This window comes from Ornithodoros turicata, chromosome 3 (genome assembly GCF_037126465.1).
Source record: "Ornithodoros turicata isolate Travis chromosome 3, ASM3712646v1, whole genome shotgun sequence".
Lineage (NCBI taxonomy): Eukaryota > Metazoa > Arthropoda > Arachnida > Ixodida > Argasidae > Ornithodoros > Ornithodoros turicata.
Genome location: NC_088203.1, coordinates 107,329,119 through 107,463,731, shown reverse-complemented (window position 1 = coordinate 107,463,731; position 134,613 = coordinate 107,329,119). Strand labels below are relative to the sequence as shown.

The 134,613-nt window shown below is 45.0% G+C and overlaps 1 protein-coding gene across 4 annotated transcripts; it reads left to right on the top strand.

Annotated features, from left to right (window-relative positions):
* Window positions 1-32,830: 32,830 nt before the first annotated feature.
* On the top strand, window positions 32,831-107,939 carry LOC135387632 (transcription factor Sp9-like). Of its 4 annotated transcripts, XM_064616742.1 has the most exons (4): window positions 32,966-32,976; window positions 83,919-83,963; window positions 98,608-98,674; window positions 106,615-107,939. In XM_064616742.1, exons 3-4 carry the CDS (start codon window positions 98,627-98,629, stop codon window positions 107,839-107,841), a joined length of 1,275 nt encoding a protein of 424 aa, XP_064472812.1. In that variant the 5' UTR covers window positions 32,966-32,976; window positions 83,919-83,963; window positions 98,608-98,626; the 3' UTR covers window positions 107,842-107,939. The 4 variants fall into 4 exon arrangements, with proteins under 4 accessions (XP_064472811.1, XP_064472812.1, XP_064472813.1 ...); XM_064616741.1 differs by lacking the exon at window positions 83,919-83,963 and having other exon boundaries at window positions 32,831-32,976; XM_064616743.1 differs by lacking the exons at window positions 32,966-32,976; window positions 83,919-83,963 and adding an exon at window positions 81,587-81,756.
* Window positions 107,940-134,613: the final 26,674 nt, after the last annotated feature.

The window sequence follows — 134,613 nt, the reverse complement described above, 5'->3', positions numbered from 1 at the left end:
CATGAGCTGTTGAGCATGCGCCCCTTATATTAGCTCAATTTCAACACATATTTCTTGGCTGCAGATTGAAAATTGTAAATGTGACTCATCGGTGCTTCTGAAAGGCAAACTTTCAGTGTCTGTCTCCCTGCCGATGCGCAAAATAAACAACATGAGCTGTTGAGCATGTGCCCTTGATATTAGCTCAATTTCAACGCAAATTTCTTGGCTGCAGATTGAAAATTGTAAATGTGACTCATCGGTGCCTCTGAAAGCCTGATTTTCAGTGTCTGTCTCCCTGCCCATGCGCAAAATAAACAACATGAGCTGTTGATCATGTGCCCTTGATATTACCTCAATTTCAACACATATTTCTTGGCTGCAGATTGAAAATTGTAAATGTGACTCATCGGTGCCTCTGAAAGCCTGATTTTCAGTGTCCGTCTCCCTGCCATACGCAAAATAAACAACATATGCTGTTGAGCATGCGCCCTTGATACTAGCTCAATTTCAACACAAATTTCTTGGCTGCAGATTGAAAATTGTAAATGTGACTCAACGGTGCGCCTAAAAGCCAATGTTTCAGTGTCCGTCTCCTCACTCATGCGCAAAATAAACGACATGAGCTGTAGAGCATGTGCCCGTGATATTTGCTCAATTTCAACACAAATTTCTTGGCTGCAGATTGAAAATTGTAAATGTGACCCATCGGTGCATTTCAAAGACAAATTCTCAGTGTCCGTCTCCCTGCCCAGCGCAAAATAAACAACATGAGCTGTTGAGCATGCACTCTTGATATTAGCTCAATTTCAACACATACTTCTGGGCTGCAGATTGAAAATTGTAAATATGACTCATCGGTGCCTCTGAAAGCCAAATATTCAGTGTCCGTCTCCCTGCCCATGCGCAAAATGAACAACTTGAGCTGTTGAGCATGCGCCCTTGATATTAGCTCAACTTCAACACATATTTCTTGGGTGCAGATTGATAATTGTAAATGTGACACATCGGTGCCTCTGAAGGGCACAGTTTCAGTGTCTGTCTTTCTGCCGATGCGCAAAATAAACAACATGAGCTGTTGAGCATGTGCCCTTGATATTAGCTCAATTTCAACACATATTTCTTGGCTGCAGATTGAAAAATTGTAAATGTGACTCATCGGTGCATCTTAAAGCCAAATCTTCAGTGTTCGTCTCCTCACCCATGCGCAAAATAAACGACATGAGCTGTTGAGCATGTGCCCTTGATATTAGCTCAATTTCAACACATATTTCTTGGCTGCAGATTGAAAATTGTAAATGTGACTCATCGGTGCCTCTGAAAGCCAAATCTTCAGTGTCCGTCTCCTCACCCATGCGCAAAATAAACAACATGAGCTGTTGAGCATGTGCCCTTGATATTAGCTCAATTTCAACACAAACTTCTTGGCTGCAGATTGAAAAATTGTAAATGTGACTCATCGGTACATCTGAAAGCCAAATTTTCAGTGTCCGTCCCTGTGCCCATGCTCAAAATAAACAACATGAGCTGTTGAGCATGTGCCCTTGATATTAGCTCAATTTCAACACATAATTCTTGGTTGCAGATTGAAAATTGTAAGTGTGACTCATCTGTGCCTCTGAAAGACAAAGTTTCAGTGTCCGTCCCCCTGCCCATGCGCAAAATAAATGACATGAGCTGTTGAGCATGCGCCCTTGATATTAGCTGAATTTCAACACATATTTCTTGGCTGCAGATTGAAAATTGTAAAGGTGACTCATAGGTGCCTCTGAAAGACAAAGTTTCAGTGTCCGTCTCTCTGGTGATGCGCAAAATAAACGACATGAGCTGTTGCGCATGCACCCTTGATATTAGCTCAATTTCAACACAAATTTCTTGGCTGCAGATTGAAAATTGTAAATGTGACTCATCGGTGCCTCTGAAAGCCAAATTTTCAGTGTCCGTCTCCGTGCTCATGCTCAAAATAAACAACATGAGCTGTTGAGCATGTGCCCTTGATATTAGCTCAATTTCAACATATATTTCTTGGCTGCAGATTGAAAATTGTCAATGTGACTCATCGGTGCCTCTGAAAGCCAAATTTTCAGTGTCCGTCCCTGTGCCCACGCTCAAAATAAACATCAGCTGTTGAGCATGTGCCCTTGACATTAGCTCATTTTCAACACAAATTTCTTGGCTGCAGATTGAAAATTGTAAATGTGACTCATCGGTACATCTGAAAGCCAAATATTCAGTGTCCGTCCCTGTGCCCGTGCTCAAAATAAACAACAAGAGCTCTTGAGCATGTGCCCTTGATATTAGCTCACGGTGCGCCTAAAAGCCAATGTTTCAGTTTCCGTCTTCCTGCCGATGCGCAAAATAAACGAGATGAGCTGTTGAGCATGCGCCCTTGATATTACCTCAATTTCAACACAAATTTCATGGCTGCAGATTGAAAAATTGTAAATGTGACCCATCGGCGCATTTCAAAGACAAATTTTCAGTGTCCGTCTCCCTGCCCATGCGCAAAATAAACAACATGAGCTGTTGAGCGTATGCCCGTAATATTAGATCAATTTCAACTCATATTTCTTGGCTGCAGATTGAAAATTGTAAATGTGACTCATCGGTGCCTCTGAAAGCCAAATTTTCAGTGTCCGTCTCCCTGCTCATGCGCAAAATAAACAACATGAGCTGTTAAGCATGCGCCCTTGCTATTAGCTCAATTTCAACACATATTTCTTGGCTGCAGATCGAAAATTGTAAATATGACTCATCGGTGTCTCTGAAAGCCAAATTTTCAGTGTCCGTCTCCCTGCCCATGCGCAAAATGAACAACATGAGCTGTTGAGCATTCGCCCTTGATATTAGCTCAATTTCAACACATATTTCTTGGCTGCAGATTGAAAATTGTAAATGTGACTCATCGGTGCCTCTGAAAGACAAAGTTTCAGTGTCTGTCTCTCTGCCCATGCGCAAAATCAACAACATGAGCTGTTGAGCATGCGCCCTTGCTATTAGCTCAATTTCAACACATATTTCTTGGCTGCAGATTGAAAAGTGTAAATATGACTCATCGGTGCTTCTGAAAGCCAGATTTTCAGTGTCCGTCCCCCTGCCCATGCGCAAAATAAACAACATCAGCTGTTGAGCATGTGCCCTTGATATTAGCTCAATTTCAACACATATTTCTTGGCTGCAGATTGAAAATTGTAAATATGACCCATCGCTGCCTCTGAAAGCCAAATCTTCAGTGTCCGTCTCCTCACCCATGCGCAAACTAAACGACATGAGCTGTTGAGCATGTGCCCGTGATATTTGCTCAATTTCAACACAAATTTCTTGGCTGCAGATTGAAAATTGTAAATGTAACCCATCGGTGCATTTCAAAGACAAATTTTCAGTGTCCGTCTCCCTGCCCATGCGCAAAATAAACAACATGAGCTATTGAGCATGTGCCCATGATATTAGCTCAATTTCAACACATATTTCTTGGCTGCAGATTGAAAATTGTAAATGTGACCAATCGGTGCCTCTGAAAGCCAAATATTCAGTGTCCTTCTCCCTGCCCATGCGCAAAATGAACAACATGAGCTGTTGAGCATGCGCCCTTGATATTAGCTCAGCTTCAACACATATTTCTTGGCTGCAGATTGAAAATTGTAAGTGTGACTCATCAGTGCCTCTGAAAGACAACCTTTCAGTGTCCGTTTCCCTGCCCATGCGCAAAATAAACGACATGAGCTGTTGAGCATGTGCCTTTGATATTAGCTCAATTTCAACACAAATTTCTTGGCTGCAGATTGAAAATTTTAAATGTGACTCATTGGTGCCTCTGAAAGCCAAATTTTCAGTGTCCGTCTCCGTGCCCTTGCTCAAAATAAACATCAGCTGTTGAGCATGTGCCCTTGATATTAGCTCAATTTCAACACATATTTCTTGGCAGCAGATTGGAAATTCTAAATGTGACCCATCGGTGCATCTGAAAGCCAAATTTTCAGTGTCCATCCCCGTGCCCACGCTCAAAATAAACATCAGCTGTTGAGCACGTGCCCTTGATGTTAGCTCAATTTCAACACAAGTTTCTTGGCTGCAGATTGAAAAATTGTAAATGTGACTCGTCGGTGCATCAGAAAGCGAAATTTTCAGTGTCCGTCCCTGTGCCCATGCTCAAAATAAACATGAGCTGTTGAGCATGTGCCCTTGATATTAGCTCAATTTCAATGCATATTTGTTGGCTGCAGATTGAAAATTGTAAATGTGACTCATGGGTGCCTCTGAAAGCCAAATTTTCAGTGTCCGTCTCCCTGCCCATGCGCGAAATAAAGAACATGAGGTGTTGAGCATGCGCCTCTTATATTAGCTCAATTTCAACACATATTTCTTGGCTGCAGATTGAAAAATTGTAAATGTGACTCATCGGTGCATCTGAAAGCGAAATTTTCAGTGTCTGTCTCCCTACTTATGCGCAAAATAAACAACATGAGCTGTTGAGCATGTGCCCTTGATATTAGCTCAATTTCAACACATATTTCTTGGCTCCAGATTGAAAATTGTAAATGTGACTCATCGGTGCCTCTGAAAGACAACCTTTCAGTGTCCGTTTCCCTGCCCATGCGCAAAATAAACGACATGAGCTGTTGAGCATGTGCCATTGATATTAGCTCAATTTCAACACAAATTTCTTGGCTGCAGATTGAAAATTTTAAATGTGACTCATCGGTGCCTCTGAAAGCTAAATTTTCAGTGTCCGTCTCCGTGCCCTTGCTCAAAATAAACAACATGAGCTGTTGAGCATGTGCCCTTGATATTAGCTGAATTTCAACACATATTTCTTGGCTGCAGATTGAAAATTGTAAATGTGACTCATTGGTGCCTCTGAAAGCCAAATTTTCATTGTCCGTCCCTGTGCCCATGCGCAAAATAAACAACATGAGCTGTTGAGCATGTGCCCTTGATATTAGCTCAATTTCAACACATATTTCTTGGCTCCAGATTGAAAATTGTAAATGTGACTCGTCGGTGCCTCTGAAAGACAACCTTTCAGTGTCCGTCTCCCTGCCCATGCGCGAAATAAAGAACATGAGGTGTTGAGCATGCGCCTCTTATATTAGCTCAATTTCAACACATATTTCTTGGCTGCAGATTGAAAATTGTAAATGTGACGCATCGGTGCATTTCAAAGACAAATTTTCAATGTCCGTCTCCCTGCCCCTGCGCAAAATAAACAACATGTGCTGTTCAGCATACGCCCTTGATATTAGCTCAATTTCTCACACATATTTCTTGGCTGCAGATTGAAAATTATAAATGTGACCCATCGGTGCCTCTGAAAGCCAAATTTTCAGTGTCCGTCTCTCCCATGCGCAAAATAAACAACATGAGCTGTTGAGCATGCGCCCTTGATATTAGCTCAATTTCAACACATATTTCTTGGCTGCAGATTGAAAATTCTAAATGTGAGTCATAGGTGCATTTCAAAGACAAATTCTCAGTGTCCGTCTCCCTGCCCATGCGCAAAATAAACAACGTGAGCTGTTGAGCATGCGCTCTTGATATTAGCTCAATTTCAACACATACTTCTTGGCTGCAGATTGAAAATTGTAAATGTGGCCCATCGGGGCATTTCAAACACAAATTTTCAGTGTCCGTCTCCCTGCCCATGCGCAAAATGAACAACATGAGCTGTTGAGCATGCGCCCTTAATATTAGCTCAACTTCAACACATATTTCTTGGGTGCAGATTGAAAATTGTAAATGTGACTCATCGGTGTCTCTGAAGGGCACAGTTTCAGTGTCTGTCTTTCTGCCGATGCGTAAAATAAACAACATGAGCTGTTGAGCATGTGCCCTTGATATTGGCTCAATTTCAACACAAATTTCTTGGCTGCAGATTGAAAAATTGTAAATGTGACTCATCGGTGCATCTGAAAGCCAAATTTTCAGTGTCCGTCCCTGTGCCCATGCTCAAAATAAACAACATGAGCTGTTGAGCATGTGCCCTTGATATTAGCTCAATTTCAACAGATATTTGTTGGATGCAGATTGAAAATTGTAAGTGTGACTCATAGGTGCTTCTGAAAGCCAAATTTTCAGTGTCCGTCTCCCTGCCCATGCGCGAAAGAAACAACATGAGCTGTTGAGCATGCGCCCCTTATATTAGCTCAATTTCAACACATATTTCTTGGCTGCAGATTGAAAATTGTAAATGTGACTCATCGGTGCTTCTGAAAGGCAAACTTTCAGTGTCTGTCTCCCTGCCGATGCGCAAAATAAACAACATGAGCTGTTGAGCATGTGCCCTTGATATTAGCTCAATTTCAACGCAAATTTCTTGGCTGCAGATTGAAAATTGTAAATGTGACTCATCGGTGCCTCTGAAAGCCTGATTTTCAGTGTCTGTCTCCCTGCCCATGCGCAAAATAAACAACATGAGCTGTTTATCATGTGCCCTTGATATTACCTCAATTTCAACACATATTTCTTGGCTGCAGATTGAAAATTGTAAATGTGACTCATCGGTGCCTCTGAAAGCCTGATTTTCAGTGTCCGTCTCCCTGCCATACGCAAAATAAACAACATATGCTGTTGAGCATGCGCCCTTGATACTAGCTCAATTTCAACACAAATTTCTTGGCTGCAGATTGAAAATTGTAAATGTGACTCAACGGTGCGCCTAAAAGCCAATGTTTCAGTGTCCGTCTCCTCACCCATGCGCAAAATAAACGACATGAGCTGTAGAGCATGTGCCCGTGATATTTGCTCAATTTCAACACAAATTTCTTGGCTGCAGATTGAAAATTGTAAATGTGACCCATCGGTGCATTTCAAAGACAAATTCTCAGTGTCCGTCTCCCTGCCCAGCGCAAAATAAACAACATGAGCTGTTGAGCATGCACTCTTGATATTAGCTCAATTTCAACACATACTTCTGGGCTGCAGATTGAAAATTGTAAATATGACTCATCGGTGCCTCTGAAAGCCAAATATTCAGTGTCCGTCTCCCTGCCCATGCGCAAAATGAACAACTTGAGCTGTTGAGCATGCGCCCTTGATATTAGCTCAACTTCAACACATATTTCTTGGGTGCAGATTGATAATTGTAAATGTGACACATCGGTGCCTCTGAAGGGCACAGTTTCAGTGTCTGTCTTTCTGCCGATGCGCAAAATAAACAACATGAGCTGTTGAGCATGTGCCCTTGATATTAGCTCAATTTCAACACATATTTCTTGGCTGCAGATTGAAAAATTGTAAATGTGACTCATCGGTGCATCTGAAAGCCAAATCTTCAGTGTTCGTCTCCTCACCCATGCGCAAAATAAACGACATGAGCTGTTGAGCATGTGCCCTTGATATTAGCTCAATTTCAACACATATTTCTTGGCTGCAGATTGAAAATTGTAAATGTGACTCATCGGTGCCTCTGAAAGCCAAATCTTCAGTGTCCGTCTCCTCACCCATGCGCAAAATAAACAACATGAGCTGTTGAGCATGTGCCCTTGATATTAGCTCAATTTCAACACAAACTTCTTGGCTGCAGATTGAAAAATTGTAAATGTGACTCATCGGTACATCTGAAAGCCAAATTTTCAGTGTCCGTCCCTGTGCCCATGCTCAAAATAAACAACATGAGCTGTTGAGCATGTGCCCTTGATATTAGCTCAATATCAACACATAATTCTTGGCTGCAGATTGAAAATTGTAAGTGTGACTCATCGGTGCCTCTGAAAGACAAAGTTTCAGTGTCCGTCCCCCTGCCCATGCGCAAAATAAACGACATGAGCTGTTGAGCATGCGCCCTTGATATTAGCTCAATTTCAACACATATTTCTTGGCTGCAAATTGAAAATTGTAGATGTGACTCAACGGTGCGCCTAAAAGCCAAATATTCTGTGTCCGTTTCCCTGCCCATGCGCAAAATAAACAACATGAGCTGTTGAGCATGCGCCCTTGATATTAGCTCAATTTCAACACATATTTCTTGGCTGCAGATTGAAAATTGTAAGTGTGACCCATCGGTGCCTCTGAAAGCCAATTATCCTGTGTCCGTCTCCCTGCCCAGGGGCAAAATAAACAACATGAGCGGTTGAGCATGCGTCCTTGATACTAGCTCAATTTCAGCGCAAATTTCTTGGCTGCAGATTGAAAATTGTAAATGTGACTCATCGGTGCCTCTGCAAGCCAGATTTTCAGTGTCTGTCTCCCTGCTTATGCGCAAAATGAACAAGATGAGCTGTTGAGCATGTGCCCTTGATATTAGCTCAATTTCAACACATATTTCTTGGCTGCAGATTGAAAATTGTAAATGTGACTCATCGGTGCCTCTGAAAGACAAATATCCTGTGTCCGTCTCCCTGCCCATGGGCAAAATAAACAACATGAGCGGTTGAGCATGCGTCCTTGATACTAGCTCAATTTCAACGCAAATTTCTTGGCTGCAGATTGAAAATTGTAAATGTGACTCATCGGTGCCTCTGCAAGCCAGATTTTCAGTGTCTGTATCCCTGCTTATGCGCAAAATAAACAACATATGCTGTTGAGCATGTGCCCTAGATATTAGCTCAATTTCAACACATATTTCTTGGGTGCAAATTGAAAATTGTAAATGTGACTCAACGGTGCGCCTAAAAGCCAATGTTTCAGTTTCAGTCTCCCTGCCCATGCGCAAAATAAACGACATGAGCTGTTGAGCATGTGCCCTTGATATTAGCTGAATTTCAACACATATTTCTTGGCAGCAGATTGAAAATTGTAAATGTGACCCATCGGTGCATCTGAAAGCCAAATTTTCAGTGTCCGTCTTCCTGCCCATGCGCAGAATAAACGACACGAGCTGTTGAGCATGTGCCCTTGATATTAGCTCAATTTCAACACATATTTCTTGGCTGCAGATTGAAAATTGTATATGTGACTCATCGGTGCCTCTGAAAGACAAAGTTTCAGTGTCCGTCTCCCTGCCCACGCGCAAAATAAACAACATATGCTGTTGAGCATGTGCCCTAGATATTAGCACAATTTCAATACATATTTGTTGGCTGCAAATTGAAAATTGTAAATGTGACTCAACGGTGCATTTCAAAGACAAATTTTCAGTGTCCGTCTTCCTGCCCTTGCGCAAAATAAACAACATGAGCTATTGAGCATGCGCCCTTGATATTAGCTGAATTTCAAAACATATTTCTTGGCTGCAGATTGAAAATTGTAAATGTGACCCATCGGTGCCTCTGAAAGCCAAATTTTCAGTGTCCGTCTTTCTGCCCATGCGCAAAATAAACAACATGAGCTGTTGAGCATGCGCTCTTGATATTAGCTCAATTTCAACACATATTTCTTGAGATAAACTGATGTTCTGAGGCTGGAACAACATAGAGGGGACAGATACAAACAAAGCCTCAATTGCCTAAGAAATCAACGATGAAAGATGAAAGTCACTGAAAAGGTTAGCCAGCTGTAGGGATCGAACCCACATCTTCTGGATTGCCGGTCCAGGGCTCTACCAATTGAGCTAAGCTAACACGCCTCTCCAGCGACTTTCGGGGTGCGTCATGTGAAGGGACGACAAACCAGCCACTCACTCTCACTCACCCTCCTTTCACTCTTACATTTTTGCTCACTCATACACACATTCATACGACGGAAATCGACGCAAGCGGCACCTGATGAACAAGAGATAAACTGATGTTCTGAGGCTGGAACAACATAGAGGGGACAGATACAAACAAAGCCTCAATTGCCTAAGAAATCAACGATGAAAGATGAAAGTCACTGAAAAGGTTAGCCAGCTGTAGGGATCGAACCCACATCTTCTGGATTGCCGGTCCAGGGCTCTACCAATTGAGCTAAGCTAACACGCCTCTCCAGCGACTTTCGGGGTGCGTCATGTGAAGGGACGACAAACCAGCCACTCACTCTCACTCACCCTCCTTTCACTCTTACATTTTTGCTCACTCATACACACATTCATACGACGGAAATCGACGCAAGCGGCACCTGATGAACAAGAGATAAATCCAGAGGCAATCCAGAGGCAATCCAGAAGATGTGGGTTCGATCCCTACAGCTGGCTAACCTTTTCAGTGACTTTCATCTTTCAACATATTTCTTGGCTGCACATTGAAAATTATAAATGTGACTGATCGCTGCCTCTGAAAGCCAAATTTTCAGTGTCCGTCTCCCTGCCCATGCGCAAAATATACAACATGAGCTGCTGAGCATGTGCCCTTGATATTAGCTCAGTTTCAACACATATTTCTTGGCTGCAGATTCAAAATTGTGAATATGACCCATCGGTGCCTCTGAAAGCCAAATTTTGAGTGTCCGTCTCCCTGCCCATGCGCAAAATAAAAATCATGAGCTGTTGAGCATGCGCCCCTGATATTAGCTAAATTTCAACACATATTTCTTGGCTGCAGATTGAAAATTGTAAATGTGACTCATCGATGCCTCTGAAAGCCAAATTTTCAGTGTCTGTCTCCCTGCCCATGCGCGAAATAAACAACATGAGCTGTTGAGCATGCGCCCCTTATATTAGCTCAATTTCAACACATATTTCTTGGATGCAAATTGAAAATTGTAAATGTGGCTCATCGGTGCCTCTGAAAGACAAAGTTTCAGTGTCCGTCTCCCTGCCCATGCGCAAAATAAACAACATGAGCTGTTGAGCATGTGCCCTTGATATTAGCTCAATTTCAACACATATTTCTTGGCAGCAGATTGAAAATTGTAAATGTGACCCGTCGGTGCCTCTGAAAGCCAAATTTTCAGTGTCAGTCTCCCTGCCCATGCGCAAAATAAACAACATGGGCTGTTGAGCATGCGCCCCTGATATTAGCTAAATTTCAACACATATTTCTTGGATGCAGATTGAAAATTCTAAATGTGACTCATCGGTGCCTCTGAAAGACAAAGTTTCAGTGTCCGTGTGACCTGTGTTACCTCTGAAAGCCAAATTTGCGATGTACAGGGTGGGTGCTATAAAAGGTCAGTCACAATTTCGCGTGTGACGCTATACGTAATTGACAGACAGACTTCTGCTGCCACACAGTGAATAATTTATCGCAGGGGATCCTACGAAAAAATTGTGGTTACCAAGCACTGCGTAACAAAATAAATACGGCCACGCAAACTTTCGTCTTCATGTGTTTCCTATGCTCTATACCAATGGATGGAGTCGAAAGTTTGTGTGGCCGTTTTTTTTGTTTGTTTGTTACACAGTGCTTGGTAACCGCAGTTTTTTCGTAGGTTTCCCTGGTATCAATTCGTTGCTCTGAGGCAGAGGAAGTCTGTGCGTCTAGGAGGTGTCGTGTCAAGGAGGTATACGTCTTGCACGAAAATGTGACTGACCTTTTAGAGCACACACCCCACGCGCAAAATAGATTGATCTGCTGAGCATGTGCGCCTAATATTAGCTCAGTTTGAACACCTGTTTATTTGTTTGTAACACCTATTTTCCGTTTGCATATTGAGAAATGTAAGTGTGAGCTGTTGGTGCCTTCGAAAGCCAAATTTTCCGTGTCCGTCTCTCGGCTCACGCGCTAGAAGCGGCCATGTATTATATTGTAGACGGGTTTAATGGCCAGCGTACCAGTAAGGAAGTATGAAATGAAGTGCCTCAGGCCGAGAGTATTACCTTAATGATACACATTTACAAAACTTTTGTCTTTGTATAATACGCCAAAGTATGTGTAGCGGGCCGTGGACGACGACGAAGATGGCCACGCGCCTGGAGCACCGGCCTCAGCTCCACCGGCGCGGCCATGGAGATAGGCCACCGTCATCGCCTCTCCGTGGCATACCATCATCGCCGGTCGGGGCTCATGTAGAGGAACTCCACCTCCTCTACATATGTATTCCCCGTATTTCATTTCGGCCTTGCCAGTGGGCACTGGCCATTGCCCCTGTACGTCTCAGCCATAGCACGTGCTTATAACAAGGGCTCATCTTCAGAGGAAATGGGCTCACTTCATTGCACGGTTCCATTTCCCCCTCTGTATTTGTCGGCACACTTGGTGATAGAGAGTATCTCGTCAGGAGTCATGCATACATGATTTGTACTTGCCATGTTTGGCCTGCTGAGGGAGGTGAAATTCCTCATTTTTGCTCTCACTTCCACCATGGAAAGAGAGTCGCACCATTCTGAATAGTAATTTTTTTCCTCGTTGTTCACGATGTACCGGGGCCCCACGTGCAAGGCCGGACGTCATTTTTTTTAAATTACGTGTTAGCGCCGCGAAGCAACTGTAGCTGTGAACGGCGTACAGACGTGGACAGATGGAGAGAGGACATGAGGAAGGAGTGGGGTGTTAGTATGCGTCCTAGGCCGACTTCAGGGGGAAATGAGCCGACATTCTTGTGGAAAGTCTTGGGAAAACCCAGGGAAAACCTGAGGCAGCACGGCCAGTGTCCGGATTGGAACCACTTCCCAGCCTCCGCGTGGAAGGCTATGATCCTAACTGTAAATGCGAGCTGGTAATGCGAAATATCCACAAGACGTTCCTTGCTTCGACCAAACAGGCCAGCACTGGAGGATTCACTTTTACAAAATGTAATCATTAAAGACACCCAGCCAGTAATGCATACATTGTTTCATGCAACCGGCACTGTGATTTAAAAAAAAAATGTTGTGCACACCCTGGGCTTTTCCAAAAAGTTGTGTATTCCTTGTATATATGTATTATAATGTATAACCATAATGTATTATAATACACTGATTCAGAACTATTATTGTATTAGTATTATAATACGCGTTTTTGTGCAGTATTATGCGTTTGTGTTATAATACAAAAAATAGTATTACTGCCCACCCCTGGCACGCGCAAAATAAACAACATGATCTGTTGAGCATGTGTGCTTCATATTAGCTCAATTTGGATACTTATTTTTTGGCAGCACATTGAAAAATGTAATTGCGACCGCTCGGTGCCTTTGAAAGCCATATTTTCAGTGTCGTCCTTTCAGGCCACGCGCAAAATAAACGGAGTTTTCTGGTTTGTATATGTGCTTATTAAACCCAATATGCAGACTTTTATTTCTGCACATATAAAAATCTAAATAAACGTTCTGGATGCCTCTTAGAGCCTAAGTTTCAGTGTTCTTGGCGCAAAATAAACAGGGTGACTGACATTGTCTTTCGGCCTCGCGTAGGAAAATCCAAGTCTAAGCTCTCGGTGCCTCTTTTGTAAACGTAATTCCCTGATGTGTAGGTATATGCGGTCTGTATAGCTCAATACACCGACCTTTATTTCAGTATGTTTAAAAATGTAAATCTAACCACTGGACGCCATTTAGAGCCAAACTCTCAGTGTCCTTCGCGCTAATAACCAGAATGATGGGTTGTGTACGTGTCCTTAATATTATTTCAATCTGAACACCCAATGGTTTTTTTTAAAAAAGAAATCCAGTGTTGCTGATACGGAACTACATCCGAAGCTCTTTTCTCTGACAAACCCTAATCAATGATGCACAACATACGTTTCGTCCTCAGAAGTGAAATATATCTTTTGCAGAGGACCGCGTTGGTGAGCATCACCGGCTTCTCTGTCAGCAGCATCCACTGACCTCTATGTGTCGAGATCAGTGGCAGCATCATTCCCAGCAATACGGATGTGACTGGGGATCTACTGGAACTCGATTGTGTGCCCTTTTGCAACAGCGGCATTACATGATAAGATGCCGCACACTACGACCACCTTCCCACTGGAGGTCACAGGTGCGCGTTGTACTTGCAGGCCGTTCTTGGAACCAGAAAGGATTGACCAGTCACCAGGTGTTGCTTGGTTGGCAATGTACTGGATGGCATTGAGAACAGCGTTCAGCTCTGCAGCCGGACGTCTGGTGCGCACATTAGACATGGAGCCCTGGATGACGAACGCACAAAAGGATCATCCGTGAAAATCATCGTCCTTTCTGCATGCCTTGTAATATATGTTCCAGCGTAAGAACTAGCGCTGGAGCAGTTCTCTTATTCGCTACACCAGTTATATCCACAGTAACATCAGCCTGATCCACGAGGGGCAGATTGGGATGCGCAACGCTTTGTGGTGCGGAATTTCATGAAGCAACGGCCTATATAGCCTATGGATATGAAGCCTATATATGCCAGAGGATATATGCGACGGAGGATGGCTCTGGTAAGCGGGTGACGTCGATGACGGGCTACAAGACGAGTGGAATGACGCAGGGCTTCAACATTTCCAAGTGTAGGTATATGGGTGGTTCCCTCGACTCGGGGAAGGCTGTAAAGCTGGACATTGCGGTCGGAACTCCGAGGCACAGCTTCACACTTTTAGTCAGGACCCGCTGCAGAATAGTTTCAGCAGAGGGGGACAAGCAAGTCAAGATAGGAACGTGATACGCCGGCATCTGTAAAATTATAGCGTCCTCGATAAACTTGCTCCAGAATTGCCCCAAAACCACCGTGATGCGTGGCGCTCTACACTGGCGGTGCTCTGGGCGGAGGCATTATCGAACATGAAACTGCACCCTGCTGGTGCGCCACCTAGAGATCTGTGCTCGCTGTGGCTCGTAGGCTGCGCTACCCATAACGAGAGACACCGATCGAATGCCAAGTTGACGATCACTGTCTGCTGCTACACAGTAAATCATTTTACACCTTTATTCGCTCAAAACAGGCGTATTCTCATAAAAACACCCTTTTCTACGAAGGGAACTTACCCTTTTCTACCCCGCAGACTGAAGCAAAGGGTGCAAGAATAGCATTACTAAAAGTGTAATATCGACATACACCACATTTTATCCAATGTCGATCATTAAGGCTGTAAAGCGATGTATTGAAAGAGGTGTTTTACGTCCCATACACCTTTTTACACCGCATTTGAACTGGGAATGTGGTGTTAAAAGTGGTGTTTTAACTCGTGACAGAAACATTATGCTGGTTTCACAGCTCCGCGCGCTTAGCAACTAATCACGCTATAGACGATAACCTGAGTTAAAAACACAGTGTTTGACAGGGAAGGATGTTAGGAATTTAGCTGGTATCTTGAACTCGTTGCAGGCGTACGTGTCAATTGTAAAAATGCGTTTCCGTCACCGTTACAAACGTTTTCCGTCCCATTACACTTAACGAACGTGCCCCAACAAATTGTATTTCAGTATATGGTCTATCCGATACGCCAATATAGGCTGAACTTCGGCACTCAGCTGTGTTACCAAGCTAACGAGGCGTGCCTGCGACTTTTTGCGTTCCTGTTTAGGTTGTACGATGGAACCACGGCTTGAAGTCTGTTGTGTTCAAGGTGGTGTTTTATGAGGAATACGCTTAATTAAAGGGTGTTTTAGAAAACACCTTTCATTCGGGTGTAAAGGCAACACCAAAAAGGTGTGCGCCATGGGACAAGCCAAGGCCACCAAAAGAGTGTAAAAAAGTTTACTGTGTACTTGACAGGCTACACCTGGCTACTTACCGCTTCCGCCTTCCTCCGTGCTTCCTGCAATCGCGATGCTTCTTGGGATTGCAATCTGGCGCTCGGCCGGTTTTCTCGGTGTGGGTTCGGGGCAACTCAGGGCTGCACTGGACAGGCGCACTTCTTTAATCGAGGACGTTCTATCGAGGATGGCAAGCCGCACCGGGGCGCACCGGTGCAGTTTATCGGGGACGCTATTAGGGATGAATGGAAGACCGAGCAGAGCGCGGCACGTCAAGCCCCAACCAGTACCGCAAAGGTGCCGAACCACATTCAGTCTAGCACCTACACGATCTTGTAAGAGGCGGACTTGACCAAGAAACCGATGGTGGCTCACTCTTCTGAGGGCGGCCCCGTTAATATTCAGACGGAACCTAGGTATACCAGCTTGCGAGCAAAAAATAAGTACCCTGTCTTCTCCGGGGAGATATCCATCCGTTTTTCTCAGGTATAGTAGTACATTGTTATTCTGTATGGACTGGCTTGCAGTGCTATGGTTCTCGCTGAGTCAGCATGTACGTATGCGGTTGTCGTCTCCCAGTGCGTAAGATAAACGGAATTAAATGCTTACTGCAACAACAACAAATAAATTAATGATAATGAATGCAGACCTTTATTTCTGCACATATTAAAATGTACACCTAATTCCTCGGTGCCTTTTAGAGTCAAATTTTCAGTGTCCTTCGCGCAAAATTAACGGAATTATTTATATATGTGCCTGCTTCGTACACATGCCGGTAAGCCACAGTCGTCACTACGGTATCGGACGAACCTCGTAGGACTGTGTGCCGGCCCCCATCAGGCACATCTTTCTGATAACCACCATCAAAAATATTTCGTGGTATTCCATCGGTTCCGTCACGCGACAGACGTGAGGGCCTGTCCTTTTTTATTAATATTTACGTCACTCATAAGTTCGCCGTTTGTTTCGCCAAGACATAACGTGCAGAACGCCAGCTGGTTAGAAAAAGGTTGAAAGAAGCCGGGAAAACAGCAGACCATGTCTCCAAAAGTGTTTTCGAGCTCAACACGTGCGGCGCAATAATACTTTCCAAGTGAAGCTCTTTCGCCCACCATAACATTTGGATGACTCCGGGATACGGTACTGTTATGGGTACAGGAATCAATTAGATGCGCTTCGTAATTGATCCTACGGAAATTATCACAGCGCCGCGCATGACTCTCGTTTCAGTCCAGCGATTGCACTCCTATTGGAATTGCTAATGGCCACCATACTGTTTTTTTTTGCTGGGGAGGGGGGTGACCCGAGTTCCAATCCCAGCTGTGTCTCTCTTGCTTACGAAGTAGGCCACCCGATAATAAGGATCCCTTCCTTTTACGGAAGCTTTCCAACTCCTGTAGAAATTTTACTACTGAACCTGTGAGACCACCCGCCGCGGCAGGTCACATCAAGGTGTGTTTGGGAAAGAGTGAATCGTCAGCAAAACAAGCGCACGTTGGTGTTGCCTTCGTTTCGTGAGGTTTCCTTCGTATCCACTTTGTGCAATGGCATCCATAATCGAAAACAACGCATGAGATCGGCGGCTACCAACGCACATTGCTTGCTTTTGCCAACGACGGGTCGCGACATCTGGCGTTGTGACGTAGATTGTTTGCAAACAGCCAGTCGTCTATCGGGAAGCACCCCAAGCGAAAAACGCTTTGCCGACGGTCAAGAAGCGTACCTTAGGTGCAACTACGTTCGGCTTTGACTGTCACTCCGTGATTGACTCTTTGACTGCAACTGCCCCTGTGCCCCAGTGACGCACAGTTTCAATGCGTGCAGCCACAGCAAATGAATGCGGAGTAGCAAGTCCTCGTAGCTGTGACCAACTTATCCGCGTATATATTTTAACTCTCCATATCTCTCCCCCAACGTGCAGTACGTCTCCGTCAGCAAAGGCACACGAACCGAGCGAATCTCTCCGGCGATTTAGGGCGATTCACCAAGGAGCAAGTGGATCTCCTGTTCAGAATGCTTTCTGCACTCTGCTGACAAAGCCGGCTCTTTGAAAGCAGTCATTTCCCATACACTTCGCCGCCGCCTGATGACCGCGTTATAGCAGATTTCACGATGAACCAACTCGTCATCGGCGTCACTTTGCACAGCTTACACATACCAGGTAGTTGAGACTTTGGAAGCTCTTTAAAAGCCCTCCAGGAGAAGAGGAACGGCTTCACTAATCCTCCACGTGCCGAGATCACCGAGAGGAGAGCCTCGAATTCCTTTCGACCCATCAGCCTGAGCAGCTGTTCGTACAAGATAGTACATGGGGTAACTTGGCCAATAATCCTGGCGCTTGCCGTGGTACAGGGAACATCCCAATGAAGGCTACTGAGGGATGCTTATCTGTGGTGGAAACCCAAATTCCAGAGCAAGAGGGACTGCACACCTCTTCCCCTCCTGTGCCACCATCATCTCTCCCCTCCCTATTTGGTCCTTCCCCCTTCTTCTTTTCAGGGTGCAGACTGACCGCACCTTCACCCAACATCCCCCCTACAAGATTGTAGGACGTTAATCCTCGCTTGACATGGTTCCTAGAAACCCGTCGTCGTCTTCTGCATGCATCGTCCCGTTCCTGGTCCTGCACGATGGGCAGCGCACTCTACCTGGTGTCTGTATGTATGTATGTGGCTACTTAGGCCAAAGAGCGCCAAGTCATTGTCTCTACCTGGTGTCACACGCAGAAGAGGAACGAGTAAATGGTCACCCCTTGATATCAAAGCAGGCACACGAGACAGGCATCCATTCATGACATTCAAGCGCCTGGTGGAAGGTCATTCTCTGGTGGATTCTGGACCAGAGGTGCGGACCATGCCCTCACCCTTTTTTCTTGCCAGCAGATGTTTCTCCTCACCTAACGTCACCTCAAATCATCTCTGTCTTTCCACTGCAACAATAACTTTATTTCGCCCCCTTTTTGCCCCCCTCTTTTCCCCTTGGCCTGGACTTTCTAAAACAGAACTTGAACGCATAGCACATTCCAAGCCATCGGTCCCTGCCTTGATCTATTGAAAGCGGGAGGTCTTGTGACACATACGTAATTATTATCAAAAGTGTGTGTGTGTGTGTTAGGGGGTGAGGGAGGGGTCGGATTTTTATGATCACAAGGTGGTGGTGGTGACGAACTGGCTTGCCGTTGTTGGCCTCACGCATGTGGGCTGCGTCACGACTGTAGCCAGGATGAGATGATAACACATGAAGGAATGATGACGGCCTAAATTTAAGATCACAAAAATGCGTACGCCCCGCGCTTTCTACAAATCACGAGTGATTATTCGTCGTTTGTAGGGTTTGCCTTCACCATTTACCTCCTGATGTTGCGTTCTCGTGAGGGTTCACCTATTAAGTAGTACATGGGGTGGGGAGGAAAAAGACTGCAAATGACCCTACTGTATAGGGTTCCTCGGGGGCACGTACCAAAGGCAGTTAATATCTTAAAATACATTACAAAGATCTCTGCAGTAAAGATATCTACACAAAGACACATCTCGCAGGGAAAATATGAGCAGCTCAACGTGAGCTGTGTGGCGACGTCCACCATCTGCGGTTCTTCTCTGGCGCACGGTGCTGGAAGTAATTTTTACCTCCCCGCATTGCTACTGTCCTCGCTGCTACTTACCTCTCTTGCACTAACTAAAGCTAATATTCTTCATTAACCAGTTGATTTTGCCAGTCTGGAAAACTCTATGAACGAGGACAGGAGTGTTTTATTTATTTATTTATTAACCCATCAAGGGGCCGTGAGTACATGAAGGAGTGGGTATCGGTAATACCAAATACATCGCAATAGTGAAATTACAATGAGGCATTGTACTATATAAAAAAGGATTACATAGAGCAATAACGAGTGTTGACTCAACAAGGATCTATTGCAAGTAACAAGCGAAAGCCATTCACACAGAACCGTCCTGCGGAAATCTAGCTCAACCTACAGAGCTTTCCTCTCCGCACAGATTCCTTAGTTCCATCTTTACATAAATAATAAATACGTATCTCCTAGAATGCACAGGTTCTGGACATCAAAGAACAGCTCGCATCAATGTTCTGCGCTTGGGGGGGAGATATGTTTGTTAAAAAAGAAACAGAGGAAAGGTTCTAACCTTTCCTTCACAGACCACCGACTTGCTATTCCTTGCTTTCCGGGGGCACAGAAAAAAGGGTATGAAAAGGGAGTAACCGGCTGCATCGTCCACTTGCGGCAGTGTATAACGATTGCAGCGCCATCGTTCGGTCGACAAACACGCAGGGTGGTAACCCAGTTCATTTACCCCCCAGGTTACGCAAGTTTATTACACGCCACAACGATTATGTTTTGAAGAAACGGTATCATCGTATTTGAGGAGTAATTTAAGTAGGAAACACATTTAGCAACACGGTTGCATTTTAATCCGAAATGTTGTCACTTGAGGCGGCAGACTTTCTGTTACTACAATGAGGAAATCTCCGAACCCTCACTTGCAAAAGCGATTGTCAGATGAAGAGGATCTTAGAATTTGCCAAGTCGCAGCCTATTAACAGTATCTGTTCTCCGGCTCCCACATTTCTGATATGCTGGGAATCTGCACGACCTTCCAGCCTAACCTGTACTTTGCGCGTATGACCTTGCGCGCCGAGTTTGCATGTTACAAGACGCGGATATGCCGGTAGGAGATGGACTCACACGCGCACACACGTCCGCACAGGGTATAATGTAACACCCAGGGGTGACAGTTTTACCACCAGGGAGTAAGATATTCTCCCTTAAATGTTACACCCTTGCCAACAGGGTTTAATATTTTTGGACTAACATATATGTGACAGCCCGTTACAACCTCACCTTTTTTGCTAAGAGTGTAGTTCATCTATAGTACCGTGGCACCATCTGGTAGCCTACAGAATACGTCTTACAGGGAGGGGCGCTCGACTGAGCGTAGGTGAAATTCACTCAATTCAATTCCATTCACAAGAGAAACTTACCGGGGCAAAGCTGCAATACGGCTTATTTGGACACTGTTTCCCAGTCCAATGTCCCAGCATACCCCGCAATAACTCATTTGCGTTCCCTGACTTGCCCTTCTCGACAGAAAGCAATTGTGTATACTCAGCGCACATGATCTGTTGCGATGCTAAAAGAGCCGCTCCAAATGCATTGTCTTGCAATGCGCATGTCGGGATTCTATGACACGAGGCCCACCAGCAAGCCACATGTATTTTACGGAGTCCGTCGCCTAGAAAACCGACGGTGCGGAGTCCAACAAGGTTAAAATCCGGGCGTGTTGGTGACATTCTAATCGTTAACACCCCGTTTGCTGTTGTCCGCACTGGGGTTTTAGCGATTTGTGGAGTTGAGTCTCCTTAGCCCTACTTTATCTTTCAGGCTCCCAATCCGAACACTGCGAGCCATGGAATCAACGATACACCGACTTCGCCTTCCAGTCCTTTTCGGTCGCGCGCTGCTCCACAATCATCATTCGTACAATGCGACGGAAAACACAGAATGTACCTTGTTTCACTGCTCTCGATGCAGTCTGTATCGATCGTTGTTTATAGAGCACGGTCGGCTGAGCTAAAGTGACTGGCTAAATTTTCTTATCATACTTCCACATTTCTTCGCGCACAGAGTTGTAAGCAAATTGCCTCCATACTCCTCTTCCCTACACCTTTCCTTTGGTTTACATACACCTCTTCCCTAGACATCCTCACCATTTCAAGTCAGCAACGTGTAATGCACGGCGTTACGACACAGCGTGAAAAACGTGTGACGTGGTTCTTGCCACAAGTAGTTTTGCGAATTGGTTGTAGGAAAACGTTTCTTGTAGGTTCTGAATTTCAGTAAATTCTGCGAGCAGCATTATTTAGTAATAATTAGGCCGTGCTTTCAGGTGAAACGTAGAATGATGAGATTCGGAAATGTTTTATCGTAGCACTTTTTTCCGCAGGCTACTGCAGGACGAGTTAGCACATTATGTCAAGAAAGAAATAGTTCCGACGACATCACCGGTTCCATGAGGAAACAGCGCTGCAGGAAATGGGAAATACTTGGTGGAAAACATACGGGAGCAAATTGGTGGTCAACTATGTAGTGGTTCACAGCGAAAATAACGGAAACGAAATGGGTATAAGAGAAATGATAACAATCTTTGGGGCATGAAAGTGGTGCTTGGCCAAACTCACGGGGATATACGTATACGCGCTGCGCTTCAAAATATTTTCCCACTTAATACCGAGTCGCAGGAAATTTCCCGTCTGTCTGTCAGAGGATAGCCACAATAATAACGTCCAACTGTCGGTGATCACGTGACCTGTCTCGGAACGGCGTCGCTCCTCTGTAATGACACTTAATGACATAATGATGTTCCCCCCGCGCGTACACAACATGAACGCGTCCATAGGGAAGTTCTGTCCTTGGAGTCTCACCTGATCCGTGAAACCGAAACGTGTTCCAATGACACGATGAGTCTCATTTATGAAGAGGGTCATCAAGCAGCGGTTGTAACTCAGGTACAAATACATGTTGAAGGCTATCTTAGGGTGCCTCAAAAGTACAAAACATCGCGGTACCCAATTTGACGCACTGTTAATGCCTCTAATATCTGCAGAGTATATGCTGATTCGGATAAAGTATGCATATTCTGATCGTGCAGTAGACGATGAACCGTATGAAAGCGATCTTCACAGCGGCAAACGTCTGAGAACCCCACTTGAAGGTGTCTATAAGATGATTCCGTGTGCTCCATCACAGGAATGAGTGTTGAGGATAAATGGAATTTGAAACACTTTCAATGAAAAGATCAATGCTCTGGATGAATCGCCTGTCTTTTCCGTTTTGTCCCCACATACTGGAAGAAATGTTCTGCAGCTGCTGTGTCATCCATCCATTTCACGGTAGCGTACAAATACAAACACCAATTGTTCGGAAGTCATGCTCTTTACATAGAAATAAACTAGGGACTACTAAAAAAGGGATCCATTAAGTTCCACAGCGAGCTCAAATAACTAGATTAATTATATCTCTGGCAGAAACGTTGTCCGTATTTCCGTCCCGTTAATTGCTGACAGGTGAGATTATCTTACGTAAATGTTCACTGCATCATCCACTGTCCCTGTGGAGAATTTGGACGAAGCATTGAGTGTACGAAACAAAGTATTGACCCGCCGCCATCCCTGCATTCTCAACACATTAAAACAATAATCCCAAAATGGCAGCGTGTATCCCTCCCCATTTATCTTTGATCGCCGCCATTTTCTTGTTGTTGGAAAGGCCGTGCCCTATCATTACGGGGAGAGCGAAAGGGAGAGGGATATATGCCAGCCTAGTATATCCCGTTCCGTATGCGTCGGTCTATTTTATTATTTATCTTCGCCGGCCACCTTTTCGAGGGGCAACTTTTCCAGTGCTCCTGCCCATCCTTGTTTCCAGGGGTGTCGGCCACGTCCATCTACGCAAGTTTTACGAAAATTCAAAATATATCGTGCTTAGAACTGGTCTGCTTGTGACAGAAATCCTTTTGCTCCCTGCGTTCTCTAGTACCGATCTGGAAGCAAGTGACAAACAAGCTAAATTTCTTTTTGGTCGTGTCGGTGAAAACCGCATTCAAAGTATGTGTATCAAACTTACGGTGGCTCAAACGTTGCAGTCTGTGTCCTCCCCTGACATTTCCTTCAAGTAAACGCTTCTTGCTTGAACGAAGCGTCCAACCATGTGGTGAGTGAATGTTGTTGAACCGTGAACATGTTTCGATGAACCATTTTTCACCGACGGTTATTTAGGCAATATTTGGAAGTAATTGCAAGAACCACTGACGCTTTTTCCCGGCCAGATAATCTCCCGTATGACAGAACAGTAAAAAAAGCTTCCTCTATCTCGAACCGCTTCCACGGAACAAATGCACGTTCAATGCTGGGTCAATACAATTTCGTTTGCACTGTTTTAGACGACTTCGTTTTAGAAGTCGTCGCCACGTGTTCCTATTCCTATGAAGACGTCATTGGGGCGCTTAAAGCCGCCATAAATTCAAAAAATTCTCGACGAGAACAGCGCAGAGCTAATATAGTTGAAGTTATTCGCCACATTTTTTAAAAATAAAAACGCAACTTGACCATTCCGACGAAACAGTGATTTTTCCAACGTTCCATTCTTCATGAGCAAGTTTGTCAACCTATGATTAGCGAGGCCTCCCGAAGAAAGAAAGAAAGAAGATGTAACAAGAGTGTATAATAGTAGTGATTTGGATGGTGCCTTGCTACCGCGTGCGTGCCTTATAAATTAGACGGGTGGTGATAATTATTATGATCATTGCGGCCCGCAAAGGTCAAACGTGGCTTAGCGAGACGACTAATGAATTCTTGGCCCACATATTCAGTAGGAATGACGCTTTGAAACTGACCGCTTTCTTTGGCCGTTACTTTTGATCGAGAATTTTGCTTTGAACGGGCCAAGTATCGAGTTTTATCCGAAAGAGACTTAAATCCGACGATGAACCCGAAATTCTGAAAACACGTCATTCTTGGTAGCTTTTGGTGCCTTCTACATGGGCGAGGATGTCGATTATCGCTCAGCGAAAAGCCATCGTTCGTTAAACTTGGGAAAGAAGACCTAACTAGACGCTTTTCCGAGAGGAGCCAATAATTGGCTACCTGGAACTGGGTCCTCGTAAATCACCGGCAAAGCGTTCAATATACATCAAGAGCGCAAACAAACGGTTCCTTTGTTTTGGGGCTCAACCCTTCCTAGAACTTCTTTTTTCTGTAGTTTTTTTTTTTTCAATTACTAAATTATTTTTCTTCCTATTAGCTGATACAGTGTGAACCATCATGTTTGCTCCTAATTTCGGAAGGGAAATTTAAACACGTTTCTTCCTCTGAAAGTAGGATAGCCATATTCTCAAGCCTCACGTTTTTGTGTATGTTCGAGGTAACATTTTCTCTCAATGAACTCTGGTGGAACAGAATATTCTTTTGAAAACGATTATAAGGATCCCGCCAATGAATGACACCTGAACGCACGGCAAAAATTTATTTGTCTCTGGAGAAAAGAAACTGCTGTAAACGGTGCTCATTTCTTACAACTGTGAAAGAAATCTTTGTAGTGACGTGTGGTTTCATTTCATGAAACACAACGAGAACGTCCGTTGTTGAGAAAACGCTCGAAAACGTGGAAATAGTAAGTGTTCCGTTGAAAGTTGTTGACTAAGAATTATGATGAGAGTGGCACTGAGTGAATGAAAGCATGGATGTTTGACCTCGGCGAACCCTTGCAGCCGATAATGACCGGGTAGGCCGTTTACACTGGATGCTTTATTAGCCCGACCCGCCTCGCCCGGATCTCCTTCGGTATCGCGTGAATGATGGATCTTGGAGCCAGTTCCGAGGAGTGGAATGCAACGACATTCCAAACAAGAGATCTCTTGTCACATTTGTTGACGTCGTTTCTCTGTCGATTAACGCCAAGGCAGCATTCGTTCACAATCAGCGACAAAATTACGTTTGTTTTCTGCTAATCTCTGGTACACTGCGTTACTCTCGAGTAATTTTATAACGCACTACGATCATAGTGTTTAACCGGATCGTCATCAGTGTACAGTGGTGCCACTGGTCGTGCGCGCGATTGATTTAATTTGATTATGAAGATGGAGATTTCGGTGCACGAGATTGTTCTTCGCCGTATCCTTGTGTATTGAACATTTCTGTCCTGTGCTCGGTGTTTGACACTTTATGTTTCACTAGGTATTTCATTGCACATTCCATACATGAGTTCATGAGTAAAGCTTGCGTTTGCGTAAGTAATATCTCGAATTTTTTATCTTCAACTTGGGCAGGCAGAGAGAGACATGACGTCCTCGACCTCACAATCCCGGGTGTATGAGAATCTTTATACCGCTATTATTGGTATAGTAAGGTCCGTCTTTGTGGTCACCTTTAACGAGGTAAGAAAAACGCGCTGCTTGACGATACCGAGTCACATTCTGGCTGGAATAAAGCTATTTGAGTATGTGTGACACAATTGCAGTTTCTTTCTATAGGACAAATTCTGTGACGTCGCAGGTGCTCGTGTTGATAGAGTGGTCTTGTGTGGACCATTTATTGCCTGTCGTAGTGAGCCCGACTCGGGGTTGTCTGTGAGGGCGTTAGTTAAATTCCTGGTAAATGCACACCACAAAGTTTATCGCTCTGACATTTATTCTGGCGAAAGAAGGCTGTGTTCGGAAGATGAATGCGTACCACAAGGAAGAGGAGACAAATATCTTGGCGTTTATAATAATGGCAATGGCTACTTTTGCGCCTCAGATGATCGATACCTTTTTCGTTGTGAGTTGTGCAGCCGATGTGGTTAGTCTTCAACATAAGTTGAGCCTCCATGCAACAGGAGTGAGACAACGAAAGCCTATTTGGAGTGCGATGTCAGTGCCACAGCTGTCCAGTGTCCAAAAATGAAATTCATGCACGGAAAAACATGAATCGAAACTGTTTCTCGCTGGTGTGCCAAAAATTGTGGTTCATTAATGAGCGATCAGTTTGACGAATGGGTTCACCCCTTCCCCTGCTGGAACCCGATTGCCTCGCGTACGAAAAACACTATTTTTCAAATTTACGCTGGGTATTCGAAAATGCGTGTTCCATTGGCCGAAGGCAAAAAACAGAAATGCTTCAAACACTTTGTGCGCATAATTACGCGGTCTAATAAAAAAAAAATAGTTTGTATGTATGTATGCATGCCTTTATTTTATATCCATTAGAAACGAGGATCAGTTACAAAAGGGAGAAACCCGCACATGAATTTCGTTTGTGGACACTGACATCGCACTACAAATAGGCTTTCGTTGTCTCACTTCTGTTGCATGAAGGCTCAACTTATGTTGAAGACTAACCACCTGGTGGTTTGTGTTACAAACACACGGGGAAAAAAAGGTCAATGAATTCCAAGGTTTGTTACCGGTTTCAATCGACGTTCGCTATTAATTGTTGCAAACAAATATATTGATAGAAGGACTATCTGAGACTATCAGGACTTTGAAAAGGTTAGAACAGTGTGACCTCGTGTGAGAAATATTCTCAACGACCTCAGAAGAGAATATCGAACCATATCACATATATGCGGATAATCCCTATATATGAGGGTTTCATCATCCCTCGCGCACTACTTAGTCGTCCGCTTGGCACCCTTCCCAACAGCATCGGCACGAGCAAGGACGATGTCAGCAATGCGCCCCAGGGGACCCTTGTTCGGACGTCGGGTTGAACGCCTCTCATACATTTGGCGGTAAAATCCGTTTATTTTTCTCTTCTGTTTTTTATTTGAATAGTAAGCCGACCTCTGTCTGGTTGAGCTTACTTTTTTTTCCTTTAATAAACCTCCGTATCCCCTCCCCACCTGGTGTTCTATTTCGTCAATTCTGACATTCGTCCGTTAACGGTGTTTTTTTGCCAGCGCCAGAAACACACCTCTGTGGAAAGTGTCAGTGGTCAGTACTGGTACCGTTAGTGTTGTACACTAAGTCAGAAGGCAATTGAAGAAATATAGGACCTAAAGCCGGGTTAATATCGGACACTATATGTTTGCTCAAGGAATATTCAGGCACCGTTGGGATCACTAATCGCTTTGTTCGCGTAAAGGGTCTGAAATTCATCAAGGTCTCACTCCTACTTGGTCCACAAAGCCGTAGAAGGGCAGTCAACACCGTAGTTGAAGAACACAAAGAAAAAAAAAGAAGACACTGAAGACGATCGTATATTTCTTATGGTACAAGCTTTCGGACGGAGTCCGAGGTTGCACCTGATGAAGGACAGACACCGTCCGAAAACTTGTACCATAATAAATCTACGATCGTCTTCAGTGTCTTCTTTTTTTTCTTTCTTCTTTGTGCTCTAGTATATGATCCATGAGCTCTGCAACTAAAGCTGTGGAAGGAAGAGTTGAGAGACGTTCAGATGAAAAAAAGAAAAGAAAAAGGGAATTGTTTTTTTATTTTTTCTTTCAACGGTGGTGGTGGTGGTGATGGTGAAAGGGCTCGCCGTTGTCGGCCTCACAGAGGTGGGCAACGTCACGACTGACGGGGAATGTGCGTCCTGGGCCGACTTCTAAGGGAACTGTGCCGACATATGTCTGAAAACGTCTAAAGGAAACCAAGGAACAAAGACTATAGCGCTATTGGGTGATACGTGCATCGGCGAGCGAAGAAACGGACCATCGAAAACGTATTTACTCATTTTTCATTTATTTTTCATTTTGGGTCTCCAGACACGATTGTCAACATTGAAGACGTAAACGAGATAAAAGAGTAAAGCGGATGATGGGTAGAACAGAAACAAGACTCCTATGGCACGAAGACAGCTATACTGTACCACGCCTTTTTTTTCTAAGGAATGTTGCTGGTCAAACATTCTCTTTAGATGCATGTTTTTTTTCTCGCAAAACCCGTTTTTTGTTTTCTTTTTGTCTTGTTTTTTACGGATCCGCTCACCCAGGTGTTCATTATCGATGTCATTAATTACCCGTTGCTTTTCCGTTCTGTAATGGGCGATGTTGAAGCTCCGTGATAAACTTTTATGAGCATCGTGTTTACGCTGCCCTTTATGCGCTCCGTGCCACAAATGGGCGACTCATTTTTCTAAATCGCATTTCTTCTTTATTATTCCGTGTTAGCAGCGCGAAGCAACTGTGGCTGCGTACAGTACACGTCCTGGGCCGGCTTCAGGGGAAGTGCGCCGTCTGGAATGTCTGAGATAGCAGGGCCGACCGTCCCTGCAGTATGATCAAGGAGCGGGACCTTTCGCATTTACCACCATCCGTCGACAACTTGTCTTCTCTGTGGTCACTCCTAAAACATTACTTGACCGCGTAGAACGGCAACCAACATCCCGAATGGCGTCCTTCTGCCCCCGATTTGTTGCCTTTTTGTGACACGTACACTCTAAATACAGAACCGCGTAGCACGCTGTGCGCCAACCATTGCCACGAATGATACCGTTATCGCTTTTGATTCCAAGAGAGAAGGGGGCGTACGCCCTTTTTTGGCAATTTGGATATATGATAATTGACAGAAAAAGGCGTACGCCTCCTCTCTCTCTCTCTCTTCAAATCAGAAGCAATAACACTGTCCTTCGTGGCATTGGTTGGCGCACAGCGTGTTATGCGGTCAAGTTCTGTATTTAGAGTGCATGTATTTACGATAATTGTCACAAAAAGGCGTACGCCTCGCGCTAGTAGAGTAGAGTAGAATACACTGTTAGAAATGAACCTGACCGCATAGCACGCACCTAGCCAACCATCATCTCAAATGATATCGAGATTTATCGAGAATGATACGAATATGAATATATGAGAACGATATGATGAACGATAGATATCATTCGAGATGATGGTTGGGCTATGCGATCGAGTTCGGAGTGTCGTATATAGAGGAAAACGGGGTGAAGTCAAACGCCTCGCGTTTTCAACAAATCAAGGTCTGTACAATGGTCGGCCTTCACCGCATGTGCCAACAACAGATAAATTAATGATGATGAATGGGGAAATTCACAACATAAGGTGCCAACCATTGCAGCGAATGATAGGATTATAGCTTCCCAAGCAGCACAATGTACTGAAAGTCGAGTGCAATAGGGGTGGACGGCGTCTGTCTTATCAATGTTCTTTAGTTTCACGAATCTGTTCAAGGCCTTCCACCTACCCGCCCAACCATATTGCACTCGACTTTCAGTACATTGTGCTGCTTGGGTTCTTTCGAAGAGAAATGGGGGCGTACGCCTTTAAGTGTCAATTTTGATAGATAACTGAGACAAAAAGACGTACGCCCCCTCATTTTTCGAATCAGAAGCGACATTCGTGGTTGTCACAGAGCGTGCTATGCGGCCAAGTTCTGTTTTTAGAGTGTACACTCACATTGTTTGCGTCTAATACGCGGTGTACCCAGGTGGGAAAAATAAATCCACATAAGCTCATGATCATTATTAATGACGCACGTGTAGAGAAGAATTTTCTTACGCAAGGTTGCTCGTTAAAAGTTTTCCTAAAAACAGCAACGGGATTCAACAGTTTGATAGCGTGACCATAAATGTTGTTTCATGTGAACCTTCCAACCATTTTGTCCGAAATTTTATCGGCGACACATCGGAGCCTCCCTCTTCTGGCGACTCATTCCGTAATCACTATGATTAAGGCCCTAATCATCAGTGCCGCCGTGGTGATAGGAAAACTGATGAAATGATAGGGGGCCAGAGTGTGTATAAATAAGGAGCTATTATCGCGTAGCAATTTCATAAATTTTCTATAATCACGGCCCCTCTGATATTGAGTCGAAAGTCGCACAGATGTTATGGACGCTTGGAATAGTTTTGCGAATTTAAAGAACATTGTCTCGGAAAAAAGAAAAGAAGTAAACTGCACAAGAATGAGGCGGTGAAAGAGGATATAACTATGCGATGATAATATAACTATACCTATATAAATATAACTATATGGTACTTTAAATTCTCGTGCCCACAGAAAGGTACCAGGAAAACCTTCTGTGCATCGGTGTCTTTGGACATCAAAGTGTCAAATGTAGGCTGCGTTATATTTTGGGAGTTATATATATAGTTAAGTTTGGAAGTTATATTTTTGGAAGTTATATACTTTCCTTCCAGGACCCGCTAGGAACTGAAAAGCTATTGTGGTCAGGCCCTCTTTGAACGTGCGCTTGCCTAAGCAAACCTTTCAGTCTGACAGCCAGAGTTTAACTGTACGAAAGCATATCCTGAAGGGCTGCCCTTTTTGTTATATTATGGGGAGAGCATTACGATGACAAAGCACTGTTTAGATACACGTTGATTTTGAACCTAAAAATGCTCTAACATGGCGGTCCTCTTGTGCTCGCACCATAAGCGCTTATTGACCGATCCTTCGTGGAGGAAGAGCCACTTGGCCGTGCTCATGATCACTGTTATAAGTAAAGTGTACATTGTTGTCCCATACGCATTCAAACTCAAGGTCGCAGGTTACGTCCCAGCCGAGGGCAGTCGCTATTGACGGTAAAGCGTGACGCCAGTGTGGTATATCGGAACTTTTTCAGAAATGTACATTCTTTCACTTATTTTTGAAAAGTACAAGTTCCGATTCGAAACTCGCGAGGGTCGCCTGCCCTGCCAGAAATGCATCCATTAACGAGAGCCAATTTTAGCGTTCGTCCAGCCTGAGCCAGATCCGGTCAGATGTTCTGATTTAGCCGACAGGATATAAGAGACTCCCTGCCGTGTGGCGACAAAATGCTATCTGTTTGTTCATACCTGTATAGTCGATGGGATTTCGTTACTCGGTGTAAATACCAGTAAACCAGCGAACGGAGTAACTTTCGTTACCCGACAGATTCCACGGGCAGCAAAAGACAACTTGGAATTGGGCACGTTTAGTGGCGCTTTGTCCCGGTTCCATGGCTAAAGGTGGCATACAGGTGACATATCGAATAAGAAACCGGTTACGAATGAATACCAGAAGTATTTGTGCCAACCACTTTTGCTTAAAAACGCAAACATCACAGCGTTACGAGCGCACTTGGCGCATTGGGCTTGTTTTTATTGCTGGGCCTGTTGGCCTGTGGGCGGTGTGGAACGAAAACCGAACCATCGCTTGCGGTACTGTTTCCGGGAAGATTTTTTCGTAAAACCACTGAATTCTGGTGGTGGCAACCCTGGACAAGTATGCGCTTGTGGTGTGATATCCAGTGTGGGCACACAGGCGTCTTGTGCCAAGAGTTTTGGCGTTCTTTACCAGGCTCTTTTTCTTGTTCTTCCAGCACGAAATCTTCGGGTCATACTTCACAGGCCTGCCAGTGATGCAGGAAACACTATAGAAAAGCAAAAAATAGGGAATATGATAACTGCACTGTGTGCCGTAATGTACCTTGATTGGTCCTATATTGACCTCCCATTTACCCAACATGGGACCAATGTTAGACCAATATTCCGCTGCTGCCTGGGAAGTATGGGATGTTCATTGGCAATACAGGAGCTGTATATCGACTGCCAATATTATGCCTTGATTGGGCCGGGTTGCAATTGCAGAATTGGTCCAACATTGGGAATCCGAGATAGTCAATATTTGTCCAGCCTGGGGCCCACATTGGGGTGCTCCCTGGGTACAACCATCGCTCGGCGTTTTGGCCCTTCGAAACTCACGATCACAATCATCTGATAAAGCGCGAGTCCGGGTCCTGCTACGAACTCACGTGAAGGTCTATGCATGGCGTGTCGGTGAGCTCGATCATGCGGCACATCTGGGCACTCACCAGATAATATCACACCTGCTCTGTTTACAAGTGTGATGTTATCCGGTGAGTACACTAACATGCGGCATGATCGAGCTCTTCGATACACGCCATATTGACCTTCACGTGAGTTCGAAGCAGGAGCCTTATCAGATGATTGTGATGCTGAGTTTGGAAGGCCCGAAACGCCGAGCAATGGGTACTATACATGACTATGTTCAGCGATGCTTGAACATTGCCATATGTACGAGAAATGTTTATACGAAAACTGCTAAAATGTATTTTAACAGCAGACTCGATTTTCATTTGACAATTTAAAAGGCGCAGTGAAAATACTCGCGAGCGAATGAAATTAATTATGGAAGACGACGACCACCATAATGGATTTTATCAAATCCAAACTGTTCATCAACGAACGTCTTTTCGTGTACTCCCATATTATCGTCTAACCGAGTCGACCTGAGAGAAAAAAGAAAACGGTGTTAAGTTGGACGACCGACCGAGCTCAAATTGACCTTCCTTTCATTTAGCTCCTTTCCTAACCGCGAAGCTATTCATTTTTCCTAACGTCTACTTTTCAGCGCGTTTCCAGTTACACGAGCCAACATAATGATACGTCATTAAGGACGCATGCGCAATGAAGACGCACAACCCGACATTAAATCCCCGAGGATAAAAAATTGGAGTATAGCCTACCATTATTCGGTAGTCGGTCGTGTCTGACCCCAGAGGACTTTGTTTTGCTCATTCAAGTGGTTCATTTTCAGTCTGGTAAGAAGGAATACCGTGACATTTCGGTGACTAACAGAAAGAGCATGGGTGGAAGAAGAAGCAAAATGGAGAGGATTCTCGTAATTGGACAAGACGGAACGAAAGGAAGGCAACGCAGCATGACTATCATTTGCACTCTGGTGAGCAAAAATAATCCTCCGCACCCGATTTGAAAATATTTGCCCACGAGAAATTCCGTATGCATATTACTTGAAAGGAAGCAAACAAGTGGTTACTCTGGAAGTGGGAAACACGCTTTTGATGTGTTTTCGACCAGATAACGCACGCCATGCCATCCAAGGAGCGAAAAATCTAAATAATCCCTCCTCCGCCTCCTCCTTGCCAAAGGAGGCACCGCGTGACGTCAGCGCTCCGCCCACAGTACTGCAACCGGTTATGCCGTAGTTGCGTATCCGGGCAATTGTTCTGCCTTATTGGCACGTTACTTGATACGCGTTCAGGCGGGTGCTCTTTGATGGCGACGAGAAAGTTTGGCGACAGGATCATTCTTTGCCTCTTGAAGCCATCATGGATTAGTGGTTCCACCCTCGCCATGTTTCTGGACTTGGCTGTGTAGACGGCTTCTCTTGGCATGCAGGTATGTCCTTGAAACGTTTATATCTTATCCAATTGTTGGAGGAAGCTTGGAGACGTCCGGACTGAAGCAAGTTCCGTTACAAATTTCTCATATCTTGTAACTATTTACGCTCTTGGAAGAAGAAATCCTCCAATACTACGGTAGACTGTGCGCGAAAACCGGCAAGTACTACAAACTGAGCAATGTACGCATTGCCTAAACTTCCTGAGAATATTGTCTCGAATATTAACCCGCGATTTTTGTGTGGGGTACGACTAACAATATATGCACGTCGTAACCACGTGCTTATGTTTCGCTATATCCACCTTGCCCATATTTTTAAGTGTTTCAAAAACTATGCCCAAAATACTGAGTAACCCTTATTTTAGGAGTCATTCAAAACCGCCCCCCTTCCCGCAAATTGTGCTGTCCAATTTCATTGCTTCAAGTTCTTGCTTTAAGTCGAAAAAGTGCGCACAAATTGGGAATGACTGTGACAAAAAAAGAAAAAACAAAAATGGATCTTATGGAGCTTATTTTCAGCCAGCTAAAACATGTTGTATGCACACGTGCGTCCTGATGGCTTGATTTCCGTTGCGATTATTTACGCCACAACTTCATTGAAAATGGTACTGCGCGGCGTCACCGATCGTTCGAGACGATGGAAGTCCGTCAGATGAACGAATGAAGACGAAGCCTGTATAAAGAAAATGATTTGCGTCTCGTCCTCTGTCGTCTTTACCTCAGCTTGCGTCCTCACACTATTTTCTACTCTGAGTTTTGTTTACTCTGGATACGGTAAAGAAACGCATGAAAATTGTAGTTCTACGATCGTGGGTCCGTCTACTCCATGAGTGCTGAGCGACCGCTTTGGAATGTAGGAGAAATGAAGAAATAAAATATGAACAAGTAGGATGTGATCGGCAAAAGGGAAAGGGATACATGACGATAAGAGAGAAATAACGGAAACAAAGGAGGGCGACACTTTCACAGACGCTTAATTGCGGCAAACTACAACCTAAAAATCCTCCAAGAGGGGGAATATTAATATATTATTAATTGGTGGCATCGCGCTCACAGTTGATTAATTTTGGACCCACCTGGGCGTTATTTAACGTGCGCTGAAATCTCGCTGAATGTGAAAGCAACTTTTGGCATAGATGCCTGGTGGACAAACTCCACAATGTGAAAAGCCTGAGTCTGGGTACGACTAAGCGGAAAGGAGTTGTGCCTAGTCTTAGGACGCAACTTGTGGAGGACAAGAAAGTTTTCCTCCTTTCACTCAACTGTGGCAAATATAAAGTGTCGTCAAACTCGGAAGGTCGAGAACGGGAAGGCATCCACCTGAATGTCCAGGAAATGTTTGACTAAGGCTCGAAACGCTCGTGTCTTCAACTTTCCAGAATTTTGACCACACACCGGTCGTCCAGGCTGAGGTGACGTGCTTCAGACACACTCAGTGCCCCACAGGCAGAGCTGTTGGCGACAGAACCCGTCGTCTGGGTCTATCCCGCAAAGTTGCCCACATCTCACACTTTGTCGCTCCCATAGACAGTTGAACCGCACGCTCGGGAAGCTGGCACATCTGCTGCGTTATTCCCAGCCAGAATGACCACTGTAGGCCGTATAGGAGCAAGGCCTGCGGAAACCAACACTTCTTGCAGGGCTTTCATTCAAACAAGGTGTTGAGTCACGATTGTGCTGCTGTCTCAAGAGCTTCGCTGCAGTGAGTGATGTGCGCAGACAACTCTCAATTGAGAGCTGAGGAAAGTCTGCCCTACGTTGTGTAGAACCACAAGGGCTTGCTTCCCATAAGGCCAAGGGAGACTCATGCAAAAGAATGCAGTGGCGGTTTGGTGGAATCTTGAGCAGCTTCGTCGCAGTATGATACGAATATAATGACCGTGGGGAGGTACACGTGTAACTCCAGCCGTGGACACTGGGTAGCAGCCGGACCATGCAGCCGTACTTCACAAGGCACTGTGAAGATGAGGACTCCCAGACAAAATGCCAGTCTCATGCACAGCCTGTGAATTCAATACCTTGTCATCTCATTCGTCAGTGCCTCATGCAGCCTGAACATTACTATAATCTTTTTTATATATCTTATTTGTCTTTAATCTGTCTGATCCTTATTTCACCTGTTGTTAGTTTATCCTAATCATTTTCTTCTTTTTCTTTATTTTCTTTTTAATTTCCTGTGGAACAGCAGACCGTTTGGCTGACCTTTCCTCCCCATTTGTGTTCTAATAAATATATCCATCTTTTTACTTATTTTATTTTATGTATTTATGCCCTTATACGTAATTTGCTTCCGACAAGATAGAGATGGGAGACGATGTAAAGTCACATTAAAAAAAATAAAGAAAGAAAAGAAAATACACTAACAGGGCGACAAATTGCGGTTTTAAGCATCCTTTTTTGATTCTTTGTCGCAACAACAAAATTTTCTCACATCTTGAGAAGTCCCAAAAACTGTAATGATGAAAGCTTTTTCATTAAAAACCCGATATTTCGCTCCATTTCTGTTTTTGGCAAAGTGTTAATCCATTTAACCTTACAAATATAGTCTACCCAAACGAGCAACCACCTTCTGCAAGAAATACTTGATGGATTCGTGACATAACCTTTGCTGTCGCTGCCCAAGTTGAGGGTCCGGACGCCCATTAACATTTGAACCGAGATCAATCCAGACTTGTACAAAATACTGCGCAAAAGTATTTAAAATAAGATACTAAATACTCTACAGAAAAAGTATTTAAAATAGACTTCAAAATACTCAAAACTGAAAGTAATTTGAGTAGAGTACTAAATACTCTAAGAAGTATTTAAGATACTATTTAAAGTACTTTAGTACTAGCAGTAAGTGAAACGCGTATTCTGAACGTGACCTTACAAATGAATAAACTTCATCAGCCATGCATATCTTTCATTTGCAACGTCTTGGTGTCAAGTAATGTTTGGAGAACTTTGATGAACCCAAGTAAACTTTGTTGATATGTTCTGAACCAATTCGTAATCCGTCCTGTATGTCGGTTCGGGTCTTTCAACCTCTGGCACGTGTTTATTGCTTTGATGACCAAGGAAATAAATGCCGGGATTATTTTGTACCTAATCCCCCGGTGATTCACCTGGCAATATGAATAGGAACGGTTTTCTGACGAAGCTGGCTATTGAGAAGCGAGGCCAGGCTTGGGACCAGCCTAGTGTACAAGAGGATAAATGACACATTCGCGAATTCCCGAAAAAAAGAAAACGATGAAAAAGGGGGTTAAATTCCAGTGAGCTGAAAATCTCGGCACGGCGGGAAGCGTGCTGGATATGGCTTGACGAGGAAGGAAAGTAGTTTGAGTACTGAGTAGCAAATACCGAAAAAAGTATTTTAAATACATTAAAAATACTTTCGCAAAAAAGTATTGAGTAGAGTACCAAAATACCGGAAAAAGTATTTAAAATACTGTATTTTGAGTACGTACTCAAGATACCTACAAGTCTGGCATCAATCTTCACTAAAGGGAGCTACTATTACTGAAGCATATATCACGTCACTAACTAACGTTTGTAAAAAAATTGGAGTGCTAACTACAAGTTTTAGCAACCCTTGATCTAAAGCTAAAGTGAAAAGCTAAAAGTGAAAGCTATACCTGCTGATCGTGAACCAGGACTCGAATGTGGTCTATACAGAAAGAAGTTTCACGCCAGCCTTAATAGTAGACGCTTAAAAAGCGCCTTAATTAGGAAGCAAAAACGGTCCAGCGTGAAAATTGCGCGCATAATAGATTTCGTGACCACGTATGGCGAACAACACGCATGACGCAACACAGGCGTCACGTTACAATGCTGCCGGTCTTATACCTATATCTGCATTAAAAGATGATGACGAAATTTATAGCTTAAAGATACCGTAAAACAGCAGACAGGAAGTTTATGTTCGCTTATATAGTTTAGTTTTAGTGCTTGAAAGCCCAGTTAAACATGTGACAGGTATTTTTAATTGCCGAGTTAAATTGAAGTGGGGAAACAATCCCCAATTTGTCAAGCAACAGCGATCTGGCTCATGAGTTCCCAGGCGAATGGTATAGTCGCCTTCGTTTTATATTTATTGGTTTTGCACTAAGGCTCTCAGTTGGTGAGGTCCTCACCCGTGGCCTTCTGACGCGCTAGTTTCGTCATTTCTGCGTTTACCGCCTTCGAGAGAGCTCCCAAATGAACGTCGTTGAGCTGGCTCACACTGGGAGTACCCAAATTCAAGAAAAAGAGGAATTACACACTCCTCCCTCTTGTACACTTCCTTTCACCCTTATCCCGTCCCCTTTATGCGACGAGCGGTCAAGCATGTATCAAGTGTATCTGCGACGATGCACCCATTGAGTTTCGGCATCGAGCGGCTTATATGGTCATATTATGTTATGCGGGCTGCATATGGGCAGTCAAAGGTGTCGTGGAGGATTTCATGACGTCAACACGACACCTGTCGCTAGTGTCGGAGTTACACCTGGAGAATGTACTCCGTAGTTACTCCTGGAGAAATTTAGACACTCTCGTAGGGTGTAAATTTTGCTCTCAAAGCGAGTGCTCTTGGGAACGAGCTACTTACTCCCCTGAAGGAGTTGTGAACCATTTGGTTTTCAAATTGACGCCGCAGTTGGTGTGTGGAGGGGAGGGAACGTTCTGGAGCAGCAAATGACAATGTTGGCGGAATGCATGAGATAGATAGACGTAGAAAGAAAATCAATGGCAGCCGCGACCCATAACGCTGGTGGTATTAATGGAACCGTATGGCCAAACGGGCAACGTCACGACTGTCGCGAGGTGCTTCGTGCTTCCTGGGCCGACTTCACAGGGAGCACACTGTGCCGACATTTGTCTCTAGGTAAAACACCCAGACAAGCACAGCCGGACTCGAACACGGGACATCTTCCAGTCTCATCGTATAGCCACTAAGCCACAGGATCTGACGTAATGGCACAAATCCATTGCTGCAGAGCCAGCGATCACCCAGACAAAAATGCTCTACTTTCGTTGTAGTACGAGGGGTGTTCAAGTCAAACCGGGACTTACAGGCGAGAAATTAGTTTTATTTTTCATCGTAATCTCCAGCTGGCACTAATGCACTTGTCCCGGCGTTTCACGAGGGCTTGGATGCCAGCAGCGTAGAAATCCTTACCGGCGCGTAGCAGCCATGATCGGACCGCATTCTTGACCTCGTCGTCCCAGCTCAAGTGGCGGCCCCAAGGAACGCCTTCAGTGGCCTGAAGAGACGGAAATCGCTGCGGGCGAGGTCTGGACTGTAAGGGGGATGTGGCAGCAACTCCCAGCCAAGTTCCTGTAAGGTGCGTGTCGTGATATGCGCGGTATTCGGGCATGCATTGTCCTGTAGGAGGAGGACCCCCATGGTGATGAGGCAAGGCCGCTTTTGCTTCAGCGCCTTATGCACATCCCTGAGAACCTGGCAGTAATATGCGCTATTGATGGTGGTACCATTGGGCAGAAAATCAACATGAACAACGCCAGCCTTGTCCCAGAAAACCGTGGCCATGACCTTACGGCAGACGGAGTGCTTCGGAACTTCTTGGGAGCTGGCGAGCCCGGATGCTTCCACTGTTTTGATGCGCGTCTAGACTCAGGAGTGAAATGGTGCACCCACGTTTCATCGCACGTGATGATCCGATCAAGGAACGGCTGTCCTTCAGTGTCGAAACGGTACCTTAGCTCTTGGGAGATTTCTAGTCTTCTCTGCCGGTCAAACACGGAGACCTGCCTCGGGACCCAACGGGCACTAACTTTCCGAAACTGGAGGTGTTCATGAATGATAGTGTTCAACGTTCCCACAGAAAGGTCCGTCTTTCGAGCCAGTTCGAGACATGTTATCCGTCGGTCCTTGAGGATCAGGCGCTCCACAAGTTGGATGTTCTCAGGAACTCTGACACTGGGCTCTGAGCCGCCCCGGCCGGGATCGTCCTGCTCTGATGTACGGCCGTCTCGGAACCGTTTGCACCACTCAAACGCTTTGCTGCGGCTAAGTGTATCGTGGCCATACTGAGCCTGAAGTCTTCTGTGAATTTCAGAGGACTTTACGCCTTCATTCACGACAAACTTCATGCCAATTCGCCGTTCGATGTGCGCGCTCACCTCGTTGTCGGCCATCTTGTCCAGCACGTGTCTTCTGTTTTGCACAAACTTTGGACCACCACGTGGTGAACGCGGAAGCCTGGCGCGAGTGAAAATGACGAAAAAAGAAGTAGCGCGAGCCATTTGTACACTCCGGAGACAGAAAGTCCCGGTTTGACTTGAACACCCCTCGTATATAATGGGTGCGACCGTCCGCAACCAATGGGCTGCCATGCACTCCGTCTGTCTCTTCATTCCCAGTTAAGCCATAGTGGCAGGGATATGCAGTGAGCTCTTAGACGCTGAACTCGATCAACTATATACCGGATCTTCATAACGAACCCTGAGGCTGAAAAAAAAAACACACTAAACAGTCTCAGTCTCTCTTCCCCAGTCTCAGGGTTCGTTATGAAGATCAATTATCACCAGCTCGCCTACTTCCTTGCCGCTCTCTACGTTATATACCGGGTGTTTCACGAAAGTCCCCCGGTTGAATAATTCGTAAACAAACGGTGCTATCGAAAAGCTTTGTGTATAGTCACCATCTCTGAGACATCAGCCAAGAATTGTACAGTGGGCGGTTCATTTGGATACACTTATTAATCAAATAAAGCTTCTAACTTCAAAATTTTCCTTCGTACGCTCTCCGGAACCTCTGTTTTATCGACCGGAACCTTCAGCGACGAACGAATTCAGCTACGAATATTCCAGAAAAACACACCAATCGACACTTAGTGATTTTTAGAGTAATTAATTGATTTCCGTTAACATGTTATTTCTTGCGCGGAGCTGCGTACCAAAGCGCTCTTTCGCTCAGCTATCCGCCTGCCAATGACGTGCTCATCCGCCTGGGTCACACGCGGGGGTGACGAAAGATAAGGAGCAAACAGAAGAGGCGCTTTTGTGCATTCGTTTATCATGACGATAAAGGCACTCTCTATACGGCGGTTCCTTATCTTCCGTCACCGCCGCGTGTGAACCAGGCGGATGAACACGTAATTTGCAGCCCGATAGCTGAGCAAAAGAGCGCTCTGGTACCCTACTCCGCGCAAGAAACATATAAACCGAAACCAATTAGTTACTCTAAAAATCACTAAGTGTCGACGCGATTTGTGTAAAAACATTTTTCGTTGAAGGTTCCGGTCGGTAAAACAGAGGTTCCGAACGCGTCCCAAGTAAAATTTAAAAGTGAGGAATTTCAGTTAGTTAACGAGCGTATGCAAATGAGCTGCTCACTGCTCAGTTCTTGACCGATGTCTCAGTGATGCTCACAGAAAATAAAGCTTTTTCAATACCTCCACCTGTTTATGAATTATTCTGCCAGGGGAACTTTGTGAAACACCCAGGTATATAGCGAATGCAATGCCAAGCAGTCATCGAGTCCGTGTAAGCAACATCGTAGCGTACAGTATGTTCACAGCTGCACCAATTGTTTCTTGTGAATTATGATATGCCCTTGAGTATATATGGAGCAGCTCAGTATAAGAAGAACTGAGCGCAATGCTCGACGTTCGGGACTCGGTCGGCCAGACTTGTAGAGAGGAAAGCTGTGGATCGCAAACATTGTCACCCTTCAGCAGACCTGCAAGAGGGTGGCTCCCAGTATAAAAATAATGGTCTTCTACCCAGGAGGAGCTGGAATTAGAAAAGAAAAACATGGAGATGGTTGCTCCTACAAAACACAGGAGCCGGACTCCAAAACACTTAAAAATAAAAATCAGTAACACTAAAAAGTTAGAGGCTTAGAGTTAGAGGTTAAAAGTTAGAGTGTCGCACGCTGGGCCATTTTCCGAGAAAGCGCGTTATTTGCTTTGGTTATTGACAAGCATAAGCAGGAAGCCACATGAAGCTGCAGGAATCGCAATATTTCAACGGCACATATTTAAACTATATATACACTGAAGTGATCGGTGGAAACGACGAACACGGGGCTATACTTTGGGCCAAGTCAGCTCGTACAGGTCGTCCCCGCCGACAAACCTAAAGACGTCTGTAGTTCACGTAGGCGGGAGCATGACACCTCCGAGTAACAACGTAGTGTTGCTTCCAACTGTTGCTTTTGTACTGATCAGGTTGCGTTGCATGCTTTTAAAGCAATTACACGTAAACTATTGGCGTTATTAAAATGGTTTCTCCGTCTGCCTGGCGTCCGCCATCTTCTCGCATGCCCCACCTTCAATGTGCAGACTATATTCTCCGGAGATACACCTGTGTGGCAGCAGCTCTTGAGTTGGACTTTTCTTTGGCGGAAGGTAAAACTATCATGTACTCAGTCGTCCCATTCGCAATATCAGTGATGAAGGTCATGGGGAACAGGCCAGGTACCTAACAGCTGGGAAGGTGATTTGGTAATCCTGTTATTTAAGTACATCTCGTCGTTTCAGTCGCTTACTTTAACAAGTTGTCAGGTACTGATGGGGATGGTACTACACAGTCTGGAATGGATGCTCGAAAGGAAATGAATTTTCGCTCAAGAAATGGTGTGCTCTCGTCAGCATTGTAGTCCCACAGACTACATCCTGGACCGACAAAAGAGAGTGGGCGCAGACACGCTGGTGCATACTGAAGGCTTGTCTCCGTCTCCATTTTTGTCGTCTCCGTGTCTCCGGTTCCAGCCTTCAGCCTGGACCCTTCCACCGAGCCGGTTCCAGCCTGGACCCTTTGACCGATGTCGAAGAAGCGAAGAGTCACAAGAAAATAGTCGTAGCAGTGTTCCTCGATATCAGAAGAGCTACCGATACTGTCAGCCATACGTATATTACTACACGACCCGGACTGCAGTATCTCGTAGTGTTTTTACTGTACAATAGGAAAATCTTGCGTGCTAAGCTCGATCCCATCCAACCCTCCCTGTGACGGATTATAACCGCTGTATCCGCCAGAAACTTCTCGTACAGCAGGTGCATCTGCATTTGGACCACTGAGAAATCCGGGACCGCAATTCAACAACAACGAGATCGGTATACTTCACTAATGTCAGCATGCATGGACATCTCAGATGAGACGTCTGTTGTGCTGTCAGTCACTCTAACTCATAATGTTTGGGTGCAGTATGGCGTGGGGCCCCCTGCTGCTCTCTTTCTTTAAGTCTCCTGCGTGGTTGCAAAGAGGTGACGTGTGACACTCTGGCATGAGTATCGCGACTTTCTCCAGCGTCTTCTTTTGATATCAGTGGAGTACGATTTAGTAGCGTGGATGATACCGCTGTCTTGTCTAGCTCTCTGCAGGGGCCTTTCCAAGCTTCTTGAGATGGTGCTTGTCAAATCGGGATCAATGAAGGAGGGATAATCAGCAGGGTCGGAGGGATGCCCTCCAGTGTTCTCTGCATTACTGTGTTGTTGGCTTCCTCAGACCCTCGAATCGGCTTTCGGGAGATGTACGGAGCCGAGCGTTGTCTTGCTTGCTTAGTCCTTGGTTAGCTCACTCAATGCACTCCAGTGTTACGCTGTGACTATAAAACCCCGTACAACAGACGCGTTGTCCCGCACCTATATATATATATATATATATATATATATATATATATATTAGAAGCTTAGGAGGGCGGTTATATTATATATATATATATATATGTGTTTGTGTGTGTGTGTGTGTGTGTGTAATTTACCAACTATAACATGGACACTTTTTCATATCTCTCTCCCTCTCTCATCCCTCCCGCAAAAGCAATGTGGCGGTGAATGGTCATCACATCATCATCCCCTGGATATGTGTGTGTGTGACCTGACTGCACGGGCATCGCTGAAAGTGGTGAGGATTTTGTAAAGCAGGTGATTCCTACCACATATTTTGATGGCGGCTTGTGTAGTGAGGAATCTGTGCGTTGAGATTTTTTGGTGTAGCGTAGTACTTGGAAAATACCGTGTAATCCAGTGGTAGCAGATGCGGTGACAGCCTCTGCAAAGTTTCTGTGATGAACATAACACAAGAAGGCAAGCGACCTGATGTGACGGCGAAGAAGGCAACATCACCTTGAGTTTGAGGACGACGACCTGAACGTTTATGAGCCTTGTCCTATCTGGTTCTTTGTTCACGTCCTCATCCCTCTACTATCCTCAAGCTCAAGGACACATTGCTTTCTTCATGGTTTCTGTGAAGGCACTTGCAAGTCTCACTTCTGTACTGGAACCGTCTGATAGAAAGTTGTCCTGAAATTGTGCCAGTAACAGTGTTTTCACCACGTCCTTTTCCAACATGTTGTTGGTTCTGGCAAGTTGTGTGTGTATTTGTTGTTGTGGTAGTATCCAAAATGGTTGTTCTGGTTGGAGAGTCAGAACCCTTTTCTGAGGCAGATTTCTTTTCTGTTTCCGTACTGTCTGTGCTTCATTGCTTTCGTAGCGATTTTCAAATTTTCTGGTGGTTTGACTGTTGGGTGGATGACGTGTTTTTCTGTTTCTTTGCATCTTAGAACTACAGAAGGTGGTTCACGAGCTTCCGCCATCCTGGTAGTCCTTGGTAGTTCCAGACAGATTCTGGGGTCCAGGATGGAGTACGTCTAGCTTAACTTCCTCATGGGGGCCATGTTGTGCGTGTGCAGAATGCTGTAAACCAGTGCTTATTTTATCACTGGTTGGTGAACGGTCTGAATCTGATTGATTGATTTTTAAAAGAAAAAAAATGGAGATGGTCTGGATCTCATTCCATGTTGTCCAATATCTTGATAATAATTGCATAAGCCGATTGTCTGCTGAGGTTTCCTGATTTCTTGCGCCCATGACAGAATCTGGTTTAGGATTATTCCTAGGTTAGTCATTCGTGGCTTTACGTCGCGAGACCAGTCAGCGTAGCATAGGCATCGGTCACAGGGCGGATGCAACGCCCGAATCTTGCAGGACGCGGAACAGGGCTGTTGTGAAGGCCCACTGGGGTAGGACGGGACCAAGAAGGGTGGCCATGGACATCGTGCTGCACTGAAACTGCATTAGACGCTGCTCACAGTGCAGAAGATATTGAGGAATATCGGCCAGAACATAAGGGGGAGCTGAATTGGCCCATTTTGTATAGCAGCAACCAAGTGCGGGCAACGTTGAGACGGAGGCGGTGCAGAAGTGATTCCTCGCGGCGACTGCAGTGACACGCAATGAAGAAGGCAACCGAGGGGTCGATGGACTGCATGTGACTGTTGAGGCATCAGGGAGATATCACAGAGTGCCCAAGAGTATAGCGTCACGAAGGAGCAGCGCAGTGTAGCACCGAGAGAGAACGTTCTAGGTAGCCCAGAGGGGAGCACCGGAGACTCAACCGCTGGCATGCGAGGAGGATATGTCGCCTTCTACACGACACTCATCTTGAGCAGGATGAGTGGAGTTGGTGCCACATTCAGCAGCAGCTTATAAAGCAACGTATCCCCCTTCTACGCGCCATGGTTCAATAGCGGGTCAATGGATCGCAGGTATTACTGGTGTGGATAGCTTCTTGCTGAAAGAGCGGCGTGCGACGGATTTTCGGCTGGCACATAGAGAACGTAAGGGGACTGGTCCGTATCCCGGGCACGCCGAGCCAGAGCACCGACATGGTCATTGCCAGAAAGTCCGACATAACAGGAAATCTACTGGAACCACATGCGCAGCTGCGGAAACACGAATGCTATTGGCTGAAGCCCTTGAGATAGAGATTTTACTTGCGCCTTGGCTGCTTGTCACCGCCGTCTTGACGCCACAGACGAAGTAAGCTTTCCAGCTGTTTTTCGGCAGTAAGATTCCTACTTTTGCGTCAAATGAAGTGTTGGATCAGGTGGGCAGCATCAGTACTGAAACAATTGACATCATTCAAACCAAACAGCCGTAGAAATTCCTATTTCGCTTCTCGTTTTTGTCTGTAGCGTTTTGAAGCAGAATAAATTACCTGACACACATTACCGATGAAGAAATTGTATGACTAAATTGACGAATTGACGTTCCTTCTGTGGAGCGGTGTCAATCTGCCATTTGGGATGAACTCGCTCATTCTTGCTCGGATTCACCAACGAATCACTTGCGAGGAGGGACGTCTCTGTAGCCGATTCAAGAGATCGACAAGCCGGCCATATATGTGTTGACACGCACACAAAAAAAGTGTGGAAGCAACGCAAGACAGACGGACAGCGTTACAGGAATTTGACTGACGGAAAGGACGTGTGTCGGTCGGTCCGTCTGTTTGGACACGTTTCAAGTGATCAGTCATCTCTATATTTTCGTGGTGCCATTAATATGGGCTGTCGTTATTTTGGTTGCCTCTATAAGCGGAAGGTTCCGTTACTTCCAGATGATGGATCATTTGTCGTCGCACAATAACGGTCATAGCGGATCATATATTTTGGATTATTGGAGGCAAACACAGGAAATTCCTTTCATTCCCAAATTATGCAAGTTAGGGGCACGGTAAATGCAAAACCTCCAGCGATGTTGGTTCTGTTCCATCGTAGAACATGGCGGCGAAATTGCTGTTAATGAGGCTGGAACACATAGAAAGGACAAAGCCTCAAGTGCCTAAGAAATTAATGATGAAAGAAGGCTAACCTTTTCAGTGATTCCTTCTTTCATCATTAATTGCTGTTAATATATTGTCTGAAAAAAGAAAATTTATTAACATACCGATAGGCGAATATATTGCTTATGAACCGACTCGTATTCGAGAGGAGGGAGGAGCGTCACGTGCCAGTTTCGTTCGTTTATGCTTTACCCTGTAACCTGACAACTTCCCTGAGTCTTTGCCTACAGGAGTCTCCGGGTGGTATATAGTAGCCCTGAAAGAGCTCGCCGTTGTCGGCCTCACAGAGGTGTGTCGCGACTAACACTCTGTGCGTCCTGGGCCGACTTCTAAGGGAACTGTGTCGACATATGTCTGACAGCGTCTGAGGAAAATCAAACTTCCGTGGGAAAATGTTCCTCGCGGTCACTCGAACAGTCCAATGACCATTGAAAATTTGAAAGCCATCTCAAGCTACATTAACAGAGCAGATGACACCCATCCATCGACATAAGTTTTGTAGAAGAAAGGCATATATAGTGAAGGAAACTACTTGATAGTATTTTAATTGTTCTCTAATGGTGCGGTCACGATTTAATTACACATTTTTGCACCGCTGTGCGTGGTGTCGAAATGAGAAAAGCAAATTTGAGAATATCTGTTGTGGCATTTTGTTGCAGTTTTCTTTGGTTCAGTGCTTAGCTATGAGTGGCAATTTTCGAGGATTACCCGAGGACTACCTGATATGGTTGGTCGACACGAGGCCACAGCAGCCGCGGATAGGGCTGTGTGCGAGTATTTCCAATACCGAAGCGTATATCGGATGCCAATTCCTAATGCAACTAAGGAACTCTTCATCGAATTTCGAATCCAAATGATGTCTCAGTTTACCGATCACTTCCATGTTGGAATAGTTCCGATGCTGCACACCAGAAGAGAGGATATAAAACAAACATTCGCTTAGTATTTGCTTCGGGTATTCACTTCCGTTACTATTTGCGGAGCCCTATCAGCAAGCGAGTTCTGTCAAGTCCGAATCTCACTGGTGCCAGGGATGGGTATACAAAAGCGATAGAAACCATTCATCGGGGTGAATGGTTTCCATGCAGGTGCAAAGAGTGCGTGCTCCGAGAAATTGCTTGGGAATGATAAATCGTGCGATAAATCGGGAGATGAAAGACTGCCGGGAGGTGTTGAGAAAGCGCCTTTGTTTCTTTTCCAAGATCCCAGTCCGAGATCTGAGAATCGTGCGACGCCGCGCATCTTTTAATCAGTACCGTCTTCATCGGCGAACATCCATGTACGAGTTTACGTCCACCATTTTTTCCTTCGCTCATATACGCCGAAAGATTTAAGTAGGATGAAAATAAATTTCGAGTCGATTTTAAATTGCACGACGAGTAGTTTCTTACGTCTAACGTTTTTCCGTGCGAGTGCGTCAAAGAGTGACGTCTCACTTTTCTGCCAACTCGAACGAAAAGAAACCTTTGCCAGCATTGCACATTGTGTTCAACTTGGACAGTCTGCGTTGCTCAGCGACTGTCCCATGGTCTCCAGTGCTGCGGTTCTTGAGTCAAGAAATAACCCGTGAGAACCCGATTCATGTGCAGCAGTCGGAGTCAGACGCGTTTTGCGAGTATAATATATATTTTCGTGCTCCTGTTCATTGCACGAGTGTTGTTTATGAAGAACAGAATCGTCTTATTTCTGTAGGCGGGCGAAGATAAGGGGCTATGAAAAAAGTTTCTTTCTCGTATGGAAGAATGTCTGCTAACATTGGTGCCAAACCCTTATATGATAACTGGCGATAATTAGTGGCTTGACGTCGCGAGCCAACTATGATGATGAGCGACGTTGTGGATTCCACCTGCGCTATATTTAACGTCTCTCGCGGAAGAGTGTATGTGTCTGAGCCCCGACTGGGATCGAACCCGCAACCCCCAAGAACTATCTGGCTCAAACGCGATAGTTGGAAACGTTTCATGGGTTATCGCCACCGTCACGGGATAGAATGGTCCAAATACTTCCAAAGGAGGGGCATCCTATGTAGCTCTATTGAGAACAACGTCTTCTCGGCTCTTTTTGCGCCAAAAGAGTCACTTTTATTTCGCTCTCAAGATCGACTAATATTTGTGTCAATTATCGGTTGTACACACACGTATTGTGCCATCAATAACAACCCCAACTTGACGTGTTCGCGGTATAAGGAGAGTCCCGGAGCGCTACCGCCCGTGGAGATAGTAGCGGCGCCTCGTGGCGGCGCCCCCTGCAGCGTCTGTGTGCGTTTCCATGAAACGATCATGGTTCCGGAAACCCCGTCTCTCTTTTTTGCTGCCAACGCTAATCGGAAGTTAAGTAACGTCAATTTCCGTCCAGTATTCATAACGGAAGACGGGTATTTTTTTGGAAATCCCACTAAGAAAATTTATATATTCTCGCAGGTCATATCTCTCTCTCTCTCTATTTTTTTTAGAATAAAGTATGATCGACCAGTCCTTTAGAAATTCAGGGCGCGGTTTTCTGAGACCAGGAATGGCGCCCTGTAATTAAGCCAAGCAGTCGCCGAAAGAAAATGCGTGGTTTTCAGTTGCACCGAGTCTGAATGCTTGTGCGGCTACCGTCTACATGCAAAGCAGATGTACCGTACTTTTCGGTGTCCATCCAAGTTCTTTTTTTCCCCATATCTAAACAGATGCCAGATTTTCTTTTGTGTTTGTTGTGATCGTCCTTTGGTGTATACGTCCTATGTGTGCTGAGCGGAACATGCTGACAGCATTCAGGATGCTTTGTTTCAAAGATGGCACCCCGTAAAATGACCTTGATCCGTAGAGACCTTGGTAAGTCTCCCGACTGAGCCCCTCAGGTCGTGCAGTCCAAACTGGTTTGATCCTTCTCTCTTGATTCGCTGCTGTCTTGGCATCCAACTCTGCGCCGAACCACGATGGATATCGAAACCTCTTTGTGGAAAAATGTTTCGTCGGAGGCTATTGTTTACGAGACGAGGATATCCCGATAAAAATTTCTCACGAGCATGCCAACTCATGCTCATTGTAGCGAATGGGTTGAGCACGAGTAAGCTGAGCGGGAAGTGAGTGAGCATCAAACGAACGGAAGGTGCTCAGCTCTCGTTCCGACGTTCTCTCCGTTCTCTTCATATGACGAACAGTTACAATGGCAAACAAGGTAGTCTTTATGGGGCTGCAACACTGACGTCAAAATTCACTCATGCTCAATGTGGCAAATGAGGTGAACAGGATTAAGCAAACGGAGAGCTGAGTGAGTGAGCCGAGCTCTGCGGTATAGACGAGGGTGGTTTAGTGGATCGGAAGAGAAAGTCAAATGTCAGCCACTCAGAAGGGATGATCATGTTTTCGTTAATATTACACTTTGAAGGTTATTATCGCTATTACCCACCGCCAAGTGGCGGAGAAACGGATGTCGGGTTACCACGAGGGATTAAAAAATAAACAAACAAAAACATCCAGATTCTGTCATCTTATTTACGTCTCGAGGAGCGACATAGACGCTCCGCTGAGGGAAGTGCGCCAATTTTGTGTAGACGCTTTGCAGGAAAAACCATCAACAGTAAGAATGAGTGGCATTAATGGGAAAATTGAGGGCTGCACGAAATATACAAAGTGGAGTGGAGTGAAGTGAAGTCTGCCTTGTGTGAAGATGACGACGGAATGTCTTTGAAGCCTTTTTGTGGACCACAGGAAGGCGTGTGCAATGATTGGCACAGACCAACTATGGAACATCGAAAATGGAAGGCTTCTTTGGACGCCCGTAGCAAGCCGACATAGGTCTGGCTGACCTCTCCTTGCGTGGACGCCACCTCCTGTTTATTAAACTTATATATACCCCCCCCCCCCCGTATGTTTACAAAAAGGTATCTCCTGAAGTCAAGGCTATCACTCTTTGAGCGCATGTTATGGCGTCAAGAATCTGCTCTTGGTAAAAAAAACATGCTTCCAGGGTGCGTCATCTTGCTGATCATCAACTCATTCGCGTCATCAACTTATTCGCGTGTGGTAACAAGTCTTCCCGCCGTGTTCTGTCTCGAAGGTATGGAAGGGTCGACTCCAAATTATTTATATGCGTGTGTCAGGAAAAAGTTGTATTAATTGGTGGGGGTGCAAACGGTGGGCCAAGTTTCCTAGCAAGGAAGGATTCCTTCCTTGTTATGAGACTTGGCCCACAGTTTGCATATACGTTCGTCACGAACTTCACCGAGCATTTTCTTGACGTCGGATTCCTCGTGACGCACACTGGCGTTTCCAAGAACCCTAACCCCTAGACGACGTGCTGTTATGTTCACACGTGACATTTTGAACGATGCCAGCTATGACCACGGCAAGGATGGAAGACAGACCTTGGAGTCGGCAAAAATTACCCATGAGATCTGATGAGTCACCGAGGCGACCAGTCAGTTTGCTCTTTTGTCAGGCTGCGCTGTTATGTCGCAACTTGGGATATTCTGTTCACTTTCAATATTGTCATTATATGGCGTCCCTGCTCTGTTCTTCCCATTCGAGACTTCATCAGCCATCTCAAAACAGTCCTGAGGTGGCAAGTTTCTCACGCAAGGGGGCGTTCCGTATTCTGCTTCCTGCGTCGAAAAACAAACAAAAAAAGTTGCAGGGGGGGGGGGGAGCGCGACGGTTGTCATCGGGGCACGCCCCCTCGCATAGGGGGGATTCAGAGTAGAAATTTCTTCTCTCCAATGATCCTCGCCGACGACGCCCATTTTTGCATTGTGGCCTTGGCGCCACATCAGAATCCGGCGAGATGGTTGTCAGCGCCAGACACGGATACCTTCCTTTTGGAGACCCCGTCATATTACGCTGTGTGGAAGGAAATGCTCGGAAAATTTGTCACGTGTGACTTTATGAAGGGCCTCGATTACGAGTGAGTTCTCGCTCTGAGAGCGGTACTGAAGCACATGTGGCCTCAGTTGTTGACTTGGGTGTATAAAACATACGGAGTTCAAGTAGGGTAAACGGAGCTCGCCTTGTGGTCACTCGTCTTATAAATGAGGATAGTCAGTTTGAAACCGAACCGAACACGAAGCAAATAGAGGCTATGTAGCCGAAGCGAATACGAAGCGAATATTTATCTAATGGAGCTGAATACGTATGCACGCGCAGCGAAAGCAACGCGAAAACGGATCAGGTGATCCAAAAGTGCACTTGTATCCAACGGCATTGAACACCATCACCCTTGGAAGCGTCATTGCTTCGTAGAACGTATTTCGAAACATCACTAGCGCTTCAGCGACCACTTCCAGCAGTTTCTTACATTGCTCTGCAAGAGACAGTCACCACACACGCACACACCACGCCGATTACCAGCAAACGAAAGCACAGCAAAATACGGGAATGTCCCAGCGTGGATAAACTTGGGGAAAAGTCGCTATGTTTAGCTGATTTGGATGTCTGTTAGTTTCTTGGTGATTTTCTAATCTCCTCCCTACCATCATCAGTTTGTCAACATCACTGCCAGTAGCAGACGACGCAACTGATTCCTACTGTTTCCACGCATCTGAATGCGCCGTCTTGATCCACCTCTGTTTAGCGGATTGAATACGATACGTTCTCCTGGAGAATTGACCCGTTTACATGAGCGGATTAGATTCGACAACTGGATTCGATGTCGCATTGATGTGCGCCTAACTTAGCTACATATGGAGAGGTAAGAATGGGGTCGCATAGTATAGGAGAGAGGGAAAGTAGGGAGTTGCGCAGACAGTTGACCTACTTGGATAGGGTACAGTCCAAGGTGGGCCGCAGTAGAGTCACTAAATAAGCTACGCTTCCGAGTATCGACACTGAGTTCCAAGACCGAGCATGCGCCATCTTGTTCTACCCACGCGCACGTGCACTGCGCACGTTAGCGCACGATGCCATCTATCGTGCGCGCGGGGAAATGTTCCTTTCGTGTGCAAGCAGCAGTTGACGGCCTCGAGCTCACCTCGACATCCTCGGGGCGCTCTGGATGACAACACATGGATTATCGCGCAACAATCAACGCTTCTCTATCCCATTATGTTAGCCGTCTTTGGTCCTGAAATGGGGATGGTACCGGTGCTGCGGAAACAAGATGGCCTCTCCCTTGGACCTGAGTGTCGATACTCTGAAGCGAAGCTTGTTTAGTGACTCTAGGCCGCATAAACAAAGGCGCGCTCGTCCTAAAAAGGAGAGTGAGGCTCACTCCAAGAAAGACCTGAAGACAGTGACGACGCTTCAGGGTTCTCTTTCCGGTTCCTCACCTATACAGGACGCTCTAATTCAGTTTGTCCTCTTTCAAGTCTACACTTGCGCTTTTAATGCGCAGCAATTTCTAACTCAATAAGTTATAGATTGTGTTCCGCGTTTTCTTTTTTAATCGAAAAACTCCGAAAAACATTCGCCGGATAAATTTTCCCTCATTCGGTTTTAATTAAAATTAAATTAAATTAAAATATTTAAAAAAAACACCGAATACAGAGGGACATTCTAGGAACGATGACGGAGATTAAATTGCTCCACATGCCCAGCAAGTTGTTGATGCAGATCAGAAAACCGTACAGAAATACGATGGTTGTGAAAAACGTCCGTTTACTCTTTTCTTTAAACCGTAAACGCCACCGCAGCGAACAACGTCATGTTGAATGAGAGTCGTGGGGAAATTACATTGTGATTTCTATTAGCCGACAACTGTCGGGTAAGCCACGAAAAACATGGAAAAACACCGATTTCCTGAAAATCAATAACCACCGAGAAACATACCCCGAATCTGGTCAAAAATAAAAAGCGGAAATGCGAAACCCTAGATCTCGTTTTTGTCGTTTTTCGTGGTTGTTACTTTCATTTACTTTTCGTAAATCTTATCGACATTTGAGGCTCACCTTATCAGGTTCCCCTGTTTACCGTATACTTCTTGGAACCAATAATCGCAACTCATTGGCCAGTGTTAGTAGACTGTGACTCAATGAATGGATAATATTCTGAGTGCTTCACGGCGACTCTATTACCTTTGGGATTGATTGCTGATGGTGTTACGGCTAGTTGTTATTGCTGGAGTAGATTTACACGTAATGGCGACATATGCTGCACGTGAGTAGGACTGCCGATAATTTGGACCAACTGAGGTTCCTTTGACCTGCGCCGGAAATCTGCGACACACGGTCCTGGGGGCAATGTTTACCTCCACCGCATTGCCACCGTCCTCGGCCAGGATTGGAACCGCAAACTTGAGCTCAGCAAGCCAACACATTACCGACTGTGAGGTACCGAGGCCGGTCATTGATGATGATGATGATGATGGACAGAAGAAAAAAATGGGGAGGCCGGCCATTGCGGCTGACAGTAGGCTGGCTCGTTGTAAATAAATGCACGAGGGTCGGCTGAAAAGTAATGCGCAATCGCACGTGGCGCCAGAACAAAACATGATAGAGAGCGGCGGTGTGATGGTTGCACCCCACGACAAACGTGGTTCACTCGGCTTTGTCAGCATCGGTTACGATCGAGTGCGCCTGCTATGTGATCGTATTTTTGACAGCCGAGAAGGTGAATCCATTCGGCGTCGCTTACAAGACTTTTATGGTATAACGATACTGTTGATCCAAGTGCTGCGCAGAGACAAGGCCTCACCTATCCAGGTCATCTCCTTCCACTTTTGCTGGCTCAGAAACGGGCCTTATGGACGGTCCTCGTGATGCCATATCATATGCATTCCCTCTCTTGTCCGTACACAACGTCTACGACCTTTTCAAGTATAAAGTTGCTCTTGTTATGCATTCATTTTCTTGTACCTCATCCACTAGACTTGACCTTTCGGTCAAGAGGAACGTCCAAATGTATTTTTGTACATCATACTAGTGTCATGTTGCGATGTTTTGACTGCATTTGCTTCTTTCACTTTAACCCCAACGTCGTTGTTACCTTGCTTTTTTTTTTTGTTCAGTCTTCTGGTTCCACTCTACTTTACTCTTATTGTAACTGCTCTAATTAACTGATTGTTGGACTGTACCACAGGGCTTTGCCCTTACAGTCTTGTTATAGATCTGTGTCCCTTTCGGAAAGAAAGAAATGCATGAGAAGCTGGCAAAGCGAATATTGAGGATGAACTTCTCTTGACAGTGTTCTGGGATTGTGCGGCGTACACATGAGAAGACGTGTTCTGCGGCCACACACATCGCGAGCTGTCACACTCTTGGTAACCGAATTTATAGGGACACCATTCGATTCACCATGGATGCAATGAGGTCGTGGATTAAGGAAAGGCCGCCAGAATTCTTCAACTGGTTGCCGGCGGGATAAAAGTATAGCTATAAATGGTGGTTGAAAGGTAAATGAGCATATATATAATATACTTTCACGCATCGCCCCCGGGGATGAAACTCCCAGGCCATCATCCCGTTGTTTTTTATTCGAGCATCTCTTTTCGTTTACGAGGTAAGCGCTACTTTTTTTTCAGCCACACGATCGTATATTGCTCATTTGTACAAGTAGAGTCCTCCCTTCTTTTGTAACGTGTCGGGTGGTGATGATGGTGAAACGGCTCGTAGATGTGGCCAGCGTCACGGGGGGAATGTGCGTCCTGGGCTGACTTCTATTCTAAGGGCCGACATATGTCTGAAAGCGTCTGAGGAAAAAAAAAACCCACAGCCGGCACCGGGATTCGAAACGTGTCGGCATAGCATCGGGGCCGCCAAGCGGACCAAATAATATATTCCATCCCCACCCTGTTTCTATTCCTCTTTTTTGGAATAGCAAGCCTCGTGTATATCTAACCTTTCCCCTTATTCGGTCATTAAACTCATATACAGGTGCTTTAAGAGCAGCATCGACATCGTTTTAGTACAGGCGTCTCGAAGAGAGTATATAACTACTAGGTGACCAATTACCTCTCTAACTAGAGAGACAATCCTCGTTGAAAGCCATTTTAAATTCTACAACGAGCACATACGTACAGTTGAAATATCCATCGCCCAATACTTGTCATGCAAATGAACAAAAGCAACTAAAACGGTGCGCAGAAAGAGGGTATGACCTTCACCGGATGAGGATTATCTGGTCAGCAAATCAACACCCGCTCCAATCACCTCCATCGCTCCAAAGCACGTGGAATGAGTGCTGTGCGCTCCTGATGGGCACGGTTTCGGTTTCGACTCATATGCATAGCAAAATTCAGCGATGGAATAGAACAATAACTTTATCTAAATGATGATGAGTGTCATCGCCAGGCGCGATATCCCACCCCTTCAGCGACGGACATTTCAATGTACGTGCTCATTTCAAGATTAAAAAAAAAAAACAGAATGGCTTTCAACGAGGATTACAAAAACGGTATATAGACGACCTGAGCCCCTACGTCATTGATTACGTAACGCCACCGCGCAAGGCATGCCGGTGGGCACTATCAGCTTTATCAGCCGCCGCGTTTTTCCCGCTTCTTGCCAACCAGAGCAAAATATAACCTCGAGCCGGCCTTCTCGGGATTCCACACGTTTGTAAAGAGAAAGTCGTCTATATACCCCTGTTTCATTTTCACATCCACTACAACGGTATATATGCCGCTCTCGTAGCTTTTTAAGAAAAGTCGGATGCAGCTAAAAAATAATAAAATACCCCTATATTGGCACCTGTATGTTATACTGTCATGCTTCGTCTAGCTGTTGTTGTACTAATAAGATTAAGCGAGATCCACTTTGAAATAAACGTTCCTTAAAAGAGAGAAAGCGTCCCCCTTCCTTGTAATCAGATTGGTCGATCGCGCGCAGACCTCCGGATATCATTTTGCGCGCTAACAATCTCCCCGTTGCTCGGTGACCGTTTATAAGTAACCGTGCCAAATCCTGTTTAGGTTCCTTGTTTCTGAAGGGCGATGATGGGGCGGCTCCCTTTGTTGGGGATCCGTCCCTGGGATGCATCCGACGACGCCATGTCTTTGCCAGGGATTTCGTGTCATTCTCTACTGTTGCTCAAGTTTTTATCTCCAGAAAAGAATACTGAAAGAAAGGTACCCTCCACCTACGAGAAAAATACTTATTATTACAGCAGTTGTGAGTAGATTTATACCCTATATAGCCACACGGTAAACTTATACCCCTCTCAGACGGGCTAATTTACTGCCATTTTCGTGAACTGCACTCCAACCATGCGCATGTCACGTTCACTACGTGCTTGCTACACGGCTCAAGCAAGTGTCTCTTGAGCAGGGATGGAAATTACGATAGATAAGAATAAACGGCGGCTAAAGTTTTAGTCGTATGCCACAATACTTTACTCAGAATTTTTTTCTTTGATTCAGAAATACATCCCGTTAATATCTGTTAAGTAATCTTCTTCCAACGTTAAACAAATTGGCCTCAAATATGTGTTACAACAAAAATGCCGCCACCGGATCGTCGAGACCGCCAAGTTCTCACAGGCTTTTAAGAGAGTAATGACGTGTTTTTTTTTTCTTTTTCGAAAAAATGTCACGCTGTACTGAAATAAAATAAACACGCTGTAGAAAATACTCGTTTAAAAATATTGTGGTGTCAGGGCCCCCCGCTTTTTCTCAATATTTTTACCTGTACCGCAATGGCTACCATTGCGACTACAAGCTCGATCAGCCGCACTTCCTGCCGAGTGTCACTAAAAGTTGTCGTGTGACGGCACACGAATGACACTATAAGCGCAAGTGTTACTCGTTGAAAGTAACACAAAATTAGTCCGTCTGACACGGGTATTAATGCATTAAACGGAATGGCAGTAACTTGACCTCCTACATGTTCTACTCCATCATCATCCACGTTCATCTCTGTTCATCATCTCTCATCTGTTTGCACTTTCTGTATGTAGGCGTACTGGGGTAGCAGTACCACTTCGTCGAAACTCACATCCGTATTTTTTTCTTTGGCACATCACCATCACCTCCTAACCAACTACCATCTCCAATGACATCGTTCCCTCCCCTGATTTGTTGAGAACGGTACAATACTGTCTGTATACAATAATGTGTACAATAATCTACTGTACACTGTACTGTGGCACAAAAAAGGCGTACGCCTCCTGTTTTTAACAAATCAGAACGATGTCATTCGAGATGATGGTTGGTTAGGAGGTGAAGTTATTGCCATTCCGTTGAATGCATTTATTTTTAAGATGATGAATGGGGAGTTTCATCGCCGGGGGCGATACTGTACCGCATTACTGATGGTGATTTGGGGAACGAAATAAGGGCACAGCGTTGGTGGTTAAGTTTGCCATGTGGGTATTCCACGTAGGATGAGTGAGCCTATTTGTGTGCTGACATCCTGCACGTGCGGATAGTTTCGATCTCCTGGGATACTTTTGACGGGAATCTCCGGCACACGGTGCTGCCCACGTTGCTACCGGCCGCACACCCTCTGATTTCCGGCCACGTTTGGGATTCTCAAAGGGTCACCGTTCTCCACCTCACGTTGGAAGAGTAGCATATTGGAGCAGAATACAATGTAAGACACGGATGCTCAAGGTCGTGAGATTTAACGATATTCGAGGGGCGGAAATAGCGCTATCTGCAACAACGTCATTTCCCCGTAATGTGACTCTTCGTCCGGCCTGAGTTATCCTGGATGGTTTTCACGCTCGTCATGTCTCTGCTGTCCAACACTATAAATGTTTTCAATGGAACTTTGTACGAGTGGAGAGAGTTCAACCCACACAAAGCCAGCAAACTCCATAGTATCCCAAAATGTAACCGCAAAAGATGATAAACGCCCAAAGGTCGGCTATCAATAAGAATGTGAAGTGGATGACAGCTGTGGGGGGAGCGTTCTTGATACACGCCACGTCTAATGATGTCAGTACATTTGCATAGTGAGCATCAGTGACGCACCCGTGGGAGTGCATGGGGTCATCAGTCGGGGTCGCATAACAAAAGAGGGGGCCACCGAAGATCCTAATTAAAAACACTGGTGGGGATGGGGCTTTTGTACGGCCGATTTATTCCTCGTATGGTCGCTCTATTGGCGATTTACAGGAGGGATTATTTAAAGCGTTAAAAGAAAAAGAAAATGTGCATTCTCAAAGTACTCTTGTTTTGGTCTTGCGTTTTGTCAGCGCAATCCACGATGCAAATCACGGTGTAGAGTATGCACTTAGTTTTCACGCAATTCCGAGCACGTGGTTGTTCACAAGGGACACTTGTGTTGACACCGACTGGCTCGACGATGTTTACCGATTAAATCCGCTCTCGATTAATAACGAGTACAAACCTCATTTTGTCGTTCAAATACGTCGCAGTAACATTATACACAAGACCTTATTTGATGACTACGAGAGGCTTGTTTCATCGCATTCCAGTTGGACGAAAAGTATGATCAAGTTGACCGTTGGCAAATCACGTTTGTCGAGTCCGAGTGTCGTCCCGAAGGTGTCCGCATTTTAGGAACGACCACAGGGATAACGCTTTGAGGGTACCTTCAGATACAGCGGGGGTCTCCCGGGAGTATTCTTTCAATAATACGCGAGACGTTTTAGAAATATGATCCTTGGAGTATCTCTTCTCCCAAGGGACGAGTAAGCCAGCACAAGAGTGAGAGCGACAACAATGGCATGTAAAACTACGAGGGCCTTTATCTAATCATGACTGGAATTACCGACTAACCCTGTGAGACACATTGACATTCAAAGCAGGCCTGGTATCACGTTTCACTGTGGCGACTCCGTGCGTGCGTGCGTGACCACTTTTGAATACCAAGTAGGCCATATGATGTTGGTCAAGCAAAAAGAGAATCGTTTCACTAGACTGAGTCTTATGAGAGTTATATGAGGATGATCGGAAAGGTTCGCCTCCAGAGGGAGCAGCTTGCTGTTATCCAACGTCTGGTTAATTGTCAAATTGACTGCGATTAAAACACGTTGTTATGATCACGTGTTCCTGCTGTCCTTCTACGGTGGATGATAATTATGCCTGGTTCAAAGATCAACTTTTTGTGTTGGCCGTCGTACACAGTGTTTCGGGGACCGCTTCAATGATTGAACGACAACTTTTTTTTTTCTTCTCCTATCTGCATAATAAAATCTGGACAAGCACGGACATTTCGTGAGGACCATTCACGCACGGCGCAAAAGCTGGATACCACGACAACGTTCATGTTGACACTGGTCTAAAAACAGCCTATGGTAACCAAAGCTTTTTTCCTCTATAGCTGGTTTTAGCTGCACTCAGTGGCCCCTAGGAGATCCTGCGCTCCGGGTTCTTCACCTGTTCATGGATTTCCTGTCGTCCACTGGATTGCTTTCTCATATTTTCATCCTTCCTTCATCATCTTCACATAATGTTCCACGTGCAATTGGGGTAGGATACCGCACCACTGCGGTGAAACACCCCATCTCAACGTCATCATCTATTGTTGTTGTTGTTTTCCTCTATATTCGCAGATTTACCTCTTTGCAACTTGGTCTTGTTGGCAAAACTCGAGGCGTTCCAGGCTGAACGTCATAGACCACGAGTCTATTTGGAACGGGCATTTTTTATAAAGTATATGGTATAGCATCACGGGAAGGAAGAAATATGAGCTTCCACGCACCACGTGCTTGGTTGAGTACTACACAGATTGCTACATAGTGTTTGCCCCGTTGTAGCGAAGTGGAAACCCCTTTCAATGATCGAACTATACGAGAGAAAATTATTTGGATATTTCCCAGCCGGATTTATCGAGGCACATTTTCGACCGTGTCGATAAGCATGATGCGCAGTGCACTCTTTACAAGCGCCCCATTGCTGGAGTATAGATGGGTAGAAATCCAGCGAACCGGTAGAGATGTAGGAAGGGAGTTGCCTCTGGACAGAAGCCGCCGATATTTCGAACAGAGACTGTTCAGACGAAGAGCCAGAAGAAGAACAGTCTCTGTTCGAAATATCGGCGGCTTCTGTCCTGAGGCAACTCCCTTCCTCCATTGCTGGAGTGTACCTCAAAGAAGTGGAAAGTCGTCAAAAGGTGGTGGTGACGAAAACCGGCTTGCCGTTGTTGGCCTCACGACTGTAGCCAGGATGAGATGAGAAGGTGGTTCACAGAAGCGATGCGCATCGTCAACGTAAGGTCCAATTAAAAGGAACCAAGTATATACGTGGTATTACGTGAATGGGATTTAAACAATATCAAATATGTCCAATTGATTGAAGCAACGGAATATGACGTTTAGGCATCTGATTACAAGAACAGCGTGTCTACCAACCTGGAAGTTAGGGAATTGTCGGGAAATTTTTCGTGCGACTGGGGCAGCCAGGGGACTGTCAGAAAATTTGCTCAACACAAGTGAGGGAAAATCGCAGATAAGCACCGTGACAATCGCGAGTGCGACTATACGCCGCAGTAACATCGCCGCGAGCAGCCAATACGACGAGCTCAGAGGCAGAAAAGAAAGTCAGCCTTATACTAATACTCAGTGAATTATCTGTATCGAAAAGTTCCCTTCTGTTTTGGTCACGGAATTTGCTTCAAATAGTCCGTGAAAAGCTGGAGGGAATTTGAAGACTGCAATGTGGTAGAAGAAGCTCCATCTAAAATTCATAATCCATTCATTGCAACATGTTTTCTACCGACTTGGCTAAAACTCCTGTCCGATCGACTTGCCAAATATTTTCTCAGCACGTGTTGAGTATGGAGCTATGCACTTTTGTGCTTCGTTTTAGTTACGGTTATCTTTTCTTTACTTTAATCGTTCATCTTCACACAACTGAATCTATTTTACCCGTATTTGTCTAACCGGCTTATTGTGGTTTTCGTGCACCACTTACTGATTCTAGATTCTACCGACTAAAGGCTGTAATACAGGCATTTCAACAACCTTTCATAGAATGCTTTTCTTTTTCCTCGCATGGAAGACGCTGTGAGAAAGACTTTGTGGAGGAGTCTCACTCTGGCGCCGCGAAGCGAAGAGTGTTCGATTGGCGCTCATCGATCGCTCCTTTCTTTCCCGCATGGGGACATCTTCTTCCCTCCAAAGATGGCGTCCTCTTTTATCTTGGACCATTCAAAATGGCCTCCCTGTGGGCGTGGCTCCCACGCGCCATGCCACCCATTCTTTTCCTTTCGATTGTTCTAGTAACGCTCAGACAAACGACCCTGGGTAACGAAGGTCCAATTCCTGCAATACTCTTTCGCCTTGCATTACGGAACAGTACACGTGTCTAGTATTTCGACAGCAGCGCGGAACCGACTTTTCATCTTCCTGCAAAGCTTAGTTTCAAGATGAAGAAACTGAAATGGCGAGCTGAACATTTCCATTCGAGTTTGAGGAACACAATGAGCCAGCGAAAAGTAACAACAGAAGAATAAGGAGAGCGGAATATTGCTACCTCCCACGAGGGTATTTTTTGTGTGGAAGGATACATCAAGAAAGAGCATCCACAGATGAATCATATTTCCCTGTGGCCGCAAGGGTATTCCTTCTTGGATCTTCTTTCCCGTTGGAGTGGGTACTCATTCCCTTGGATGTTTCTTTCATAAGCCGACGCAGTGTAACAGACACCGGGCTCGGGAAGTCAGAAACGAAAACCGTGGCTGTCTGGGTCACCGCAAATAGTGGAAATCACTTCAAAGAGTCGTACAAAGTTGTCGGATAGCTAAACAAGGCTAAGTATGGAAGAACGAGGTGTGAAACTAAGCATAATTAATAACGTAAGAACAATCAAATAAAAGTCCCGAAGGACGGTATAAACAAGATGGATTACTAAGACCAGTAAGACAACACCTTGTGAGGCAACAGGACTGAGTGGCCAACGACACGCGGCCGGTCCTTATGGATTCGAGGAGAATATCATCTTTACAATGGACAAAGATATCGTGGTTCCCTAACAGGGTGAGCACAAGTCTAGATGTTTAGTTAACTTTAATCAACCCATTTTCTCGTGTCCTCTGAGATGTACATTACGTCAATGCACCTGCTAGTTTCCCCGGTGGACTTTTTGTAGTTAATTTAACTGTCACAATGGGTAACAATGCATTTTTTCTTTTCTTTTTACGAAGGCCTCATGAAACCCGTTAAGCTCGATAATTTGTTTTAACAAAATAAGCAGTCACGCGGTTTTGTGTCGTCCTCATCGTCTCGTGTGTTCGACAAACTCCAGAAAATGTTACCTTTTTCTCTTTCTTTTCGGGCTGTCCTCTGTTGCAATTTGACTGGCCACCTTGTATCACAGATGGCTGTCTAAATATAGGCTTCCACCCATCCGGCGCATGGGTGCGCATTTCTCCGAGAATCGTGTTACCGAAATCCATCATGAGTCCGAGGTGATTCATTCGCTGGCTAAGACACTCGGATAACAGAAGGCACCAGAACTGGTGTCTGTTTGTGTTCCTCAATGTCAGTCGATAAAAGCGATCGATTCAACACGGTGCTTTGCGAGGATTTGTATGAAGTGTCTCTCACCACCCATAGAAAGTGGGGTCTTAATGAGAGCAATTTGTCAGGAAGGATACCCTGTTTGAAATATTGAGGGGGAATTTCTCGCCCCGTTCGACGCCCAGGAACTCTTTTAGAACAATCTTTTGACGTGAGGGAGAAATTGGAGCTTCCAATATGCTCTTATTGTTGTTCCAGTCTACGTTCGCTGAACAGACTTAAGTGGCTTTAGAAAGTGTCCGGTCCTTTGTTGACAGAAACATTCCATTCCGCACAAATGTCATTCAATGAGTGTCGATTAATGGGCCACCAATATACATAATAGGGTCGTTTCAAGTCGTACTTGGCTGTTTTCCAATTGTAGGGACATAACGAGCATAGAATGTGCTTGTAACACAACGGTCGTCGACGATCTATCGAAGGAGGAATCCATTTTCGGGGATCATTTGCGCGGCATAATAATATCCACCCATTCTGCTTTTTACGACTCTATCTGACACTTGCTCCCTCTATCGACCTACAATCATTGGACGCGTCCCCCGAAGCGAATTTATTCCGTTTTATCACGTTCCCGAGCAATCCTGCAACGGCAGGAGTAACTATCTGCGAATGCTGAACGCACATCCTTTTCCTTACAACTGGATATACTATACGCGTGGCCAGATATAATTTGTCTCGATACGTCCTGGAGCGTGACCCCACTCGAGTGATATGAGCTTATAAAACCCAAGTGCATACCTTCAACATTGGTTAATTGATTTGAAGAAAAAAACTGGAGATTTTGGCTTCACTAGTGTGAGACTCGCAACTCCACATCTCTTGCGCCAGTTACTTTGGTGGAAAACTCCTGTAATGATGATGATGATTCCAATGGAGAGCATGATGATGGCGAAAATGATGATTAGTGATGGTGGCCATTCGACAGAAAACAATTGCGGGCGCACACTGTGTTGTCACGAATTTCAGTTTATCTTTCCAATTCTTTTCAGAAACGCGAAAGAAAGAAGGAAATAAGCTGTATCTGGTATCGGCATAAAATGATTGGAATTATTTTGCGAGTGTCAAAAGTGGAAACGAAACGAAACCGATGGGCGCATTCATGTTTTCAGAAAGATATGATAACACCTTTCTCCGATCACGTGACGTGCGAAGTCGTTAACGATGTTTTCGTGCAATAGAAAGAGAAAATCGTTGGCTGCACTATAAATAGGATGTGGGCCCCTGGATGTTCCAAAATACGGACGCAGCGGATATTATGTATGCACCTCGTCGCAACATCGATCAGCCATGATTCCCTTAAACAACGTCATCCACATGAATGGGCGTAAAGAGAAGAAGAAGGGGGTCACTCCGGGTGGTATCCCCGTTATTCAGCAGAGTGGCAAATTTTGCGGACGGCCGCTAATTCTTCCGGATCCAGTGAAATCTCAGCTGCAAGTGGCTCAACGAGTGGGTCCTTTCATTGAATGATGCCTTTATGCAGTACCACCACGGGGGGGAATCTCTAATGCACCACCCGTCTGTTTTGGACGGTCCGATGCTTCGTTGAGCGTCTGCCAAAATTGCCACAAAAACGCCTGTTTTCTTTTAGTCCGCGTGCCCGGATATTCCCTTCGCAAGAGTATTCTATACCCCGCTTTCTACGGATTTTAGCTGGCAGAAAAGTTGACGTAACCACCAACAAACAATGCAAACGACATCGTCGTAGATCAACGCTTTCAATGTAGGGTGCATCGTTGTTGTTGTTGTTGTCTGGGGGTCAACATGAAACTTTGTCCAGCGCATTTTCTGGTGCTCAAGATTGCCTTAGTTTGCGCATCGCTTGCCCGTCCTTTGTGGTGCTTATTCCCACGTAAACACGTTTGCCTACTTACGTTTGTTGGTGCAGGTAAAGATTGCACACAAGGACATTTTGCTGTCTCTAACACTTTAACGAGACAATGCCAAGGATTTTCCCCCAATATTTTTCCTCTCGGGGAACATATTTTTTCAATCAACTCGTTAGTATCTCCGGAAAGAGACGTCTGTTGTGGACTTGAGAAAGCGATGTCATTCGTTCTTGAACCAATTTGCTGAACCATGTTGCGTCCATGTGGACCCTGGAACGAATGTCGCACTCTTAGGAATGATGGTGACCGCATAGCACGCTTCTAGCCAACCATAATTCCGAATGATATCGTTTGTTGAAGACGGGAGGCGTACGCTTTTTTTGTGACACTTACGCTGTTCATAGTTGTCGCGAAAAAGGCGTACGCCTCCCGTTTTCAGCAAATCAGAGCAGATAACGATATCATTCGAGGTTAAGTTTGGCTAGGAGCGTGCTGCGGGGTGAAGTTCATTTTAACGAGTGCACACTCTCAAAACAGATCTTCACTGCCTAGAGTCAACCATCATCCCAAACGACATCGTTCTCGCCAATGATTTGTCGAAAACAATAGACGTACGCCATCTTGTGACGATTACGCAGGTATGGTAATTGTCACAAAAGGAGGTACGGCTCGCGCTTTCCACATATCATTCTGTGCAATGGTTGGCGTTCTGTTCACTGACAACTATTTTCCTAGATGAAAGACGCAGCCACATTTATAAAAACGACACGGAGAAAATGGCCAAACAAATCCGAGCCTATAATTCCTGTGGACAGTATTGTGCAGTCAAGTGGCGAGCAGAGGTTTGTGGGAAATGAATCGATTGCCAAGGAAAGAGGATCCCGCCCACAGGAGGGAATCGACCGCTGTCTCTTCCAACCACGCCTCTTTAGCATCCTATGAGTTCCAGTCTGGATGGATGGATGGAGGGACTCTCCACAGTATTCTAATAAGATCTTGCTGTCAACTCCACTCTAAAAATAGAGCGGCATATCTTTCCGGATTAGTTGAACGTGGGAAACTTTTTTGTGACACTTTGCGTGACTTTTATATGTTAGCGCCGCGAAGCAACTGTGGCTATGAGTGGCGTGCAGACGTGGACAGAGGAAGAAGTGCAGTCTATTAGAAATGAACTTGACCGCATAGCACACGCTCCTAGCTATCCCATCATCTAGAATGATATCGTTATCTTATATATCGTACGCCTCCGTTCTGAACAAATCATTCGAGATGTTGGTTGGCTAGGAGCGTGCTATGCGGTCAAGTTTATTTTTAAGAGTGTTGGAGACGGCGGGATTAGTATGCGTCCTGGGCAGACTTCAGGGGGAACTGTGCCGACATTCATCTGGAAAGCCTGGCGGAAACCCCAGACAGCACAGCCGGTGCGGGGATTCGAACGCAATTTGAATTAACTGCCACAAAAAGGAGTACGTCCCGGCTGAAATCAGACGGCGTGTTCAGATGCCGGTGAAAGGGCTCGCCGTTGTCACAGGTGTGCGTCTTGGGCCAACTTCTATGGGAACACATGTCTGAGAGCGTCTGAGGAAACCCAGGGAGAACCCTCTGCGCACCGGGATTCGAATCAGGGTACCTCCCAGTACCTGGACCCAGTGACCGCACAGCACGCTCCTAGTCAACCATCATCCCGAATGACATTGTGCCCTCACTAATTTGTTTTAATTGGGACGCAGAGATGTTAATTGTCACAAAAAGGCGCTTTCCACAAGTGAAGACTGATGACGATTTGGTTCTGTTCAATAGTTGCCTTTCAGCGTGCCTTGTGGTCAAGTTTTTGTCTTAAGACTGCCCGGGCGGTACATACTCTTGACCAGAAGGCACGCCAAAGGCAATCATTGTACAGAGTGAACGACCCCTACAATTTCTGTGCTGGGGATTCACAAAAAGGCTTTCCCCCCGTTATGGAATGGTCAGCGGAGATGGCGGTTCACGTGAAGAGAACCACCTCTTATATTTTTATTTATTTGTTTATTTTTTTTTTCAAATGAAGTTAGCCTCGAGTTGTGTCCCATTAATCGCTCTTCCCTAAGTTGTTCCTCGCGCGCCGATCCCCTTCAGTGTGTTCGGCATGATTCATATATTGCAGCTGACACCATATGGGTCGTATCTTCAAATTGGCGCAACAACGTGCAATCGAGGAGAAAAATTGCTCTTTTTTACGCAGCGCTAAAAGGTGGGGAAAATGAACCCGCGCCAGGAACATTATAGGGAAATCCTACATAACCGGTAGAATACAGTCCGATACAAAAACCGAGGAAGGAGAAGCGGCCGAGAATAAAAGGAACGAGGTGGCCCAACAAATGGAGCCCATTCATTTGGTCCGATGGATCCTTGGCACGCAATGTCTGAAAGGGGATCCCTCGAGGATGCATTTACTTTTTTTGGCGTGGAAAATATTTTCTCGCGCAGAATTGGCTTGGAAAAGTGATTCGCTAAAGGCCTTAACCTCGTCAGGTGATAGTCAAGAGCCTGGTGGTATCCATGCCGGTTCTAGACTTTATGAGAAAGCTCCATCGAAATCCCCGAATAAATGTGTGCGACTAGGCGTGAAAACTGCATTCACATTTTGCATTAACTTATGGGTGCATTCAATATGGATGCTTACACGGATTTTCGCTCTTGGACTATACGGATTCTACGGACTTTCGCTGTTGGTCATGGGTTTAGGTTGGTGATACCCAGTGTACCACTCCAGCTCAGCAACAGAAGGGTCTGCTCTGAACAACAGGGATGGAGTGGAAACCAGGAGTTGGTACCAGTTCATATTAGGATTCCAGCAGCAAAGTAGACGAAGAACAACACAGAGCTAGGAACAACACAGGACACCACGTCAGCGGTGTCCAGCGGGTCTTCTCTGCCTGTGAAGTAGAGGACTTCTTGCACGCGTCGGGTGAAATCCCCATGCATGATGGGTGCGCGTTACTTGCAGTTTTGTGGCATCTCTCATTTCCTGGTATGCCCGCACCACATGTGTGACCCACTGGAGCCCTTGACAGTTCTTTTCTTCTTCTCAATCGCTAGATGGTGCTCTTCGTACTGCTAAGGATTGCTGTCAGCAGGACACAGTGCATTTGCAATGTTGGCAACCTGCGGCACTTGTTCCGGCATTTTGTCTCTATACCACCCTCGGAAATCTGGTATAGTGTGTTCTACTGTCTTCTCCGGATGATCGGCTTCCAAAGAAGTTGCCGGAGTTTTCTTGGGGATAGCCATTCCTGCATGACAAATTGATCCAAGTAAAGTAAGGGAAGAGCTGTCGGTCCCTGTGCATTTTTCGATCCCCTCGGGTTTCTAATATTGTCGGTGATGACTCGTTTGGCTTGCGTATCGTACGTGGGTCTAGCCACAGATAATGAGTGCGTCGTGATTCAGTATTTGACAGCCTGAAGCAGGGTCTTCGTGGTAGCAGCGCGTTTGGTGTCCTTTGTGTACGGTATACATACGACATTGCAATCATTGAAGGCAAGTACATGACGCCTGTAAAGCGCGCTTCTCCGGACACAAGGGGATAATGCCGTGAAGCCAAAGATCCCGGAACACTCTTCTTTCAAGTCACTGCGCATCGAGGGAAGGAGAGAGGATTATGGGAAGGGGCGTTCGTCCGCGGTTCAGTCGCGTCGTCTGCTACTGCTAGACGAGTTGACAAAATGGCGAAATGAGGAAGTTCCCAACCGCACGCTGCGTTTTGGACGTGTATGCTAGTCTAGACTGACAGAAGGAGCAGTGCTTCGAGACGTACAGTGGAGTTATTCTGAAGTACGCGTGAAAATGGAGCGTACGTTTTCGACGTTTTAACATTCCGTGCGAACAGGGGTGTGAAGGTGGCGGCCGGAAACGGCAATATTTGCGGAAATGCTCCTCTAACTTTCCACTATAGTGGCGCATCGTCTTCATTCCGGTTTCGACTCAATTTCGTACGCCTGTGTCATATTCATGTAAACGAGGCTACAACCATTTTCTTAGCAGACGCAACTTTGTGGTTTCGTGGTATCCTATTTTGACCGGACCGATTTGGGCGGTTCGTGTTTCAGACATTTCTATCGGATCGCCCACACTCGCTCGTCCAGCCATCGTCCCGAATGACATGATTTGTTTAAAACGAGTTTTGCAGCTACGTTAATTAATGTCTTCACAGGAGGCTTTCCACAAATCTGGAGTGATATCATTATGTGCATTCATTGGCCCGTTTTCTTATTGGGAATCCCAACTGTGTTTCTCAGGCAGGGGTCGAACTGAACCGTAACCGCAAAAAAAAATTTTTGTCGAACCGAACCCGAACCTAATCGTAAACATTTTTGTCTCTCCCCTTGAGCGAACCGGAACTGAACCGAAAAAATATGATGCAGTAACCGGTTCACCAGACGGTAAACACGCCTATACCGTCCCACTCGACTGCCGCACACCAGCTCCTTGAGTCGCTCGGAATCTTGCCGAATCCATAGAGCGGACAAATTGATAAACTAAGAAGTGGTGAGTCCATGCACACGACACTCCTGTACATTTTTGTGACTCAAGGTGTAAAAAAAAAAAAAAGAAGAAGAAAAAGATGATCTACACGACAGCTACACTTTGCATTGTTGCCTCGGCTACTTCCTTTCATTCTGTGTCGCAGTGAAATTAAATAGTTCGTGAATTTTAAATCCGTAAATTTTAATAGTTCACAGTGACATCCACAAGCAGCGCTGACCTCTAGCGACCACACTCTTAAAAATGATGGTGGTGGTGGTGATGGTGAAAGGGCTGGGAGGCGTACGCCTTTTTTGTGACATTATAAACCGTATAAGTGTCACAAAAAAGGCGTACGCCTCCCGTTTCCAACAAATCAGGGCAGACAACGATATCTCTCGAGATCAAGGTTGGCTCGGAGCGTGCTATGCGGTGAAGTTCATTTTTAAGAGTGCACGGGAAAGAGGTTGGCGTGTCCAGAGCATGAAGGTAGGAATCACAGGAGCGACCTCTCGCCCTCTTTTCAGCGGGGAACATGGGACTCTGAGATACTCCTATTACTACGTGACCACTTCTTCTGTTTTTCTCTTTAGAAATTAGCGATAGCCTTTTGCAATGGAGTTCAATGGTATGCTGTACACCACTTCCCAGCACTTTTCGGTACAGTAAAGGATGATCTGCTGTGAACTGCGTGGTTCTTTGTACCTATGAAGTGTAGAGGAAGTAAGGAGGAGCAAGCTATCGCCGGAACATGATATTACCTCTCACATGTGGTACACTGATTAGCACAGCACACGTAAACCGGTTTGAACCGATTAATATCGGTTCAAAGCGTTATTTTGGTTGCGCTGAACCCGAACCGAAACTGATAACCTTGAACCGGAACTTGAACCGAACCCCCAAAAATGACGGTTCCGAGCCATGCTCAGGGCAACGAGGTTATCCTTCTTGATCCACCGACGCTGGGATTCGCCACTGAAAGCGCAGAGCTTCTCCTCCATCATCATCATCATCCATTCATCTATGTTGTTGTTGTTGTTGTCTCCTGGCACATCACACTGCAACTGGGAAACACAGTCAGAAGAAACAATGTTCATCTCATCAAAGGTTTTTGTGACCGGTTCTGAAAAGAGTTTCCTCAGATTTAACACGCATTAAGCTAATTTTGCAATTCAACTCAGAATTTTCTTCTGGGGTTTACGAAACACATGATCGTAAAGAGACATTTTTTCGTCAGAATTTGCCAGCCGTCAACCTATTAGAAGCTTGAGGCTTCCTAAAGACAGAGCTTCACCGCATAGCACGTTCCTAGACAACTATAATCTCGAATGAAAACCCTCCATTGATTTGATGAACACTGAGGGCGTACGTCATTTTTGTGGCAATTATTGAATTGAATTGAAGGTATTTCATCAAATAATATTATGAACTGCACAATGCCCCAAAAAACGGTGTACGCCCCACCTCCTTTCCCGATTTCAACAAATCAGGGGAAAGAACATTGTCACTCGGGTGAAAGTTTGGCTAAGAGCGTGGTTTGTAGTGAAGTCCATTTTTGCCACCATTTTTAAGAGTGTACGAGCATTCCAAGTGGTATCATTAGTGGAGGGTGCTATGTACCCGGCGTACAAATGCAGCAAATGAGAAGATGTGATGTAATGTGATATATAAAAATTAAAAAAAAAGCATGCGACGACATCGGTGGTTGACGCATCCTACACTCTTAGGAATGAACTTCACCGCATAGCACACTCCTAGTCAACCATCATCTCGAAAGATATGGTGTCACAAAAAGGTGTACGCCTCAGGTTTTTAACAAATCAGGCCAGATAACGATATCATTCGAGATGATAGTTGGCTAGGAGCGTGCTATGCGGTGAAGCTCATTTTTAAGAGTGTTCTGTACATGGAAATTCGTCGTTTGCATATCAGTGCCGAAAGAAAGCGTGGCTTCTTGTTGGAATTGGAAAAAGAAAAATATGGAGATGCGGTAAACTACGAGCCAGTTACTTGTGACACAAATAGTCATTCTGAGTGTTTCCCAAAATGGCCAGAAACGAGGAGAGATTTTTTAAATCCCCACGATGGGCAATCGAGTGTCCCTCATAAATTTATCCCCCGCGTCAAGTGGATCGTGAAGAGCTTCCACCCACACTTCTCGAGGACGTGTAATTGGCGGCTGTCATAGTTCCAAACTGCGGGACGATTTAATGACCGATACTGCACGGACGAGTAATGACTGCGTAATGATTGTTCCGCTCTGAAAGCGCCATTATGGGATGCCTCTCAATCAACCGACACAAGTTTCCCGTTAAATTGGATCCTCTGCGTCAAGATGACAAATTTCTTTCTCTGGTCGGATTCATTTGTCGGTATATAAGCGGCTTCTTTCAACATGATCCGCAAAGTAAAAACTAGGCTTTTGCTTTTTGTCTATACGGCACTGGGAAAAATAATGGAACGTCCGAAAAAGAACAAGTTCAAAAGAGTTTTCTATCGCGCTTAAAAGATGGGACGGACTGACCTCGTGACCCATAAGGGCCTCACACACTTTTCCAATCCACTTTCCTTCGAAATCCGGATCAGCCGGATAATTAGCGGAGAAACTCATTACTGCCACGGGCGAAAAGGCCTCGAAAGCTCGTCGGCTCAAAGGAGCAAAAGGCGAGATTTTCATCCCTCGGTGAGATTTTACCGTTCTCGAAACATTTTTCACCTGGACATGTTTCCGAAAACTGTCTGTTGTGCCTCGGTTCTTTCTCAACAACGTTCTCTTAGGATCAAATGTCCGTTAGTGGTTTGTCTTCATTCAGTGCGCGGGAAATAGGTTGAGATAGAAACACGTCAGGCGAAAAATGCCCTATTATGGACCCACCCTCCAATATCTTTGACAGCATGGGAAATGTCACTTCTCCAATCATTGTTTCGGTACGATGCACTACCTGAGGTAGTTCTTGTGGTGTTCACTTTCACCATTCAAAAGTTCTTCGGAAGTTCCCGCGTATACTTTGCCAAAAATCTGGCGCCATCTCTCGGCGCTACTGGTAGACTTGTTTCCAAAAGTGCTTTGTGTGTCCGCCTGTCATTGTCATGCAATACCGTTGAGCAGTGCATTTTTCCGGGCTGGGCAGTAATATTATTTCTCGTATTATAATTATAATACATAATACTGGATGGAAATGTGTATTATAATACTGATACTTTTGAAACCGCGTGTACGTAATACTAATACTATATTATAACTAGGGTTCCGTGTTTTCGGTTTTTATTTTGGGGCGGATTCGGCGTATGTTCCTCAATGTTTATTGATTTTCACGAAATCGGTATTTTTCGATGTTTTTCCTGGCGTGTACACGGTTTACCCGACAGTTATCGGCGAATAGAAATCACAATGTAATTTCCGCACGGCGCTCAATCAACGTGGCGTTGTTCGCTGCGGTGGGTTTTTTTACGGCTAACGAAAGAGTAAACGGACAATTTTCGCAACCATCGTATTCCTGTACTGTTTTCTGATCTGCATCAACAGCAATTTATCTCTATCATGTCCTGGAATGTCCCTCTGTATTCGGTGTTTTTCGATTAAAACCGGAACCCTAATTATAACAAACCGGTAATACGGGAAATTTATATTCCTTTAGAACGCACATTTCTTTCAGTGTGTAAATTTTCTGCGCTATTACACAATACAACAACAACAACAACAATAGGCGTCTACACAAAATTTGAGTTTCACAGTATACGTGAGTGTTATTTATTTATTTATTTATTTAGTCAGCTACATCGCTCAACGGGCATAACAGTAGCGGGGAACACAAAAGAAAAGCGATAACAACTATTATCAAACACGACTATACGCACACATCTCAGCACAAACATTACGTATACAGAATAACACCATTACAAACACTACAAACTACTTATCATGCACGACTACGCACACATCCTACTATAAGCATAAACACTAGACTATGCATTACATGGAATACAAGAGCTCGCAGAAACACTTAGAATTCGCCTCATTAAAAAAAGTGAGACAGAGAATATTTAGTGACATCAGTTCTGCACATATATTTGTTAACTTTATTGTTATGATCTAATCTATATTATACGTAAGCCGGTGAAATGTACAGGAATGGCTCCATTGCTGATTCGTGGTCATAAATAGCGTGAAAAAATTTGGGAGGTGTAGCGGATCCCATCCCTACATGTGACACTTTCCCCCAACCCATAACGGGAGGAAACAAATATAGCCGCGTCATTTTGGATTTTTTCAGTTGTAGTTATACAACTTGAGGTTGAGGTATCCCATACAATTGAGGCGTACTCCAAGATTAGCCGAACAGATGTAAAGTACATTACTTCTCTCACGCTTTGAGGTGCACTCTGACAAGTCCTAACTATGAGACGTAACATACGGCTGACCTTTTCAGCTATTGTCCGAACATGACTGTTACATCTCAAGTCACAACAGCAACAACGACAACAACTTTATTTGAATTCATTTACTAGTTGAAGATGTCTGTTATTAAGGACATATCATGCAATGAAGCGTTCCTTGCTTCGTGTGAATGACATTACTTTACATTTGGCGTAATTTAGTGGGAGGTGCCACTTAACTGACCATTTAAACATAGAGTCAATATCTTGTTGAACAATAACTGCAGCATTACTTCCACGAATTTCCCTATATATAATAAAACAGTCGTCCTCAAAAAGCTTTATTTTCGAGTTAATACGTTCGGTCATGTCGTTTATATATATTAGGAAGATGAGTTGCCCTAAGACCGACCCAATCTGTAACAAAAAAAAAAAAAAAAGACGAAGAAAAGGGGGGGGGGAAGGAAAACAGTTTTGAAGCAGGGTGGCTACCACTACAAGTCTTCTGAGTAATACCCATTTTTGCGTATTATAATACGTAATGCACTCACACACACATCTAAATGAGATGATGATGTGGTGGGTCATTCACCGCCGCCATGAGGGAAATATGTTTCTTATATATAAAAAAGGAGGGAAAGGTTAGCCTGCGCTACGGCGGCTTGCTATTCCCAGCAAAGAAAGGAAGAAAAGAAAGCAAACACTAAAGTACACAAAAGTATAGAAAGAGTATTACAGTAATGCTATTATAATACTTGGTATTAACACACATGCCCATCCCTAGCCATTTTTTGTCATTAATGAAGAAGATGCGAAGAGGAATGTCGATAGTGTTCACCAACCTCGCTGACGCAAAGAAAAAGCGCTCGGTGTCACTCTTGAGAAATTTTCTTGGCCTTCATGCTGTCGTGGAGGCTGATTGACAGGCACCACTTAGGGAGAGGAGGAAGTACCTGAACGACCGGATGCTATACAATGGTCGGCCAGTTGAAGTGGCCGCCATTTCACGGACAACATCCCGCAGGCGTTTTAAATTCCCACTCAACATTTCCGGGGGTTTTGCTGGGATTTCAGTCAATTGAATTTTCGCGCGTGCTGAAAATAATGACCTCATAATTATTAGAAGAGCCTGGCTGGGGTAAGAATCGGATTCTTATAAATAGGGCTGCAATAGGGGAAGGCATTTGGGTGAACGAAGCTCGCGATAAATTTCTTCCACAATGAACACAAATAAGTAATGCCTCTGTCAGAGACCACGGCGAGCCCTTTCAGCACTACCACTAAGAGCGGTGTGATGGCACCTCTCGTACCTCGACACCCTCAGCGTAATCAGTCCTCACTGTTTGAGATAAAGGGCAAAAATTTCTCCTCGCAATATGAAAGATTTCGTCATCGTGACAATAATGCAAAAGGAACGAGACTCATCCGTTGCGCCATTTGTGAATAAAGCTTCCTCCGAATCGACGCAAAACGTCAAAAGTACGACACCCCATCTAATTGCCAAAGGAAATATATAGCGGGAATTGCCCACATATCTTTATCCAACCGACTTGGCTGTGATGCGCATAAGGACGCCGGGACGTATATGTATAGTAACGGGAGCTATCGCTAATACCGCCGGTTTCACTGTATATACCACTGTTATTCACTGCTTGCACTGTACATATCATCAGGTTAATGTAATAAATTTTCTTTATCTATAATACCGCCATACATGGTAATACGAACAGAATCAGCGCATCAACGTGATCAAACAGTCGGCGCGAGAACACTGCGAGCGGAGCAGTATGGATCAGATTGCAGATTCGTGCGCAACAGAAGCTAGGTCGGTGCTGGAACAGTTATAATAGCGCGGTTATGTGATTCCCATCCCTCGTATTATTCCAGACGAAAAATACGCTTTCTAGTGAGACAAGTCTTGAAAAAAATAAAAAAGTACGTTGTCTTCATTGGCAGATGGGACATTTCATCATTACGACGTATCCATTCGTCATTCTGACGTGAAACTCCTCATTACACAGACCTCACAATGAGCGTGTGTGACGAAATAGCGCGCACTTGTTATTCTTCCCGCGTTGCATTGCGAGTGTATCGGAAATAATGAACATTGAGTGCAGGATATACAGTAGCCTACGAGACTCACAAACACGAACCCCATTACAGCCCCTTTAAAGTGCCCTGCGAGAGAAGTGCACACCAGCTTCAATACGTATTTCGCCAGCACTAGTCAAGTGGAAGCTAACTAAATGAGGGGCACTGAAGAGTTTGGTACATACGGAGAACACTATACACCCCACAATCGATAATAAGACCTGCCGCCGGAAGCCTCCCAACATGTTCCTTTACATTGAGCAATGAAAGGGGGGCAAAATGAACAACGAGCGTTCTTCGACATCATGGAACGTTCAACGTATGCCTGCGAGACGATTACTCGATGAATTTTTCGAAGCACTCACGGGGCTAGGCGTTTTCTTTCGCTTAATCCTTCAGACTTGATGTACGAAATTAATGCGCTATAAAGGCTTCGAGGAATGCACTGAGAGGAGGAATAACCACGGTCACCGTCATTCACGCACTCAAAGTACAGGTCTAGCAAACGAACGCTACTGTGTTACACCGTCAAAAGGACGCGGCGTCATTCCTGCTCAGGCAAAATTGTAATGCATATGCCCACTCACAGAGTGCTCAACCTCTGTTCCCATGTTTTTACCAAAGACAACGAAGCAGAGGGAACGCGCCGAACGTAAACCACCGGAACTCAACTTTTTCAAAATACGATACGTCAAGCGAAGATTTTTTTCGGGTCCCCTTTGCGGGCATTCTCGTCGTGATAAACATAAGCGACGAGGCAGTGATTTATCCTGACCCCCCCAACACCCCCCAAAATCTGCAGGAGACCCCCTAAAATTTTGTGAAATTGCGCAATATTTCGTGAAAACCATGTAAAGGCACCCCCTTGCGGAGCCCAACAACCGTCCCAAGGACGAAATTCTGGGTAAACCATTGCATCCTATATAGTGTATGGCAAGGGCGAAAAAGAACAACACAACAACTGGTGTCCTATGCCAGCCGTAGCCTTATAGAGGCAGAAGAACGCTACTCGCAAATCGAGGAGACTCTAGCTGCTCTCTGGGCAATATAGAACGCTTCAACATCTACATGGAACGCATTTTGTGGTAGACACTGATCACCAACCGCTTATGAGTATAGTAACAACTTCAAGTTGGCGATCGTCTACGAGGACTAACGACGGTGTCTTCGGATGCCGCCGTTCAGCTTCACCGTATACTACACCAAAAAGGTTGAGAAAATCCTTCCTCCAGAGTACGTGTCACATCCCGCAGGACAGACCAACTATAGCAGGGTCCCGGACGAGTACCCTACATCCTTTTCCTCTCACGAATGGCGGTACCCCGCGCGATGAACATCGAGGAAGTCATCGAGGCAACATTGGCCGATGTCATGTACCAGGAGCTCACCCAAGCAATTCAAGCATGCCCTTCTATTAGACATGATCCAACGTCAAACCCTACTACAAGCCTCTAGATATCTCTGTGACGCCGCAATGTCGAATACTGCGAGGCACAAGGTTACTTCTCCGTTCAAGCCCACCTGCAGTTCAGCTTGCCCACAAAGGGCATGGTGAAGACCAAACAGGGATACTCTTTTAGAAAAGGCAGTCCGTAATTACATTCAATGAACCAACATGCGGTCTTCTAAAACCAACTCCGTTTCCTGCTGGACATTGAGAAAACCATGCCGTGGACTTTGCAGGCCCATTTCCGAATGGAAAGTATCTTCAAGTACTTGTTGATGAGTATTCCTGGTCCCGCTTCCCGGTGGTGGAAGTCGTGCCATCAACAACAGCATCATCAGCCATAGCAATGCTATGAGAACTCTCACATTTCGGCATCCCGAAGCAAATAAAAACTGACACTGACCTAAACCATTGGCACAGGAACTCGGTTTCCGACATCACGGAGTGACTCTATGATGGCCGGAAGCGAATGGAGAGACTGAATTAACGCGTCATCCAAACTATCATGAAGGCAATTAAGGCAGGCCACGTGGAAGAGCAGAACTGGATGCACAGAATTCACGACTTTCTGGTCTGCTACCGCGCAACTGCACATGCCACTACAAAGCGTTCGCCTGAGCTTCTCTTTGGAAGGAAAATGGTGACCTGTACCTTACCAAGTTCGGTGCGCCATGAGACAAACACACACGACGTCACTCGAGTAAAAGAGATGTCGAAAGCACAAAACCTACGTAGAAAAATGTAGGCAAAGCACAACATGTAGAAAGGAACACACTCTACAGGAAGAAGGCAATGTATTCGTCAGACAGGAGAACACAACCATTTGACCCTATATGCCTTATATTGTATAAACTCTTAAAAACGAGCTTCACCGCATAGCAACCATCATCCCGAACGACATCGTTCTCTTTTTGTGTCACTTATGCAGAAATGTCACAAAAAGGCCCGCGCTTTCCACAAATCAAGAGTGATATCACTCTGTGCAGTGGTTGGCATTCAGCGTGCTATGTGGTGAAGATTCGTTTTAAGAGTGTACACTCTTAAAAAGGAACTTGACCGCATAGCACGCTGTGCGCCAACCATTGCCGCGAATGATATGGTTATCGCTTCTGAATCGAAGAGAGATGTGGGCGTACGCCTTTTCGTGGCAATTTGGATATATGGAAATTGTCACAAAAAAAGGCGAACGGACCCCACTCTCTTCGCATCAGAAGCGATATCACTATCATTCTTGGCAATGGTTGGAGCACAGAGTGCTATGCGGTGAAGTTCTGTTTTTAGAGTGATGGTTGGCTAGGAGCGCGCTATGCGGTGAAGTTCATTTCTAAGAGTGTAGTAGAAGTCAAGGGCAACCAAATCACAGCAAAAGAAGCAATCGTATATGTAATCACACGCAAGTTTCCCAAAACACTTGGAGAGGAGTACGAGCAGCACACACCTAACGCAGAATATAGCCACGAAGACGACGAACTGCTTGATGATTCAAGAAGTGACACCCGACGAATCCCAACCACACTCTTAAAAACGAACTTCACAGCATAGCACGCTCCTAGCAAACCATCATCTCGGATGATATCGTTATCTGCCCAGGTTTGTTGAAAACGGGAGGCGTACGCCTTTTCTGTGACACTTATGCTGTTCATAATTGTCACAAAAATGCGTACGCCTCCCGTTTTCAACAAATCAGTGCAGATAACGATATCATTCGAGATTATGGTTGGTTAGGAGCGTGCTATGCTGTGAAGTTCATTTTTAAGCGTGAAGATCCGCAGGACGATTATTAGCACCTCGACGATCCACCCACACAGGACTCTTCCAACCGATACCCCATCAGAAGCTCAAGAGGTGTGCCACAAAACAGGCTCAACTACACGTACACTCTAAAAACAGAACTTCACCACATAGCATACAGTGCGCCAACCATTGCCAAGAATGATTTATCGCTTCTGATTCGAAGAGAGACGGGGGCGTACGCCTTTTTGTGGCAATTTTCATATATCCAAAGTGCCACAAAAAGGCGCAAGCCCACCTCTCTCTTCAAATCCGAAGCGATAACCCCATCATTCGTGGCAATGGTTGGCTCACAGCGTGCTATGCGGTGAAGTTCTGTTTTTAGAGTGTAGAGAGCTGAAACCAGGAGCACTGCGACTCTTAAACGTTTCATTTCTTTTTCTTTTTTTAATGGTCTACCATTAGAGTCATCGGTACACAAGAATCGCGGCGTAGTCTGTCCGTGGCCCCAACGCGGCGCGCATGCGCGGTCAGGCTGCGTGGCGCCGCCAAGCTGAGTCGGAGGAAGTCTGAAAGGCTCGTTCGGCTGCGAATGCTGTCTTGCGCTTTTTCGCGCTATTCGTTTTGTGTTTTCGATACTTTTTTTACGTTGAAATAGGGTGCAGGGGGATGTTGTATATTGTACGCGCTTGCAGTCAAGCCGGAGTATTGTGCTGGCAACCAAGGAGGTTTAAGATGGCGGAGTAACGAGTGGAGTGTAAACTATAGCGTGAAGCTGTCAGTGCGAGCCTTCTATTACGTGCTAAACAATACACCAGATGTCATGAACACAATTAAGAATTCGAGGAATTCACACCGTTGGTGGTCTCCCTGATCTTCCAGAGTCTTCGGTGTCAACATCTCCATGCTGAAAGTTGGCACACTACTTGTTCACGTCTGAGTATGATGGGCACTCTTCACTTAATGTTCACGTGGATTTTTTTTTTCTTTTTCTTCATGAACAGCCCCGAAGTTCAATCATCGAAAATTTCACGCTTGTATATACTATATGTATAGGAAAGAGAGGTTGATATATCAGACGGCTGCGAAGTCGACAAAAACAGTGTCGAAGACAGTGCCCCTGTCGTAAGCTGAGTAGGGATTCCACGATTTTTCTCTAGATTTCGCACGCATCAATGCGCCATCGTGCGCCACCGGAAGTTTGTCGGTTAAGTAGACAACAAGCTAAGTGCGCAAATGACGGTCAGGGTTATCTGCACACACACACACACACACATACAGTATGCCGGGCGTTTCAGTTAAATCCCCGGGCTAAATAATTCGCGAACGGGTGCACCAATCGACGAACTTTCTTTTTTTACAAGTATCTGTCCGGTACCATCTACAAGCTGCGCACCGTGTGAATGAGTGGGAGGCGCTCATTATTTAAATAAAAATTCAAATGAGTTTCGTAAAAATACAACTTCTAAAGCAGGGCGCTGTCGGCATTAAAATGGGTGCTACGCCTCTTGGGACCTTCAGTGGACACCTTTTAGAGAAAAATCTGCCACCAAAGCGGGTCATTTGTTGTAGTAATTAATTGGTTTCGGTTTACATATTTTTGTTGCGGCTGGTCGCGGTGAAGCGCAAAAGGACATAATTCATTGGTGGATAAGGGAGTAGAAGATCGTCATTTTGCGCTTCACTGCAACCAGCTCTTTTTTCTCTACCACCAGATTTTTCTCTAAAAGTTGTCCACGGAAGGTCCCAAAGAGGTAGTACCCATTTTAATGCCGACAGCGCCCTGCTTTAGAAGTCATTTTTTTACGAAACTCACGCGAATTTTTATTTAAATAATGAGCGCCTCCCACTCATTCACACGGTGCGCAGCTTGTAGGTGGCATCCGACAGATACTTGTAAAAAAGAAAGTTCGTCGACTGGTGCACCCGTTCGCGAATTATTTAGTCCGAGGAGTTAACTGATAAAAATGGTCCTCTTGATAGCCCGTGCAAAAATGAACGTTTCACGTGACTATGGCGGGCTAACGTTACAAATCTATACAATTTGTCTTCTTCTTCTTCATCTTGTTCTTTGTGTCCACGATGACGAGATCCCGTCGCATGTATCTGGAAGCGTGTCGGGCCGGGAATTTTTCAGCACGCCCTCGTATTGCGTGCCTCCGATCATTAGAAATTTCGGATATGCCCAGCGACTGCTGAAACAGTATCGCACTGGTTTTACGGGAGACATCTTTCGTTACCTTCGAGGGTTTAGTAGATATACTTTTCGCAACCTGGTGAGGAAGAAATTGGAAGGGAGGAATTGGCCCCAACATCTCATCCATGAGCACAAAACGCGAGGGAAGAGAGGAACAGCTTCATGGGTTAAATATCTAGCAAAAATACGCATCTCCCGCCATTGATCCTCCCACCTACCTCCCGCCTTACCTTTATCAATGCTTTTGGGGATTCGTATAAACACCATACAATAAATATCGGTAGTGTAAAATGTAGTTTTGGCTTATTTCGTAGCACGTTTGTACTTATGGGCGACATCATAATGTCCTCCGTTTATTTGCCATTTCCCTCAGATCTATAGTACCTAATACCCTGTATAGTGATGTACCTATCTTTGATAGTATCAGACTCGTACGCAACTTAAATACTGTATCTTAAATATCCTTAGGAGTATCTTACGAAGTACACTCTTCAAACAGGTACTTCATCTCAGATATCCCGTGGCATTCTGCAGCATATACCCATGCAGGAGCGCCTGTGCTTGAATGCATAGAAGCCAGGGGGGAAAGTACAAGTGAAGTCAGAATGTAGGGAGGTGGTTGTAAGGAACGCTCGATTAACATTATAAGTGAGGGTGACGTGCTCCATGACATTCGTTTTCTGTCCCTCCTCCTCTGAGTATCAGCATCTGGTACCCGCGGATTTCCCTACATCCCCCTCGCATCCCGACCTTGAAATTTCCGAGATTGCCCAATGAAGCTCAGCTACACCCACAGCCATATATGTACCCACAAACATATATCCCCCCTCCTAGAGGTCGATTTCAGAGGGCGAGTGACATTATCGGGCGAGATGTCCGCAGAGAAGAGCAACGAAGGGAACATGCATCAAGAAGGTATCGCGGAAAAACAAAAGTATCCGAATACCTTCTTATCTTTACTCTCTGTCACCGCGAACTCCACAAATTGCAACTTGATATCGCCTCGAAAGTAACGAGTTACTTCTTCTACTGAGTTACCTTTTACAGCAACTTAACTCGAATACTTTTTTAAGTATCTCGTACAAGCCTGGATAGGGTTCACGTGCTTGGTTAGTAAGTGAGGAACAAGTACTAGAGATGAATTTTCGTAGAATCTCGCCAATGTCGTTGTGTACTTTGCGGACAATATCCTAATGACGCAACATTATTCGGATCAAAAGCGTCTCTTTGCACCAGTGCACACCTTCTGCAACCAAGTGACCTGCTTTTATTTCCACCTCTATTCAAATGGACCTCATTTATCTTTCCCTTCGTTTCACCAGTTTATACATCCTCTCTATCCGCCCAACTGCGATGCCATTTTTTATCATTTTTTCTCGGCCGCCCCCCATTGGTTACTGTTACCAGCACGAGAGGGCGCCGTTTTGTTTCTTCCGCCACCAGGGGGAGTCTCCTTAGTGGGCGGGGCTGGGCGGTGCCGGGGACGTCCGCCCTCTTTCCCGCCTCTCGCAGACGCAAGGTTGGCAGACGGCCGTTGCGTTCTTCTAGTCGACTTCTTTTTTGGCTGCGTCCTGTGTGCGGTGTGGTATTGCATCCCACCGCATGGTGTGTTAAGGATCGATGTTCGCATGGTGGGTGTAGCGAGGGTGTGTCTTCTTCGCGTGCCAATTTGTGTCACGCTAAAGCATGGCTGCCGTTCACAGCGAGGTGAGTGAAACTTTGGACCTCACTTTTAGTCAATATATCATGCATCCGTGTCTCCAATGTCGATGTCGATGTGAGGTCTCCTCAAAGATCCCCGCGCATGGAGGCAAGCACTATTTATTTGGAGCCGGTGTCTTTGGGCACCGCCATTTTGAGCAAGAACTCGCCGCTGTGACACAGAAGCCGCTGCTCAGCAGGGCGGACACCTCGGCCGTCATGCTCGTCTTGTAAGGCAACCCCCGCGGTGACCACATTGGGAGATCTGTCGCTTGCGATGTAGTATTCTTTTTATGGAACTGCTTTCGACGCAAAGTGGTGATTATTAGCAGTAAAGGGCCCCTGCTTTTACTCGCTATTTCAGAGAAGTGTGTCTTCTTGACGTCGTCATGAAGACCTGTTCCTTAGAGCCATTTGTAGATCTTAGCTCGGGAGTGGGAGGACTCAATATTGTGACCCCAAAAACGGAGCATGCTTTGGAGACATGTCTCAGCAGAGACGTCGAGCCAAGTAATTCTGCTAAAGTAGCGAGTCTCTTATAGTTGCGTGAATTGTACCTGCTACACAACAACTTTATTGTAAGATGATGAATGGGGAGTTTTATCGCCAGGGACGATGCTCTACCCCACAAGTTAAGAAACGACTTGACTGAAAACGCCGAAGGAAGGGACACCATGACAAAAAAAAAAAAAAAAACAAGTCATCTTCGCATATCACGACTGTAGCCTGTATTATCCTCTTACGTTGCGTATACTATATCTGCAGTACGCTTTCTCGATGAGTCATCAGAACACCAGACTCGGTTTGGGAGCTGGCGATTTTTCCAGTGGGTGTGGGAAATAGTGACTCATTTTGTGGTAAATCTTTTTTTAGTAACTTGATTCTTGACTCGAAGGCGTTTCCAACTAACTTTATTGAGGCATCAGAATCATTTCCACCGTTTTATTATGGAAGAAACACGAGCAAACACCGCATTTTGCAATGGCAAACGCCAACGAAGATGAAATTTTGCCACTGGGCAACTGTGACTTTGTATAAGCTGCGAGAAATTCACTCTTTGCAATTCCCGAATGCTATACTCGCGTAGCTTGTCGAGTGAGCCTGCTAGCGAAAGGGGAATCTCTCCGCTTCATGTTTAACACAAATGTAGCAGAGGGAATGCAATTTGGAACAGAAATGTAAAGTGCAGCTGAACCGCCAAAAAACACGCGTACAATTCTGGTATAGCAGCACGTACAGTTGAGATAACAGGAACGAGAAAATTTTTCTTTCGGTTATTATATGACCCATCTCATAGAAAGTATTGCACGATCTATGAGAATGTTATAGCGTTCTTGAAGATGAGACCGCCACTGTTGCTGCTGCGACCGTTTCGTGATAACATCACTTTTTATATCGCCCATTAATTATGGCCTCGATAAAGGTCGGGCTCCGCGACAATTGATTTGTTTACAACTGATAGGTAAGGATGATAACATTGATTACCATTACATGAGTGCTGTTAGGAGACGGGAAATTTAACGCGTGTCTATAATATTCTTCGGCGAATATTTTAACGAGAATGACGACAATTTCTCGGGGATCCTTTTCCATTGAAGGTGATGGGGATGTGGTAAAGTCCTCCTCCCATGTCCATTCGCTGCACATTGTCGTCCGAGGGCACAAATTCCCTCATTAGATGGATCCGCAGCGGCCCTATACCTTTTATCAGTATAGATACTGGGAGAACCGCTTCCGTTATAAATTGGCGCGACCTTTTCCCCGCTACTTTCCGGACGAGGAAGAAGGTCTCGTCATATGAGTTTCGCAAGTTACGCCATCTGGAACTAACAAAAGCAGCACATTTACAAAGACTTTGGGGCTATTTTCTAATTAATTCGAAGGCTCACACCTGGTCACACGGCGTGCACAGAAAATGCGGGGATAACCTTATTTCGCGACAATATTAGCCTTTCTATAGAGGGGTATAACTGTGATAAAGTGATCTGTAAGGATGTTATTTCAACATATTCTCCATATATATACTTAAAAGCCACAACCAACACAGGGCGAGTACTCGTGCATGGAGTCAATTACTTTGGACGCGCAGCATTTTTCTTCAGTTGCAACTTTTCAACTACCTTTGGATTGCATTTTCTTCTTACGTGCATTTGGGGATTCCATTTCAGCTACAATGGAGTGACGAACAGACGACGACGAGCATCGCCACAACGGTGAGCGTCTCTACGTACCGTTACTCAGGGACATGTCGTTGCCAGCAAATCCAGTTTAAAAAATAGCATTCTTGAGACGAACTTTAGGATTTCTCGTCGGCAGATAGTGTGAGAATATTTTCTAGCGACCCGTATGAGGTATAGAAACACAGCGCTTCTGATTGAATAACTGAACGTTCCTACATAGGCTGGTTCGAGTTGGCGTCAACTGGTGCAGAAAATGCGTGCCCTGTATAGCCTGCTCGGACGCAGCTATTGTATATAGACAGGACCTTCGGGGAGTTCCCCCACCGGAAACATTCGGGTGTGGGAGGACACGATACAATTTTTGCTTCAAAATGCCGCTTTTATTGATGATTGGCAGGCAATCTGAACGGGTTGGTGCACATTGTCTTTGCGACCATATTACAACCAACGCATTTATATTTTTGCCTGACACAATAAGTGAAAACGTATTTAGTGGCCTTTTCTCTCTCTCTAAACACTCTCACGACAACTAAAAATCAAGGGAGCAAAGAGCAACAATTGAGCCACCATATGACGGTATCTCTTCCGTACAACGTTCTCGCACATTTAAACGGTACAATGCCCATTCCTTACGGAATACCGAGCTATGCAAGCACGTACGATGACGGCAGACAAAAACAATAATGGGTTGATATAACATAATAATGGGCTTTCATAATAGGTTAGTTGACTTTTTTCACGAGTTCGTCGCAATCAGAGATTTATCGGACTGCGCTCTGGCGGTGTATTAAAGAAAGCTTCGGTGTATTATAAGCTTCGTTTTGTCGTCGAAAGATTTGGGCCTTGGAAACTTGTCGGGCAGACGACACTTCGATAAGCCCTGGGTTTGTGCTGATCATCAGAAGATGATTATGACAGGAACAAACGTATTCTTTCTGAGTACAGAAGAAATCCGTCGGAAGGCTCAACGAAACTGCCTTAGGGAAGTTAACATAAGGAGCCGAAAAATCGATACCTTAGTTCTCTGGGCACAAAGTAACCCCAAAGAGTTTTGGAAATTTATCCGCTATACAGCACTAGAGACCATGTCGGCACGTCCCTATAGAGCCTGCACAGGCTCCGAGTAGCGAGCGAAATATTGGGTGACCTCTCTCAATACTTAAAAAGAAGGCGGCGGCTCCGATCACAAGCGATCACGCTGACGTCGAATATTTTAGTCACTACATTGGATTTATTTATTCCCACACGTACGGAATTTCCGCCCTATCGAACACTTGTCCTGCAGAACACGAAGCCAATCAATTTGGATTACAATGGCATTGTTAAGCTAACCAACTTGCTGGACGCAAATAAAGCTCAAGGTCCTGGCGGTATACTCAGTGGTGGGCAGTATCTTCGATACAATCTTTCGATACATTTTGTGTATCGGTATTAGGTATCGCGTGCCAAAAATTAGAGTATCGGAGTATCGGTATCGAAAATACATTTTTAGTGTATCGTGTATTTTAACGATACTCGATACTAAAAAATGACGCAAATATTGAGGATGTTGTGAGACTTAGGGTCGGCGGCGCTCGCTCAGGCGGTAGCCAGGCCGCAGCGGCGTAGACATGTCGACCATAAATTCGTTCGAAGCTTAGGTCCGCGCGCGCGCTCCATCGTCAAGGTCGCCCGGAGAGGAGGCCCTGGGCCCTGCCCTGGGACGCGCACGTGGCCGCGCGCGGCTTCTAGTTGTTCCAGAAGAATCTCTTCCGTCTCTTTCTACGGCGGGCGCGCCGAAAACCCCTTACACAGGACCAACCTCACGGCTTCTGGAACTGCGCTGCCCGATGTCCCCCTCCTCTGTGCGCAAGAGCAAGTCCACTTGACTTGAAGTGTGTATTCCGCGTCTGCCATGCGGAAAGAATAACCGCCGGCTTAGCTTGAGCACTGTAACCCGTTCTACAGCTCACAATTCACAACGGCCAACTAAGAAAATCAAGTCAGAGGCAAAGTCAGAGGCTACCGGGTAAGTACTGCAGTACCAAACGATAAAAGCAGCAGAAAAAAAGTTTCAGGTTTATTCGTATGTATAGTCAAGTGCTCACAGACCGGTACGCACGAAGAACATTGTCTTAAAGAATTGTTTTTTGCTATGCTGCTTATTGATGCGATCGTTTCAACGATCGTTTCAACGTACCCATGGCTTCAGTCTAAAGTTCTAACAAGACTAGCTGCTTAGACAGTGCAGCTTCATTAAATCCGTGCGGTCGGATACGTTCAAGCCCTGTCAGAGAAAGTGCGCTATAAAAATACACTAAAGGCTCTAGAAATAACGAATAAATGTTTTTACTTCCCTAATCATATTACCAGCTATATATTGTTATTTCAGTGATGTAAACTTCGCGAATCATAACACCAGCTTTATTATATTGTGATTTCAGTAATATAAACTTCGCTAATCATAACACCAGCTGTATTATATTCGGGATTTCAGTTATGTATCGAAGTATCGACGATACAGTACCGAGTATCTGTATGGAAAATCAATTTCGTTTCTGTATCTTGTATCGGTATCGGAAATACAATTTTTGAGGGTATCGAGTATCGGCGTCGAAGATACTTTTTGGAAGTATCTTTCCCAGCCCTGCGGTATACCCACAATCGTCCTCGAGTCTGGCGATATTATTCCTACTTTTTTCTACGTTCTATATGAACTACCTCGCGATTGGCAAAACGCAAATGTTGTACCTGCCTTTGAAATGGGTAACAGATCTAATGTCGAAAACTATCGCCCTATATATCGCCTATCTCTGTATCTGCAAAGATAATGGAGAACGTTTACAATGAACACTCTTCGAATAACTTCTTTTTCTCCATCGAACTATGACCTTCACGCAGGTCAACTAATCGACTTTCATTTTGATATATTCTCCATTTCAGACTGACGTGATTTTCTTTGACTTTTGACACTGTTCTCATTCACTAACCGCGAGCAGTGCGTTGTCATCAACGGATCGAAATCCGGATGAACTAAATTAACTATAGCGGAGTACCCCGAGGATCCGTCCTATATATGTCCATTGCTTTTTCTTATATATATTGATGACATCACCAAGGGTGATGCCGTCACTCCTTCCGGGATACTTCCAAGATACGGCCGACAACTATGCCGTGTACAGGGAAATTTATAGCTATGACGTATAGTTGCTCTCCAGGAACAAAATCCACGAATGGTCAGTGAAGTGGATGTTACTTCTAAACTTAAACAAATGCAAATCTATGTCTTTCACTCGTCCCAATAATACTCTAACTGCTTCTTATATTCTTGGCAACACACTACTGCAAAGGGTTAATGAATATAAGTACTTGGGCGTGATTTTTTTCTTTTGTTCTAAAGTGGAACAGTCGCGTTAGATTTACAGTCAGTAGTGCCTGTCGCTGCTACCCCCTACTGGGATGCCTACGGGCGTTGTAGCTAGGTATCTTAATAAATAAATTTTGAAAAAATGCACTTGACACACGAAGCCGAAAGCAAAAGAACAATTACGACTTGGATTGGATTGGATAGCAGGAATGTTGGCGTTCACGTGTTGAAAGGCCGTATATCGATCATGGCGGCTTCCGGGATAGCTTGCCGTTGATAGCCGAGATAGCTGCCGGGATAGCTTGGACGTTGGGAGCGGGCATTGCCTATTTCTCTCTCATCAGATTTTCTTCTAGCCTCTCTCCTTACGATTCCTGTGGGGGAAACTTAAAGCAGTCACTTTTGATATATAGCTAGCTTTGATATTTCGTGTATCGATTTGTCTTTTTTTTCTTTTTTTTTTTGTAGCGTTTTCTGACAGCAGTCGTTCACAGCGTGTCTTCTCTCTGCACCTTTTGCAACATACTACTGCAATGAGCGAATAAAATCAGTTTTGCACTCGAGTACTTGATGGGCTTCAATCAGCTTCGGAAGTATGTTAAGTGAAAAATACGGTCGAAGGCCGAACGGCGTTTTATTCCGACAGACGCATGCTTGCAAGCTGGTTTCTGCTCAGCGGCTATCGTAAAATTATTGTCGTCTGTAACGGGAGCGTAAAATGGATCATTTTTCTGAACGCGACGATAATGAGGCATATACAGGACGAACCCATGGACACCTATGTTGGAAAATTTGTTCAACACGTGAAACTTAGTTTCCATGTTTCGTCCGGTCGCGTCAGTTTCATGTTCGGGTAAATTAAGCATTGTGTCTTACTCACACATATTTACACATATATTTATGTACCTATATGTTGCACGAATTGCATTAGAGTAGAGGTGCAGTGCAATACAGTTAGAACTTAGTATACGCGGAAAGTTCAATCAACTCACTACAATCAATGTACCTGATTCTTTTGTTTTGTTTTTTTTTTCTTCCTGGGATCCCGCCTGTGTGATCTGACATGTTGTGCTTTCAAGGGGTTAGAACCAATACACGTTTTATGATTTAAAATGCTGTTTTAGTCTCTGAATTTTTCTTCGTGTAGCCAAAACCTGCTACTTCAATTCCTGCTCTATAACTGCAACATTGCGTTTATAATCGAAATTGCACGTTGCAAATCTCGCGGCTCTATTTTTTTACGCGCTCCAAGTTCACCACCAGGCGCCGCACATGTAGATCTCACTCGCAAATTTAAGAATCGGTCCCACATTCGTATTTCCTTTACTTCCCTGGGGGCGCCGCTTAAATTTCTTTTAATGAGGTTTAACGCCCCGTTTGCTTGTTCAACATAACTGCTCCACGGAATCGTACCAGTCATCGAAATGCCCAAATATTTTACTTCTGTTACCTCGAGCAATATGTATCCGTTACGTATACGTCAACGCGTAATTAACGGGCGAAGAGGCATTTCTTCGAAGGTTCCCTTCTTGTGCATACGTAACCATCACTGGCGCAGTTTCCTTAACTGTGTTTCTTCTCATGTGACACCTCTTCATTGGTAGCTAACATGATTGTAGATATTGATTATAATATCCCGCGCAGATAGAGTTGTAACATTTTGTTTCATCGTGGCGCGAGTGATTGATCGATTTGATGCCATTGTTAGGGGATTCCGAATGGTTGTGTTTTAAAGAGACGTCATCCGTCATCCGAGTATATTGTCCCTTTTAAATGGAGGTGTCCATCTGGATTACGTGAGCCCCTTTTGACTGGTGCAAATGATGTTACACGCTTGTCCTTCCGATCCCTTAATCCCGGCCCTTTAGTTCTGTCCCAGCGATGTCATTTTCATCATCGCTCCACGGAGGCACCGCAACGGCTTTTGCTGCGTGCATTGCGCATTGCTCGGTTTGCGCGATGCCAACCTTTTCTCCATCGGTATATGACTCAGTCACGGTGCATGGATCAGAATTCACTTCTCCATTCATCATCGAAAGTATTGTTGCTGAAAACTGCAACTATACGAGCTCCCTCGTAAGCAGAGCAGAGGGTATATATGTGTCACTGTCCTTCAAAGAGCCCTGGCAATATTTTTGCATTATACCCTTTGGGCTCGAAAATATTTTCACAACAAAATGGCCACTAGCATCTTCTGCCACGGCATTTGTTCGACAACTGTAAACATACTGCAACTGCCACCTAAGGACTGAAACTTTGCTCCAGACTGTCTGCAGGAGTCCAACCAGACGGCGTCCTCATCAGCTCTGCTATGAGGAAAGCGCGGCTTCTGTGCTGCATTCCTGCTGTCGCAATGAGAATCTGGCTAAGCTGAATTCGGCCAATCAACCTCTTCCGTCCAAAGCAAAGCGAGTTGCCTGTACCGATCCATCAAGGCGATGTCGATGACACCGCTTCGTGTTGACGGACGAATTATCCCTGTACGCGGAGATTTGACGAGACGCTATCTTATTGATTTCGGAATGATAGCAAAATGGGCATTTTCGCTCAAACGTAATGGACGGGAAGAGAGTCTCAAATGGGTCGACCAAGGTTCACGAAGAAGAGCCCCTTAATGTGGCTTCGATTCGTCAGTTAAGATTGAGCTCGTTCGTGGACAGAAAACGGATTAACCTATTGCTGTTACTCCAACTCCAACGCATCCTTTCCAGACTCCAACTATTACTCCAACGCGTCCATTTAAAGTATCGTTTTTATTACTTTGAGGGAAGGAGAAGATCCGTAAAAGGGGATCCCTCGAACTACCTTTCGACGTATACACCAAAGAAAGCACAAATTCCCCCGTGTTATATTTACCGGCAGAAAAAAAGAAAACAACACTGTAGCCGATAACACCAAATAGGCTGACAAGGTTCCGTGCTGTAGGTGTTTACCAAATAATTGTTTTGTAAACCCGATTTCGAGTCCGAATTACTACTTTTACTCCCCCCCCCCCCCAAGATATCCCACGAATATAAAAACGCAGCAGACAAACGAAGAATAGCGACCTCCCGCAGAAGTTAGGCGAAGTTCAACTATATATTTTACTTAACGTGTGCCAAAGGTGAACTGGGCGATAGAGCAGGAGTTGTAGCGAAATGCAGAAAACATTTGGGGCTTTCTGCGAAGGGTCTTCATACACGTCTCCTTCAACGTAACATGAAGTGAGTTTCAACGGTTAGCTTTGTTTTTTGTTCGACATTAGAAGGACGGGGGCATTCGTTCCTATTTCTTGTCAAGTAATGCCATAGAAGAAGAAAACAATGAGGATTTGATGGGGGGGGGGGGGGGAGTTGTTAGGTTGCCATGCTTCGATTATTAATTTTTGTAACTCGAAGCTTAGTGTTGTCCAGCGTTAAATAAATCGAGTGGTGCTATACGCGTGACGACCGGGTGTAAAACTACTCAGCCTTAAGGAGAAAGTAAAAGAGGCCTCGTCAACTTTTTTTATATATAACGAGCATCGCGTGCTAACACACATTGGAAAGCGTTAAAATGTCTCGATTGATATGTAGAGACAGAGCGCAAAAGAGACAGACACACAGACAAAAAAAAGCGCATACGGGAAACGTGAGAGTTGTTGTACGCGCACTGACTCGGTTGTATTCAAATCGCAAAATTCCGTCCCTATAGATCCCCAGATTTGTCTGGAACAATCCCGAAATACCGAAACCGAAAAAAAAAAAAAACAGAAATCTTCGGGAATTCACAACTCTATGCGTGACCAATCAACGACCCGGCCTCACATTTGTGGATTCACATGCTTCTGTCCGATGAGAGTCGGCGAGAAAACAAACAAAACAGCGACCTCTATGTCGTCTTGTCAACGGGGTGGTTACCACTTAGCGTACGATTGATGTTGCGCGAATGTAAATTACTGCACACCCATGTAATACGGAAATACACCGTCGAGAGTGTGGTACACGAAGAGCCGGGTTTTTGGTCACCCTGCAGATTTGCTTCCGATAGAATGGCGGGAACACAAAAAAAGAGGGGAGATAAGCCGAAACATGTGTCGGACGGCCTTTTTGAAAGGCGCCGACGTTTGACCCCGGTTCTGACAGTTGAAACGAAGAACGCTCACCACTTATGGGGGCTAAAGCATGTTTCGCAATGCCGACAAGAAAGTGGAATCGTTTTCCCCATCATGCATGATGTAAAACCCCCGACACTAGGGAACACGAAGGGATAGACACAATTAACGCGAGTTTATTGCTGAAATTTGTTAGTCTAGTAAATGCATGTTACTGAAACAAGCCAGTTGGAAGCCGACATACCGTTTGGCTGACCTATCCTCTTTTTCTTTCTGTCTCTGTTCTAATGAATCCCCCAACCCCCTTGCTGGAATGTAACATGTAACACTATACGAAATACTTGTTAGATCGAATCTCGAATATGCCTGGGACATCACATATATATACTGAAGGTATAGGGAATACACAGGGTGTTTCAGGTAAATCCTCGGGCCAAATGATTCGCGACCGGGTGCACTAGTCGAAGAAATTTCTTTTTTAAAAGTATCTGCCCGATATTACCTAAAAGCTGCGCACCGTGCGAATGAGTGGGAGGCAGTCATTATTTAAATAAAGATTCAAATGAGCTTCGTGGAAAAACGTAACTTTTAAAGCTGGACACCGGCGGCATTAAAATGGGTACTACCACTTTTGGTACTTTTGTATACCTTTGTTTTGGGACCTATAACACACACACATACGCACACATATATCACCGTAATCTCGCACTTAAGTCTCCTCCTAGGTTTCTCCTCGGACATACCATCACCAGAAAGTATAGACATTCATCAAACGTTCTCCGAGTCATTTGTCCCAAAAACATCACTTGAGTGGAATCACCTTCACGAGTCACTACAGGAACACTTTAATGCCGTTGAATAATCTTTGTTCGTTTAATTGAATTGTATACAGCAGTATATACTGTGTCTATAACTATTGTACGACCCCCTTTTTGTTCTTTATTCCCTACACCTTTACACACTTTCACACCTTTAAAGGTGTGCGCTATGAACATTCAACCTGGTTGCGTAACATTGCATCTCCAGGATGATATTTTACAAAATTTGGAAAGCATTACTAAAGATCAAGTGTTAGTGCAAATCTTGCTTTCATTATGTCTTGGATATCGTAGGTACGAGCTAATGCATATATGCATCGCTATCGATAATCGAGCACGCGCAAGTGTCTACAATACTGTTGAACAATGTTGAGATGTTGCAAGACTGAATTTTTGGAGGACAGACAACACTAGAGTAAAGAAAATTTGTGCGAAACCGTGCTCCATTATGATGTTACGAAAATTACACCTAAAAAGGCGTGCGCCATGCATGTTGTTACACCTTTAAAGGTGTGAAAAGATTTAGAGTATGTATGCCCTGATGGTAAAAATAAATCCCACTTCCCGGTGGCTACCTGTTTGGAATAAACGATACAAGTTTGTCGTCGTTTTTGCTCGTGCTCGAAAACACTTTTCGAGCAAGTTTCATTTTTTCGTGGCCCTCGTGCGAAAATTCAACTGACATCTATACAAAGGAGGACGCAATTGGAGCCGCATCTGCATACAACTCTGGCAGAAGGATAAAGAGCTTTTATTTCCTAATCCGGAAACGTACATCAATCTGATAACCGAGCAACCGTTCCAATCCGCCCACCGGCCAACGAATTCATCACTGCGGTGCAGCTTTTCAAAGCGTCAGCAATGAATAATGGGCGATGAAAAAGTCCTTTTATTTGTTTTCTCGGGGTTCGCGAACGCTTTGAAAAACCATCGATCAATTTGAAAATTGGGCGGAGACTCTTTTGTTATGGCATTTGGTGAAGCATTGACGTTTCCAATAGGAGTTTGTTTTCATTGCCGCTGTGTATATATTTTTCAAAGTTCCCGACGTCACGTTTGTGTCCTCTCAAAAATCCGGAGGTAGCGTATCTAGCTCTACTTGTTAGTATTGGCAGTTTCAAAATCACTCACTCGCCGCCTCATGTTCTATAGAATCATGGCCACAATTTGTCTAACTGAATCCTGTTCCTTCTGTATTGCTCACAAGGTAACGGCATCTCTTATTTTGCGCAAGTTTTTTGCCTCTTTAAATATGGACACGTATTGCAGACGTCACGCTATCGATATAAAAATATTTTGCGATACGATATAATGCGGGGGTCTTTTATTTTGCCACGAAGCCGCGGAACAAAATTTGGAAGACGTCCGAGTACAGTGACGTCACGGCAGCACGAAACACGGCTCTATAAAATTCAGTCAAATCAGTGAGATCGAATCGAATTGAATGGGCCTCTAGTGTCCATGGTTGCTGACGTGCTGGAAGCTTACAAGAAGCTGTTGGACATTGGCCATGGCGTAGTGTTGCAGTGGGTCATGTGGGTATACCCGGCAATGAAGAGGCAGACCAGGCTGCTCTGCTGAGTCAACAGCTTACATTAGCCCATTTGATCATCTTGCTCAAAGGCTATACTGTCGGACAAGACGAGATCTCAGCGGATGCACGACATGACACTTTATACTCTCTGCTCCACGCTGTGGATCTCTTCCTCCTGGCCGACACTGCGCATCCATTCTTCACCGCATGCGGCTAAATGTTGCTTTTATTCCAGTTATGAGGCAGCCCCTTTGCCGCGCACTGTCAGACCTTTGGACTACATTCACTGTGCGCGCGTTGGCTTACACCATCTACTTATGGACTGCCCCGTCTACCAGCGGGAATGCGAGGTTTTGCAGCACAGGATGTATGTAGTCGACTACCGCCCTTTTACCCTCGGCAAGGTGGTCGGTCCCTGGTCTAGTCCCGCTCATACGAGTATCTATCGAGATCTCCGTCACTTTTGGGAGTTTGTCGTCCTCTCCGCCATCACTTTTCTACAATCGGCACTAGGGCAGCGCCCAGCATGCTGGGCACCAGACCCGTGCATCTCATCATCATTTCTTTATGTATGTATGTGTGCGTGTATTTATATACGTGCGTATGTGTGTTCGTATCGCCTAGAACATGGCTGCATGAATAATCGCCTCGGAAAATCGCTTTGAAAACACTCGCTTAACAATAGCCAGGGTCCGCCTACTTTCTAGCGGAGATAGTAACGTGGTTCGGAAGGAATAAAGAATCCTATCTAGTATGGGACCGTGCTGTGTAATCACGTAACGAAAAGTACTTGGGGCTCTTATTCCCGGAGCTCCAAAATATGCTCGCCATGGACGAAACGAAAGGGTTCAAGACTTGTACTCCGCAAGTTTACTTGGTCATATTAAGCATCCCTTTAAATGGAACCACTCTCTCTGATGCCTTATTGTCACTAAGCGAAGAGAATGGCACATTACTCGGGTCCTTCCCAACTGGAGACATCCAGAACGGCGAAGAAAGGCGCTTATCTCGTGAGCTGCGTTCATTGGTCCAGTTTTGTGACTTCTTTGCAGCGCTTAGACGTCCAGCCATTGGGAAGTTCACTGTCTTGTTATGCCAACGTAAACGTAATATCAATGGTCAATCCTATTTTGATAAGATGACCTGTAGCGATTATGGGATCACTTGACGGGCCTCGCCTCAATTTTTGCGGACATAGGACTTTGCTTAGATTTGTTTCCAAGAATTTCCCTCGTACCTCACCTCAATCCTTTTGTTAGAAATTGCCCTCGCCTATATCGTGGGTTTGCAAACGATCTCCATGTCCTATACATAATACATGGGGTACGAAAAGCTTGGGCAAGAACATGCAAATGAGCCACCCTTCTACTTCGCTCTTAAAGTATCATGTAGGAGGACTTGATAAACGGTCAGGAATGGAAATTACAGTACTAGGATTACAATCCCTGGGATTAGTACAAAAAGCTTGTTGCGCTCCTCTGCTGTCAACCTGTGACGTCACGTCATCCGCCCCATCACACGCTCCGAGTGAAAACGGGTGGCTTTTTTGACGTTAATTGAAACAAAAAAGCGCTTTCCAAAAATCACGGTAGCATTCGGTGCCTTCAGCTTAATATTTTCCGTTGTGTTTCAACAATGCAGATCGTTATCTCTCCTGAAAGCGTAGTGCGTACGCCCTTTTGTAACAACTAACACAGCTGCATAAGTATCACATAAAGGCGTTCAATAAATCGAGGGATGTCACTCGGGATTATGGTTGGCTAGAAGGGTCCTTTATTGGTTTATATAGCCCTGGTTTAAGAGTGCAGGAGGCAAGTTACGAAGGCAACAAGTCGCTAGTCTCATTTGCAAAAACAAAGCGTATACAGCGTGAGAAAACGGGAACAGCTTCTCTTTCGAAAAAAAAAAAAAAAACAGAAAGCGCAAGAAAAATTATTGATTTCAAGATAATCTTTCTCGATGCTCTGGAACTATAATTATGATATTACAGCGTGCATGTTTTTCCTTTTTTTTTTAAATTTCAGGTTCAGCTTATTCGTAATTAAAAATTTCGTATATTTCATCAACTAACCAGTTTTTATGCTGCCGGGCCGGAAGTACATCCATGAAACGGCACATCGACACAGTATGCATGTATCCAGGAATTGGAACACGGGTTACTTAAAGGGGCACCAAAATGCAAAAACAACATGCTCTCAAATGAAAGGCCGTGTTTCAATTAGTATACTCGGGTCCGATCGTTTGCTCCGTATATGTGCGGCATGATGCGCACTGCTGCATTTTTCAATACCGATTCTCAGAATTGCAGCCCACAACAGTTCTCGGGAATGTTCCACTGACAACGTTTATCTTCACGTCTTTCAGACAGCGACGCCGCCTTGCTTCGAAACGCGCACTATGTTTTTCACCGGGGCTGCTCCATATATGACGTGGCAAGCGCGTGCACGCGGAGCATGAGATAAAAACACCGATGCATGAGCTCAAACGACGTTCACTGCTTAGCGCCGAAGCAAGAAAAAGTCCGGTGTAATTTCGATTGTAGCTCCGTAACGGAACCAAAGTTTTGAATTATGATAACAAGTACGAAATTAGTGTTTAACGTAATTTGAAGTGAACTCTTTTTTGTATTTTAGTGCGCAGGCCTTTAACGGCGTCTTGAAAGTGACTTCCCCTTGAAAGTTTATAGAGACGAATTGGGATATTGATTCCATACTGTTATCAACTCTGCATGAACTGCATCGAATGATTGAAACTTCCTTTATCACTATACATGCCGTCTCCACTGAGGTCGGAAACCTGCATTTATAATTCAGATATCGTCTGATTGATTATATTATAACATCCTCTTTGCAAGGCATAACCATCAGAATTTTCTTAATGGCCTTATGACACTTTTTCGGATACATGCACGGCAAAACATAGAGATTCGTTAGCCGTTAGAGGTACATGCATCTTCATAGCGATTCAGGTTGTACACTGGTTGGTGGCGGTGGGGGCGACGAACATGGCCCCACCATTAATCCACGCATTTGAACAAGATTTAAAAACTCCAGTTAGAAAGAAATCCTGCATTGCGCTTCGGTCCGTCGTCGTCTGAAGACGTTCTTCAGATTTTGATAACCAACATGTGAGTCGCGTTGAACGTTCAAACAGAAGGAGAGTTTTATATCATTTTCGTATTACATTATCTCTGTTACACGGGCAGCCTTCGACGTCCGTTGAAGCCAACTGCCTTGAAAAACGCGCGTAGCTCCAGCACGCGTGTATCGTGTCAACCTGATTCAATGACATTTTAGAAGTTGCCACATTCCACGCTTGCTGGCGTTACTCAAGGCAGTTGGTTTCAACGGTCCTCGCAGGCTGCCCGGGTAAGAGACTCTCGTAAGCCGCGGCCCGAATGGACACGCAACGGTCAAGCAACACGCCGATGGTTAAATGTCTCGGGAGAAACACCGGCAACGCTGTTTTCAGGTTAAACACAACACAGTAAATCATTTTACACCTTTATTTGCTCAAAAAAGGTGTATTCTTACAAAAACACCATTTCTATTTCGCAAAGGGTGCAAGAAGAACATTACTAATAGTGTTATATCGAGATACACCACGTTTTATCCAATGTCGATCATTCATGGTGTAAAGTGGGGAATTGAAACAGGTGTTTACCGTCTAATACACCTTTTTTACACTCCATTTGAATTGGGAATATGGTGTTAAAAATTGTGTTTTATTTCGTGAGAGAAAAATTATGCTGGTTTCACAGCTCCGCTCAGCAAGAAATCACATTATAGACGATAACCTGTGTTAAAAACGCAGTATTTGCCTGGGAATTATGTTAGGTATTTAGCTGATATATTTGACTCGTTGCAAGTGTGGGTGTTAATTGCAAAGACGCATTTCCGTCACCGTTACAAACGTTTCCCGCTCCACCACATGTAACGAACGTGCCCCAACAAATTGTATTTCAGTATATGATCCATCCAACACGCCAATATAGGCTACTGAGGGTGCCCGAGGTCTCTTCAAGCCTCGGCACTCAGGTTAGCCCCACAGTGTTACCAAGCTACCGTGGCGTGCCTGCGACGCACTGCGTTCCGGCTTAGGTTCTACGACGGAACCACGGCTGGAAGTCTGCGGTGTTCAGGGTGGCGCTTGCCATAGAAGCAAGAACGCCGAACTGTATGTCTCGGCCACTGGTCTCGGCATGCTGCCACAGAAGCTTTTATTACACTAGCTATTTGCGAGGGAATATTTGCCAGCAAACAATTCCATAATAAAAGGTGTTTTCAATAGAATACTCCCCTTTTAAGGGTGTTTTTGTTTTTAAACGCCCATTATAACGGTGTTTTATTAGGATTACGCTCAAGTAAAGGGTGTATTAGAAAACACCCATCATTTGACTGTAAAGGCAACACGAAAAAGGTATGCGCCAAGGGACAAGCCATTTACACCAAAAAGTGCAAAAAAGTTTACCATGTAGGGGGGAAGTATTTTCCACTCAAAGTACGACTACGTAAAGACAAAAGACTACTTGTATCGCATTCGCAGCCGCTCGTTGAACGCGTGTGCATATGAATATATTGGTCAAAACTGGATGAAAGCATACGTTGCATTTTGCGGGTAAAAGCACTTTAAGAATAATTTTTGCCACCCAGGTTCCCCTTCACCTCGATCCTTTTTCCTTACCTCAATCTTTTTTTCTGGAAGTTTTCCTCACCTCGCCTCAATCCCAATGTCCGTGAGGTGAGGACCTCTGCTTGAAGCTTTCTCTGTTGTGAGAAAACACAACACGTGATCACCGTTGAGAATTTGACTCTTCGATTGTATATAGTGTACATTCATGTACATATCATGTTGTTCTATAATGAAACACTTCCATCCTCATTTGTAATCAGGCCATCTCTCCGCAGGGTGGCCATTGGGGTCGACATGGAGGCTGAACTGAAGCCACCGATTGTCGACTTGGACTTTAAACCGGTAAGTCTGTACAATCATCTCTTGTCCAGCATTTTCCGTGCGGCGGGATTACTAAACGAAGATCAATTTCTCAACTGCTGAAGTACACAGTCTCCTCCTACAGTTTATAGTTCTCGTGATCTTCGATGTATACCGATGCAGAAAGCGTAGATTTTTCGGTGTAGAACGCGCAATCCCGAAAACGAGCGAAATTATAAAAACGGCATCTTTTGCTGTGAGAGTGCTGTATATTGTAGCATTCCTGGATACATACGTAAAAATGTTCACGCAAACGCCGAATCCAGGTTGTGCAGGTAGTGAACGAGTGTGGAGCGAACGACGCCTTGAACGAGCCTTTTGCACGCTACGAAACAGCGTGAAAACGCACCTCTTTGAGCGGAAGCCATTCTTCGACCCCGTGTACGATCAAAGGATTTTTCAATGCTTCTCCCGCTCTCCATTGAACCGACCGAAGACATGTGTTCGCTTTGTGGCGCATTTTTAGCCGAGTGTCGCTTTGTGCATCTTTCGCTGCCTCTACACAAAAGGTAATACCGCTGCCTGCCATGCTGTTTACGGGCGGACTTTACATTTGCTACGGGCGAGCTTTTTGAAATCACGCCTGACAAGGACATCCTCAACTCACCGATAAATGTGTAACTCGATAGCGGTCACTTCTCTACTGGTTTCTTCTCCAAGTCACTCAAAGATTGATTTTTGTCATTGCACATTCCGGTGGTGCATTCGTAATAATCGTAACGAGGTTCTAAAGATGACCAGAGGGGGGGATATGTTTATTAAAAAGACCACAGATGTCATTAGGAATCGACAGGTAATGAGGATGAAACAACGGGTATCCAGATTGCACTTAATCGCAGGTAGTCGACTACATGCGCTGGAAAAACTGCTGTCATTTCAAGATTCTATTTTTTTAAATTTCGTGTTAGCGCCGCGAAGCAACTAAGGCTATGAGCGACATACAGACATGGGCAGACGGAGAGAGGACAGCAGGAAAGAGAGGGGGTTACTATGCGTCTTGGGCCGACTTTAGGGAGAACTGCGCTGACATACGTCGAGAAAGGCTGCCTCAGACAGGACGACCGTTTCCCGGATTCGTCACCTCCCCATCCTAGCCACTATGCCACGGCGAGTAGTTTTGAAGAATCTGGACCCACTGAGATGAGTAGAAAGAGTTGGACCACCAGTGAACTTGAGAAAGTGATTTTCTAGTCGTTTCCACGGCTTCAACTCCGAGAAACGTCCTCTATTGTGACTGCTCATCATTAGAGCGACGACAGGCACATCATGGCTAATTATGTCCTTCCGAAGCGTGCCGGTTTCCAAGGCCAAAGCTTTAATCGAAAACACGTTCCTCGCTTTTGTTGGAAGGTCACCATAGGAAACCTCCGCGAAAAAGGCGCTCAGCGTGATGTCTTGGGGAGCGAAAAATAAATGGCCGCCGCCCCGAGAAACAATCCATTTCTAGGGATTCTATAACGACCCTCCCCCCTTGGTCCTTCTCTCCGGCCAGATGCCTTCCAGTTGCGATCCCGTGTTTTGTGCTCTTCCGACGTGCTAGCTAGGTGAGCATGTCAAGGAATGGGTCAGTTCGAATGGCGTCCCTCTCAAGTGAGTTCTTTCATGTTTGCGCTTTCCGAAGTACCAAGTTTCACCATTAGTGTTTCTCCGGAAAATCTTATTTGCGGTTCAACGGTGGAAATGAGAGCTATATACGTACCTCGTGAGACGAATGGCACTATACGTAACTTTCCTGACAAACTCTCCTGGAAGACGAGAACGTAAACTACAATGTGTTGTCGATTAACTCTCTCGCACTGTCGCTTCTGGTGCCTTGCGCTAGTTGTTCAATTGTATCAAACTTTCCTTTTCGACTTCAATTGTGCTAAGTTTGTGGTGGTGCTCTCGTCTATTTGCTCGCATCTGTGCCTGTGTCTCACAAAGTGTTTGGATTTATGACATTTCTTCCCCACCGTCCTCCTCCTTCATTGGTTTTATGTATAGTGAGCCCTAATTAACGCGCTCTGGAGTAGTCAGTCCCGAGTATTTTGGAACTAACATCTTCACTTTTGCTTCTTTTCATTTCCTTTTTCCAATCATCAATCGACCGCCGAGTGTTTCACCGAGAAAAGCCGTTTTATAGACTTGAGCGATTTTCGTCTTTCGAGTCGCCATATTTAATATGTTCTGCCGGGCCAAATGAAAGGTCGATTGACACATTTTCTTTTTTTATATATAATCAATCACTTAATCGATTGGCACACACGAACTTTCGAAATGGGTGTAAAAAGAGAAACACGGAGGGTTTCCTGACGACGGAAAGAGAAGCGGCTAAACCGACATTTTGGAAAGAATTCTTTGGACGTCATATTATCCCCCTGTATCCCCGAATTGCGTTGGAATAACCCGAAAGTAAGAATCCCCAGATCATACAACTGGCACAACAAACCAGGTAGAAAATGAGAGCATAAAATGACCAAGAGGAGCTCCCCTTATGCAAATGCAAAGTGAATCTCTGGGCGCTAACAATGGAAGCCTCTTGAAAGGTTCACTTCTTTGGGTTTCCGACTAAGCACTTTGCTGAGAACAAAAGAGCCGCAAATGGTGCGTGTCAATCATAGCCACTGAAATACACGAGAACGAAAACAAAAACTTCGGAGAAGAATGAGAAAAGCAGCGCCGGTGGTGCCGTCTGCTGGCCACGGAGGGAACGAAAGCCGCCGAAAGATGTCCTCTCCACGATAGGATTGTTCATAACAGCAGCGAACCTTCTATTGCGTTGCGGCGCGAGAACCGACCGTATTTCTCGATGCGCACCCCTATCACAGGAGAGCGTTCGGAGGTAGAGAAACCTAGGAGGCAATAGAAAACCTGGGTATATAAATGCGAGGGTCATACACCGGAAAATACGGTATTTTTTCTTCAGTTCTTTCGTATCCCCTCGTTGACAGGGCCCATTCAAAATATTCATTGAGAGGACTTGACATCGACGAAGGCTCATTGGTGCGTGAGTAACGACCAATGGGAAGTTGTTGTGGAATCTGACGATGTTTCTTTATGTGGAGTCATAACAGCGGTCCCCCACCATGGGGAGCACTCACGCCTCGACTTTTGTGCCCCATCGTCGACCCATATATATTAAACGAAAAATAATGTTCTATTATAGTTTATAGTATCGAAGAAGTTGCGAGCGTTGCTTGTAGCAGGTTAACCAGGCTTTGTTTCTCTCGAGAGGATCGTCAGGACGATTTCCACGATAGTTGAGCTCCGTTGACACGACGGCTCAACGTGTACTCTAGAGCTCCTCTAGTTGGCTTTGATTCCCAGAATTTCGTTTAAAAAGCGCGTCCCGAGAGAGTCCCCCAGTTTGTCCTTCCCAAACAAGTAAAGAGCGGCTTCTTTTCAACAGCACGAGTGTGTGTGTGGATAAAAAAGCCGACACAATATAAATATATCGTCGTCACCTCCAGCAGGGGTGTCAGGCGGGCTCGTTAATCATTCCAGTGAACGGGACGCATCCTTATGCCGAACGTAATCGAGCGTGTTTTTCCCTTTGTGCTTCACCAGGGAGCGTCACCTTTGTCAACCTCGCTTCAATTGTTGCTCACACCCCTACCAATGGACTTTTGGGCTTATTTTATTTTACTCGGGTGGAGAGGTTACGTTCCGCAGTTTGGTCGCGGTCGGGGAGTGATGCTCGAGTTTGCAGTGGCGGGGAACCACCATGCACACAGGCCTCGTTACAGATGGGGCCGGATCGAGAACCAACGGTGCATCGCTACACCTGAACATTCGCATCGTGATACCAAACTTTACGAGTTGACCAAAAGTTGATAAAAATTAGGCTGACTTGAGCGTGTGCCACGGCGCAGGCTCTTTTCAGCGTAGATTAGCGTATAGAGCAGTTTGAATTCTTCGCAGACAGGGCATCGAGAGGGAGCTACCACAGCGCGTATTCGTCAGTATTTCCTAATAAAGGTTCCACATTTCTGCACTGAAGGGTTCTTCTTACACAGTTGAACGTAGCTTCGTCCAAGCGGCGTAGGCCTATCGAGGTTACTATGATTTATTATGCCAACGTGCGTGAAAGATAAAGGAACAGACAGGCAGCTTATGTTGATGGCGTATGAATTAACAGCTCGTTGCTGGTAAACACAACACAACAAGCTATACACGTAACAGAAAACAACCACTTAATATTTTTAGTTTGCTATCGCGAAATTGCGGTAAAATAGGGTGCCTGAATACTCAGCGTGTGTATAGAGGGAGCTATAGTATCCTCCCTAGTGTAGAGGGGGCTAGTATTGACGGTAAAATGGCTCGGTGCGACGTCTGCTGGGAAATAATGCAGAATTCGTCAAGCAACAGTGATTTGCTGCTTCCTGGTGGTTATGCGTAGCCAACTGATTTCGTTTTAGACCCAGTGTCGTCCGCGTGCATTGTAGTTTTGCCGTCGTTCTTGACGATCAATTCGCAGTTGGTGACCACTTGGACCAAGTGGTGCCTGTAACCTTCAGTTTCAATTTTCTAAAAACCCACGAGTACAATTGGGAGGAAAATTGTGATTAAGAATACTGAGGTCAAAGGCTACCGAATAAATTTTCTCTCGTGCTTCGCGGTACCTTTAAAAGGAAGTGGATCACAAATAATAATTCGTCGCGATTAATTTTACGTCGCGAGACAACTGTGATCATGGGCGAAGCATAGTTAGTGGTGAGTTTGTGAAATAACCGGAGGCTGAAACTTCATCACATGGTACATAGGTAATGGTCCCCGCGGACGACATGTCTAAACATCACCATCGACTTGCTGGTGTTTAAGGCTCAGCTCGTAAACTCAGGTGGATCACAGCGTGTACATGAATGCACGCTACACAATACACGTAACTTATATCGTAACTTTATCACTTTAGTGAAAGGGAGTTGAGAAAAAAAAAGTCAATAAAAGTCCGCATAACTTCGCGCATAAAAGCGCATAACTTGGCAAAAATAGAAAAAAATTAGATGGGCTGTGGCTCGAAAATTGGAGCCTGGAAGTTCGTATAGATGCTTACGCACGTGTTAAAAAAACAAGCCAGTGCCGTGCAGTCGAGATATTGAAATAGGAATACATGTATATACTCTAATCTCGGCGACGCGGTACGACTGGTTGCGGAATTTCTTGACAACAATGATGGCATTACCAGTAATGAGTCCTAGGTTCATGGCACTATGACGGGCCGTGAAACTACGTTAACGACGCCCCTAAAGGCGCAGACATCGGGAGAGTGCCCCCAGCTGGTTCAAGAGTTGCAACCGACACACAATAGAGACCTTTTGCTGCGGCCCTGCGGACGTACGCGCCATTTGCCGCACCTTCCATAATGGAGCCGTTCAATTCATCCTCTATTTTCACCAGCTTTCGAATCAAAACCAACGAAGGATTCGAAATAGGCGTCTTAGTGATCCACGTAATGTACTTATACATTATAAGCTACATAGATGCATCGAAAAGAGAAGAAAAAAGGAACGGAGACGTTGTCTGTCGAAAAGGAAAGTCAAACGATATATGCCATCAAACCAGTCACCCCTACCCGCTACCTGCCGACCCAAGAAAGTCGTGCGAATACGAAGAGACAGAAAATATACATTGACGACCGCCAAAGTTCTTGCCGGCAGCTATCTAAGCAGGATTCTCGAATACTTCTGAGCTTTTCAAACCACCGCCAATCTCATGACGCGGCCCCACCGGTCATGACACCCCACATGTAATTGAATTATTAAACCTTCAAATATTCTATATTTCCATCTTTCATCAAGCCATATATGCAGAGGTATGTGTGCGTGGGCGCACCTATGATCAGCGGGACCGGAGACCCGCCTACTTGGACGTCTGGCTATACGCTACTGCATCAGACTTACGAATGCGGCCATGTAATCTTAAGTGAAGTGGAAAACTAATTCGATGACCAAAGTGCATGTGTCAGTCAGTTCCAGTTACACAAACGACTGTCTGGAGCACACATTCATTTCATTCTGAATATCCCATAGGTGCATTACATGAGCGGCAGCTTATTACGGTGTGTAACTGTCAAACGGTAAATATACAGATCAGAACACGTACTAAGTACGGTTGCGTTAAGTACGGATAGAGAACGCCCTCGCAGTGCAATGTTTATAGTGACACGAGAAAGAAAATGAAAACAAAATTTAAGAACACTAAACCGTGATAACCTGCGGAACGGAAAAATTACGACTGCGCATCTATTGTCCAGAGAATCTGGTCTGTCATTTATAGTATATGGACAAAGAAAGTGTTGTTTTTGCTAACAACAACAACAACAACAAATAAGTTAATGGTAATGAATCAGTGGTGAAGACAGTGAATCTACGTGAAGACAGTGGTGCCCTAAACGTGTAGAATCAACCGTATTTCGTCAACTTGGAGGTTAACACATGGAAGAAACGGCCGAGTCAAGAACATTGTCGAGCCTTCATGGTCATATTTGGTCCATTTCGTATGTGAGATGAGAGTGAAGTCAGACTTTGGTTTCAAAGGGCATTGGAGAAATGGCCATTATTTAGGAGGAATATATGTTAAACGAGAGGTAGATGTTTTCCAGTACTGAAAGGTGAATACACAGCTCGTCGACGTGTATTTTACGAGGTGAATTACTTTATCTGTGCTGCCGTAGCGCGAAATTCCATATTGGCAGCAGAGGAAGGAGGAACTAAATTATGCGACACATTTTGCAGGGACGATCAACATATTTTAGGGGCTCCAGCGCGGCACACACTGCATACTGTGTGCAGCAGCATCGTCAGCCGTGGTAAACCATAACCGAAGCAGACCCGTACTGTTGCCTCACTGGCCCTTGATTTCAAGTATTCGACAGATACGTAGTATAACAAGGTAACATATTACAGGTATCCGGCCACGCGTAGGAATTCCCTGAGAGACTCCACTATGTCCTCAAAGGACAGTCGCGTATGTATATAGGCTCCCTAGGCCCCCTACGGAAATAGTTATAGTTTACCTTCCTCCACCCTGGCAATTGCATGCTATACAGCTTCTCTTCAAAGTGATTTCGAACATTTTGTACATCACCCATATCTAATTCGTTGCCTCTTTGCCTTCGAATAAATGTAATTCGCGATGCTAATTCGAAGTAACCGTCGTCATCATACTTTTTCTATATATATACGTGCTCGTATGAACATTCACGTATGTTCCAATTACTGCTAGAACTGAAATCTCAAAGATGTGTGCTATAAATCGCTATTTGATTAGTCTTCACATATCATAACATTTTACGCTTATTGTTACCCAACATGATTCTGAACCATGTAGCGAGCGCCATTGAAGTGGTAAACTAAGTTCGGCACAAATTTTCTACTGGTGCATCGGCATCGTGGAGCTTTCATGCCTGGTGTAATACTTGTTCCCGACCGTCAGGTCTATAACTGTGAAAATGCAACCAAATTCCTCCATAGGAAGATATTTTTTGTAGTTTTGACCTAGGTTCGAGTAGCTCCTTATTTTCTCTTACTCCGCGTTGAACTTGGCTTTTTAACGACCGATAGCTGCTCCGACATTTTTTCCCCGGCGCTTTCCTGAAAAATAACGAGAGAAAATTCTTACACTGCGGAAGTAGAGGAAGATGTTCCAGAGCACCCAACAGTATTATGGAAAAACACAAGTTGTTCTCATGAGGACATATCAAGTAAAATCCCTCTGCTGGAATGCATGTAGGATCGGATTCGACTGTGCACATTCCTTATGCAAAGATGAATGAAAACGACAGTGGTTGTACCGTGTTGTAAAAACTTTTTTTAGAGGCGGTCTGTAAGAGAATGAAGGGTTTCCGTTTTTCGTTGTCGATCAGAATGGTCAGCAATACGTATTTCATCGTCACATAGTAGAGTGAGCATTGTTGGACTCATTTGGGACCTTGTTTTCTGCAGGAACATACGAAGCTAGGCGGCACTCCGCTGGCCATGCTGGCGGCACAATGCAACAAGCTGGCCAGTAAGAGTCCTCCGCCACTCGCTGACGCAGCCGTGGGAAAAGGATTTCACCCTTGGAAAAAAGGAGGTCCTGGAGCTTCATCTTCGCCTCCTCAACATCATCGTCAAGGTGGAATCCCAGCTTGTACCGGATATCAACGGTCCCCCACATCGACGTGCAGCTATACCCCTTCAGACGCTGCCCTCTTCTACCCGGGCGTCTCTGGCGCTCCGGCCTCCACTTCGACTGAGTCCCTGCTGGCTAAGGTGGAACCCAGTTCACACCTCAGCAGAATGTACTCCCATCCTTATTGCGACAGTTGGCCATTTAACGTCCCCGGTACGGCGGGCCACATAAAACCCGAAGTGGCTACCAACGCCTTTAACTCTACGTCCTGGTGGGATGTGCACGCGGGTGCTGGACCCACGGGGTCATGGTTGGACATGTCGGGTGCCCAAGGTCTTCATTCGCAACTGCCTAACGCCTACCCGGCGTCCGAGTACGGCATTGGCTCTGGACTCCCAGGTGGACCCCTATTGTCGTCAGGTCCGTTGCTGCAGGACACTTACAAGTCGATGCTTCCTTCGCAAGGCGGTGCGGGATCGAGCGGAGGCGGCTCGGCGTTTGGTTTGTCGCAGTCGGCGTTGCCGCAAGTCCCATCGCCGCGATCCCAGAGGAGGTACGCGGGTAGAGCGACATGCGACTGCCCCAACTGTCAGGAGGCCGAACGCCTTGGACCAGCGGGAGCGCATCTCCGGAAGAAAAATATCCACTCGTGTCACATTCCAGGCTGTGGCAAAGTGTACGGCAAGACATCCCACTTGAAAGCTCACCTTCGATGGCACACGGGTGAGAGACCATTCGTCTGCAACTGGCTATTCTGCGGCAAGCGGTTCACGCGTTCTGATGAACTTCAACGACATCTCCGGACTCATACTGGGGAGAAGCGGTTCGCGTGTCCCGTCTGCAACAAGCGCTTTATGCGGTCGGATCATCTGAGCAAGCACGTGAAGACGCACAACGGCGGTACGGGAGACAAGAAGGGGAGCTCCTCTGGGAGCTGCTCGGACTCCGAGAACTCGCAAAGCGAACCACCAGCCCATGGTACACCACCCCTCGGGGGATTAGGCTTAGCTGGTATAGGACCTCCTCCTCCGCACGATCCCATGCATCGGCACAAGTAAATACGGGTCTATCAACCGAGTGCCTGGGGGACTTACTGCTGTCTTTACAGCCCTTCAGAATGTGTTCTCACACGCATTCTGTGTGTTGTGTCATGTATTCGTGGTGTTGTTCATGTGATCTGATCACGCATCTGTCGCCTATGGAGACCAAGTTTTGCGACAGACATTTATTGTGAACTCGTCGAAACCGTAGTTTCATTCCGGATAATCGAACCTACCAAGACAGTCGAGGACCAACACGATAGTTGGAAACCGGATTGGAAAACTAGAATTCATTCATCACGAGCGTCTGGAAAAATAGAACATTTCGGGACGCGGCAAAAGTAATTTCGTGCATTAGTGCCATCTAGAAAGTATAACGAAACCTGGCTGTTTAATGCACAATCTACGAGGAGAGAGAGAAAAAAAAAAGGTACTCGTTTAGCAGCTTTGGAGAACTACTGTGGAGATGACTTCCTTTTGGACAGGAAATTCAATGCACGTTGCGTCCTGATGGCATCAGTGAAATGTGATGAGCGCGCGCGATCCCTATATATTCTACAACGCGCGCGACGCCTTTTTGTGTGGATCGTCCAGTGAGTGAACATTGTACATATGAGTGATTGTAGCTATGTATTGAAAAGCTCTCTCGGTGTTTCTACGGAAGACGAACGTCGTTAATCTTCATTTAAGAGAGCCTCACATCTTCTCGAACACACACTCGGGATTTCCTCCATAAATACTCGCTGGCTGGCAATTCGATCCCTCTCAAGTTATTTAATAGGTAGTGAGCAAATAAATGTATCGCTGTAGGAAGTGTGTCAACTGAGACAGGGTCTTTCTATGTTCGGTGACTGCCACATTGAGAGTCCAATTAATGGCTTTTGTGACGCTCAATTGTAACGGAAAGAATAATAACAAGTGCCACAACATTGCTTCTTGTCTCTTTCTTCGCTCCTCCTGGTGGCCTTAATCATCAGATCGGATACACATTCAGTGATTTCCCACCTCAGACCGCTTTTGCGTCTTGTACATTGTGGAATAGTTGGTTAATTGACGCAGCGTAAAAGGAAGAAACTGTGGGTTGAGGCTTTTTTCCTAACCGTTGGACGTGACTCTTTGTAAATGACAAAGAATCTCCACTCGTTCCTTTTCTGTATTTATGTTTATTATTCTATCCCTTTGAGGTCTCTCGATTTGGTAACGGGAATGAATACAGTGTCGTGCTGATGGTTCAAGAACGGAGCGCGTTTTGGAAAGCTAGCATTCTAGCATGAGCCGAGGTTACACTATGTACACTCGCCAAGTAAAATATCGAGTTGAAATTGTTTAAAAGATAGAGAATACGAATGATAGACTTTTAGGAAAAATCTTCCCGAGAACACGGCACCGCAAAGGATACTGCCCCGACGACCGATAGACGAAAGATATAGATGATACGCGCCATACCTGAGGTCGTCTATCAAGTGAAAAAGAATTCACGGTCCCATAAGATAACAATCTATATATATCCCGTTCTTTTCTTTGAATACCTTATACCAGTGGTTCTCAACTTCTGCTACTAGGGGGAACCCATGCCAGCCGACCTAAGGAACCCTGGTGCAACTGTGAAGCGTGAGGAAGGCGAACCCGACGCAGTACTACTGGCAACGTTTTATTCTGTGTAACTGATTATTTAAATGTTTAGTTATAATTTATTTATTGCTCCAAGCGATAAGATAATCAAAGTAAGCTATAACTGCTCGCGAGATGCCGCTTGAGGTCTGCTGAATTCATTCAACTGTTTCACAATACTTCCCGGCAGATGACGCATTGTGCGTGACCACTGCCGCTTGGAAATCCCGGGTCTACGTATAGGCAGGAGGGTCGCTTCCAAGTTTCTACGAAGTAGCTCCGACTCCACAACCTTTTGTAATGCTTTTGAAACACAAGCGAAAAGCGTGGTGCGGTGAAACAGTGGGGTCGAGTTGCGGGATGGAGCCCACCGGTGAAGACCACAGCTGCTGGCTGTGTACTCTTTACAATGAGCGTCACCCGCGGCAACCTGGGGGCTTAATCGCCTCATCGTCATTATGGTCGTTAAGAGCTAACGAGCGGTAAGAAATTCAAAAAGTTGGGCACGTGACATCTTGTGCGTGACGTATACCATCTCGATGTCAATTTCAATGCCAAGAATCAAACCAAATCAAGAGCGCGCCTTGGTAGGCGGTACTCGCGGGTGCTCAACAGAATCCTCTTCACGGAATCCCGGTTGAGAAATAGACTACCTCATACCGAGAATCGCTGCTTCATCACAGCTTCATCGTCGCTTCAGACACACTCTATTCAGCGCTTGTTTGTTTCTGAAACAACAGCTTTAACCGATGTATTCTTCTCCCGGAGATATATGCAGTAGTATTGAAAGTTGAGCATATAAGTATAGCGTGGAAACGGATGTGTTTGGTTGGACATGGTAGACAAACCGGATAGCCTTCCCCCGAATAATACTCTCCAGGGAGTCTATACATTTATTTCAAACAGTGCGAGGATCCGAGATTATATCAGCATGGTCAAGGAGTGCAGATAATTCAGTTTCTCGAGAACAATGACGCTATACAGCCTCTTGCGGTCACATCCCAATCTGCCGAATCCCGGTTCGCCGAATGCAGTTAAGCGGATTATCTGTGAGAGGAAGGTAAACCGCTTTCGGCCAGCTGGGAAAGGATACATGAATTTTTGTGGCCGGGTTGGGTATGGCGGAAAATGATCTAAATAGGAAAGAGCGGACATCTTACAAGATGAGGAAATGTCCAATGGCTCCTGCTGAATCAACTCCGTTTTTTTTTTTCTTTTACCAATCAATCAATCAACCATCACTCAGTGAACTATAGCCGGAGAACTAAAAATGTGTTGAAAAACACCACACGCACAATGCCACACTGAAGTTAGCCCATTGACAGAGCATATAACGCTAAGGAATCGCTTAGAGCTTACTGATCTTGAAATAAAACGCAGTCATCTGCGTATGACCTGCATTTTGGCGGGATGTCCTAAGATGACTGATTCACATTACTGCGTCTTATGAGTGCCGTCGTTCCATCCGGAAGGGTGTTCCGTTGCAATGATTGGCTGTCAGCGGAAGTAAGACGCAAGCGTAACCGTAACCGCAGCAGTGTGAATCCGCCTTAAGGCGGTACTCCGTATGTAACAGTGAAAGGAGCCCAGAAAGCCATCCAAAATATTTTCTGTTTCTGGAGAATTACGAAAGGACGTAACCTGACGTGACAAGTGACACAAAACATTCTCTGTACGCAGCATTTTTCTTGGAGTAAAACGCCTCCGAACATCGACGCGCACGTTCCCGCTCGACTCCCTCTGTAGGCCGAAACGAGCAGGATGAGGAGGATTGTGATGTCATCCTTCAGACTTCACTTGATCGCGTAGTGCACTTCCTCCTGGAGAGAGGCATGGACCTGTCTCCAGAAAAGACTGTAATGCTGCCTTTTACGCGTCGCCATCTTAAAAGATTTCAGCTACAAATTGGTCATCATCAGGTACGTCGTGTACCACATCACCGCTTTCTCGGCGTTACCCTCGACCGGAGTTTGTCATGGGTAGCGGAGGTGCGCTGTCTAAAAGCAAGAGCTGAGAGTCGTCTTAATGTTCTTCGTTACTTATGCGGTTCCCGGTGAGGCACATCTCCTCGGGCAATGCTCAGCGTTCACCGATCTCTTATAAGTCAGATGGTTGCGCATCACATTCCCTTGCTACACAACCTCCCTGTTACCACAGAGAAGGTGTTACAGTCTATCCTAGCAAAGGGCGTCAAACTCTGTCTTGGCCTTCCTCGAGCAACGTCAAACGCTTTAGCCATGGCAGAAGTACGGGAACCACCTGTATCAGCTCTCAGGATGCAAGAAACGTTCCGCCACTACGTGCGGTTGGCAACGCGTCACCATCGCCATCCTCAGCTTCGAGCCATTATGAGTCGTCACCACTCTTCTTTTACCCAAGCTATCCAGAAACAACGTGGTCTTATTCCGAAACACAAGCCACATGCATTACCAGATATCCCAACATGGGTCCTGCAGCCTCCTGACGTAAGAACTAGTGTACCTGGACTCCCGGGAAAGAAGGATATACCAACGCATGTTCTTCGTCAGTTCAGTCTTGAGCTGCTAAACAGCTCCGCAGGCAGGATGCAGATTTTCACGGATGCCTCTACGACATCATCCGGCTCCTCGTGTGCATTTGTTATCCCGGAGGCGAATATTGAGAGAGCGGTGCGGCTGTCTCACGCCACCTCTGCAACGGCAGCTGAACTTTATGGAGTCCTCTTGGCAATAAGTTTCATCAACTCACAATCTTCAGCTGCTCGCTGGACCATCTATAGCGACTCAAAATGTGCGTTACAGACCCTAGCTACCATGTTTTCTACGGGATCTCTGGCGACAGCAGCACAAGATGTCTTACACGCACACCATGCAGCAGTTTTAAAAGGTCATGACATCCAAATGCAGTGGATCCCTAGCCACTGCGGCATTGTAGGTAACGAGGCTGTGGACGCTGCTCCACGCCGGGCTCTTCAACTAAGGCGCGCCCAGGTGTTGCCCATTTATTTCACCGAGGGTGACGCGGGGCGAATGCTGAACGAGTTCAAACAACGAATGTGCAATACCTCCTGGTTAACAGGATCGGATCGGGATTCGCTTCTGTACAAGGTCGACCCAGGGTTACGCTTTCGAGTACCACCTTCCTTTACGCGACAAACGACAACTGTCCTACATAGGCTACGGCTCAATGTACCGTACAGGGCACGTCTCCTCTTCAAAATCGGAAAGCGAGACTCTCCTAACTGTAGTGAGTGTGGCGTTGTAGATGATGTATAACACACCCTTCTCAGGTGTCAGAAGTACGTCGATGCTCGAAGGGCATTAGAGACAAGCCTCTCTCGTTTGGACCCCCGAGCCTTCGACATCACGAAACTATTAGGTCCTCCTTCGTCCGACAAGGCGCTAAGGGCACTTGAAGACTTCTTGCATGCAACCGGGCTTATGAACATCCTATGACACGGTGAATGTGTGATGTGTCCTGTGTGTGCCCCCGGTGATTCCGCCACTTTACTCTAACTTGGGCGCAGCTCTTGAACTTTTGACCTACATGTTGAACTCCATTATCATCTCTGTTCGTCTCTGGATATCATCCTTTTGCGTTTTCATCATCTCATCATCGGATTGAACTTTCTGTATTAAGTGTACTGGGGTAGCCAGTTTGACTTCGTCGAAACTCACATCCCCATTTTTTTCTTTATTCACATCACATCACATCACATCACAATCATTTCAATACATGTGTTTGGTGTATAACTTTACTGGTACAGATGTCTCCCTCCGTAAAGCCCCGCGGATTATTGCTTTCTCGTATATTTAATGAAAAGACCTAGACTAGTGGCCTAGATGAGTTTGGGTTTGATTTGGAATTTTCTGGCGCAAAGATATCTGGGATCATGCTGCGTCGCACTAATTATGTTGTGGACTAGATTGAAAAAAGACAAATCAGGCAGAGAACGATGACATTCGAAATGATATTTTGCCTAGAGATGCCGTTCCGCTGACGGCCTTAGGTTGGCCGTCTGGAAATTTAGCCTCCATGTACGCTGCTCATACGTCATCTTATAAGGCCTTCTTGTTGAGAACGACTTGTGATCATGAATATACCACAAGGAGAGAACATGCTCTATTGGAGCACTGCTGAGTGCCCCGACATTGTACCTCATGATGGCATTCAAATTATTTGTCCCATGGCGCAGCAATTTCGGTTTTTCTTTTTTTCGACAAACTCAAATGGAAATAGTTCAGTAGCCGCAACTCACTGCGCTCCGTTCACTTTGGCGACAGTCCCTGCACACTGGACCTACAGCAACCAACGAACCACCAACGACTTGCGCTGTATGCCTCAAAGAGATTTCACACATCAAGCGTCATGGAACAGCTGGTCGTACCAGTATGACCTACGTCTTTCCTTTTTCTTTCTTTCTACTGGACCGACATCCTACAACACCGTCGCTCCCTTCAGATTTTCCTGGATTTTCTGCAATATATCCGCCTCCTTTATTTCCTTTTGTACGCCTCTCCACATTCTGTGTCTTCCTTACTCCACAGATGCTGCTGTACAGCCTTACTACCTTCTCACCTCATTGACATTTTACGTCTCATGCAGTCACGTCGGCATTGGGGCCACAACTCAGGTGGCGAATTTCCCCATTCGTCATCATCAGTGTATTTGTTCCTCATCCATTCATCTATGTTGTTGTTGTTGTTGTGTATTTGTTCCAGTAGCTTCGTCATCACCTTCAGCATATAGAACGAGAGTTGCAGCTTCTATATGGTTCTACCATTTTTAAAATTTGTCATTGCAGATTGGTTTGAGTTGTCACATGGACTTGAACCTGGAATGCACGATGGAACTTATGAAGAGATCGTTGTTTAACATTTGCTCACTGACTTCTTCTTGGTTGGCAGGCATACGTCGACGGCGAATGTCAACGAAGCGGGATCGCATTGTCCTGGCCTTGACTGATGTACACGCGTTGCGTTCGTACAGCGTTCCGGCCGCGATATTCTTGTTTTACGAGTCTGAAAGAGTAAAAATTGCGGACATCGCGTAAAAGATTAATATTTGTAACGAGTGTGCATCCCAACGCGCGTATAAAGCAGCTCCAAAAGTAATCCGGAGAACATATTACAAACTATTTGCAAAAGTTCAATTACAGTTAGAATTACATAATGTAACCTTAGTATAGTAATGAACTGTTAAGAATGAAATTAACTACGGTAATTGAATTATTTATAATTAAGTACTTAGCAGGTCTAGATAAAGATATGGCATTTAGAAAGCCACAGAACAGTACTTTATGTCCCGCATGGATCATAAAGTTCACTACTTATCTGAACCCCTTTCATCCTTCCGCTCTGAAATGACGTCCAACCATGCGAACATGCTCCAACTTCGCAAAAAAATTCCAAGGTAGGTTCATCTCGAAAAAAGTTGGAGACATCCCTATTATTAGCAGCCGTGTGTCTAACTATTAACTATTACTATTAAATTCCAAAATCGTTTTGTCCGTCCATTCTCCGCCACCATAGACGCCTTTTGTGTCCACGCAAAACCTTATGCAGACGAACACGCGTAGCGCCATCCGGCGTGCAATGCGGCAACCTCACAAGGAGCATTGGATCGGAATGTGCAGCAGCGGGACAGCCTTCAACGATAATGCAAACCCCCGTGTAACAGCGGAAATGAAGAGTGAAAAGTACGCTACATCAGAGACACTTACACTTTACACTGGCGAAAAAAGTGTATATTGTTACAGCTGGATTTCCTCGACGTAGTTACTTCTTATGAAAGAAGCCGGAGCAAATGCAATCACAAAAATTTCATTTATTTATTTAAATACCCTCAGGGCGTTAGCGTTACAGAGGGGAGTGGTGGTTGAAATAAACGGGTTACACAAATTAGAAAAAGATGGAATGTGTACTTTTTGACGATGGGTAGCGCGATTTCATATGTATGTAGGTGGAAATAGAAAGCGAGATCGCAAGCTATCGTTATGGTAATATATTTTGTGGAACACGCACAGACGGAAAATTTTTCGTCGCAGTGCTAGGTTAGTAAGTTGCAAGTTATGTTTCATAGAAGTTACACTGGCTGTGGAAGTTGCCGAAGATGAAGCGGGCAGCCCTGTTCTGAATGGTTTCAATGGCATGAACAAGAACTGCTGAACTCGGGTCGCAGACCGAAAATGCATACTCAAGTTTCGGGCGAACAATGGACGTGTACAGGGCTAATTTGAGATGCTCAGGTGCCTGATGAAAGGTGCGTCTAACAATATGCTGATTATGTGTTTTCCAAGACAAGTCTGATGAGATAAAAACTCCTAGGTATTTGTAGGAAAGAACCGAATCTAGCGGAGTGTTATCAAGAGTGTATGACCGGCAGTATCCACGGGTTCGTGTTATTGTCATGTGTTTACATTTGTTAATATTGAGCTCCACGACCCAGCATGTTAGTAAGTTATTAAGATCAGATTGAAGAAGCTGGGCATCAGAGTCCTGCAAGATGTCTTTGTATGGAACACAGTCATCAGCGAATAAGCAAATACACGATGAAGAAATACATTGCAGCAAGTCGTTAATGTAGATTAAGAAAAGGAGTGGACCAAGCACGGAGCCCTGAGGCACACCTGATAAAACCGGGGCAAGACCAAAATCAATGTCGTTAACAGTTACGTACTGACTACGGTCAGAAAAGAAACAATGGAGCCATGATAGTACGTTAGTATCAATTTTAAGTGCACCGAGCTTATGGAGGAGGAGACGATGAGATATCTTATCAAATGCCTTCGAGAAATCAAGAAATACGCAGTCGGTCTGGGACCTCTTATCAAGTCACGTACGAGTGATACCAGTTGAGTTTCGCTGGAGAATGATTTCCGAAATCCGTGCTGACTGGTGAAAAAAAGAAAGAGAAGAAGAAACAGAACCAAGTGGGAATATATGACGTGATCAAGAACCTTGCATGAGATGTTGGTGAGAGATATTGGACGATAGTTAGCTGGAGAGACCATTCCGGTTTTCCAATCGCTCTTCTAATGGCTGTTTGAAAATCATAGATAAGTCTAATGAAGAGTAACAAGAAGGATTTTTTAGAAACTTTGAATTGATACCGTCTGCACCGGAACTCGATGATAGTTTTAACGACTCAATAACTTTTTTAACCCCGATGGGGTCAATGGTAAGGGATCCATAACAACGTAGTTCGAAGCAGGAATGTGGGGTATGTTGGCTATTGCAGGTGGGTTGTGATTGGTGTGGGAGAGATTTAGATGGTGATGATGATGATTGAAAGAAAAAAAATGGGTATTGTAGCCCTCATCACGCCGGCTACCCCAGATCACCTAAGGAAAGGAATGCCACACATCCACCCACACCCACTGGAGATGTCGCGAAACGGCGACGAACGTCACAGACAGGGTCATAGCCCGTCTAGCAGCTTGGTGTCCATTAAAAACTGTGTAACGGCTCGCAAAGCTGGCAGTTGAGTGCTCGTTGGCCATGGGCCCAGCACCTTCTGAACTCCGAAGGGTCGATTGTCAACCCGGCCTAACGCGGCTACAGGTCTGTCATGACACTCAGAGTATCTTGGGCACATAACTATAATATGTTCGACGTCTTCGATTGAGCCACAGTCTGGGCAATTAGGAGAGTCCGCCTTCCCAAGCCTGTACAGGAGTCTTGCACTGTATGGTACATTGAACCGGAGCCTGTGAAACAATGACGTAAGCTGCCGTGGCGTGGACGTTGGGAGGACCAGGGCTAGTTCGGGGTCAACCCGGTGCAGAAGGGAAGATCCAGCCTCGCCACAAAACCACAGCTTATGGCTCAGAGACTTTAAGGCACTCTTGGCGTCCGCCTTCGTGAAGTAAACACTGCGGAATGTACTACTTCCATGTGCTTTCCCGGCGTTGTGAACATATTTCACGTGGGTACTATACAACAAGCACAACACACGCACAAGATCAACGTGATTATTGGAAACAGACTGCTCCGAAGTGGTTGCAAAAGCATAAAGCTCCTGGACACAGTCGTTTTGACTCTCGTAACGATAAGAACGATTGTTCACAAACAGAGTATTGTATGTAAGTTAAAGGGTGACCCCACTGACTTGCCATGTTCTACTAACTTTTTTCGTGATAATCTTGTGGCCGCACAAAATCCCTCAGATATTGTAATGTCAGCCGACCTCAGCTTAGCCTTAGCACGCAGGACCAGCTCGCGTGTTTTGTAAGGGGTAAACTTTGCTATGATGGGGCGTGATTTAGCTGATTTGAACGCACCGATTTTATGCACTCGTTGAAAGGAGCCAATTGTGACGGAAACGTCAACTACTACAATAAATGATGACGATGAGATGGGGAAACGCCAAGCTTTTCAGATAGCACAGCGAGCATCTTCTCTTCAGTTTGTTTCCATGTTTCCATCGGGCTATCAGCAATCCCATGGAAAATCGAATTGTCACGCCTGGAACAATCTTCTAGGTCGTCAGGACAGGACCACAAGCGAGTATTTTGTTTCTGAAGTGTACAAAGTACGTCTTTGATAGTATTCAAAGAGGAGGCCGTGTTTTCGACAGCAACCAGCCTTGAACTCAATTGAGAAATTTGTGACGAGGTGTCAGCCTGAGTTTTCTGGATAGATGTTACAGCTTCCAACAGTCGTCTCTGACCAGGTTCCAGTGTGCTAGATCGTGCACTGAGATCTATAAGCAATTCAAGTATGGTGAAAGATGAAAGTCACTGAAAAGGTTAGCCAGCTGTAGGAGTCGTACCCACATCTTCTGGATTGCCGGTCCAGGGCTCTACCAATTGAGCTAAGCTAACACGCCTTCTCAGCGACTTCCAGGGTGCGTCATCTGAAGGGACAAACCAGCCACTCTCTCTCACTCATCCTCCTTTCACTCTTACATTTTTGCTCACTCACACACACATTCTGGCAAATTGAGGCTTTGTATGTATTTGTCCCTTCTATGTTGTTCCAGCCTCAGAACATCAGTTCTCTCATGTTCAAGTATGGTGTCAGGCTGACCGCCCTTCGGGCCCGGGTTAAGCTCAACGTTGCCGGACAGTATGAGAAGACGTGGAACATAATCATAAAGCTTACAAACTAAGTAGGTAAGCAACTGATTTAAAACACGGTAGCATTCGCACATGGTATTCAGTACAAAGCAAGTGGGCAAGGTAGCTCCAAGAGCAATCTGTTACTACTTTTCTTAGTATTTAGTTGAAAATCGTTTCTCACCTGTGTGAAGAGTAAAAAAATGGTTGAGGGTAACCCACATATCGGAGCCGCAATGCCCACTGCCGAATCCAAACGGGCGCACACTTTTTAGAGGAACACACGTAGCAAATAAGTTCATGGTTGCCGATGTCGGGGCTGAAAATCCGTCAGTCAACACGTGTGGTATCTTTCCCGTTTCCTTCAGCACGGTTGATGCAGTCAGTGCGGTCGTTTTCCATTGTTGTGACTTGCTGAGTACGTCAGGTGCCGACCACGGAAGAAACTGTGGGAACTGTGCCGTCAGCAAGCTCAGTCCCTCTAAAAAGTCATTTACACGTTTGGAGACTGACTGGTCGAAAATTATGCCACTACCTGAATACAGCTATACATACTTGTACGGCTACTTTCACCAAAAGTAGTACCAAAGGACCGGGGTCAAGGGACAAAAGCTTACGGAACACTGCACTGGCGTATTTCTTCATCGTAGCGGCCACCTGCTAGATATAAGGAAGAGATTAAACAAAGAAACGGGTGACCGGCTACTCAGCATGTGTGTCCGCTCCTGTTTGCTGCTAGGGAGAAATGCCCGGTGTCCCGTAAACATGTGCCCCTGCACGCTGTACGTACAGTACTGGACAAAGGTTTACGGAACACGCTCCGGCGCATTTCTTCCTCAGAGTGAGCAGACATGGAAACAGGTGACTGGGTTACCTATGGACATATATCTGTAACTCTGTACGGTTTCATTCGCTGCTAGCTTGTCACTCTGATGAAGGAATGAGCGTGTTCCATAAACTTTTGTCTAGTACTGTACAAGTTAATAAGGCTGAAAAATGGTCCCTTCTACTAACCAGTCAGTAGTCAGGGCAGATTTTTACCATCCTCGACTGAATGAATTTTCGTTGCTACAGGTTAACATGTTTTCCAAGTACCAAACTAAATATCTTACTCGGTATGAACTGCACCTCCTCTGATACATTTGAAACGCATGTCTGATGATAATCACAAAGAGAAAGACTGGCCCAATTAAGCGAATGCTAGAAGGTGTTTTACCACATTTCGAGTCATTTTGCGTGACGTTTCCCTGACGTTTCTGCTTTTAGTTTATCTCCCCCCCCCCCCCACCTTGTAACGAGTTACTTTGTGGAGCCACTGCAATCGTGCTGCCCTACGGAGTTATCGATGTTATAACGTCGATCAGATACACAGCATTGAAACGGATGGTGACCAGTTTGCTTTCTTTATATATTTACTTGACGATTTCAACCTCACAAGGTGTTCCCTAGCCTCTTTTAGAGCACACGTACCCTTGATGTTCAAAACCATTTATGAAGCACGCAAAATAACTGACAACGACAGAAACAAATAAATCCTGACTATGACATGGGGTGATTCACTGCTGGATCCCATTACAGATTAGATGTGAGACATGAGAATGAAGTTAAATGAGCTATATACAAGACGCTTTAGAAACAATTGGGCTGTGCTACGTCAATCAAAAGGAAGAAAAAAACCACCGATGGTCACTGGCGTACAGAGTATACTGCAGCGTCTGAAGCAAACGAGGAACTCCAAGAACATTAGAAGACATCGACGGTGTTGCACGTGGTTCTGACGCCAGTAATTGCAATACTTGCCAAAATGTTCGGTATTGCAGTATTCAACTGAGCACAGACTTGGCGCCTCTCCGTTTCGTAGAGCTCACATTCTATTGGGACGCGCTCAATGTTCACCACGACCCCTACCAGGACGGAGCCATCGTCTGCCTTTCAGGATGGAGTTGTAATCGAGCGTAAGCTATATATGAATGTACAATGTACAATGTTTTTGCTTCTGTTGCGTTAAACATAACCTATGATTTTTTTAGAAATGAATAATTTTTTTTTACAAAACAAATGAAATCAAGAGGGAAAGTGAACGGCATGGTTGGTTGACGTAAACATGCGCGTGAAATCGAGATAAGGTTGACTGGAATTATTACTAAAGGTTGACGGGAATCTGCGGCTTCATTCCTCTACATAACAAAAACCGGGTGTCGTTTCTTCCCATTCTCTCTCTTGTCTGCGTTTTGTCGGCTGGTTTTACACTGTTAACAAGAAAAAAAAAAAAAAAAGAACAGAAGAAGAAAAAAGAACGGACGATACTGAAACTGACGAAAGTGCTCGCTCAGAAAATTAATTAATTGGCTGCAAATCTTATGAAGTGTTTTCTACATTGGCTCAGAGCATCATAAGTGGAAACGGGACGAATCTAGAATTTTCCGAACTCGAATCCGAATCCAAGGAAGATTCTGAGAATCCCCGAATCTTAGGAATCTCGAGTCTTTCGAATCCTTTCTTTAAAAAAAAAGTGAAAAAGCCAGGCAGAAAAAAAAGAAAAAAAACCTGTACCAAAAAGTGTTTTGAAGCAAAATTTGATATATCTTTGTTTAATAAAAGAAGTTCACTTTCAGGAGAAAGCATACCCATACACTTCAATGGAATTTGTTTCGTTCGTCGATTACTGGAAATACATAAATTCTCGGTCTGAATTTCTTCCATAAAACTAACAAACAATCAAAAGCACACCATGTTGCTTTTGTAGAAAACAAGACATCTGAGAGGGATGACGATGTGTTTATTACGTTGAAAGGAACTAGAATGAACGCGATGTGTGTTACGTGAGCGTAACAGACAGTGACTCATCATTCTCTTTGGTGATATCTTCAACAGCTTTTGAAGTTGTAATGTAAGAGTTCTTGCCTGAACTCTTTCAGTCCAGAGCAATGTAAACAAGCAAAGACAAGAAAACATCCGCCGGCCAATCAGGCTTACGGCGGGCTCTAGAGGCGCCAATTTTAAAAAGAAACAAATAAACGTGGCTGGTGGATTCGAAATATTCGATTCGCCGTTTTGTGCACTGGGATTGGGATTCCCGAATCTCGAAATCCTGCCTGGGATCCGACAATTCGGTTGTCACATCGTAAGAAAGCGTGTTTTAGATTTTAAAAATTGGTGAATCTGCCATAGCCGGAACTGCAAAAATGAAGGGTCTTCGATTAAAGAATGGCATGGCCTATCTGAACAGCTGGACGCCTCTACCACACTATCCACCATGACACCATTGAATCCGTCAACGGCAAAAATCGTTCAAGACCGTCTATTTCAGGCGCCTGAGTTCGGAAAATAAGATACAATTAAGACGGGAGCAAACACGCTATGTGAAAACAGGAGGAAATTTACCGGCAATTTCAGCCACAAATGAAATGCTTGGTCGAATGGTTTTCGGCGCAAGCCAAGAAAACTGTACCGTACTGTTTAATTCGCGTGGGCCTCCAGAAGGAGAAGCATTTCCTTGAGCCTGCTAGCCCTCTGCGATGAAAGATGTTATGTGCTTTATGGCGTTTTCTTTATGCGACAGCACTTTCCAAATATTATAGATAAAAGAAGGTTGCCCACAAGCAACACTTTCGGGAAGGCGATCGACGAAACAAAGGATGTCTGAAAGAGTTAGCCAGAAACGACGGATTGCTAGGGTGTTACAGTTCTGCTCTCGGTGAAGAAACGCACCTAACGAAAAATACTCTTATTACTTAAGAGCATCATTGCCGCATCCCCGGCGCCGAAAGTGCCCTTGGAGGCTTGGAGGCAACAGCATGGGACAGATCAACCAGGTTGCCAGCTCAAAATCCTGACAAGACGCCGACGCGTCATGAGAGAGTAGCCAAAAGTAGCCAGTTTTCCTCGTATGAAGCCAGTTCTATATCCAATGGCGTCACACGGAATGAACGAGTGCCAAAACAGCACCCAAACAAAACAGTCCGAAAGACATTGCGCCGACTGAGAGAAGATCGATCATTAAAAGAAACAGGAATGAACGCACTGTAATTCGACGTTATGAGGTGCACGATCAAAAGCACCCCAGTTTAGGTGCATAAGAGTCTTAATTGTGGCGTGAAGAAGTATCCACAAAAGTAGCCAGAAAGTAGCCAAGTCGTCAGTACCCAAATTTCGGCGCCACGACAATGAGAAAGTAGCCAAACCTGAGACTGTGAGCGACTTTGAAAAACGAAAAAAGGCTGTGAAAGATAACGCTAGTCAGTCAGCAGGAAAACTACAAAGAATCACTTCCCCGGCAGGGAAACTTGAAAACACAAGTGGCTCATCGCGTTTTCGGAACAGCTTCCGAAGCGGCTATGAATACTCTCTATGTAATCGATCCCTCCGGCAGACGATCGAGGCTTTCTTATCGAAAACAACAATGAAATTTCGAGTAGTTTGTGGCTACCACGGGGAAACACACCTCACATACATAAGCTACATAGCCTATGGCTCAGTGTACCGTACAGCGCACTTCTCCTCTTCAAACTTGGAAAGCGAGACTCTCCGAACAGTGTCGCGTTGTAGAGGACGTAGAACACATCCTTCTCAGATGTCGGAAATACGTTGATGCTCTAAGGCTATCAGAGACGAGCCTCTCTCGTATGGGCTCCTGTGGAAACTGCTAGGTCCTCCGTCGCCCGACAAGGCGCTGAGGGCACTTGAAGACTTCCTACAACCGGGGTTATGGGCATTCTATGACACGCTGAAATTGTGCTGTGTGTGCCCTCAGCGATTCCGACATGGTCGACTTGGTCGAAACTTTTGAACTACACGTTGAACTCCATTATCATCTCTGTTCTTGTGTGGTCATCATATCTTGGTTTTCTCATCATCTCTTTGTTCTTTCTGTGTGTAAGTGTTCTGGGGTAGCCAGTCTCATCCCCATATTTTTCTTTATCACATCACATCACCACGGGGAAACATCCCACGTCATCATCACTTCTTCGTTTATTGTTGCGTGAGTGCGAAGGCATTTGGGGAGGCACACTCGGCTGTCTTTGTGTACATTAGGTAACTTATGCGGCGCGTTGCAATGCAGTCCACAATAGCCTTTGAGCCGGCATGAGGTCATCCTAAGATCAACGTGCGTCCATTGTAAAAATAGACTCATCAATAAGATATGTGTCACGTGACGACACTCACAAGGGACAGCAGACTTGTCTCCACAACGTACGTCCGATATGACCCGCAAGTTGCTGCACTGTGCACTATTTGCGCGAAAACCGAAGCCAGACTTGGACGGACTATTGCGGTGATTTCCGATGGTGCCTCTTCGAAGCTAGTGAAGGGTGATGTCAGTGCCACAAAGTGCATCGCGTTACGTGTGAGCGGAACGTGGGCTGTTCCAAAGACAGCTGCTTCTTTCGTGCATTGGTGGTACACAAGGCAAGGTTCTTATCTTCCGGACCACCGATGGAGATGGTCAAAATCTCTAATTCGTGGCAGGTGACAGATAACATCTCCCGTTTTGAGTCTTTAAACTGACGATTAAATGGGAGGGTTATGAGCGCGTCTTCCGAACCGACGTTTGTGTGCGACAACACGCAAACCGACCACACACAGAAATTTCTTACGTAGAATTCACGTCTTTCCGGTCGTTTGTGAGAAATTGCATGTAACGCGCCATGACCGTCATTGCTTATGGCAAAAGTTCTTTGAGAGAGGTCGCAGACTCTCGAAATCGGTCCGCCCTTCTAACTAAACGTCGTAGAGCGGTCGAGTTTGTTTCTTTAAATAGAGAATTGAGCTGGATTGCGAAGAAAAACCAGATGTTTTTAGGTGCCCAGAGGTGGCCCTACATACCAGCTCAGAGCTTCAGCTGCTGACGCATGATCGCAAATGGGAGACTTTGGTAAAGGCCGAAACTACTAAGAGGTTTCTAAGACCAGGCCTGAGGGCCAGGAAATCTGCGCGCTCGATCTACCAGGCAACCACCGTCAACGTTTATTTTTTCCTACAAATAATAAAGTCTTTAGACTGGCTCATTCTTTTTTCACTTAAGTCATTAAAATGACGAAAGTGAATTGCACGGCCAAAAACCTCGAACGGAGAGACCTCCCGAAACTGAAGACCGTCTGACAGGGCTGTTCCATTAGGGAACATTCCCTGCAGGCACTACAAGTGTTCATTTCAAGCAAGCGTTTAATAGCTTCCCACACTGCTATATTGGGAAAGTTATCACCTGTAGTCATTGAAGTGCCAAGCTTCTGTTGTCAGATCAGTAATATCATGTCTCCCGCTTAAAAGGGGGTCATTTATCGCCTTTTTTGATCATCTTCTCATGTACTGAAACTTGCTATTGTTACGTCAATATCTGGAGCATTTTTTTTTCCAATAGGACATGGAAGATACAGATAATTGAACGATCTCGCATACATCGATTCAATTCACATGAGCTACTTCGAAATGATTAAATTATCGCGCTCCGTCTTCTTTTCTAAGGATGTGCTTTTAGGAGTAGCCCATGACGTCATCTGCCAACCATTTTCTGCCTGGTCTGGAACAGTTCTTTCTCTACCGTTCACCATATTCATTTCATGCACTTAACGTAACGGTGCAAAACAAATAAAGATATTTTGGGATATATTGTGACCGTTGGGGATCCTGAACACATCTTATTATCCTGTCCACGGTATCAGCAGCACGGTATATCTACAATCTTCTGGCTGGATGGCAGACCCTTTAATGTTGTTAAAGTTCCGGGCCCTTGGACACCCAACCACCAGTTCCACGCCATGCAGGCATTTGTGCAATTTTGCGCAGACTCCAAGTTGGTGGACACAGTGTGACTGACAGTGTGTGTGAGTGACTGACTGAGTGTCTTTGTCACTCATTGTTTTTATTGTGGTTAGCCTTTTTTTTTTCTAAGTGATCCGGTTACTTCTTTTATTATTATTATTATCATTATTATTATTATTATTTATTACTTCTTTTCTTATCAACTCAACTCAGCTCATATTTCCCAGAATAAAACTTGCATCAGATTTTAAACTTAATTTTTCCATCTTTGCCAGTAATTCTTTCTTTCGGCCCAGAGAAAAGCATGCACCCCTCCGTCGCTGTCACCAGGCGTATGGAGGAAGAAAGAGGGAATAGTCTGCCAGAATACCGATGTTATATCTCAGCCGGTGGTAGGATTCGAACCCACCACCTCCCATCAACGATTATCCACGCATTTATCCACGCGCTGTCACGCTGCTGGTATATGATGGCTGTCCACCGTATTCTGACGATTTCTAGCCAATAATTGGAAGTGAATTTCAAACAAAGCACTGCCTAAGACAGCCAAATTACACCGATTCATTCAACGTGGCGCGCAAGATGGGAGAATAGTCCTTCGTCGTTGAAAGATGACAAGATCTGGCAATTTCTGGCGTAATTAGACTGAGAGTTTAATAAAAGGTAGATGTATTAGTCCTTCACTCTAAAAACAGAACTTCGCCGCCTAGCACGCTGTGCTCAAACCGTTGCCAATAATGATAGGATTATCGCTTCTGATTCGAAGAGAGATGGGGGCGTACACCTTATTGTGGCAATTTTCATATATCCAAATTGCCACAAAAAGGCGCACGCCCACCTCTCTCTTCGAATCAGAAGCGATAACCCTATATCATTCGTGGCAATGGTTGGCGCACAGCGTGCTATGCGGTCAAGTTCTGTTTTTAGAGTGTTGGAGGAGGTCTTTCCTGAACGTACCCTGAACCACGAGCGTGCCCTAATGGAACTCTCTATGCAACGCATTGACAAGCGGCCGTTCAACCTAGCGAAGATCCTCGGTCCGTGGTCGAACGCTGCCCACCAGACGCAGGGCCTTCGCCTTCTGGCGGAGTACTTGTGCTCCACCGGTCTGGCGATGGCTCTTTGAAAGTCCCCCATCATCATCCCTTCATCCTCCCCCAACGCGAAATAGGGCAGTGTATACCGCCTCAGCGGCGGTGAATCGCCCACCCCATCACCATCCAATGTATCTGTGTGTGTGTGCGTGTGTTCCTGAACGTATTTTCGAGGATCACGACGATATCGGAGTTGGGAAGGTGACGTCATCATCCCGTGGTGTAAAGCTTTTCTTCTGGTCGCCATCATCGAGCTACAATCCTGGGAGGGAGGAATTTAATTGTTATAGGAAATGTTCACGGGAAGCATCTTCGTAGAATCTCCGCAAGGTTACCACCATCTCGCGAATGCACTTTGGTGGACGTCGGACAATTGTTTGTGTACACACAGGAATGAGGGGAAGGAATATGTCTACGGAAAAAAGAAAGAGAGAAAAAGTTAGTACACGACCGTAAATAAGTGTCGTATATGGCGTTCACGGTGCAGAAATCTGGTCACTCATTTCGAACGAAACCAAGACGTTTACGTTTAAAAAAGTCTTACGTTGGTCAAAATTTCGCAAATGAAGAGAAGAAGAAGATGAGAGGGGAAGCAATATACGTTTATTAGGGAAGAAAGGGAGAGAAAGGCCTGCGCTAGTCGGCTTGCTCTTCCCAGCAAAACAATTAAAAAATTTAAAAATGGGAAGGCTGTAAAGAGAGAGAGAGATTATCTTAATGAGCCTTTCGTTACCATGTGTTACAACACACACGGTTTCATCATTAGGAGATTATTGAAGTCTTAAAGGAACTGTGGTGAGAGACAGCGAGCAGGATAAGCCAGCCATCAACGGGTGTTCACAGGCACCTATAAATTGAAATTGCCTCGAAATAAAATTGAAATCATTCCACCAGTATTGGTCGGCAGCGTGCAAGAACGGGATCACAGGAACTTTCGGAGTGTGGCGCAAGAAGAAGTAAAAAGTTGCTTTTTATTTTATTGGAACCTGTGACGAACCAAAATGCAATGACGAGGAACTTAATTTGTGACCGATTCGACCACATGTTATAATCCTTGTCCTTACATCGTTCACCTAATCACTGTATTTTAGAGAAAAACACCGAGACAAATAAACATCCATCGCAGTAACTACAACGTCGTTTATGAGAATTACTTAACGTTTTGATGAACGGCAGCCGTTGAAGATGACCGTTTAGCCCGATATTATAGGAATTATTATTATCAAAGCTCGTGGAGTGACGTCACGTTTTGTCACGTGACACCGCATCGAAGTCACTGTATAGGAGGAGTATATTGGCGTAATTGTAAAAACACACGCTGCTCACTCATTGGGGCTGCAGTATGACACTCGTGACGTCATGTTCACGAGCATACCTGCCTGCATGTGTGACAACTGCCAAAAAGGCGCTATTCCTCCGAAGAGCAACTGAACGCAGACTGTGAGTAGAACAAGTCCCTATTTTACGATTTGGGCTGCATTCAGAATTGCGGTTGGAAGAAAGTCTAAGAGGAATTTGATTGGTTTCTCTCAACAAAGCAGCCCCGAACACACGCAAGAGTTATTTGAGGCGGCTCACATCAAAGGTGATATTCTAAAAAGAAAGTATTAAATTGCAAATGAGGCCTCGACAATGGTGCGGGTTTTATATGAGCTGCTTAGAATTCGCTATAGGGGAGGAAAGTGTTATTGAATTTCGGGAGGGCCGCTTCGCTAAAGCGATTTCCTCCGGCTCATATTACTTTCTCCACTCATGGTGACGAGGCAGGTGTTTACCAGCGGGGATTATTTCTCAGTATGTTTGTATCCCGTTTCATCAAATACTATTCTTTGGTTTTTATTAAAGCCCGGTAATCCCCCTTGGAACCCATTTCTGTTTCCAACGAAAGTTGCAACATTCGAAGGAGATTAAAGGCAGAGTTTTCCCCCTCATTCCTGTGTGGATGGCTTCAGCCAGTCACAAATTGTCTGTCGGTGTTTTCCAATGGAGGGTTGACTCGATTTTGAATTGACGAGTATATGCACTGAAACAGGCCTCCTATGCTAACACTGGCGCAACTATACCTAAATATTCCTCATTGTGGGCCGACCAAAAGGTGTTTCAGCTCCGGCAGGAACTGTAAAATTGATTATAATTGCAGCATTTGCGACGGCGGCCAAGTGGCACAATACTGGCTGTTCCCAAAAAGGTTGTTTTCATTGGCTGAGCTACCGAGGGGAAAGTACAATCGACTGGATTGGTGCTCACGCTCCGACGCACACTGCATGGTCAAATGCTGCGCCACCGAAGCGTGTCCCCCTTTGTCTTCTTTCGTCGGCGTCCTTCGTATATTCCGACCAATAAATAGTGAAGAATTATTCCTTCCTGGACCAGAAACCAGCGGTTAGTTTAAAAATGCATATCTGGTGGTTCGTATATATGCCCCGAGAACCTAGCGGAGAGTTGTAGCTGTGGTGCTCTTCTGTCCTTTTTGAGCTAAAGAAGATTATTATTTTTTTCTATTTATTTATCGTTGCTAGGCGACGGGAAATTTTTATAGCAGTATCCAGGCTCTAAATAAACGGTTACAATAAGCATGCCGACGTTTTCTTTAATTACGCCGGCTGCTCTACCGTATTTGCTTGCCCACTGCCAGACAAAAAGGGTCCAAGGATTTTATTCCAGTACTCTTTGGCGACTCGACCGAATCACCTAGCGATCACAGTTCCCAAAATGGATGCGTCTTGCGGACACTTTGCTGGACACTTTGGTCATCCGCACAGCAACACGTTCGTATCATGTGAGACCTTTTAAACACACGGACTCCCTTTAGGTCGCCACAAATAACGTCTTCGATCTGGTTTTCTCTACGACACAGCGAATATTACATAGCGGACGCTCAATTGCTGCTTTGTTCTGCAGCCACTGTCCAATTATCGTGGGTAAGAAAAGAAATTCTAATGTCATTTCCATTCCAATGTTTCATGTAATAGAGGATGAATTTTATTGGTGGCACGAGGGCGTTCCCCAAACAGCGCGGTTGCTACACGACCGCAAATTATCATTGGAGTCGTTCCCATTGGTGGCCATGCAATTGCCCTCAGCTGGAAAGATCGATTTTCTTTCGACGGTCATTTCGCTTCCATTGGGCCAACAATGAACGGCCTTCAAGCTGACATGGGATTGCTTTAATTCGAGCAGCATAACATAGGCAATATTGGAGCAATATTATCGGGCGCCTCATGTGCCGACTGGGAAGCGACATCTTTTATAACGGGTTCTACGAAATATTTCCATGAAATTCAAATTATCTGTTTGTCCGGAATGAAATATACAATTCAACTTTCATTCAGGTACGAAGGCATGACGGTCACCGTTGGGCTTATTGATTGTGGTGGCTAACAAATTGATCGCTGCCAGGTGGAAAACTTTGCGAATCATCTGGAAGAAACATCAAATGATTTCGATGTTATGCAACTTGCCCAATTCAAAGGCGTACAACTCTGAAAGGAAAACATGGATGCAGATGTCATCGTGATGATAATCGGCAGTATACACTCGAGAGAGACTTTAGAGGCCACATTATTTTCTCTTTGGAAAAGGAAAGGAAACGCTTGGTCGAAATATTTCAACACTGCATTGCACAGTGTGGAAATGTTTTCTTTACTAGTGCTGATCACGCCCTAGAATTCATCTGGAAAAGTGGCTTCACATCACCCGAAATCGGAATATGATGCATGATGTAAAACCCCGGGACTAGGGAACACGAAGGGACAGACACAAACACGAAGTCCTAGTCTCGGGGTTTTACATCATGCATCATCTTCACCAGCTCGCTCGCTTCCTAGCCATTTTTTCATTGTCGGAATATGAGCCAGTAAAAATGAAAACAACGGTATGCTCTCTCGTACCGCAATGAAGCCAGCCTTAGATAACCAATTGCTGGTTATCTTCGCACAGCCAGACAAAAAAAGATGTTTTTTTTTTCTCCAAAATCACTTTTACCGCACTGGCATCCCAAATTTGTAATTGCTTCTGTTTGTTCATAAGCCGGCTCTATATGTACGTCCCGACATCATTCGCTCGCGATCTCTTTATTCTATATTTTCTCGCATATGTGTTTTGGACCGGTTGTGTTTCACACGTCGACAGTGAACCCCACCTGGATATTCTATAAGGAAAGCCACAGAAGCTGGTCTGACGAAAAATAGTCACATGTAGCAAAGATTTCTTTGGATTCTTCCTCTCCGAGACACATTTGACAGAGGGCAAGACAAGGCAGCGTTCTGTTCTTTGAAGCAGCTGTCTGCGCTCCTTTTAGCGCCTTTCATGAAGGCAGTATGGAAGGAATGTCAAAATTAGGGCCCTCTTATACAACCTAATATAGTTGCGCCGACAGACAAAATGAACCACGGAACAAAACTTGATTAACGAATTTAGTTAGGATTCCACAGAAATGGATGAAATCACGGCCCCGGAGAAAAGATTTTGGGAGGGTAAATACGAAGTGATTTTTAAATTAGCAAAACTACGTGCTCTTAATTTATCCAGTGCGGGGGAACGGTTGGGTGGTTCCAATGCTCGCGTCTTATAAACGAGCACAATTATTTCGAAATCCATAAGGTATATATGCAGCCATGTAGGAATGTGTCCCGCTTCCATCTAATGCTCTGGACCATTTATTCAGTGCCACGCAGAGAAATCTTTTTTTTTTTCACTGGGCATTCAACCGACAATGAAACCAAGTAACGGGGGAGTATACATGGTAAGTTTCACAATTTACAATGCCGTTGCGTCATGTTTGGAACATGCTGGGATTTTTTTTTTTCTCGTATTTTCATTCTTCCTTCATCATCTTCATATAATGTTCCACGTGCAATGGGGTAGGGTAACACGCCACCGCGGTGAAACACCCTATCTCATCGTCATCATCTGTTGTTTTTGGAACATGCTTAACTTGTGTGTCAACGATACGGAATGATAACGCCAATAACGTTTGCTATGGGAGATACATATGGGTTCCCGCCTAATGCTTTCACGGGCAGAACAAATGACGCCTGCTGTCATTTGAGTCCCAGATGGCATTTTCCTCGTGCAACACGTCAGTTTCTAATGACATTAAACCGCCGCCCGTTCACTAGTGAAGTAAAATTTATGCCCGTTTAAAAACTTATAAGTTATAAGCATGTCGCAAATGCATGTAATACTCTGAAAGTTAACATTAGTAACTTTATTTTCATGCGGATAAACTGAATATGCCTTACAAACGTGGTCACGTAAAAGCCAACTGGCACGCAATTCAAAAGAAACATTATGTTGCATCGGGCGTCAGTATACGTGTCAAATGATACTCTCGTAATATGAAATTATGAAATGCCCTGCACGGTACAAAGTGGTTTTATGCAAGAATAAAACTGTTACCATGCGCAGACCATGGGAGAGAGAATTATATATGGGCATTTCATCGGCGAATGAGTTGCGGCGATCTCATTAAGCAGAAAATCATGCATACTTGTGCCCGTTACCGAAAAGAAGGAACTAAATACCGTTACCCGTTACTTCAGATAAAAGTAACTAAATACGTTACTCGTTACCAACATACAAAAGTAACGAGTTCTCGTTACTCACAGGTAACGAGTTACTTTTACGTTACCGCAGCATAGTTAAAGGAGCCAACAAGCATGCCGTCACTTGCCCTCAACTCTTTATCAATGAGGACTTGCACTTCAGAAGAAGCTGATACTCGAAATTTGTCGTCAGTCCTTCAGACTGACAAGAAGACAACAACACATCTAGCGAGGGACTTTGTGTCACACGTTGTCGTGGGTCGCGCAGGTCAAATCTGCACGCATTGCGCCACGCGGAGTGCCGAAATGTGCACACCCGCGCTGAAGAAAAGGAACGAGTAACGTCAGTAACGAGTTACCAATTTTTGTAACTGATTCCGTTACTATTACTATTTTTTTAAAAGTAACTGAATCGTTACTTCGTTACCAAAAAAAGTAACCGTTATCAAGTAACGAGTTACTTGTAACGACTTAGGCACAACTCTGAGAAAATGTCATTAAATATATCCGTGTGGCGCCGCACGAATGACGTTAAGACGATTAAGCACTAAATGTCGGTTTTCGTGCCCATCGGGTATTAATCTCATACTGAAAACTTTGCTGAATGGAATATTTATTTCACTCGTTTACGAAATGTTCACAACATGACCAAACCTGACCAAACACGAACCATATCCCGTGACAGCCTTCGACACCGCTGAAAAATCTCGGACTTGTGTGCCACATGGCCGCCATCCCTAAACTTTGCTAGTAGATCAATAAACTGAATAAATTTGACTAACTGATACGCTATCATTATTAACTTTCTCAAGAATTACTTTAATTTTGTAGTCACGCAAGCAAGCACTTCTGCAATGGTGTTTGCTGTTTGTGTTGCTGTTTGTGTCACACACACACACACACGTAAAAATCATTTCATGATAAGCCATGTCCGCTGCCACAATGCCATCCATTGCACGCCAAGATTCGTTACAATATGATCGACGTATTACTCTGTCCATTAGTCCTCCTTGGTTCCTCGGCCACCCGTTCAGCATCATAATAGGATACCGTTTGACAACCATGACCGATACATCAGTACATTTATATCGCCAATCAGCTTAGCGTTCACTTTCCTAGCCGGCAGTCCATGTAGAACAGCCTCAAACGCGCATAAGAATATATTGTCACGGACAATTTGCGATTTATAAATGACTCGAACAACACTAAACCGAATAAAGATGTTTTCATACATAGGGACTAAGTGAGGGAGGGGACGAGTTGATTCACCGCAACAATTGCGGTACCATACCTCAGTGCATGTGGGTTAATATATGAATGGGATGGCGATGAAAAAAGATGAGGCATACACACTCGCGCACACACATGACGCACGCAAATGAGGTCTGATAGGGATAGTAGTAGTTCTTCCAGTCGGCCACCGGATATGTATAGAGCTATGAAGATCACATCTCCGCATTCATGGCAAACGCTCTGAGGTCAGAGGAGTCCAAGCAAGCTAGTAGACGTCAAGAACAGATAGACCCAAGATTGTGGCAAGGCTGAGCGACTTGTTGTTTATACGGGTAAGTTGGGACATTGCTCTCTCCGAACTGTATAGAGTGCAGTCGATGAGGACGTGCTGAATGCTTGCCACCATGCCGTAATTGGAGAACGAGCTGGTTGAAGCATATACCCTAGTCTGTGTCTGAACTGCAGGGTGAAAGCCACATTGAGGCGTCAAAGTCCCCACGCGACTATCAACATATCTGTTTGCATATATGTTATTCTATCGACTGATTAGTGATTAGTTTGTATATTCTGATTAATAGTTGGATGCTGAGAATTGCAGTCTGTATATTTATATATTTTCTGTTTCTTATGTGTATTTCTCTCCAAGGGCAGTGTGTACTGCATTTATTAGTATGTCTCACAGGCTTGTCTCGCTGCTCCATTTGTATGATCTATTTGCGCATGATGTATTTAAATAAAGGAAGTTGAAGTTATAACCGTCAATATCAAAGAGGCAAGTGTTTTAAAGTGTGAGCCGGGTTTCAGAAAATGCTAGGCAAAGAATTCAAATTCAATTTTTTTTATTTTATGTGCCCATGAACAGCGGTAGAAGAAGAGATCCAATGATAAGACATTGCAGGTGGAAGACATTGCATTGCAGGTGGCAGTAGAAGACATTAGCATTCATTAAATCAAAGTTCTTATTCAAACCTTGCACATTCTAACGTATTATAGTGCACTTAGTATTGTGTGCAAGATGTTGAAATTCAGACAATGATCAGAGCTCTGGTTTTGGCTAGTTGGTAATGGGCTAGTTGTGCTAATATGGATGCGCTCATATACTTGAGGAATCTTGACACAGACAGGAACACGAGAGGAGACAAACTAGCGCAGCCTGTCTCCTCTCGTGTTCAGTTCTGCAAATCAGTTCTGCAATATCGGACTTGCAAGAGGTAACCGTTGGGGTACACAAAGGGAGCATTTTAGTGTTATTGAGCTTATATATCAATGATATTATAAACACAAGTATACTACTGCATCATATGTTATGTATGCAGAAGATGTTAGTATTTTTTTATCAGGACGTAATGCGAACGAGGTAATTGAGCAAGCCAATGAAGTACTTAGTAGTGTACATACTTGGATTCTGGAGAATAAACTCACGATTAATACTAACAAAACGTGGACACGTCAAGTTACATAACGTAGCTTTTTTTTTTCAGTATCCTGTATAGTCCGTGTTTTACTT

Bases quoted from the DNA above. Each gene is read 5' to 3' on its own strand.
- LOC135387632 (XM_064616741.1), top strand. From the start codon at position 98,627: ATGGAGGCTGAACTGAAGCCACCGATTGTCGACTTGGACTTTAAACCG. The intron at 98,675-106,614 runs GTAAGTCTGTAC...TGTTTTCTGCAG, and splicing joins TCGACTTGGACTTTAAACCG to GAACATACGAAGCTAGGCGG.